This window comes from Podarcis vaucheri (genome assembly GCF_965113315.1).
Source record: "Podarcis vaucheri genome assembly, chromosome: 18".
NCBI classification, from domain to species: domain Eukaryota; kingdom Metazoa; phylum Chordata; class Lepidosauria; order Squamata; family Lacertidae; genus Podarcis; species Podarcis vaucheri.
In genome coordinates, this window is record NC_138756.1 from 6481626 (window position 1) to 6590966 (window position 109341).

The 109341-nt window shown below is 48.9% G+C and overlaps 5 protein-coding genes across 6 annotated transcripts; 1 reads left to right on the top strand and 4 right to left on the bottom strand.

The window, feature by feature from the left end:
• Window positions 1-655: 655 nt before the first annotated feature.
• LOC309523172 (elongation factor 2-like) lies at window positions 656-4145 on the bottom strand. Its single transcript, XM_082206930.1, has 4 exons — window positions 3851-4145; window positions 1822-2004; window positions 1584-1716; window positions 656-915 (listed from the first exon to the last, which is right to left on the bottom strand). Exons 1-4 carry the CDS (start codon window positions 4106-4108, stop codon window positions 722-724), a joined length of 768 nt encoding a protein of 255 aa, XP_082063056.1. The 5' UTR covers window positions 4109-4145; the 3' UTR covers window positions 656-721.
• A 12038-nt stretch (window positions 4146-16183) lies between these two features.
• Window positions 16184-20256, bottom strand: LOC309523150 (elongation factor 2-like; the record flags this gene model as incomplete). Its single annotated transcript, XM_082206909.1, has 5 exons — window positions 16184-16443; window positions 17107-17239; window positions 17345-17527; window positions 19042-19343; window positions 20202-20256. The coding sequence occupies 5 exons, from the start codon at window positions 20254-20256 to the stop codon at window positions 16250-16252; spliced, it is 867 nt and encodes a 288-aa protein (XP_082063035.1). The 3' UTR covers window positions 16184-16249.
• Window positions 20257-33817: 13561 nt separating this feature from the next.
• On the bottom strand, window positions 33818-52924 carry LOC309522767 (elongation factor 2). The gene is made up of 15 exons (XM_082206318.1): window positions 52771-52924; window positions 49637-49851; window positions 48221-48402; window positions 47785-47996; window positions 46054-46232; window positions 45403-45508; window positions 43426-43539; window positions 42206-42344; window positions 40947-41142; window positions 39348-39606; window positions 38068-38175; window positions 36309-36662; window positions 35215-35397; window positions 34977-35109; window positions 33818-34310 (listed from the first exon to the last, which is right to left on the bottom strand). The coding sequence occupies exons 1-15, from the start codon at window positions 52771-52773 to the stop codon at window positions 34117-34119; spliced, it is 2577 nt and encodes an 858-aa protein (XP_082062444.1). The 5' UTR covers window positions 52774-52924; the 3' UTR covers window positions 33818-34116.
• A 4341-nt stretch (window positions 52925-57265) lies between these two features.
• Window positions 57266-90736, bottom strand: PIAS4 (protein inhibitor of activated STAT 4). Of its 2 annotated transcripts, none has more exons than XM_082206475.1 (11): window positions 90665-90736; window positions 79407-79863; window positions 75295-75379; window positions 74779-74820; window positions 73163-73253; window positions 71970-72098; window positions 67072-67177; window positions 65514-65587; window positions 64241-64401; window positions 61668-61810; window positions 57266-60471 (listed from the first exon to the last, which is right to left on the bottom strand). In XM_082206475.1, the coding sequence occupies exons 1-11, from the start codon at window positions 90689-90691 to the stop codon at window positions 60269-60271; spliced, it is 1518 nt and encodes a 505-aa protein (XP_082062601.1). In that variant the 5' UTR covers window positions 90692-90736; the 3' UTR covers window positions 57266-60268. The 2 variants fall into 2 exon arrangements, with proteins under 2 accessions (XP_082062601.1, XP_082062602.1); XM_082206476.1 differs by having other exon boundaries at window positions 90661-90736.
• Window positions 90737-91021: 285 nt separating this feature from the next.
• LOC309522951 (uncharacterized protein) lies at window positions 91022-102929 on the top strand. Its single transcript, XM_082206710.1, has 4 exons — window positions 91022-91168; window positions 94746-95417; window positions 100032-100204; window positions 101953-102929. Exons 2-4 carry the CDS (start codon window positions 95106-95108, stop codon window positions 102248-102250), a joined length of 783 nt encoding a protein of 260 aa, XP_082062836.1. The 5' UTR covers window positions 91022-91168; window positions 94746-95105; the 3' UTR covers window positions 102251-102929.
• Window positions 102930-109341: the final 6412 nt, after the last annotated feature.

The window sequence follows — 109341 nt, forward strand, 5'->3', positions numbered from 1 at the left end:
TTCTAAATAAAACTGCTTTCGTACAGCACAGATGGAGCTCCCCCCTTGCTTCCAAGTGTGTGGGGCTCAGGTCTCAACAGCTGTTAAAGACATCCAACACAACAGCCAGCCTCGTCTTATTAAATTTATTATTCCAGTGGTACTAATACATTGATTTGCACAAGGACACCCATTTAGCAGAGAGGCTGCTTTTGCCCAACTAGAAAAGCCTCCCCCCCCCCTTTTCTCTCCCAATCCTAAAAGAAAATTCCTCCAGACTGCCCCCCTCCTCCCCATCGAATCCAGTATTTGAGTATGGAATGAAATTTCACGCACCCTTTTCTTTTCAGAAGTTTGCCTGTCCTCCCCAATCTGCAAACCAAGGGAGGAAAACCCCCCCTTCACTTGGCTCTGAGCGTCAAATAAATATGGAGACGGGCAACGTTTCAGTTGCATCAAATGGAAATGTATTTTTGGAAGTTATAATGGCACTGGGTGAGCGGCCCCGCTGGTTCGTGTGCAGACGGCCTGGAACCTCTAAGGCTGAATGCAGACACGGCTCTTTTTAAAATCTGCCCCGAGACGGAAGATCAAGCAAGGAAGTGGCCCAATGCCTTTTGCAAGACACCTGCAGCACTGATGCTATTATGCAAGTTAAATTTGGAGTCCCACAACATACATTTTTAAATTTATTCTTTTACATCTGGTGTTGCATTTTTAATTCAGCTTGGTTGATTGGTTTTTACAATTTGTCCAGGAAGTTATCTAGTGCGGGAATGCCCTCCTTCAGCCCTTTGCGCTTGCGGGTCTCAGCGACCACCTGGCAGGGGCGGCTGGTGTTGTCGAACGGGTCTCCGGGCAGGATCTGCCAGTGGTCGAACACACACTGGGGGAAAGCCTGGCCACCCGTGTTGGATCTCAAGTCAGCAGTGAAGCCTGTGAAGAGAGAGGGAGAGAGAAGAGTTTATACCATAAGCAAACAAAACTGTAAGAGAGAAATACAGGTGTTCGAGTTTACCCACACACCCCACAACCAGCTAAAAGCAGCATCTTAGCTGAAAGCAGCATCCTGGAGGCATCTACCTTAATAAATAATATTAGTAATGATTTATTAATTTATACCCCACCGATCTGGCTCAGTTTCCCCAGCCACTGTAGGCGGCTCTCAACAAAATATTAAAAGCACAAGAAAACATCAAACATTGAAAACTTCCCTAAACAGGGTTGCCTTCAGATGTCTTCTAAAAGTTTATTTCCTTGACATCTGATAGGAAGACGTTCCACGGGGAGGGCGCCACTACCGAGAAGGCCCTCAGAGCTGGGCCTCAGTGTCCAAGCTGAACGATGGGGGTAGAGATGTTCCTTCAGGTATAATGGGCCATTTAGGGCTTTAAAGGTCATTCCCAAACTTTGAATTGTGCTCAGAAATGTACTTAAGAGGAACAGAAGTCTGCTACCAGGGCAAGACCTGCTCAACTTTGTAGCAGCCATCTCTGATTAGCCTGGGAGACAACCTCTGATCGATCCTTCACACCTCCAGCAGCTGACAAAGGTTACCTGGAAGATGCAAGTGCCAAGGGAGGCTGATAAAAGCTGACACTTACCAAAGGACTCGTTGACAGGGAGATAGGCCTTGACCACAAACATGGGGGTGCCGGCCACCTGGGACTCCTCGAAGACGTGCCCCCGCTTCCTGTTCAGCACGCCATAGATGCCACCCACAACCTGTTCTGGGCACTGGAAGGGGAAGAAAGTGGGCATACGTTACAGCACTGCACAGAGTCAAGCCAGTGGGCTGCCGCCGTCGCCTCTTAAGAACACAGCCTGCCTCCCGTTACCCACCTGGATCTCCACCAGGTAGATGGGCTCCATGAGGCGGGGCTGAGCCGTCAACACGCAGGCATAGAGGCACCTTCTGGCCGTGGGAATGATTTGGCCGCCTCCGCGGTGGATGGCGTCCGCGTGCAGGATCACGTCGTGCACGTCAAAGCGGACGGCGCGCATGTTTTCCTCGCAAAGGGCACCCTGGAGAAAAGAGAGAGGTTGAGGGTGGGAGGGGAAATCATTTTCCAGTTTGCATTCAACCCAACTTTGCTGTCCTTCCTCTCTGAAGCAGGAAACATAGTGTTTTTTTTTAAAAAAGCAATTAAGCACTCTGCCATAGCAGCCAAGAAGAGGAGTCGACGCCCAGGGGGACCAGAGGATGGGAAGAGCGTGATCTACTAAGGGGCGGAGAATCGGAGTCTAGATATGATGGAGAGCAGCAACAACTGAGAAAGGATAGGCATAATATTTTACAAGGATGGGAAGGAACATCATGGACAGAATAACTGTCACACACAAGAGGTTTAAGGTAACATGTCAATACGAATAGATGTCGTTAGTACTGCAGTTGTTGTAAGAGGGATTGTTATTTTAACTGGAGTGTAATTGAGATGGGTAAGATTTTTGGAACGCAGAAATAAAGCAAATAATCAAACCATCGATTCTAGCACATGGGAGGCCACCTATTTAATTTGGCATCTGAATAATTGGAATTAGCAATGGTATATAATTTGGCATTGCTATAACGAGGCTATTACTGGGTTATTGAAATTGAAAACTAATGATGATTATTATATATAAAAAGAGAGAATTGGAGACTAGAAACAGGGGAGATGCAAATATCCGTTGATTCCCTTTCCATCCCTGCCCCGCAGTACAGTCGTCCCATGGAATCGGAAGGGATCCCAGAGGTCATCTTCTCCTCTTGCAATGCAGGAATCTTTCCCCCTATGTGAGACCAGAACTCATGACCCTGAGGTTGAAAGCCTCATCCTCTACCATCTCCCCACTGCCCATGGCAGCTCCTCCTGAGGAAGAGGTAGTGTGTGTGTGCTGGGCAGTACTGGTCAAAGGCCTGGAAACGATGCCTTATGAGGAACGGCTAAGGGAGCTGGGCATGTTTAGCCTGGAGAAGAGGAGGTTAAGGGGTGATATGATAGCCATGTTCCAATATATAAAAGGATGTCCCATAGAGGAGGGAGAAAGGTTGTTTTCTGCTGCTCCAGAGAAGCGGACACGGAGCAATGGATCCAAACTACAAGAAAGAAGATTCCACCTAAACATTAGGAAGAACTTCCTGACAGTAAGAGCTGTTTGACAGTGGAATTTGCTGCCAAGGAGTGTGGTGGAGTCTCCTGCTTTGGAGGTCTTTAAGCAGAGGCTTGACAACCATATGTCAGGAGTGCTCTGATGGTGTTTCCTGCTTGGCAGGGGGTTGGACTCAATGGCCCTTGTGGTCTCTTCCAACTCTATGATTCCATGGTTTTATTCTATGATTCTAACCCATGCCCTCAGAGGGGGAATGGACAGAGCACCTAGCAGGAGGAAGGGGGAATTCGGAGACGACACCCCCACCCCCCTCGATCAAGGAGGAGAAATGCAGGCCAAGCCACACCCAGCAAGGAAAAGTGAGCACCTGAAAAGGACGCCCCATCGCAACTCAGGGGGAGGGGCAAGAGGAAATCACATACGAGGCTGATTCAACTTCCTAAAGCTGGAACACAGCCTTGAGGGGCTGATGTGACAAAGCACTCAAAAGTTACAGGGAACCAGGCAGAGGGCTTGTGGAACGCCCTCCCACCAGATGTCAAAGAGGAAAACAACTGCCAGACTTTTAGAAGACATTTGAAGGCAGCCCTGTTTAGGGAAGATTTTAATGTTTGACGGACTATTGTATTTTACTATTTTGTTGGAAACCCAGCCAGATGAGCAGGGTGCAAGTAATAAATTATTATTCGGAAACTGCAGCAAGTCTCTGCTCCGTTCCAAGAAGGCAGGACGCAGACAGCCCACCGCCCTGCAATGAGGGGCGCCCACTCTTGCTTACCTCCTTCGTGGCCCACTGGAAGCCTGCCACAACGCTGTCCTTGATCTCGTTGAGGTACTGCACCCCCTTGGTGATGTCCGTCAGGATGTTGGGGCCAGTGCCGTCCGGGCCAAAGCACCAGATCTTGCGGGCCTCGGCCACGTCCCACTCATAGTTCTCGGCCAGGTAATGGGCCCGTGTTTTCAGCTCCTGGCAGGCGGAGAAGTCGCCTTTGTCGATGTCCTCGGCCAGGCCGCCGGGGAAGGGGCGGGCTTTCATGTACAGGCGGTTGCATACACGACGTGGCCTGTGGGAGAAGAAGACTCACTTTAGCTCAGGTCTGTGTTACGACATGGATGCAATGCGGGAGCGAGCTGCAGCTGGCTGGAAAGCAAAACATGATGGGAATGTTGGGATTGTACCGTGGGAACAAAGGGACAGTCTATTCACTGTGCTGAGCACCGGATTTAGCTCAGAGTGTAATTTGACCTGTACAGGAAGTACAGGAGGTGGAGTTTGTCTCTCTGCTGTTGGTGTTTGAAGAGAGCAGACGTGTTTCTCTGTAACGCTGCAAAGACAGAAATAAAGGCATGTAAATACATTTCTGTCTATCTCTTTCCCCTGCCTGGGGGCAGGGAAGAGTGGTGTGTTCTTCTCACGCTTGAGGAGGATCGCCGATCGTGACCTGGCCTGGATCCTGCCAGAGAATGCAGACAGGGAGGTCAACCGGGATTCAAGCCGGGTGCCTGGAGAGTGGCCAGTTTCTCATGATAAGGCTTGATTTCCTAACAGTCTGTCCTCCTTGCCCAAGCCTTGAGCACTGCATTCCTTATCAGCTATAGTTCCGCCTTATCCATTTCTGTGATTTTGATACCAGCTCTCATAGGAACGCCTTGGTTTTAAGTATGAGAGTTCGTCTGGAAGTCTGGAGCAGGGTGTTCTCTGTGCAAATCCTCCCTTCGTCCTCTTACCTGTATTACTTGCGGGGAGGGGGTTTCGGCAGCAGCCTCAGCGGTGCAGGAGCCATACCCTGCAAGAAAGAAGGAATCCCTGAATGTGTGAATGGTCTGTCACTGACCAAACGACCAAGGTCGGGGCTTCAAGAAGCCGTTGCAGGAAGTCAAGTCCCAGGTGAGCAGAGGGCTCTTGGGTTCGAATCCTGTTTCTGGCGAGGGGCGTACTGATGGGGGTAGGGGGGCGGGCTGCCCCAGGTGCTATCCTGAAGGGGGGTGACATTCTGACGCGCCCCCCAAACCCGCAAATCGCGAGCGGCAAAGCATAGAGCGGCACAGCAATGAAATCCCCCTGTCCCCTTACCTGTGAGGCGAGAGGCCGTTGTCTCGGCTCCAGGCCCTCCCGGGACGCGGCGGCTCCCAAGCTGAGCCTTCTCCTCGCTGCAATACAAAGGGAGACATCAGCCGGCGCCTGGCTCCCAGCCATGCAAGCCCCAGTCTGGGACAGGAGGGTGGGGACCTGGGAAGGGGGCATATTCTCCTACCTGATCTTATTAACTGCCCCACCCTGAACTCCTCCGTGCGGGCATCTGGGCTCCATCCCGACCGGTCTGCCACAGAGGCAGCAGCCATAGTCTCCCCCACCTCCGGAATCACTCGGGTGGCGTTCTTAATGGGGGGAAACCTTGGCTGCTGCTTCTGCGCCAGGAACGGCCGGGAAGGAGCCATTCCCGCACGGGGAACGGAGGGAGGGTGAGGCAGGCGAGAATCGGGAACAGCTGGGAACCGCCAATATGCTCTGTCGATCTTCACCCCGGGAGCAGGCACTGAAGCCTCGTTCTTGCCAGCCTCTCGCCTAAGAAAGAAACAAGCTCTGTTATTCTGATTCCTTGGAGGAGTTCCAGATAAATATATATATAATATTTCTTATTGTTGTTGTTGTTTAGTCGTTTAGTCGTGTCCGACTCTTCGTGACCCCATGGACCAGAGCACGCCAGGCACTCCTGTCTTCCACTGCCTCCCACAGTTTGGTCAGACTCATGTTTGTAGCTTCGAGAACACTGTCCCACCATCTCGTCCTCTGCCGTCCCCTTCTCCTTGTGCCCTCCATCTTTCCCAACATCAGGGTCTTTTCCAGGGAGTCTTCTCTTCTCATGAGGTGGCCAAAGTCTTGGAGCCTCAGCTTCAGGATCTGTCCTTCCAGTGAGCACTCAGGGCTGATTTTCTTCAGAATGGAGAGGTTTGATCTTCTTGCAGTCCATGGGACTCTCAAGAGTCTCCTCCAGCACCAGAATTCAAAAGCATCGATTCTTTGGAGATCAGCCTTCTCTATGGTCCAGCTCTCACTTCCATACATCACTACTGGGAAAACCATGGCTTTTACTATACGGACCTTTGTTGGCAAGGTGATGTCTCTGCTTTTTAAGATGCTGTCTAGGTTTGCCATCGCCTTTCTCCCAAGAAGCAGGCATCTTTTAATTTCGTGACTGCTGTCACCATCTGCAGTGATCATGGAGCCCAAGAAAGTAAAATCTCTCACTGCCTCCATTTCTTCCCCTTCTATTTGCCAGGCGGTGATGGGACCGGTGGCCATGATCTTCGTTTTTTTGATGTTCAGCTTCAGACCATATTTTGAACTCTCCTCTTTCACCCTCATTAAAAGGTTCTTTAATTCCTCCTCACTTTCTGCCATCAAGGTTGTGTCATCTGCATATCTGAGGTTGTTGATGTTTCTTATTATCATCTATATATTTATATATCTATATATTTATAATATTTCTTATGATCATCTATATATTTAGACATATTTATGAGCCAATTTTGTGCCCCACCCCTCACCTGCGCCCCTGGCGGGGGCCCATCTCACCACCCTCTAGCTAGGGCCCTGCCTGGACCACAGAGAAACCCTCTCCATAAAACTATAGGGATCTCTAAATCAGGTCTTCCTCCTCCACCCCCATGATCCCTGGGAAACACTTCCCCTGCCACACAAAGTCACAACATACCTCCGGATTCGGCTGGGTTTTCCTGCACCGCTGGGCTGCTGCTCCTTCCCCAAACCACGGCCCTGCAAAAGAAGAAGGACACTGTACTCTCTAGGGGGGCAGAACTAGCACCCCTGGCAGGCTGCCCATGCCCACGTCCCACAGGATGCCAGCCTGCTCTTGCCTGGGCGCCTGACCCCTGGCTTGGAAGGAGGGGGGCGAGGGGCTGGGGCGAGACGGGACTGCAACCCCCCAACCCAGCCCTGACCTCCCTGCACATGTGGGGAATGGATTCCCCACGGAATTAACCTACCACAATTAATGAGTGTTAGAATGGCGCCGGTTCTATAAATTAAGGGGTTTACAGCTGTAAAGATTAAGATTGAAAAGAAGAAAGGAGGTTCTAAATTTGAGAAGATTGAGAGTAAGAATTTGTTGGGGGAAAAGTTTGAAATTAGAATGCAGTAAGGGGAGGTATGGGGGAGTCTGGGAAATAAGTTATATGAAAATAAGGATTTGAAATTATACATGTTTTTGGTCTGTTTTGTGTTTGTTTGTTTGTGTTGTTTTGTTTGTTAATTTTTTTGTGTGAAATTTGAATAAAATTTTAAAAAAAAGGAATTGCTGAAACAATTAACAGAAGTGGAATACAAAAAGGGAGGTGTGAGGAGGTCGTTGAAATAAGTGGATGAAAGATAAGATATTGAAATTGTTTGATGTGTTTTAAACGGTTTTTGTTTTGTTTTGTTAGTTTAGTGTTAGTGTTATATAGTGTCTTTGTATTGTATTGTGTTGTCTTTCTTTCTTTCTTTCTTTTTGTGTTTAAATTGTTGGAAAAGTAATAAATATTATTATTATTTTTTAAAAAAAGGAATTAACCTACCACAATCTCGAGAGGTGGTGCCCCTCCAGCCTCCCTTAGGTTCGGGCGCCTCAGGAGCCTTTTATTTCCTAGGAGACAGAAAGGTAAATAAAAAACAGAGGAAGAAGTTACAGGTGGGAAGACTCACAACACCTTATAGAAATGACACCAAAGAAGGATGTTCTTCTCATTATAGGGGATTGGAATGCTAAAGGAGGGAGTCAAGAGATAAAAGGAACAAGTGGCAAGTTTGGCCTTGGAGTTCAAAACCAAGCAGGGCAAAGGCTAACAGAGTTCTGCAAAGAGAACAAGCTGGTCATCGCAAACACTCTTTTCCAAGAACACAAGAGACGACTCTACACATGGACATCACCAGATGGGCAGCATCGAAATCAGATTGATTATATTCTCTGCAGCCAAAGATGGAGAAGCTCTATACAGTCAGCAAAAACAAGACCTGGAACTGACTGTGGCTCAGAACATCGGCTTCTTATAGCAAAATTCAAGCTTAAACTGAAGAAAGTCGGAAAAATCACTGGGCCGGTTAGATACAATCAAAATCATATCCCTTATGAATACATAGTGGAAGGGAGGAACAGGTTTAAGGATTTAGATTTGATAGACAGAGTGCCTGAAGAACTATGGATGGAGGCTCGTAACATTATACAGGAGGCAGCAACTAAAACCATCCCAATGAAAAGGAAATGCAAGAAAACAAAGTGGCTGTCCAACGAAGCCTTACAAATAGCGGGGGAGAGAAGGCAAGCAAAATGCGAGGGAGATAGTGAAAGATACAGGAAACTGAATGCAGATTTCCAAAGAATAGTAAGGAGAGACAAGAAGGCCTTCTTAAACGAGCAATGCAAAGAAATAGAGGAAAACTATAGAATGGGGAAAACCAGAGATCTGTTCAAGAAAATTGGAGATATGAAAGGAACATTTCGTTCAAAGATTACCATAATAAAAGACAAAAGTGGAAAGGACCTAACAGAAGCAGAAGACATCAAGAAGAGGTGGCAAGAATACACAGAGGAATTATACCAGAAAGATATGGATGTCTCGTACACCCCAGGTAGTGTGGTTGCTGACCTTGAGCCAGACATCCTGGAGAGTGAAGTCAAATGGGCCTTAGAAAGCTCTGCTAATAACAAGGCCAGTGGAAGTGATGATATTCCAGCTGAACTATTTAAAATTTTAAACGATGATGCTGTTAAGGTGCTACGCTCAATATGCCAGCAAGTTTGGAAAACTCAACAGTGGCCAGAGGATTGGAGAAGATCAGTCTACATCTCAATCCCAAAGAAGGGCAGTGCCAGAGAATGCTCCAACTAGCGCACAATTGCACTCATTTCACACACTAGCAAGGTTATGCTTAAAATTCTACAAGGCAGGCTTAAGCAGTATGTGGACTGAGAACGAAAACAAAAACCATCCCAATGAAAAGGAAATGCAAGAAGGGGGAGAAATGGAGGCAGTGAGAGATTTTACTTTCTTGGGCTCCATGATCACTGCAGATGGTGACAGCAGTCACGAAATTAAACGACGCCTGCTTGTTGGGAGAAAAGCAATGACAAACCTGGACAGCATCTTAAAAAGCAGAGACATCACCTTGCCAACAAAGGTCTGTATAGTTACCATACCATAAACAAGGCTGATCGCCAAAGAATGGATGCTTTTGAATTCTGGTGCTGGAGGAGACTCTTGAGAGTCCCATGGACTGCAAGAAGATCCAACCTCTCCATTCTGAAGGAAATTAGCCCTGAGTGCTCACTGGAAGGACTGATCCTGAAGCTGACACTCCAAGACTTTGGCCACCTCATGAGAAGAGAAGACTCCCTGGAAAAGACCTTGATGTTGGGAAAGATGGAGGGCACAAGGAGAAGGGGACGGAAGAGGACGAGATGGTGGGACAGTGTTCTTGAAGCTACCAGCATGAGTCTGACCAAACTACGGGAGGCAGTGGAAGACAGGAGTGCCTGGCATGCTCTGGTCCAGGGGGTCACGAAGAGTTGGACACGACTAAAGAACAACAAGTTGCTTTGGGAGACGATAATCAGGCATAGCCCAGTTCTGTGAAGCTTGGAGGGGGGGGGTGAGGCATCTGGGCTTTAGCAGCACAGTGGTGGCTCGGGTTAAGAACTTAATTCGTTCTGGAGCTCCGTTCTTAACCTGAAACTGTTCTTAACCTGAGGTACTACTTTTGCTAATGGGGCCTCCCACTGCCGCCGCGCCGCCAGAGCACGATTTCTGTCCTCATCCTGAAGCAAAGTTCTTAACCTGAGGTACAATTTCTGTACAAGCCAAGCCCTGGCTCCATGGCTCACCTGAATCAAAAGAATCTCCTTGCTTCCAAGGCTGGAGAGAGCCTTTTCTTGCTGCGTTAAACAGCCACATTCTCAGAGAAATGATGGCTGTGTCCAGCTCAGCTTCAGCCCCCCCCCTTGTGCCGCCTTCTAGAACCCACCGCTCTCAACCGCCTCTCACCTGTCCCCCTTTCAAACTGCTTTTAAAAGCCTCCTTCCATCTTCCATCTCCACCAGAATTCCACTCTCTCTCTCTCTCTCTTCCCCCTCCCTCCCTGCTTTGGAATTGTAATAGCATCACCTCACAATAATAATATTGCCACTCATCTCCTCTAGGCCTCTTACCTGGAGAATCCATCTTTCTCTACCAACTCTCACCGTCATCTGACAGGCATCCCCCTTGCAGGGCATTATCAGGCTTGCTTGCAAAGCAGCACTTTGTGACATAGGCTGGCAAACAGGGGCCAGGCTGCTGGGTTGTCTGGTAGCTGAATGAAGAAAAATAAAACTAGGGGGGTCAAAGTGTGCTGGGATGAGGCCACTGTGGATCAGGCCAGAGGGGGCTGGTGGGGGGGTGTGGTTGTGCCTCCCTTTCTTCTGCATCTTGCTCCCCCACCCATTCCTTCTGGTGCTCGAAAGAATCAGAGCATGGCAGAGTTGGAAGGGGTGCCAAGGGGCATCTAGTCCAACCCCCGGCAGTGCAAGGATCCTGCCCACAGCCAGCCCCTGGCTGGACTCCACACTCCCACCACCTTCTTCCCAGCCGGATGCACAGACCCCTTGCCATTCTGCATGGGGTGGGGAAAGGGGAGATAGAGGTGTTTTGCTCCCTATCCCTCCGGACATTGATATGAGATCCCTGCCAACATCTCAAGGGCGTCCCAGGGAGGAAGCTTGTCTTCTCCTGCTCCAGAGGCCCTCAGGACCTGAAGCCATGGCTTCAAGCGACCAGAAAGGGGATTCTGACTCCAGGAAGAACTTTCTGACAGCAAGAGCTGTTTGACAGTGAGAGGAAATCCCTCAGAAGGTGATAGACTCTCCTTCCTTGGAGGTTTTCAGCAGAGCTTGGGGCGGCCACCTGCCATGGGTTCTTGAGCTGAGATTATTGCAAATTGCAGGGTGTTGGACTAGAGCGTGTTACTTCCAGGTTTCGACGCTCATGCATACACCAACGCTCAAAATGATGTCACGCGCATGCGCAGAAAGGCAAAAAGCGACGTGCGTGTGTGTGCGCGGAGATGTGCCATCGCTAGTTACGTTCACTTCTGGATGCGAATGGTAGCATATATTCAACACAAAAAACAGCAGCAATTTGTTTTTGACAAAGGACAGCTGGACATATAAAGGGCCCTGTCAGGGAACTGACATCGGAGCGAGAGGCGAAGGGGAGGCTCCCAGATGATGCTGGCGAAGGACCCAGCAGCAGGGGGAGAAACAGCGCAGTAGAGGGGGAAGCCGATCAGCGCAACACCAGGGATGAAGGGGGGCAGACGGGGGAATTGGAGAGAGGGCTCCAGGACTCTTCACTGGACATCAGTGAGGAGAGCCCAGGTCCTCCGCTACCCACGCCTTCCCTGCGCAGAAGACTCCCGCGCAGTGAGAGGAGGAGGAGACTGGGGGTCAAACAACTTTTATGTTGGAAGAGGTTCAAGAAACGCCCACTGACGAATTCTGCCAGTGACTGAGGCAGCCACCATGAGAAGGGGCTGTGCAGTCAGAAAGGTTTAACAAGGCAAATTAACCGAGAAAGGCACCAGCTTACGCATGAGTAACTCATACCTATTACAGGCCCCATTACCTTCAGTAGCTTCGGGCCTCAATCTGGCCCTGCGTCGGACGTTTGGCTTCCAAAGAACGTTTGCAAACCAGAACACTCATTCCGGGGTTGCAGTATTTGGGGACCGGAATGCAAGGCGTTTGAGATCCAAGGTATAACTGTATGTTCTTTTAAATATTTTTTTTTCTCCGTGAAAAAGACCCTGATGTTGGGGAAGATGGAGGGCGCAAGGAAAAGGGGACGACAGAGGACGAGATGGTGGGACAGTGTTCTCGTAGCTACGAACATGAGTTTGACCAAACTGCGGGAGGCAGTGGAAGACAGGAATGCCTGGCGTGCTCTGGTCCAGGGGGTCACAAAGAGTCGGACACGACTAAGCGACTCAACAACCACCACCCTGTCTGGTCTTCAACATGAAGTTTCAGATTGAGTGTAGCTATTTCAAAGAGACGTTTTATTAACAAGCGAACACCCATTTATGTACAACATCCATCAATGAACTTAACCTTCTCTAACAGAACAAGCTAACTGACAGCCAGGCAGTGGCGTAGCGTGGGTTGTCAGCACCCGGGGCAAGGCAAGTAATTTGCGCCCCCCAACCCGTGGATTTGCGCCCCCTAACCCTACCCCCCAGATGTTGTGCCCGGTGCGGCCGGCCCCCCCTGCACCCCCCACGCTACGCTACTGCAGTCAGGCTCTTTAAAGTCTGTTCAGCTTAAAGATACAGTACTGTGGCTGTGCAACAGGAGAGGGGGAAAGGAATGGAAATGGGTTGTGATCTGGGTTCAAGGGAGAGTTGAGAAAAGCAAGGAGGGGTCTAGGGAGAAAATGGGGTGCAAAGGTTGTTTTTTGTTGTTGCAAAAATTGAGAGAGTAAGTTGGCATGGGAATGGGGTTCTTACAGGTGCAGACGATGGCTCCATAATTGTCAAGGCTGGGTTCAGATGCAGGTTGAGACACAAGAAGCAGAGCCTGTCAGTGCAACTGATTCTTTGTTCAAGAAAACAGCGTACAGAGTCGGACATGACTAAACAAAGACAAGTCACCATGTTCCCTAAAGCGGTGGGGATCAGCTTGTCCAGACCTTACAACCAGCCTCTGACTTCCCAAGCTGGAAAATGGGACCGACGTCCGCATTTCTGCTTACAGTTTACACTTAATGTAGAGGGGGAGGAAAGCGCGGGGGGATTCTCTGCCATCCCTTGGGTTTCAGACAGTACGTGGGTAAAGGTATTTTAATTTCACCATCTGCAGTGATCATGGAGCCCAAGAAAGTAAAATCTCTCACTTCCTCCATTTCTTCCCCTTCTATTTGCCAGGAGGTGATGGGCCCAGTGGCCAGGATCTTCGTTTTTTTGATGTTGAGCTTCAGACCATAGTTTTTTGACCTGTGCTAGATAGCAAACACAGATCGCAAGGGACGGCTCGATTGTTCCTTTTTGCTTGGAGCAGTGTGTTCCCGGTGCCCATCAGCTGGTAAAATGCAGGGTTGGGACTGGCAATACACAACGCCCTTTGTGCAGCCAGCTGTTGGGAGCCCTCCATAAGGAATTTTGACAGGTGGAGAAAACTCACGTGTACATGATGCCATGCGATTGACCTGTGGGTTGCCCCACACAGCCAGTCCGCCCACTCGGTGGGGTCAGGTAGTAAAGATCCAGACCCCAAAGCCCAAACGATTCCCCACCTGAATATATCTAACATGAGCCTCCCCAAACACAAACTTCAGGCTGAGTCTACCTTAAGAGCCATTAAGCTGGCAGGTACCAGTAAGCCAGATGCGAGTGGTGCTGTGGGTTAAACCACAGAGCCTAGGACATGCCGATCAGGTCGGCGGCTGAAATCCCCGCAATGGGGTGAGCTCCCGTTGCTCGGTCCCCGCTCCTGCCAACCTAGCAGTTCGAAAGCACGCCAGTGCAAGTAGATAAATAGGTACCGCTCCGGCAGGAAGGGAAACGGCGTTTCCGTGCGCTGCTCTGGTTCGCCAGAAGCGGCTTAGTCCTGCTGGCCACATGACCCGGAAGCTGTACGCCGGCTCCCTTGGCCGATAAAGCGAGATGAGCGCCGCAAGCCCAGTGTCAGCCACGACTGGACCTAATGGTCAGGGGCCCCTTTACCTTTGCTTTTTACCAGCAGGCCAGACTGCGTGACCTCAATGCTTGTAGATATCAGGCTGTCTCAAAAGACAATGGAGTGTACCTCCAGGGGTGAAATCAAACCACTGCGTTAGCAACACCCAAGTAACAACCCCAGGGGGGGCGTAAGCCTGGGCAGCGAATATGGGGGTCCTGCGCTGCCCAGATGACAAGACTCACTGATGGGGTCCAAAGGAAAGCAGAGCAAGACACCTGGATACAGGTGTTGCCAGTGTACAAGCACCACCCAACCATTTTAGGGAATCCATTTAGGATTTGGGCATTTACTCCTTAACCCTTTCTTTTCCCCCAAGGTATCTTCGCAAGGCAGGGGAGGTTTAGGATCAGTTTCCCTTATCCTTCCCAGGTTAATAAGCCCCATCTGGCCATACCATGATTAGTGATTAAGACAAATGACAATTTGATAGAAGAAATTTGAAGAATATTTAACTAAATATTGTGATATAAGGGAATTAGAAAATTCTTGGAAGTAACAAATAGGCTTAGGGGCAGAATAAGAATAGGTGGTAGTAAATATTAAGGATTTGAATATTAATAAGAGATGAGGATAGTAAATGAAAGGAGTGGATATTATTAGAAATATGAATTTGGAGAAGTACTATACAGGGGTTATAATGAAATTCAGTTAGAGGGGATTTGAGGAAGTCAGGTATCAATGTAACGAGAATTAGAGATTTGAAGAATTCTGTTTTGTGTTTTTCTTTTCTTGGGTGTGTGTTTTGTAATATTTACTTTTTTCTGTTATATGTGGAAATGAATTAAAAATGGTAATTTGTTTCCCATTTTTCCCAATCACACATTCAGTTGCACATTTGTTTTTTCGGGGTGGGGCGTTTGCTTGTTTGTTAAAAGTTCTAATGAAAATTTCTCCCAATATCCAGATTTTCATATGCAATTTTGCTCATACACACATTATGCAAGCAATTTCCTGTAATATACAGTAATGCAGTTTTCTGCCGTTCATTTCAATGTCCACTTTAGCCTAATTTAGACGTTTCGGCATACACTGGGATGGATTTGCTAAATTCAGAGAAGTGTGACTTTTTGTTTTGGTTTGCCTATTGTTTCAGGAAACATGAAACAAGTCCACTTATTTATTCAGTGAAGTGTATATACATCTTAATTATCGCAAAGGTATCATTCGCTCAATCACTACTGGTCTTTATTCATGTCTGCGAGAGTCCCCAGGCGACTTATTTTGATTGCTTGCAAACAGGTTAGATTATATCTATTCCTCATGGAGCCAGCTGTTTGCAAGGGAAGAGGGGGTGGTTACAAGTTAATGAGCACTCATCCTGATTTGCTTGCTGGGACTTTGCGAAAACCATCCTGTGTGTTTTTGACCAGCTATTCACAAAAATTAAACGCAGAGGCCTTCAGCCGCTAATGCTCAACAGGCTTCAATTCTATTGTCTTTTGAAAAGACCAACCCTGGGTCGTATGACAGCAACCTACGCCAAAATCAGGGAGCTGTGAAGCTTCAAGTCAAGGACCACTCATCTTTTTGAGGCCTGTGGGCATTATCTGCCGAACCAGATAAACTGTTGTGGGCACCACAAACTGCAGCCTGGTCTATGGGCTACAGCTGAATGCTTGCCGCACGCCTCATTACAACAGCCCTGTAGGCGCCAGCGAAGGACTGTGTGCACACATACAACCCCAGTTTTCTAAATAAAACTGCTTTCGTACAGCACAGATGGAGCTCCCCCCTTGCTTCCAAGTGTGTGGGCTCAGGTCTCAACAGCTGTTAAAGACATCCAACACGACAGGCAGCCTCGTCTTATTAAATTTATTATTCCAGTGGTACTAATACATTGATTTGCACAAGGACACCCATTTAGCAGAGAGGCTGCTTTTGCCCAAATAGAAAAGCCTCCCCCCCCCCTTTTCTCTCCCAATCCTAAAAGAAAATTCCTCCAGACTGCCCCCCTCCTCCCCATCGAATCCAGTATTTGAGTATGGAATGAAATTTCACGCACCCTTTTCTTTTCGGAAGTTTGCCTGTCCTCCCCAATCTGCAAACCAAGGGAGGGAAAAAAACCCTTCGCTTGGCTCTGAGCGTCAAATAAATATGGAGACGGGCAACGTTTCAGTTGCATCAAATGGAAATGTATTTTTGGAAGTTATAATGGCACTGGGTGAGCGGCCCCGCTGGTTCGTGTGCAGACGGCCTGGAACCTCTAAGGCTGAATGCAGACACGGCTCTTTTTAAAATCTGCCCCGAGACGGAAGATCAAGCAAGGAAGTGGCCCAATGCCTTTTGCAAGACACCTGCAGCACTGATGTTATTATGCAAGTTAAATTTGGAGTCCCACAACATACATTTTTAAATTTATTCTTTTACATCTGGTGTTGCATTTTTAATTCAGCTTGGTTGATTGGTTTTTACAATTTGTCCAGGAAGTTATCTAGTGCGGGAATGCCCTCCTTCAGCCCTTTGCGCTTGCGGGTCTCAGCGACCACCTGGCAGGGGCGGCTGGTGTTGTCGAACGGGTCTCCGGGCAGGATCTGCCAGTGGTCGAACACACACTGGGGGAAAGCCTGGCCACCTGTGTTGGATCTCAAGTCAGCAGTGAAGCCTGTGAAGAGAGAGGGAGAGAGAGAGAAGAGTTTATACTATAAGCAAACAAAACTGTAAGACAGAAATACAGGTGTTCAAGTTTACTCACACACCCCACAACCAGCTAAAAGCAGCATCTTAGCTAAAAGCAGCATCCTGGAGGCATCTACCTTAATAAATAATATTAGTAATAATTTATTAATTTATACCCCACCGATCTGGCTCAGTTTCCCCAGCCACTGTAGGCGGCTCTCAACAAAATATTAAAAGCACAAGAAAACATCAAACATTGAAAACTTCCCTAAACAGGGTTGCCTTCAGATGTCTTCTAAAAGTCAGATAGATGTTTATTTCCTTGACATCTGATAGGAAGACGTTCCACGGGGAGGGCGCCACTACCGAGAAGGCCCTCAGTGTCCAAGCTGAACGATGGGGGTAGAGATGTTCCTTCAGGTATAATGGGCCATTTAGGGCTTTAAAGGTCATTCCCAAACTTTGAATTGTGCTCAGAAATGTACTTAAGAGGAACAGAAGTCTGCTAACAGGGCAAGACCTGCTCAACTTTGTAGCAGCCATCTCTGATTAGCCTGGGAGACAACCTCTGATCGATCCTTCACACCTCCAGCTGCTGACAAAGGTTACCTGGAAGATGCAAGGGCAAGTGATAAAAGCTGACGCTTACCAAAGGACTCGTTGACAGGGAGATAGGCCTTGACCACAAACATGGGGGTGCCAGCCACCTGGGACTCCTCGAAGACGTGCCCCCGCTTCCTGTTCAGCACGCCATAGATGCCACCCACAACCTGTTCTGGGCACTGGAAGGGGAAGAAAGTGGGTATACGTTACAGCACTGCACAGAGTCAAGGCAGTGGGCTGCCGCCGCCGCCTCTTAAGAACACAGCCTGCCTCCCGTTACCCACCTGGATCTCCACCAGGTAGATGGGCTCCATGAGGCGGGGCTGAGCCGTCAACACGCAGGCATAGAGGCACCTTCTGGCCGTGGGAATGATTTGGCCACCTCCGCGGTGGATGGCGTCCGCGTGCAGGGTCACGTCGTGCACGTCAAAGCGGACGGCGCGCATGTTTTCCTCGCAAAGGGCACCCTGGAGAAAAGAGAGAGGTTGAGGGTGGGAGAGAAAATCATTTTCTAGTTTGCATTCAACCCAACTTTTCTGTCCTTCCTCTCTGAAGCAGGCAACGTAGTTTTTTTTTTAAAAAAAGCAATTAAGCACTCTGCCATAGTAGCCAAGAAGCAAAGGTAGGGCCAATGCTTCCTTCAGCTCATGGTCAGCCTTCTTCCTGCAAACTGTCAGAGCCAGGAGGAGGAGGAGGAGTCGCCCAGGGGGACCAGAGAATGGGAAGAGCGTGATCTACTAAGGGGCAGAGAATCGGAGTCTAGATATGATGGAGAGCAGCAACAACTGAGAAAGGATAGGCATAATATTTTACAAGGATGGGAAGGAACATCATGGACAGAATAACTGTCACACACAGGAGGTTTAAGGTAACATGTCAATACGAATAGATGTCGTTAGTACTGCAGTTGTTTTAAGAGGGATTGTTATTTTAACTGGAGTGCAATTGAGATGGGTAAGATTTTTGGGACGCAGAAATAAAGCAACTAATCAAACCATCAATTCTAGCACATGGGAGGCCACCTAAATTATTTAATTTGGCATCTGAATAATTGGAATTAGCAATTGTATATAATTTGGCATTGCTATAATGAGGCCATTACTGTGTTATTGTAATTGAAAACGAATTATGATTATTATATATAAAAAGAGAGAATTAGAGAATAGAAACAGGGGAGATGCAAATGATGATTATTATATATAAAAAGAGAGAATTGGAGACTAGAAACAGGGGAGATGCAAATATCCGTTGATTCCCTTTCCATCCCTGCCCCGCAGTACAGTCGTCCCATGGAATCGGAAGGGATCCCAGAGGTCATCTTGTCCTCTTGCAATGCAGGAATCTTTCCCCCTATGTAGGACCAGAACTTATGACCCTGAGGTTGAAAGCCTCATCCTCTACCATCTCCCCACTGCCCATGGCAGCTCCTCCTGCGGAAGAGGTAGTGTGTGGGGGGACGGACAGAGCACCTAGCAGGAGGAAGGGGGAATTCGGAGACGACACCCCCACCCCCCTCGATCAAGGAGGAGAATCGCAGGCCAAGCCACACCCAGCAAGGAAAAGTGAGCACCTGAAAAGGACGCCCCATCGCAACTCAGGGGGAGGGGCAAGAGGAAATCACATACGAGGCTGATTCAACTTCCTAAAGCTGGAACACAGCCTTGAGGGGCTGATGTGACAAAGCACTCAAAAGTTACAGGGAACCAGGCAGAGGGCCTGTGGAACGCCCTCCCACCAGATGTCAAAGAGGAAAACAACTACCAGACTTTTAGAAGACATTTGAAGGCAGCCCTGTTTAGGGAAGCTTTTAATGTTTGACAGACTATTGTATTTTACTATTTTGTTGGAAACCCAGCCAGATGAGCAGGGTGCAAGTAATAAATTATTATTCGGAAACTGCAGCAAGTCTCTGCTCCGTTCCAAGAAGGCAGGACGCAGACAGCCCACCGCCCTGCGATGAGGGGCGCCCACTCCTGCTTACCTCCTTCGTGGCCCACTGGAAGCCTGCCACAACGCTGTCCTTGCTCTCGTTGAGGTACTGCACCCCCTTGGTGATGTCCGTCAGGATGTTGGGGCCAGTGCCGTCCGGGCCAAAGCACCAGATCTTGCGGGCCTCGGCGACGTCCCACTCGTACTTCTCAGCCAGGTAATGGGCCCGTGTCTTCAGCTCCTGGCAGGCGGAGATGTCGCCTTTGTCGATGTCCTCGGCCAGGCCACCGGGGAAGGGGCGGGCTTTGATGTACAGGCGGTTGCATACACGACGTGGCCTGTGGGAGAAGAAGACTCACTTTAGCCCAGGTCTGTGTTACGATATGGATGCAATGCGGCAGCGAGCTGCAGCTGGCTGGAAAGCAAAACATGATGGGAATGTTGGGATTGTACCGTGGGAACAAAGGGACAGTCTATTCACAGAGCTGAGCACCGGATTTAGCTCAGAGTGTAATTTGACCTGTACAGGAAGTACAGGAGGTGGAGTTTGTCTCTCTGCTGTTGGTGTTTGAAGAGAGCAGACGTGTTTCTCTGTAACGCTGCAAAGACAGAAATAAAGGCATGTAAATACATTTCTGTCTATCTCTTTCCCCTGCCTGGGGGCAGGGAAGAGTGGTGTGTTCTTCTCACGCTTGAGGAGGATCGCCGATCGTGACCTAGCCTGGATCCTGCCAGAGAATGCAGACAGGGAGGTCAACCGAGATTCAAGCCGGGTGCCTGGAGAGTGGCCAGTTTCTCCTGATAAGGCTTGATTTCCTAAGAGTCTGTCCTCCTTGCCCAAACCTTGAGCACTGCATTCCTTATCAGCTATAGTTCCGCCTTATCCATTTCTGTGATTTTGATACCAGCTCTCATAGGAACGCCTTGGTTTTAAGTATGAGAGTTCGTCTGGAAGTCTGGAGCAGGGTGTTCTCTGTGCAAATCCTCCCTTCGTCCTCTTACCTGTATTACTTGCGGGGAGGGGGTTTCGGCAGCAGCCTCAGCGGTGCAGGAGCCATACCCTGCAAGAAAGAAGGAATCCCTGAATGTGTGAATGGTCTGTCACTGACCAAACGACCAGGGACGGGGCTTCGAGAAGCCGTTGCAGGAAGTCAAGTCCCAGGTGAGCAGAGGGCTCTTGGGTTCGAATCCTGTTTCTGGCGAGGGGCGTACTGATGGGGGCAGGAGGGCGGGCTGCCCCAGGTGCTATCCTGAAGGGGGGTGACATTCTGACGCGCCCCCCAAACCCGCAAATCGCGAGCGGCAAAGCATAGAGCGGCACAGCAATGAAATCCCCCTGTCCCCTTACCTGTGAGGCGAGAGGCCGTTGTCTCGGCTCCAGGCCCTCCCGGGACGCGGCGGCTCCCAAGCTGAGCCTTCTCCTCGCTGCAATACAAAGGGAGACATCAGCCGGCGCCTGGCTCCCAGCCATGCAAGCCCCAGTCTGGGACAGGAGGGTGGGGACCTGGGAAGGGGGCATATTCTCCTACCTGATCTTATTAACTGCCCCACCCTGAACTCCTCCGTGCGGGCATCTGGGCTCCATCCCGACCGGTCTGCCACAGAGGCAGCAGCCATAGTCTCCCCCGCCTCCGGAATCACTCGGGTGGCGTTCTTAATGGGGGGAAACCTTGGCTGCTGCTTCTGCGCCAGGAACGGCCGGGAAGGAGCCATTCCCGCACGGGGAACGGAGGGAGGGTGAGGCAGGCGAGAATCGGGAACAGCTGGGAACCGCCAATATGCTCTGTCGATCTTCACCCCGGGAGCAGGCACTGAAGCCTCGTTCTTGCCAGCCTCTCGCCTAAGAAAGAAACAAGCTCTGTTATTCTGATTCCTTGGAGGAGTTCCAGATAAATATATATATAATATTTCTTATTGTTGTTGTTGTTTAGTCGTTTAGTCGTGTCCGACTCTTCGTGACCCCATGGACCAGAGCACGCCAGGCACTCCTGTCTTCCACTGCCTCCCACAGTTTGGTCAGACTCATGTTTGTAGCTTCGAGAACACTGTCCCACCATCTTGTCCTCTTCCGTCCCCTTCTCCTTGTGCCCTCCATCTTTCCCAACATCAAGGTCTTTTCCAGGGAGTCTTCTCTTCTCATGAGGTGGCCAAAGTCTTGGAGCCTCAGCTTCAGGATCTGTCCTTCCACTGAGCCCTTAGGGCTGATTTTCTTCAGAATGGAGAGGTTTGATCTTCTTGCAGTCCATGGGACTCTCCAGAGTCTCCTCCAGCACCGTAATTCAAAAGCATCGATTCTTTGGCGATCAGCCTTCTCTATGGTCCAGCTCTCACTTCCATACATCACTATTGGGAAAACCATGGCTTTTACTATACGGACCTTTGTCCGCAAGGTGATGTCTCTGCTTTTTAAGATGCTGTCTAGGTTTGCCATCGCCTTTCTCCCAAGGAGCAGGCGTCTTTTAATTTCGTGACTGCTGTCACCATCTGCAGTGATCATGGAGCCCAAGAAAGTAAAATCTCTCACTGCCTCCATTTCTTCCCCTTCTATTTGCCAGGCGGTGATGGGACCGGTGGCCATGATCTTCGTTTTTTTGATGTTCAGCTTCAGACCATCTTTTGCGCTCTCCTCTTTCACCCTCATTAAAAGGTTCTTTAATTCCTCCTCACTTTCTGCCATCGAGGCTGTGTCATCTGCATATCTGAGGTTGTTGATGTTTCTTATTATCATCTATATATTTATATATCTATATATTTGTAATATTTCTTATGATCATCTATACATTTAGACATATTTATGAGCCAATTTTGTGCCCCACCTCTCACCTGCGCCCCTGGTGGGGGCCCATCTCACCACCCCCTAGCTAGGGCCCTGCCTGGACCACAGAGAAACCCTCTCCATAAAACTACAGGGATCTCTAAATCAGGTCTTCCTCCTCCACCCCCATGATCCCTGGGAAACACTTCCCCTGCCACACAAAGTCACAACATACCTCCGGATTCGGCTGGGTTTTCCTGCACCGCTGGGCTGCTGCTCCTTCCCCAAACCACGGCCCTGCAAAAGAAGAAGGACACTGTACTCTCTAGGGGGGCAGAACTAGCACCCCTGGCAGGCTGCCCATGCCCACGTCCCACAGGATGCCAGCCTGCTCTTGCCTGGGCGCCTGACCCCTGGCTTGGAAGGAGGGGGGCGAGGGGCTGGGGCGAGACGGGACTGCAACCCCCCAACCCAGCCCTGTTGCACTCAGGTCAGCGCCACGACCTCCCTGCACATGTGGGGAATGGATTCCCCACGGAATTAACCTACCACAATTAATGAGTGTTAGAATGGCGCCGGTTCTATAAATTAAGGGGTTTACAGCTGTAAAGATTAAGATTGAAAAGAAGAAAGGAGGTTATAAATTTGAGAAGATTGAGAGTAAGAATTTGTTGGGGAAAAAGTTTGAAATTAGAATGCAGTAAGGGGAGGTATGGGGGAGTCTGGGAAATAAGTTATATGGAAATAAGGATTTGAAATTATACATGTTTTTGGTCTGTTTTGTGTTTGTTTGTGTTGTTTTGTTTATTAATTTTTTTGTGTGAAATTTGAATAATTTTTTTTAAAAAAGGAATTGCTGAAACAATTAACAGAAGTGGAATACAAAAAGGGAGGTGTGAGGAGGTCGTTGAAATAAGTGGATGAAAGATAAGATATTGAAATTGTTTGATGTGTTTTAAACGGTTTTTGTTTTGTTTTGTTAGTTTAGTGTTAGTGTTATGTAGTGTCTTTGTATTGTGTTGTGTTGTCTTTCTTTCTTTCTTTTTGTGTTTAAATTGTTGGAAAAGTAATAAATATTATTTTTTTAAAAAAAAAAGGAATTAACCTACCACAATCTCGAGAGGTGGTGCCCCTCCAGCCTCCCTCAGGTTCGGGCGCCTCAGGAGCCTTTTATTTCCTAGGAGACAGAAAGGTAAATAAAAAACAGAGGAAGAAGTTACAGGTGGGAAGACTTATAACACCTTATGGAAATGACACCAAAGAAGGATGTTCTTCTCATTATAGGGGATTGGAATGCTAAAGGAGGGAGTCAAGAGATAAAAGGAACAAGTGGCAAGTTTGGCCTTGGAGTTCAAAACGAAGCAGGGCAAAGGCTAATAGAGTTCTGCAAAGAGAACAAGCTGGTCATCACAAACACGCTTTTCCAAGAAAACAAGAGACGACTCTACACATGAACATCACCAGATGGGCAGCATCGAAATCAGATTGATTATATTCTCTGCAGCCAAAGATGGAGAAGCTCTATACAGTCAGCAAAAACAAGACCTGGAGCTGACTGTGGCTCAGAACATCGGCTTCTTATAGCAAAATTCAAGCTTAAACTGAAGAAAGTAGGAAAAACCACTGGGCCGGTTAGATACAATCAAAATCAAATCCCTTATGAATACACAGGGGAAATGAGGAACAGGTTTAAGGATTTAGATTTGGTGGACAGAGTGCCTGAAGAACTATGGATGGAGGCTCGCAACATTATACAGGAGGCAGCAACTAAAACCATCCCAATGAAAAGGAAATGCAAGAAAACAAAGTGGCCGTCCAACGAAGCCTTACAAATAGCGGGGGAGAGAAGGCAAGCAAAATGCGAGGGAGATAGTGAAAGATACAGGAAACTGAATGCAGATTTCCAAAGAATAGTAAGGAGAGACAAGAAGGCCTTCTTAAACGAGCAATGCAAAGAAATAGAGGAAAACTATAGAATGGGCAAAACCAGAGATCTGTTCAAGAAAATTGGAGATATGAAAGGAACATTTCGCTCAAAGATTACCATAATAAAAGACAAAAGTGGAAAGGACCTAACAGAAGCAGAAGACATCAAGAAGAGGTGGCAAGAATACACAGAGGAATTATACCAGAAAGAAATGGATGTCTCGTACACCCCAGGTAGTGTGGTTGCTGACCTTGAGCCAGACATCCTGGAGAGTGAAGTCAAATGGGCCTTAGAAAGCTCTGCTAATAACAAGGCCAGTGGAAGTGTTGATATTCCAGCTGAACTATTTAAATTTTTAAACGATGATGCTGTTAAGGTGCTACGCTCACTACGACAACAAATTTGGAAAACTCAGCAGTGGCCAGAGGATTGGAGAAGATCAGTCTACATCTCAATCCCAAAGAAGGGCAGTGCCAAAGAATGCTCCAACTACCGCACAATTGCACTCATTTCACACACTAGCAGGGTTATGCTTAAAATTCTACAAGACAGGCTTAAGCAGTATGTGGACCGAGAACGAAAACAAAAACCATCCCAATGAAAAGGAAATGCAAGAAGGGGAAGAAATGGAGGCAGTGAGAGATTTTACTTTCTTGGGCTCCATGATCACTGCAGATGGTGACAGCAGTCACGAAATTAAACGACGCCTGCTTGTTGGGAGAAAAGCAATGACAAAAGAAGAAGAAGAAGAGTTTGGATTTGATATCCCGCTTTATCACTACCCGAAGGAGTCTCAAAGCGGCTCACATTCTCCTTTCCCTTCCTCCCCCACAACAAACACTCTGTGAGGTGAGTGGGGCTGAGAGACTTCAGAGAAGTGTGACTGGCCCAAGGTCACCCAGCAGCTGCATGTGGAGGAGCAGGGACGCGAACCCAGTTCACCAGATTACGGGTCTACCGCCAAACCTGGACAGCATCTTAAAAAGCAGAGACATCACCTTGCCAACAAAGGTCCGTATAGTTAAAGCTATGGTTTCCCCAGTAGTGACGTATGGAAGTAAGAGCTGGACCATAAAGAAGGCTGATCGCCAAAGAATGGATGCTTTTGAATTCTGGTGCTGGAGGAGACTCTTGAGAGTCCCATGGACTGCAAGAAGATCCAACCTCTCCATTCTGAAGGAAATTAGCCCTGAGTGCTCACTGGAAGGACTGATCCTGAAGCTGACACTCCAAGACTTTGGCCACCTCATGAGAAGAGAAGACTCCCTGGAAAAGACCTTGATGTTGGGAAAGATGGAGGGCACAAGGAGAAGGGGACGGAAGAGGACGAGATGGTGGGGCAGTGTTCTTGAAGCTACCAGCATGAGTCTGACCAAACTGCGGGAGGCAGTGGAAGACAGGAGTGCCTGGCATGCTCTGGTCCAGGGGGTCACGAAGAGTTGGACACGACTAAAGAACAACAAGTTGCTTTGGGAGACGATAATCAGGCATAGCCCAGTTCTGTGAAGCTTGGAGGGGGGGGTGAGGCATCTGGGCTTTAGCAGCACAGTGGTGGCTCGGGTTAAGAACTTAATTCGTTCTGGAGCTCCGTTCTTAACCTGAAACTGTTCTTAACCTGAGGTACTACTTTTGCTAATGGGGCCTCCCACTGCCGCCGCGCCACCAGAGCACGACTTCTGTCCTCATCCTGAAGCAAAGTTCTTAACCTGAGGTACAATTTCTGTACAAGCCAAGCCCTGGCTCCATGGCTCACCTGAATCAAAAGAATCTTCTTGCTTCCTAGTCTGGAGAGTGCCTTTTCTTGCTGCGTTAAACAGCCACATTCTCAGAGAAATGATGGCTGTGTCCAGCTCAGCTTCAGCCCCCCCCCCCTCGTGCCGCCTTCTAGAACCCACCGCTCTCAACCGACTCTCACCTGCAGATGTGCCGTCGCTAGTTACGTTCGCTTCTGGATGCGAATGGGGCTCCGGAACGGATCCCGTTCGCATGGTGAGATACCACTGTACTGTAGCATATATTCAACACAAAAAACAGCGGCAATTTGTTTTTGACAAAGGACAGGTGGACATATAAAGGGCCCCATTACCTTCAGTAGCTTCGGGCCTCATCAATCCTAAATCTGGCCCTGCGTCGGACGTTTCGCTTCCAAAGAACGTTTGCAAACCAGAACACTCATTCCGGGGTTGCAGTATTTGGGGACCGGAATGCAAGGCGTTTGAGATCCAAGGTATAACTGTATGTTCTTTTAAATATTTATTTTTCTCCGTGAAAAAGACCCTGATGTTGGGAAAGATGGAGGGCGCAAGGAGAAGGGGATGACAGAGGACGAGATGGTGGGACAGTGTTCTTGAAGTGTTCATAAGTTTGACCAAACTGCGGGAGGCAATGGAAGACAGGAGTGCCTGGCGTGCTCTGGTCCAGGGGGTCACGAAGAGTCGGACACGACTAAGCGACTAAACAACAACAACCATGTATGGTCTTCAATATGAAGTTTCAGATTGAGTGTAGCAATTTCGAAGAGACGTTTTATTAACAAGCGAACACCCATTTATGTACAACATCCATCAATGAACTTAACCTTCTCTAACAGAACAAGCTAACTGACAGTCAGGCTCTTTAGAGTCTATTCAGCTTAAAGATACAGTACTGTGGCTGTGCAACAGGAGAGGGGGGAAGGAATGGAAATGGGTTGTGATCTGGGTTCAAGGGAGAGTTGAGAAAAGCAAGGAGGGGTCAAGGGAGAAAATGGGGTGCAAAGGTTGTATTTTTTGTTGTTGCAAAAATGGAGAGAGCAAGTTGGCATGGGAATGGATTTGAAGAACAGGTGCGGACGATGGCTCCATAATTGTCAAGGCTGGGTTCAGATGCAGGTTGAGACACAAGAAGCAGAGCCTGTCAGTGCAAGTGATTCTTTGTTCAAGAAAACAGCATACAGAGTCGGACGTGACTAAACAAAAACAAGTCACCATGTTCCCTAAAGCCGTGGGGATCAGCTTGTCCAGACCTTACAACCAGCCTCTGACTTCCCAAGCTACAACATGGGACCGACGTCCGCATTTCTGCTTACAGTTTACACTTAATGTAGAGGGGGAGGAAAGCCGGGGGGGGGGATTCACTGGCATCCCTTGGGTTTCAGACAGTACGTGGGTAAAGGTATTTTAATTTCACCATCTGCAGTCATCATGGAGCCCAAGAAAGTAAAATCTCTCACTTCCTCCATTTCTTCCCCTTCTATTTGCCAGGAGGTGATGGGACCAGTGGCCATGATCTTCGTTTTTTGGATGTTGAGCTTCAGACCATATTTTGTACTCTCCCCTTTCACCCTCATTTAGAGGTTCTTTAATGGTGACTTTATGGGACAATAAACTCCATCACCCGTGCCGACAAAGATCTGTATAGTTCAAGCTATGGTTTTCCCAGTAGTGATGTATGGAAGTGAGAGCTGGACCATAAAGAAGGCTGATCGCCAAAGAATGGATGCTTTTGAATTATGGTGCTGGAGGAGACTCTTGAGAGTCCCGTGGACTGCAAGAAGATCCAACCTCCCCATCCTGAAGGAAATCAGCCCTGAGTGCTCACTGGAAGGACAGATCCTGAAGCTGAGGCTCCAAGACTTTGGCCACCTCAGGAGAAGAGAAGACTCCCTGGAAAAGACCCTGATGTTGGAAAAATGGAGGGCACAAGGAGAAGGGGACGGAAGAGGACGAGATGGTGGGACAGTGTTCTCAAAGCTACCAGCATGAGTGTGACCAAACTGCGGGAGGCAGTGGAGGACAGGAGTGCCTGGCGTGCTCTGGTCCAGGGGGTCACGAAGAGTTGGACACGACTAAACAACAACAAGTTGCTTTGGGAGACGATAATCAGGCATAGCCCAGTTCTGTGAAGTTGGAGGGGGTGTGTGTGAGGCATCTGGGCTTTAGCAGCACAGTGGTGGCTCGGGTTAAGAACTTAATTCGTTCTGGAGGTCTGTTCTTAACCTGAAACTGTTCTTAACCTGAGGTACCACTTTTGCTAATGGGGCCTCCCGCTGCCGCCGCGCCACCAGAGCACGATTTCTGTCCTCATCCTGAAGCAAAGTTCTTAACCTGAGGTACAATTTCTGTACAAGCCAAGCCCTGGCTCCATGGCTCACCTGAATGAAAAGAATCTTCTCGCTTCCAAGTCTGGAGAGAGCCTTTTCTTGCTGCGTTAAACAGCCACATTCTTGCAGAAATGACGGCTGTGTGCAGCTCAGCTTCAGCCCCCCCCCTCGTGCCGCCTTCTAGAACCCACCGCTCTCAGCCGACTCTCACTTGCCCCCCGTTCAAACTCCCTTTCCAAGCCTCCTTCCATCTTCCATCTCCACCAGAATTCCTCTCTCTTCCCCCTCCCTCCCTGCTTTGGAATTGTAATAGCACCTCCGCACAATAATAATATTGCCACTCATCTCCTCTAGGCCTCCTACCTGGAGAACCCATCTTTCTCTACCAAATCCCCCTTGCAGGGCATTATCAGGCTTGCTTGCAAAGCAGCACTTTGTGACATAGGCTGGCAAACAGGGGCCAGGCTGCTGGGTTGTCTGGTAGCTGAATGAACAAAAATAAAACTAGGGGTGTCAAAGTGTGCTGGGATGAGGCCACTGTGGATCAGGCCAGAGGGGGCTGGTGGGGGGGTGTGGTTGTGCCTCCCTTTCTTCTGCATCTTGCTCCCCCACCCATTCCTTCTGGTGCTCGAAAGAATCAGAGCATGGCAGAGTTGGAAGGGGTGCCAAGGGGCATCTAATCCAACCCCCGGCAGTGCAAGGATCCTGCCCACAACCAGCCCTGTTACGGAAAAGGAGCAATGCGGCAGCGAGCTGCAGCTGGCTGGAAAGCAAAACATGATGGGAATGTTTGGGACTGTACCATGGGAACAAAGGGACAGTCTATTCACAGTGCTGAGCACCGGAATTAGCTCGGAGTGTAATTTGACCTGTACAGGAAGTACAGGAGGTGGAGTTTGTCTCTCTGCTGTTGGAGTTTGAAGAGAGCAGACACGTTTCTCTGTAATGCTGCAAAGACAGAAATAAAGGCATGTAAATACATTCCTGTCTATCTCTTTCCCCTCCCTGGGGGGAGCAGGGAAGAGTGGTGTGTTCTTCTCACACTTGAGGAGGATCGCCGATCATGACCTGGCCTGTATCCTGCCGGGAAACGCAAACAGGGAGGTCACCCGGGATTCAAGCCGGGTGCCTGGAGAGTGGCCAGTTTCTCCTGATAAGGCTTGAATTTCCTGACAGGCTCCACACTCCCACCACCTTTTTCCCAGCCGGATGCACAGACCCCTTGCCATTCTGCATGGGGTGGGGAAAGGGGAGAGAGAGATGTTTTGCTCCCTATCCCTCCGGACATGGATATGAGATCCCTGCCAACATCTCAAGGGCGTCCCAGGGAGGAAGCTTGTCTTCTCCTGCTCCAGAGGCCCTCAGGACCTGAAGCCCTGGCTTCAAGCGACCAGGAAGGAGAGTCCGACTCCAGGAAGAACTTTCTGACAGCAAGAGCTGTTTGACAGTGAGAGGAAATCCCTCAGAAGGTGATAGACTCTCCTTCCTTGGAGGTTTTCAGCAGAGCTTGGGGCGGCCATCTGCCATGGGTTCTTGAGCTGAGATTCCGGCATTGCAAGGGGTTGGACTAGAGCGTGTTACTTCCAGGTTTCGACGCTCATGCATACGCCGACACTCAAAATGATGTCACGCGCATGCGCAGAAAGGCAAAAAGCGACGCATGTGTGTGCGCGCAGATGTGCAGTCGCTAGTTACATTCGCTTCTGGATGCGAATGGGGCTCCGGAACGGATCCCGTTGGCATGGTGAGATACCACTGTACTGTAGCATATATTCAACACAAAAAACAGCGGCAATTTGTTTTTGACAAAGGACAGCTGGACATATAAAGGGCCCCATTACCTTCAGTAGCTTCGGGCCTCATCAATCCTAAATCTGGCCCTGCGTCGGACGTTTGGCTTCCAAAGAACGTTTGCAAACCAGAACACTCATTCCGGGGTTGCAGTATTTGGGGACCGGAATGCAAGGCGTTTGAGATCCAAGGTATAACTGTATGTTCTTTTAAATATTTTTTTTTCTCCATGAAAAAGACCCTGAAGTTGGGAAAGATGGAGGGCGCAAGGAGAAGGGGATGACAGAGGACGAGATGGTGGGACAGTGTTCTCGAAGCTACTAACATGAGTTTGACCAAACTGAAAACAGTAGTGCCTGGCGTGCTCTGGTCCAGGGGGTCACGAAGAGTCGGACACGACTAAGCGACTCAACAACCACCACCCTGTCTGGTCTTCAACATGAAGTTTCAGATTGAGTGTAGCAATTTCGAAGAGACGTTTTATTAACAAGCGAACACCCATTTATGTACAACATCCATCAATGAACCTTCTCTAACAGAACAAGCTAACTGACAGCCAGGCAGTGGCGTAGTGTGGGTTGTTAGTACCCGGGGCAAGACAAGTAATTTGCACCCTCTAACCCGTGGATTTGCGCCCCCTAACCCTAACCCCCAGATGTTGCGCCCGATGCGGCTGGCCCCCCCTGCACCCCCCCACGCTACGCCACTGCAGCCAGGCTCTTTAAAATCTGTTCAGCTTAAAGATACAGTACTGTGGCTGTGCAACGGGAGAGGGGGAAAGGAATGGAAATGGGTTGTGATCTGGGTTCAAGGGAGAGTTGAGAAAAGCAAGGAGGAGTCAAGGAGAAAATGGGGTGCAAAGGTTGTATTTTTTGTTGTTGCAAAAATGGACAGAGCAAGTTGGCATGGGAATGGGGTTGAAGAACAGGTGCAGACGATGGCTCCATAATTGTCAAGGCTGGGTTCAGATGCAGGTTGAGACACAAGAAGCAGAGCCTGTCAGTGCAACTGATTCTTTGTTCAAGAAAACAGCATACAGAGTCAGACATGACTAAACAAAAGCAAGTCACCATGTTCCCTAAAGCGGTGGGGATCAGCTTGTCCAGACCTTACAACCAGCCTCTGACTTCCCAAGCTGGAAAATGGGACCGACGTCCGCATTTCTGCTTACAGTTTACACTTAATGTAGAGGGGGAGGAAAGTCGGGGGGGGCGGAATTCACTGGCATCCCTTGAGTTTCAGACAGTACGTGGGTAAAGGTATTTTAATTTCACCATCTGCAGTGATCATGGAGCCCAAGAAAGTAAAATCTCTCACTGCCTCCATTTCTTCCCCTTCTATTTGCCAGGAGGTGATGGGACCAGTGGCCATGATCTTCGTTTTTTTGATGTTGAGCTTCAGACCATAGTTTTTTGACCCGTGCTAGATAGCAAACACAGATCGCAAGGGACGGGTCGCTTGTTCCTTTTTGCTTGGAGCAGTGTGTTCCCGGTGCCCATCAGCTGGTAAAATGCAGGGTTGGGACTGGCAATACACAACGCCCTTTGTGCAGCCAGCTGTTGGGAGCCCTCCATAAGGAATTTTGACAGGTGGAGAAAACTCACGTGTACATGATGCCATGCGATTTGACCTGTGGGTTGCCCCACACAGCCAGTCCGCACACTTGGTGGGGTCAGGTAGTAAAGATCCGGACCCCAAAGCCCAAACGATTCCCCACCTGAATATATCTAACATGAGCCTCCCCAAACACAAACTTCAGGCTGAGTCTACCTTAAGAGCCATTAAGCTGGCAGGTACCAGTAAGCCAGATGCGAGTGGTGCTGTGGGTTAAACCACAGAGCCTAGGACATGCCGATCAGGTCGGCGGCTGAAATCCCCGCAATGGGGTGAGCTCCCGTTGCTCGGTCCCCGCTCCTGCCAACCTAGCAGTTCAAAAGCACGCCAGTGCAAGTAGATAAATAGGTACCGCTCCGGCAGGAAGGGAAACGGCGTTTCCGTGCGCTGCTCTGGTTCGCCAGAAGCGGCTTAGTCCTGCTGGCCACATGACCCGGAAGCTGTACGCCGGCTCCCTTGGCCGATAAAGCGAGATGAGCGCCGCAAGCCCAGAGTCGGCCACGATTGGACCTAATGGTCAGGGGCCCCTTTACCTTTGCTTTTTACCAGCAGGCCAGACTGCGTGACCTCAATGCTTGTAGATATCAGGCTGTCTCAAAAGACAATGGAGTGTACCTCCAGGGGTGAAATCAAACCACTGCGTTAGCAACACCCAAGTAACAACCCCAGGGGGGGCGTAAGCCTGGGCAGCGAATATGGGGGTCCTGCGCTGCCCAGATGACAAGACTCACTGTTGGGGTCCAAAGGAAAGCAGAGCAAGACACCTGGATACAGGTGTTGCCAGTGTACAAGCACCACCCAACCATTTTAGGGAATCCATTTAGGATTTGTGCACTTTACTCCTTAACCCTTTCTTTTCCCCAAGGTATCTTCGCAAGGCATGGGAGGTTTAGGATCAGTTTCCCTTATCCTTCCCAGGTTAATAAGCCCCATCTGGCCATACCATGATTAGTGATTAAGACAAATGACAATGTGATAGAAGAAATTTAAAGAATATTTAGCTAAATATTGTGATATAAGGGAATTAGAAAATTCTTGGAAGTAACAGGCTTAGGGGCAGAATAAGAATAGGTGGTAGTAAATATTAAGGATTTGAATATTAATAAAAGAGATGAAGATAGTAAATGAAAGGAGTGAATATTATTAGAAATACGAATTTGGAGAACTACTATACAGGGGTTATAATGAAATTCAGTTACAGGGGATTTGAGGAAGTCAGGTATCAATGTAACGAGAATTAGAGATTTGAAATTTTGTGTTTTTCTTTCATTGGTGTGTGTTTTGTAGTATTTTCTTTTTTTCTGCGATATGTGGAAACGAATAAGGAATGGCAATTTGTTTCCCATGTTTCCCAATCACACATTCAGTTGCACATTTGTTTTTTCGGGGTGGGGCGTTAGCTTGTTTGTTAAAAGTTCTAATGAAAATTTCTCCCAATATCCAGATTTTCATATGCAATTTTGCTCATACACACATTATGCAAGCAATTTCCTGTAATATACAGCAATGCAGTTTTCTGCCATTCGTTTCCATGTCCACTTTAGCCTAATTTAGGCATTTCGGCATACGCTGGGCTGGATTTGCTAAATTCAGAGAAGTGTGACTTTCAAAGGATAGCCATTGTTTTGGTTAGCCTATTGTTTCAGGAAACATGAAACAAGTCCACTTATTTATTCAGTGAAGTGTATATACATCTTAATTATCGCAAAGGTATCATTCACTCAATCACTACTGGTCTTTATTCATGTCTGCGAGAGTCCCCAGGCGACTTATTTTGATTGCTTGCAAACAGGTTAGATTATATCTATTCCTCATGGAGCCAGCTGTTTGCAAGGGAAGAGGGGGTGGTTACAAGTTAATGAGCACTCATCCTGATTTGCTTGCTGGGACTTTGCGAAAACCATCCTGTGTGTTTTTGACCAGCTATTCACAAAAATTAAACCCAGAGGCCTTCAGCCGCTAATGCTCAACAGGCTTCAAATCTATTGTCTTTTGAAAAGACCAACCCTGGGTCGTATGACAGTAACCTACGCCAAAATCAATGAGCTGTGAAGCTTCAAGTCAAGGACCACTGTTCTTTTTGAGGCCTGTGGGCATTATCTGCCGAACCAGATAAACTGTTGTGGGCACCACAAACTGCAGCCTGGTCTATGGGCTACAGCAGAATGCTTGCCGCACGCCTCATTACAACAGCCCTGTAGGCGCCAGCGAAGGACTGTGTGCACACATACAACCCCAGTTTTCTAAATAAAACTGCTTTCGTACAGCACAGATGGAGCTCCCCCCTTGCTTCTAAGTGTGTGGGCTCAGGTCTCAACAGCTGTTAAAGACATCCAACACGACAGGCAGCCTCGTCTTATTAAATTTATTATTCCAGTGGTACTAATACATTGATTTGCACAAGGACACCCATTTAGCAGAGGGGCTGCTTTTGCCCAACTAGAAAAGCCTCCCCCCCCCCCTTTTCTCTCCCAATCCTAAAAGAAAATTCCTCCAGACTGCCCCCCTCCTCCCCATCGAATCCAGTATTTGAGTATGGAATGAAATTTCACGCACCCTTTTCTTTTCGGAAGTTTGCCTGTCCTCCCCAATCTGCAAACCAAGGGAGGGAAAAAAAACCCTTCACTTGGCTCTGAGCATCAAATAAATATGGAGACGGGTTTCAGTTGCATCAAATGGAAATGTATTTTTGGAAGTTATAATGGCACTGGGTGAGCGGCCCCGCTGGTTCGTGTGCAGACGGCCTGGAACCTCTAAGGCTGAATGCAGACACGGCTCTTTTTAAAATCTGCCCCGAGACGGAAGATCAAGCAAGGAAGTGGCCCAATGCCTTTTGCAAGACACCTGCAGCACTGATGTTATTATGCAAGTTAAATTTGGAGTCCCACAACATACATTTTTTAAATTTATTCTTTTACATCTGGTGTTGCATTTTTAATTCAGCTTGGTTGATTGGTTTTTACAATTTGTCCAGGAAGTTATCTAGTGCGGGAATGCCCTCCTTCAGCCCTTTGCGCTTGCGGGTCTCAGCGACCACCTGGCAGGGGCGGCTGGTGTTGTCGAACGGGTCTCCGGGCAGGATCTGCCAGTGGTCGAACACACACTGGGGGAAAGCCTGGCCACCCGTGTTGGATCTCAAGTCAGCAGTGAAGCCTGTGAAGAGAGAGGGAGAGAGAGAAGAGTTTATACTATAAGCAAACAAAACTGTAAGAAAGAAATACAGGTGTTCGAGTTTACCCACACACCCCACAACCAGCTCATTGTCTTAGCTAAAAGCAGCATCCTGGAGGCATCTACCTTAATAAATAATATTAGTAATGATTTATTATTTTATACCCAACCCATCTGGCTGAGTCTCCCCAGCCACTGTAGGCGGCTCTCAACAAAATATTAAAAGCACAAGAAAACATCAAACATTGAAAACTTCCCTAAACAGGGTTGCCTTCAGATGTCTTCTAAATGTTTATTTCCTTGACATCTGATAGGAAGACGTTCCACGGGGAGGGCGCCACTACCGAGAAGGCCCTCAGAGCTGGGCCTCAGTGTCCAAGCTGAACCATGGGGGTAGAGATGTTCCTTCAGGTATAACGGGCCATTTAGGGCTTTTAAAGGTCATTCCCAAACATTGAATTGTGCTCAGAAATGTACTTAAGAGGAACAGAAGTCTGCTACCAGGGCAAGACCTGCTCAACTTTGTAGCAGCCATCTCAGATTAGCCTGGGAGACAACCTCTGATCGATCCTTCACACCTCCAGCTGCTGACAAAGGTTACCTGGAAGATGCAAGTGCCAAGGGAGGCTGATAAAAGCTGACGCTTACCAAAGGACTCGTTGACAGGGAGATAGGCCTTGACCACAAACATGGGGGTGCCGGCCACCTGGGACTCCTCGAAGACGTGCCCCCGTTTCCTGTTCAGCACGCCATAGATGCCACCCACAACCTGTTCTGGGCACTGGAAGGGGAAGAAAGTGGGTATACGTTACAGCACTGCACAGAGTCAAGCCAGTGGGCTGCCGCCGCCGCCTCTTAAGAACACAGCCTGCCTCCCGTTACCCACCTGGATCTCCACAAGGTAGATGGGCTCCATGAGGCGGGGCTGAGCCGTCAACACGCAGGCATAGAGGCACCTTCTGGCCGTGGGAATGATTTGGCCACCTCCGCGGTGGATGGCGTCCGCGTGCAGGGTCACGTCGTGCACGTCAAAGCGGACGGCGCGCATGTTTTCCTCGCAAAGGGCACCCTGGAGAAAAGAGAGAGGTTTAGGGTGGGAGGGGAAATCATTTTCCAGTTTGCATTCAACCCAACTTTTTTGTCCTTCCTCTCTGAAGCAGCCAACATAGTTTTTTTTTTAAAAAAGCAATTAAGCACTCAGCCATAGCAGCCAAGAAGCAAAGGTAGGGCCAATGCTTCCTTCAGCTCATGGTCAGCCTTCTTCCTGCAAACTGTCAGAGCCAGGAGGAGGAGGAGTCGCCCAGGGGGACCAGAGGATGGGAAGAGCGTGATCTACTAAGGGGCAGAGAATCGGAGTCTAGATATGATGGAGAGCAGCAACAACTGAGAAAGGATAGGCATAATATTTTACAAGGATGGGAAGGAACATCATGGACAGAATAACTGTCACACACAGGAGGTTTAAGGTAACATGTCAATACAAATAGATGTCGTTAGTACTGCAGTTGCTGTAAGAGGGATTGTTATTTTAACTGGAGTGCAATTGAGATGGGTAAGATTTTGGGACGCAGAAATAAAGCAAATAATCAAACCATCAATTCTAGCACATGGGAGGCCACCTAAATTATTTAATTTGGCACCTGAATAATTGGAATTAGCAATTGTATATAATTTGGCATTGCTATAATGAGGCCATTAGTGGGTTATTGTAATTGAAAACTAATGATGATTATTATATATAAAAAGAGAGAATTGGAGATTAGAAACAGGGGAGATGCAAATATCCGTTGATTCCCTTTCCATCCCTGCCCCGCAGTAGAGTCGTCCCATGGAATCGGAAGGGATCCCAGAGGTCATCTTGTCCTCTTGCAATGCAGGAATCTTTCCCCCTATGTAGGACCAGAACTTATAACCCTGAGGTTGAAGGCAGGACGCAGACAGCCCACCGCCCTGCAATGAGGGGCGCCCACTCTTGCTTACCTCCTTCGTGGCCCACTGGAAGCCTGCCACAACGCTGTCCTTGATCTCGTTGAGGTACTGCACCCCCTTGGTGATGTCCGTCAGGATGTTGGGGCCAGTGCCGTCCGGGCCAAAGCACCAGATCTTGCGGGCCTCGGCCACGTCCCACTCGTACTTCTCGGCCAGGTAACGGGCCCGTGTCTTCAGCTCCTGGCGGGCGGAGACGTCTCCTTTGTCGATGTCCTCGGCCAGGCCGTCGGGGAAGGGGCGGGCTTTCATGTACAGACGGTTGTGCTTGTTGGGAGACTTGGAAAGGCACAGAACACTCGACTCCTCGCTGACCGTCTCACGGTAAGAGACCACTGGGTCGGATTTCTGCCAGAAAGATTAAAAAAAAAAAATTTAAGTCTCTAGCCGCTTCAAAGCCAATGCAGACTGTTTATTGCATCTTGTACATTGCCTTGAGATAGTCTGTAGCAATGGCTTTGTTTTTATTTATTATAGTTTTTTTATTAATTTTCTGTTTTACAATTTGGAACACTCGTTTTTTACATCCTTAAGAGATCAATGACATCCCTTCTTCTCTTTTCGCGGTTTATAAATCCCTGCATATTTTACAAAAGCTATGCCATTCAGTATTCCGTTATTGCATCCATCAAAACTTTTTGACGCTGTTGAATTTATCTTAATGCTGACGGGGTTTTCAAGTGTACACAATTCTGACCCCATATATTCAAAAACTGTTTTCCAATCTTCTCTAAACATACGCTCTGCTTGGCCTCTTATTCTATATAGAAAACATCTGAAGGCAGCCCTGCTTAGGGAAGCTTTTAATGTTTGACAGACTATTGTATTTTATTATTTTGTTGGAAGCCTCCCGGAGTGGCTGGGGAAACCCAACCAGATGGGCGGGGTATAAATAATATTATTAATATTATTCATTCTAGTAATGCTCCTGAATACCACTTTCTGGGAACCAAGGGAGGGTGAGAGTGCTCTTATGGTCGGGTCCTGCCACCAAGACCGGGCTCGAGACTTGTCACGTGGTGCAATTACCGTATTTTCCGCCCTATAGGACACACTTTTCCCCCTCCAAAAATGAAGGGGAAATGTGTGTTCGTCCTATGGGGCGAATGCAGGCTTTCGCTGAAGACTGGAGGGCGAGAAGGGTCGGTCTGCGCAACCCTTGGGAGACCGGTGCGACTTCCCGCCTGTTTCCCGAGGGTTGCGCAGAGCTGCCTGAAGTCTCGGGCTTCGCGCAGCTCTGCGCAATCCTGGGGAGATCGGCGCGACTTCCCGCTGGGCTCCATAGGCTTGCGGATAGCAGGTTGTTCTGGGGGCTGGCGCCAGCCCTGCACCTGGGGGGAGGGAGAGATAATTTTTTTTTCCTTTATCCCCCCCCCAAAAAAAACTAGGTGCGTCCTATAGGGCAGTGTGTTGATATTGCAGAGTCCTTTGCACAACGGAATGATGAACAGTACGTGCCACATGCTTATATCGCTTTATTTTCAGTTCAAAGTGGAGAAATTACAAACATGCATCTTGCCTCTGCGGGAGCAGAGAAGCAACCGTCCTTCTCCTCGGAATGAAGAACACCGAGAGACTAAGTGAAAAACAGGAAACCAGTGTACGTCACATCCAGCTTCCCATTCCCGTGGGAAAACCCCAACAGTGCTCTGACTGTGGAATGTAAACAGTGTCTTGTGACAAGCACTTCGCTGCACAGTGAAGAGAGCAGAAACCAAGACAGTGTGCCCTATGGGGACGAAAAATACGGTACCTTAATTGGAATGCAAGCATGGTCCTCCTCCAGATCCTTCAGGCAGATCTCCAGATGTAGCTCCCCAGCACCAGCTATGATGTGCTCCCCAGACTCCTCAATGATACACTGGAGGATGGGGAAGAGCGAAAGGAATGAAGCAGAAACGAGGCCCAGCCCAAACCGAGAAGCGTCCCCCGTCCCCAACCCACAATGTGCCCCCCCCGTCATCTCCCACACCTAAAAACCCTTTGAAGGGGTTCGATGGGTTTTTAGAAGAGTGACTAGTGGGGTGCCACAGGGTTCTGTCTTGGGCCCGGTCTTATTCAACATCTTTATCAACGACTTGGATGAGGGACTCCAGGGCATCCTGATCAAATTTGCAGATGACACCAAACTGGGAGGGGTGGCTAACACCCCAGAGGACAGGATCACACTTCAAAACGACCTTGACAGATTAGAGAACTGGGCCAAAACAAACAAGATGAACTTTAACAGGGAGAAATGTAAAGTATTGCACCTGGGCAAAAAAAATGAGAGGCACAAATACAAGATGGGTGACACCTGGCTTGAGAGCAGTACATGTGAAAAGGATCTAGGAGTCTTGGTTGACCACAAACTTGACATGAGCCAACAGTGTGACGCGGCAGCTAAAAAAGCCAATGCAATTCTGGGCTGCATCAATAGGAGTATAGCATCTAGATCAAGGGAAGTAATAGTGCCACTGTATTCTGCTCTGGTCAGACCTCACCTGGAGTACTGTGTCCAGTTCTGGGCACCACAGTTCAAGAAGGACACTGACAAACTGGAACGTGTCCAGAGGAGGGCAACCAAAATGGTCAAAGGCCTGGAAACGATGCCTTATGAGGAACGGCTAAGGGAGCTGGGCATGTTTAGCCTGGAGAAGAGGAGGTTAAGGGGTGATATGATAGCCATGTTCAAATATATAAAAGGAGGTCACATAGAGGAGGGAGAAAGGTTGTTTTCTGCTGCTCCAGAGAAGCGGACACAGAGCAATGGATCCAAACTACAAGAAAGAAGATTCCACCTAAACATTAGGAAGAACTTCCTGACAGTAAGAGCTGTTTGACAGTGGAATTTGCTGCCAAGGAGTGTGGTGGAGTCTCCTTCCTTGGAGGTCTTTAGGCAGAGGCTTGACAACCATATGTCAGGAGTGCTCTGATGGTGTTTCCTGCTTGGCAGGGGGTTGGACTCGATGGCCCTTGCGGTCTCTTCCAACTCTAGGATTCTATGATTCTATTCTATGATTCTATGTACGCAGGCTATTCGCCCCGGCTCACCTGCACCATGGGGTCAGACTTGGCCAGCCTCTTCAGCCCCTCCACCAGCTTGGGCAGGTCGGCTGGGTTCTTGGCTTCCACGGCGACGCGCACCACGGGGCTGACGCTGAACTTCATGACGCGCAGGTTGTGGGCATGCTCAAAGGTGGTGATGGTGCCCGTCTTGACCAGGAACTGGTCGACGCCAACCAGCCCCACGATGTTGCCGCAAGGCACGTCCTCGATGGGCTCCACGTAGCGGCCCATCATGAGAATGGTTCTAGAGAGGGGACAGAATTTTTTTTTTAAAAAAATGTATTTTTAAAAAAAGATTTTCTTAGTTTACAAAAGTATGTGCAATGTCTCTCTCTCCTCTCCAAGTAGCATTTTTTACAAATCAGTTTCATTTCTTGAGACATTCGGAAGGAGGGGAAAGGGTGGGGAATGGGGGGGGGAATTGTGGAGAAGTGGTGGGAAGGTAAAGGTACCCCTGCCCGTACGGGCCAGTCGTGTCCGACTCTAGGGTTGTGCACTCATCTCACTGAAGAGGCCAGGAGCCAGCGCTGTCCGAAGACACTTCCGGGTCATGTGGCCAGCGTGACGAAGCTGCTCTGGCGAGCCAGCACCAGCACACGGAAACGCCGTTTACCTTCCCGCTATAAAGTGGTACCTATTTATCTACTTGCACTTAATTGTGCTTTCGAACTGCTAGGTGGGCAGGAGCTGGGACCGAAGACGGGAGCTCACCCCGCTGCGGGGATTCGAACAGCCGACCATATGATCGGCAGGTCCTAGGCGCTGAGGTTTTACCCACAGCGCCACCCACGTCCCCTGGGAAGGTGAAGGACAGCAAAAGCAGCTTGGGGGGGGAGAGCTGGAAAGTCTGCTCTGGGGGCGGACTGGAGTTCTTTTGGAATGAGCCACTGCCAGGGGAAACTATTGACGGATCCCCCCTCTCCTCAGGGACAGGTTATGGACATCTAATGCAGGGGTAGGCAATCTAAGGCCCGCAGACCGGATGCAGCCCAATCGCCTTCTCAATCCGGCCCACGGACGGTCTGGGAATCAGCGTGTTTTTACACGAGTAAAATGCATCTCTGGTTTATTTGTGGGGCACAGGAATTCATTCATTTCGCCCCCCAAAAATATAGTCTGGCCTCTCAAAAGAATCAGCCCACGGTTGCTGACCCCTGATCTAAAGCACGGGCCGGCAAACTAAGACCTGCAAGCCGGATCAGGCCCAATTGCCTTCTGGATCCAGCCACGAACAGTCCGGGAATTGCCACGTGGATCGCCAGTGTGCATGTTCTCTCCCTCACACGGAGGCGGCGCCACCTCCCTTAAGCGGGAGCTCTCACTCAGTTCTCCTCTTCTCCACTCACTTACGGCGGTGGCCTTGGAATCGCAAGTGTGTTAAGCCCACTCACGCCCAGCCTGGTTATGTTTTCTAGAGCTACATACAGCTGGGCTCTGCAGAACAGAATTGCCGGATAAGGGGGGATTTTGTTCCTGAACTCATATTCATTTCAGCTGCCACTTCCTGCCACCCAAAGCCCACGTGAGCCTGCGGACAGGGACGGGAAGCGCGAAGCAAAGCCCAGCGATTTGTGAAAAACGGACCTCTGGATTGGCTTCAGGTAGAGATCTTCCTTCTTGCCTGGGGTGTAGTTTGGTCCCATGATTCTGCACTTCAGGCCGGTGGACACAATGCCCGAGAAGACGCGCCCAAAGGCATAGAAGCGGCCCTTGTCAGTGGTCGGCACCATTTTGGAGATGTACATCATCAGGGGGCCTTTGGGGTCGCAGTTCTTAATTCCTGGGGGAGGAAAGGGGGGGGGAAAGACTATTTAAAGGCTCTAAAGGTAAAGGGACCCCTGACCATTAGGTCCAGCCGTGACCGACTCGGGGGTTGCTGCACTCATCTCGCTTTACTGGCCAAGGGAGCCGGGGTACAGCTTCTGGGTCATGTGTCCAGCAGGACTAAGCCGCTTCTGGCGAACCAGAGCAGCGCACGGAAATGCCGTCTACCTTCCCGCCGGAGTGGTACCTATTTATCTAATTGCACTTGACGTGCTTTTGAACTGCTAGGTTGGCAGGAGCTGGGACCGAGCAACGGGAGCTCACCCCATCGCGGGGATCCGAACCGCCAACCTTCTGATCAGCAAGCCCTAGGCTCTGTGGTTTAACCCACAGCACCAACAGCGTCCCATTTAAAGGCTCTAGGGCAGTGTTTCCCAGCTGGTGTTCCGCGGCACACTACTGTGCCGTGAGACATTGGCTGGTGTGCCGTGGGAGGGAGGCGAGCAAGTCGGGCGGTGAGAGGCGGCGGCGGCGAGGATCCGCGTCGAGCCGGGGGCGGCTCCGCGGTGGTGGTGCCGAGCGGCAGGGCAGCGCGTGCAAAAGGGAGGAGCGCGAGACAGCGGAGGAGGAGGAGGCCGGCATGTCCGGGCAGCAGCAGCAACAACAGCAGCAGCAACTCCCGGCGACGGCTCCTCAAGCCCCGCCGCCGCCCCCTCCTCCGCCCGCTATCGCCGCCACCACCACAACAGCCGCCTCAGTTGCCGCCGTCCCTCAGTCCCTCGCTCTGCTGCCTCCTCCCACCCCCAAAGCTTGGAGGTTCCCCGGCAAGGGGGAGGGAAAAAACTTTCACTTTCGTGCGTCCCTCCCGGCGTGACGCTGCGCGCTGACGTCACGGTGGTGTGCCGCGAGATTTTTTTCCTTAAACAGGTGTGCCGTTGCCCCAAAAAGTTTGGGAAACACTGCTCTAGGGGACAAGAAAAAACTGCAAGCGTTTCTGGAAGGCCGCTTTCTTCACTAGAGAGTCAGCCTCTTTCTGGGGATGGGGCACCCTGCTCGTCTTCAGGGGGGCTGCGACCTACCCATGGCAGCTTCGTCGTCAGGGGGCCCTTCATACAGCAATTCGCAGCGGTACTTCTGAGCGGTGACAGGAGAGGGCAGGTGGATGGTGATCATCTGCAGCAGCGCATCCCCAGCCGGCAGCCAGCGTCTCATCACAGCCTGGGAAGGAGAGGGAGGAACCACCAGTTCAGAGAGGAGAGCCATCTAACCCAGTCACATAGCGAGGTCACCACGAATCAGGGTGGATAAAAACCAACGAGTTTTTTATTTTTAAAAATTGGGGGGGGGGGAGGGGAATTGCATCTTTTTAATTTAAATTGGATTTTTAAATTAAAACATGTATGCATGTTTTTGGGCAGGGGTCTGCAACCCGCGGCTCCGGAGCCACATGTGGCTCTTTTACACCTTTGCCGCGGCTACGGGATGGATACTAGCGAGGGGAGGAGGCGCATTGTGTGCCCCGACACTCCCCACTGTGGTGGGCGCTGTACTGGCTGTGACGTCGCATGGGGGCGGTGCGTGCGTTAGTCACGCACCGTCCCGACGTCACCTTCCCGCCTGCTGTCAGATCGGACATTAAGGTAAGAAACAATATATGCAGTGTTATATTTGTTTTAAATGTCGCAATGGTTTTGCGGCTCCCAGGTTTTTTTTCTTCGGAAACAGGTCCAAGTGGCTCTTTTTGTCTTAAAGGTTGCAGACCCCTGTTTTGGGGGACGTAATTCCCACCAGGGTGGATAAAAATCAATTTTATAAAAAAAACTTCTTTTAATTTAAACTGGGTTTTTTTAAATATAAATAGAATTTTTTTATATAGATCAATTTTGTTGATTTGAATTGATTTTTTTAAAAAAATTGGATTTTTAAAACAAAATGCTTTTGGAGGAAAACCTTTCCAAAGATAGTTTTCTATTTAAGTTGCATTATAGTCCTAAACAGGTACCCTCAAACTCAACCCTCTCCAGCTGCTTTGGGACTACAATTCCCATCATCCCTGACCACTGGTCCTGTTAGCTAGGGATGATGGGAGTTGTAGTCCCAAAACAGCTGGAGGGCTGAGTTTGGGGGTGCCTGGTCCAAAGGCTATTCATCCAGAAATAAGGATTTGTTTTAAGTTTTCCATGTGTGCTAAAACTCTGAGCTTCATCCTCTGGAGCCTACTGAAGGCTTTCCTACCCCAGCAAGCAATTTACTTCTACTCCCCCACCCTTCCTAGGGCGTGAGCCCCCCGCCCCCTCACCTTCAGCAAGGGTTTCCCCTCCTTGTCTTTATCCTCGCTGTCCAGCTTTATGTCCAGCTTCTCTATCAGTTTGGCGGTTTCCTCCTTCTTGAAGTTCATGATTGCATCGAACACCTTTCAAAGGAGAAATAATTGCACGGACGTTAGGCTAGGCTGGGTGCAGCTGCCACAGAAGCAGCGGGTTATGTCTCCTCTAGCAATATTCCCAAAGCAAGGCAGAACACTCAAAACAGGTCATCAGGGCTTCCTTCCAACTAACTGCAACAGGCAAAGGCAATACAGTGGTGCCCGCAAGATGAACGCCTCGCAAGACGAAAAACTCGCAAGACGAAAGGTTTTTTCGTTTTCGAGTTGCTTCGCAAGACGAATTTCCCTATGGGCTTGCTTCGCAAAATGAAGCTTGCCCCCGCACCCCGGCCCTCTTTTGAAGCAAGGGGCGGCGGGGAGAAGATCGCTTCTCCCCGTTGCCAGCCCCGCAATCTCCGGGGACCGAGGGGAAGGCGCACACGCCTCTCTCCCCGGACCCCTTTTGAACCAAGGGGCGGCAACGGGGAGAAGCGATTCTACCCGCTGCCCCTTCCCTTGCTTTAAAACAGGTCCCCTCTGTCCCCGGACGGTCTCCACAGGAACGCATTGATTTTCAATGCATTCCTATGGGAAAACTCGCAAGAAGAAAAAACTTGCGGAACAAATTAATTTCGTCTTGCGAGGCACCACTGTACAAGCTAATGCACAAGTCCATTTGTATTTCACACTGTGCTGGCTGCCCTGACTTTTGGCTTAAAAAAAGCAGCAACTATAATATCTACACTGCCTGTGCATAGGCTGCAACAGCAGATTCAAGGTTCTTTTGTTCATCTACAAAGACCTGAACAACGAGGTCCTGGGATACCTTAACGAGCACTTCATATCCCAGACTTGATCATTGAGATCATCTGGAGGAAAGCTGTTCATTGTCCCCCTCTCGTTTACAGAGGCTCAAATGACCACAAACAGAAGTCAGGCATCCAGTCCCATGCTGGTGAACACTCTCCCAGCTGATTTGACAAGTACCCTTGTTTTTTTCTCAGGCGTCTCTTTGAGACATTGCAATGCCAGGCCTATACTTAATTTTCATTGGCTTGTCAACTTAATAACCATCTTGATTTTTAAAATTTAACTCATTAAGACTACCTTGATATTTTCTTATATGGTGGGATAACAGAATCAGTACAGTCGTACTTTGGTTTTCGAACAGCTGAGCTCTCGAACGTTTTGGCTCCCGAATGCCGCAACCCCGGAAGTGTTCCAGTTTGCGAACTATTTTTGGAAGCCGAACATCTTATTGGCTGCAGGAGCTTCTTGCAGCCAATCAGAAGTTGCACTTTGGTTTTGGAAGTCAAATGGACTTCCGGAACAGATTCTGTTCAACTTCAGAGGTACGACTGTACTTCTATAAATGAAATTAGCCAGAACCACCATTTTTATGTTCTTATTCCAAGTGCTTTAGCGTTGGAAGCCCCTCTCAAGTCTGGACCTTTACACAGAACCCTTCTACTGGTGCCAAAAGAAACTACAGTGGTACCTCGCAAGACGAATGCCTCGCAAGACGAAAAAGTTTTCAGTTTTTTGAGTCATTCCGCAAGATGAATTTCCCTATGGACTTGCTTCCTTTTTCTTAAAGCCGCTAAGCCGTTAATAGCTGCTAAGAGCAGAGCTTCGCAAGATGAAAAAACCACAAGACGAAGAGACTCGCGGAACGGATTAATTTCATCTTGCGAGGCACCACAAGGCACGACCGGGAGGTTCTCAGACATTTTATCGGGAGGTTCTGTAGTGTGGATTGGCAGACTCTGGGTCAGACCTACAAAAAGTTCTTCAAACTTAACAAGTCAGGTCAAAGTGAAGAATTTTTTTCCATCATCATGCTCAGATCGCGCCAGGCCACAAAGAGCACAGAGCAACTCTATAGGGAAAACTGGGAGCAAAGTACGTCACCTTGAAAATCGGGTCCAGGATCAGCTGGCAGAAAGTCCTTGGCAGCTTCTTCCCATCTGGGCTGGTGGCCGACTTGCTGAATTTGCCAGTGGCTGGGTCAAAGTACCTAGGGACGAAAAGGCATGTGAGCTTCAGCTCTGCAGCAAAGGCAGTGTCTGGCCTGCCTACCACCTTCTCAAGAGTACCCACCTAAGCGGGAGGCCTCCTGGAAGCTGCCCGCATGACCATCTTTTGGAAGAGCCAAATTTCTACGTTCCGAGGCCCCCAACTCTTTTGACAGGCTGCCGTTTCCTCACTTGCCCCCCTCGAAAGCAGTCAGCCTCCTCTGTGCCTTTTGCAGTCCTCCGAGCCTAGTTGGCGTGCTGCAAATTGACACCGCCTTGAAATCTGTGGGGTCTCGAGGGCTATGTATCCCCATTCTCTAAAGAAAGCTACATGCTACACATGTATGGCCCGGATCTGACCCTTGGTGGCCAAGCCAAGTCAACAAATAGGGGACAATTTTCAGGACTAGTTTCAGGATTAAGTGCTTGCTCTGATCCTGCCTGTCTGCAAAGGAGGTCAGCTCTAAGTGTTCTCCCCACTGCATTCCAACCTGCAGAGTGGATTCTAAAGGAGAGCCCCAGCCCCAAAAGCCTAAGCTGCTCTCACCTGTCTCCCCACAGCTTCTTCATCATGTCTTCTACTTTCTTGGCACGGTCAGCTGTGCTCAGCTGCCCTTCGCCCTTTGCTGCGAATTTCGCCACGTACATCTCGGCAAACTGTTTCAGCGTGAAAGCCCAGCCGTGCAAGCCGGAGCCAAAGCCGACGGTGCCCAGAACCGGATCAATCTGGAAGGCAAGGAGAAGAACACATCAAGGTATGGAGTTAAGGAGTCAACTTCCTGATGGGCTGGAAGCTCGTCTTTTAATACATCATTATTATTTTAGCTGTTCTCAAAGAGGAAAAAACAAACCATGAATTTTTTTTAAAAAAACAGCAGAGTGGCCCAATGGTCACAGAAAATCATAAAAATGCAGGAAAAAAAACCACAAGCTTCCAGATTCTTGCAAATCCCTCCCCAACTGTTCCCCCAGCCACCCAGCACACAGAAATTCAAATCCAGAATTTTTAAAAAAAAACAGCAGAGTGGCCCAATGGTCACAGAAAATCATAAAAATGCAGAAAAAAACACACAAGATTCCAGATTCTTGCAAACCCCTTCCCAACACCAAGTCCTTGAATTCCAAACACCCCAACCCAAAATCCAAAACCCCCCAAAAAAGTTTTAAAAGCTTAATTTACCAAATGGCTGCAAAAGAAGTTTTGGAAAAGCTTCAAAAATCACCAAAGTCTTTAAAAACCTCAAAAAAGGCTACCACACCGCGTTCTATGAGTTGCTCCTCGAAGTCAAGTCGCAACTGTATTAACGGTGTTAAGAAAAAGGGAACAAACTTGCAAGACGTTTTCGTCTTGCAAAGCAAGCCCATAGGGAAATTCGTCTTGCGGGGCACCACTGTACTGATTTCTCTGTCGCGCTTTGGAACAGACTAAGGTGCTCAAGTGTCAATGTAACTGTGTTCTAGCGACCATTTGTGACATGCAATAGGGGTTACGTCCAATTCACACTCCCGAGTACAACCACTGAGGCCCTTTTTCAAGGGAGATAAAGAGGTTGACAACCTTTTCAGCGGTGGATCCGTTTCTGGATCACTCTCCTCAGGGAAGCACACCATTTGTTGTCTTGTCTATGGGTGCCAGGCAAAATCACTTATTTTCACGGGCAACTGGCTTTTAGGGGTACCTAAAACATGTCAATGGACTTTGATGCGATGATCCATTAATAGGAGCGGGCAGGATTTGTACCTTTAAAATACATTTTGAGTATTTAATTTGTGTTTAGCACTCATTATATGCCCGGTTTCAACGGACTTCATTTCTATGCTCACTGCACAAGCTGTTCTGAAAAACCAGAGCACAAAAATGTGACTTGATTACTAATACAGTGGTGCCTCGCAAGACGAAAAGAATCCGTTCTGTAATCGGGTTTTTCATCTTGCGAAGCAAGCCCATTTAAGGATTAGCGGATTAGCGCTATTACCGGCTTATCTGCTGATCGGATCAGCTGATAAGCGGCTTAAAAAAAAACAGCAGGAACTTGCAAGACATTGTCGTCTTGCGAAGCAAGCCCATAGGAAATTCGTTTTGCGAAGCACCTCCAAAACGGAAAACTCTTTCGTCTAGTGAGTTTTCCGTCTTGCGAGGCATTCGTCTTGCGGGGCACCACTGTAATAATTTAAGCCAGTCGGAGCAGGCCCAATTTCAACAGGTCGACTCTGAGCAGGATACAGCTGCTCACAGAGGTGAAAGGTCAAGACTGCACATCCACACGGCCTGCCTTACCATAATGTTGCCCATGGGGCCGCCCTCGCCTTCCCCGTAAGTGGAGATGATGACGTTCACGTTCTCCACAATGCGCTGGAAGGTCTGGTACAGTTCCTCTGGCTGAAGCTGCAGCTCCAACAGAGCCCGGTCCATTTTATTCATCATCAGGACTGGCTTGATCCTCTCAGCAATGGCCTGGCGCAGAACGGTCTCTGTTTGGACGCACACCCCTGGGAGGAAGAGGAAACAAAGGCTCAAGTCATCGCTATGGGGCTACGAGCACTTGGGGCTAGGGCTGCGTCCTCCTAAACTTCCTAATGCAGAAGGTGGGGCTTCACTCAGCCTATGGACACCCTTGCTTCCCTCTCCAGCCTATGGGGCGTACGGCCCTTGGGAGAGAGGCCACAGCAAGGGGCCATGGCTCCAGGTCCCAAGGCAAAGGGGGACATCTCACCAGAAACACAATCCACGACGACCAAGGCACCATCGGTGACACGCAGGGCAGCAGTGACCTCCGACGAGAAATCCACATGGCCCGGGGAGTCAATCAAATTGATCAGGAAGCCACAGCCATCTTTGCTCTGCTTGATAAATGCCAAATCATTCTCCGCAAGCTCGTAGAAGAGAGAAATTGCCCTGGAGGAAGAAGATGCATAAATTCCTAACCGTTCAACTACCGTTTCACCACAAGAAACCCCTAAGGCCCTTCTTCACGTGCCTCCTCCATGAGTGGTCCGGAGGGTGAAAATATACAAGAAGTGGCTCCCCATTTGTGGAACAGGCTCTCCTCGGGGAGGTTTGGCTTTAGGCGCCAGGCAAAAACGGTCCTCTTTAACCAGGTCTTTGGCTAACTGACATCCAATGCCCTTTAAAAGTGTGTTGGAGAGGGAAGGGAATTACTGAATTGTCATTATTTTAATTATGTATTTTGTGTTTTTTACTGTTGCGAACTGCCCTGAAATCTATGGTTACAGAACAGAATGCAAATTTAATAAAATTATAATAATCCTGCCTTTTCCTTGAACTGGGACTCAAGGTTGCTTACACGCATTAAAAGAAGACAAATAAAATACAATATACAGTGGTGCCTCGCAAGACGGAAAGAATCGGTTCTGTGAGTCTCTTCGTCTAGCGGTTTTTTCGTCTTGCGAAGCAAGCCCATTGACGGATTAGCGGATTAACAGCTTAGAAAAAGGGGGGGAAAGGAAACCCGCAGGAACTCGCAAGACATTTTCGTCTTGCGAAGCAAGCCCATAGGAGATTCGTTTTGTGAAGCACTTCCAAAACGGAAAACTCTTTCGTCTAGCGAGTTTTCCGTCTTGCGAGGCATTCACCTTGCGGGGCACCACTGTACACGTACCGAGGGCCTACGGCTTGTCTTCAAAAGCACTGAATTAATGCATACATACTTGAATTACAAGAGTGACAAGTTTTACCTTTCCACTACTTGAGACGCTTACAGCATAAATCAGCAAAATTTCAGACCTTTTCGAATCACAGAATTCTAGAATTGGAAGGGATCCCAAGGGTCATCTAGCCCAACCTCCTGCAATGCAGGGATCCTTCACCCAATGTGGGGCTTGAAACCATGACCCAGAGATTAAGAGTCTCAGGATTTGCTGACTGATGTAATTCCCACCCCCACCCCCTACACAGAGCTGTAATGCAGGAATTCTGCTCAACAGCCATCCTTGGGTGGGTGCAAACCACCAACCTCCTATGTGATTTTAATGGGAGAGTTAAACCCCTATTTGAATCTCCCCCAGCCGAAAGAAACCTGCCTGGATGAGCCTTCTGCTGGGGATTCCTTTTCTGGAAGTTTCAGGAATAGAGAAGGGGGGGAGGGGCGACGACTCTGGAAAGGACTTACGTGGACTTGATAGTGATACACCTCTCCTGCTCATCTTTTCTCGTGTCGGTGAAACGGGTTTCTCCCGCACGGGCTGAGGCAATAATCCCAGCTTTGCAAACCAGCGAGTCTGTGAGGGTAGATTTCCCATGATCCACATGGGCGATCACTGACATGTTCCGGATGTTGGCCTTCTTGTCCATAATGGCCCGGATCTGGTCTACGGTGAAGTTCACCTGGGGCAACAGAAGGCAGGTTAATGTGGCTGCTTCAGACAACAGGCCATTCCTGGACTGCTTTATTGAAGTGGGGAGAGAGAGAGGAAGCACTGAGGTGTCATTCTGTACAGTGGACACGGGTTGCAAACGTGATCCATGCAGGATGCACACTCTCAACCCGCAGCGGCGTGTATGCGCATGCTGCAATTTGGTGCTTCTGCACATAGCGCGACCACCGAAACCCGGAAGAAACCCGTCCCAGTACTTCCGGGTTTCGGCGGTCCACAACCCAACCCAAAAAAACGCAAAAAACCAACCCGAAGCGTCTGTAACCTGAGGTATCACTGTATTAGGAAGCTGGCTATAACTGCTCTGCAGAATTTGCCTCCAAACTTGGAAACATGTGGTTTCAGATCCTGCTTAGGGCAGGCCCACACCATACATTTAAAGCGCATCCAACACACATGACTTCCCTCAAATAATCTTGTGAACTGCAACCCACCCCGCTCACAGAGCTACAACTTCCAGCAGAGCTGCAATTCTCAGCACCATTAGCGACCTACAGCTCTTAGGATTCTTTGGGAGAAGTCTAATATGGTGTGGATCTGCCCAAACTCCTGTTACCAATGAACCTTCTGCTTGCTGCAGTTGCAAGCACGACGGTTTCTCTCACAAGGCGAGAGGGAAAGGCATTGTGCACGTGTTTCTCGCTGCCAAGCTGTCGCCAGCTCTGAATGGAGCCTAGCTCTGAACCGTTTTGTTGCTAAGCACCAGGGTGGGCGAAGCACTAATCTGCCTTCCATCCCAGAAAGCCCAGCCTATCACGAACTAGAAAGAACTGCCCTTTTATTATCCTCAGTCAGAGTAGACAATACTGGACTAGATGAATCAGCAGCTTGACCTGGTATAATAAAGTACGTAACTTCACTGAGTCACGCCGGCCCCTCTGTGTGCCAATTCTGCTATTACAGAACAAACACAATTTTTTCCAAGGGCATTGCAAGGCAAACATGAAGGCCTATAGATACATTAAAAAAGACACACACATTCTCCATGGGCTTAAAAAAAAAAAGGGCACACAAAATCTTTCAAGTTGTACGGGGGATCGCCTCCACAACCTCTGAACTATGGAGCCTGGTTGAAACAAAACCACCCGTCGCAGTTCCTAAAACGGCACCCGTAGAACTCTAGTTTGGATGAACAGATCGTTTCGGCACAAATCACCCATGTACAGGTTCACTGGGCTTTAGGGACGGGAGAAAATCTAATTCCGAAGTCTCTAGGCGTCTCCTCCCCACCAAAGACCGCAGGGCTTACATAAGACGGCTGCTTTAACGCAGGGAAGAGAAAGAGAGAGAGAGTGAAAATACAATTTCCACTCTGCACGCTGCAGTACCTCCCTTTGGCCGAGATAACATCCTGGCATTCTCCCAGCTTCCTCATACTCTGCCACATCATTTCACGTCCCCAAGCCATCTGCCCCCCCCCCCGCAACAGATATTTTTACCTGCCAACCAAATATATTCTGATGCATACGGAGCTCTGGGATTCTTTAGTTTTCACTGTGATTGCAAGACCTATTCTCCCCCTATTTGGGGGAGGGAAGCCACCCCTATCTTCAAACGTACACAGAACTCACCATGGCTTGAATATGTCATCCCGCGACCCCCTTCCATCAATTCATTTCTTGTTATTACATTTAAACCCCACCTTTCCTCCTGGGAGCTGAAGGTTGCGTACGTGACCTTCTCCTTTTCCACTTTTTATCCTAAAAGCCCCGTGAGGTTAGGCCTCTCCTTTTCCATTTTTTACCCTAAAAACCCTGTGAGGTTAGGCTGAAGCCCACCAAACCCCCCTTCTTAGGAATACAAGGAGTTAGGACCCTTAACATGGATGTGTACATACTACATACATTAAGCACGTATCACGAAGGAGATGTAAAAATGAAATCCATCTATTTGCCCTAGCATATCCTCCAATCCAAAATTCTTTTTGTATTTGAGAAAGGGGGGGTTAGGCTTATTCTGCCGCAAAAACAAGGGGGAGGAAAAATAAAGGGGAACCCTTTAAAAAAATAAAACACCGAGTATAGAGAGAGAAATAAATGCTACCTTAAGTGGTTGTTTTAAAAAGAGGTTTGTATCCACCTATCTGAAATTGAAGGGCCCCGAGTTACCTATCAGTTTAATGAGCCTACTCTCGAGTAGGACTAATATGGGAAAGCAACACGGGGTAGGAAAAATAAAGGGGAACCCTTTAAAAAAAATAAAACACTGAGTATAGAGAGAAATAAATGCTACCTTAAGGGGTTACTTTAAAAAGAGGTTTGTATCCACCTATCTGAAATTGAAGGGCCCCGAGTTACCTATCAGTTTAATGAGCCTACTCTCGAGTAGTCAAAATTAAAAAAAATTCCTTCCAGTAGCACCTTAAAGACCAACAGTCTTTAAGGTGCTACTGGAAGGAATGTTTTTTATTTTGACTATGGCAGACCAACACGGCTACCTATCTGTAACTACTCTCGAGTAGGACTAACATGGGAAAGCAACGTGGGGTTTTTTTTTTTGGGGGGGAGTCCTCTCCCACCCACGTTATTAAGATCCAACCACACCCCTTCGGCTCAAAGCTCATATTTTTAATTTTAATTATTTTATTATTAGCGCCCCTCTTTTCACCCCAAATTCCCCGGCCACAACCTTAGCAAGCAGAGCTGCTTTGCTTTTGATTCGCCCTTTTAGCTTATCTGCTTCCTTTCCAGGCCTCTTCTAGGCCTGGGCCTCTTCTCGCTCCCGGCCCCGCTCCCTCTCCGTAGGCCTCCAACCCCAACAGCAGGCCCGGAGCCTAAGCCGCGCTCCCCCCCGCGGCCTTACCCGGCCCCGCATTTCGCCCCAGGCCCCCCGCTCCCCCTCAGCCCAACCCCAGCCTCCGATGCCTCACCATGTTGGCGGATGGCGCCGGATTCTCCGCAGGCGCTTCAGAAGGGGCAGGGGGGAAAAAGAAAGGCCGGCAACAATGGCGGCGGCTCGGGTAGCCCTGTCTCGTTGGCAGGGGCCGAGCGGGCGGAAGAGGACGCTGACGTCAACAAGCTGCCTTTTATAGGAGCCGGCAAGGGGGCGGGCGGTGGCTCGTCAGGGAAGGAGGAGGGGCCTAGGGCAGGAATCCGGAACACGGCCGCTCTAGCCCCTTCGACGCAGCTCTTTGATCTTAGAGGCGGGAAAAGAGGACGGAAGGGAGAATAGGAATGGACGGTTTTCGCGCCTGCGCAGTGCGAACTTTTCGATCAATGCGGAAGTGAGCGGGCACGCTGCAGTCACGTGGGTACGGTCCCTGATTGCAAAGGGGAGGTGATGAATAAACTGCTATATTTTTTAATTTATGGCAATAAAGGAATCATATTAGCACTGATCTTTATTTTGATTTCTGTGTGGTTATTGTATCCCATTCGCAAGCATTTTATATTTTACAAATAATAATGCTCATTTGTACCTATTTTCATTTTTTAAAAAACCTCTATTTAACCTAGACAACGTCTTAAAAAGCAGAGACATCACCTTGCCAACAAAGGTCCGTATACTTAAAGCTATGGTTTTCCCAGTAGTGATGTATGGAAGTGAGAGCTGGACCATAAAGAAGGCTGATCGCCAAAGAATGGATGCTTTTGAATTCTGGTGCTGGAGGAGACTCTGGAGAGTCCCATGGACTGCAAGATCAAACCTCTCCATTCTGAAGGAAATCAGCCCTGAGTCCTCACTGGAAGGACAGATCGTGAAGCTGAGGTGCCAAGACTTTGGCCATCTCATGAGAAGAGAAGACTCCCTGGGAAAGACCCTGATGTTGGGAAAGATGGAGGGCACAAGGAGAAGGGGACGACAGAGGACGAGATGGTGGGACAGTGTTATAGAAGCTACCAGAATGAGTCTGACCAAACTGCGGGAGACAGTGGAAGACAGGAGTGCCTGGCGTGCTCTGGTCCAGGGGGTCACGAAGAGTCGGACACGACTAAACGACTAAATAACAACAATTTTTTTTGTGTCATTTGACTTGCCTTTTGCAGCCAAATTGTTGACCATCGCCTAGAGAAGACTAGCTCTAGACCACGTTAAAAGCTTACGCGGCAATAAAATTCGTTAGGTGACCACAAGACATTTTTTCACACGGCTGTTCCTTGGTGAAATCACTGCCAACAACCCCCAACTACTGACCATGCTGCTTGGGGCTGATGTGTGCTGGGTACTGGACTCCCAATTCCTGCCTTATGGCTTGTGGGGGGGGGGCAACTAAGGGGCCACTTCACCTGGGCCCCCCAGCTCTAAAGGGGCCTCAAACGTAAGGCACGCTTTAACATTATTTCTTGGCATTTGATCGGTTTTGCAGATTGCTTTTCAGATTTGGCAAAAGACGCAATTATTTTGTTAACGGATATAGACCTTGCCATATCAAACAGGTTTTAAATGTTCCTAAAAATACATGGGTTACGATGGCACAAGGTTAGAGTTTTATTAGCGTGTCTACAAGAAAGATGTTTCCACCTAAACATTAGGAAGACCTTCCTGACAGTAAGAGCTGTTTGACAGTGGAATTTGCTGCCAAGGAGTGTGGTGGAGTCTCCTACTTTGGAGGTCTTTAAGCAGAGGCTTGACAACCATATGTCAGGAGTGCTCTGATGGTGTTTCCTGCTTGGCAGGGGGTTGGACTCGATGGCCCTTGTGGTCTCTTCCAACTCTATGATTCTATGATTCATCTCAGGCCAGTTGATAATTGGCTGGGTTTCCCCAGCCACCCTGGTTAGCTCCCAACAGATTATTAAAAACACAATAAAACATCAAACATTAAAAACTTCCCTAAACAGGACTGCCTTCAGATGTCTTCTAAAAGTCAAATAGTTGTTTATTTACTTGACATCTGATGGAAGGGTGTTCCACAGGGTGGGCGCCACTACTGAGAAGGCCCTCTGCCTGGTTCCCTGTAACCTCACTTCTCGCAGGGAGGGAACCGCCAAAAGGCCCTCAGAGCTAGACCTCCGTGTCCAGGCTGAACAATGGGGGTGGAGACGCTCCTTCAGGTATACTGGGCCAAGGCCGTTTAGGGCTTTAAAGGTCAATACCAACACTTTGAATTGTGCTTGGAAATGTACTGGGAGCCAATGAAAGTCTTTTACAACCGGTGTTATATGGTCTTGGCGGCCACTCCCAGTCACCAGTTTAGCTGCCGCATTCTGGATTACTTGTCGTTTCCAGGTCAGCTTCAAAGGTAGCCCCACGTAAGCGCATTGCAGTAGTCCAAGCGGGAGATAACCAGAGCATGCACCACTCTGGGGAGACAGTTTGCGGGCAGGTAAGGTCTCAGCTGGCATACCAGATGGAGTTGGTAGACAGCTGCTTTGGACGCAGAATTGACCTGTGCCTCCATGGACAGCTATGATAAACAAACATCTCAAGAGTTTTATTTTTGTGTGTGCCTTTTGTCTGCATGTCGTCATCTATAATTATGACTAAGGGCCTTTACAGCTAAGGTGAGCTCTCTGAGAGGGGCTGCTGGAGCCGGACCAACCACATGCTAGAGAGGAGCCCCAGGGAAGCCTCATTCTCCATAGCTGCTGTGCCATTTATTAATCAAGCATACAGAAACCTTTTCAGCCAAACTCCACACAGGAAAACCCTGCCCACCACACATGAAAGTACGAGCATGACGGGATTGCAAGAGGTTGCAGAAACAGGGAAAAGGCAAATGGAATGGTTTCAAAAGATGAACTCACCCCAAAGCATACAGAGCCTCTCAGATCAAGGGAAATCTAAGGCTCCAGCCATCTGAGATCAGATGTGGGGACCCTTTGGCCCTGCAGATGTTGCTGAACTACAACTCCCATCAGCCACAGCAAGCACGGCCAACTGCCATGAATGGTGGGGCTTGTAGTTTATCAGCATCTGGAGAATCAAAGGTTCCTCAGACCAGCTTGACACATAGGAAGCTGTCTTAAGATCACAGAATTGCAAAGTTGGAGGGGACTCTGAGGGTCATCTAATCCTACTCCCTGCAAACGCAGGGATCTCAGCTAAAGCGTCCATGACAGATGGCCATCCAACCTCTACTTAAAAACCTCCAAAGAAGGAGAATCACCAGCTCTCGATGGAGACAGTTCCACTGTCAAACAGCTCTTACTGTCAGAAAGTTCTTCCTGATGTTGAGTCGTAATCTCCTTTCTTATAACTTGAAGCCAGTGGTTCGGGTCCTAGTGTCTGGGGCAGGAGAAAACCAACTTATACTAAGTCTGCCAGATGTGGCTGTACCACAGCCTCCTTCATTCCTGACCGCTGGGCCATGTTTCGTAGGGTTGACAGAAGTTGTAGTTCAGCATTATCCGAACATGGAGTCAATAAACTAGGGACAGGGGCTGTATCTATCTCAAAGTACCGCCAGATCAAAGAAACAAAGGAGAAGGGGAAGGTTAGGAGACACACATACACCCCATTTATCGTTCTGAGGCAGCTGTTTGGCTTTTTGTTCACAACAGTACTCTAGAACAGGGGTCAGCAAACTTACCGCGCCTCGGGCCGGTGTCTCCAGCGCCAATTGCGCGGTGGGCCGGAGGAGTGTGTGCCCATATGCGTGCGCACACGCTATTTTCAGAGCACTTCCGGGTCGGAGCACCGGAAATAGCTTGTTCGCATGTGCATGGGACTCCTCCGACCCGGATGTGCACTGGAAATAACGCTTGTGCATGCGCAAATAACGCTTGTGCGTGCGCACAAGCTATTTCCGGTGCTCCTCCGACCTGCAAGTGGGCAGCTGCGCAGTGCAGCACCGGTAAGAGCGGGTGGTGGCAGCGGGCACCACGGACCGGATAAACGAGTCCCTTGGGCCTTATCCAGCCCGTGGACCTTAATTTGGGGACCCCTGCTCTAGAACTAGTTTTGTTCCTGCAAGACAATTCTTACCCATGTTCTTAAGAAATAAACCAACAGCTCTAAATCAACTACCGTATTTTTCACTCTATAAGACGCACCAGACCACAAGATGCACCTAGTTTTTGGAGGAGGAAAACAAGAAATATATTCTGAATCTCAGAAGCCAGAACAGCAAGAGGGATCGCTGCGCAGCGAAAGCAGCGATCCCTCTTGCTGTTCTGGCTTCTGGGACAGCTGCGCAGCCTGCATTCGCTCCATAAGACGCACACACATTTCCCCTTACTTTTAAGGAGGGAGAAAGTGAGTCTTATAGAGCAAAAAATACGGTAAATCTAAATCAATGCTAAACAGAACGCACATGTTCAGGAGGAGGATACCAGAAGGTGGGGTTCAAGCAACCAAAGACTCATCCTGCTTGCATGGCCTTCCAAACCATTGGGTTGTCCACTGCTGGAAACAGGACACTGGGCTAAGACGGAGCTTTGAGCCGACCCATCGCAACAACGTCAGGCATAAGTGAAAGCAGGTTAAAGTGAAATCTTTCAATTCATTTTATTTAACAAACACTATACTTTTGAATTCTGAAGAATGTGTATTGAAGGAAAGAAAAAAATAATGATTTCTTTTCTTTACACACACACACACACACAAACAGAAAAAGGAGGGGGGGGGGACCAGGACAGGGATGTTAAGCAAAAACATATGTACAGAATGGAAATCAGGAAGGAAGGAAGGATGCGAAGTCTCAATGGACAGTGTCTGGGATGGGGAGCCAAAGAAGTTTAAGCACACAAATTATAATCCTGAGGGAGAGGAGTGGGACGAACTACTGAGTGCCTGAGGAGGCAAGCAACCATCATCTGTACAAGGAAGGACCTTTGCAAACCCTCAGTGGATCTGGAGGTCTCGTGTGTGCGCGTTTTAAAAACTGCAAACGTATTGCTTCAGTTTGAGATGTTTGACCGGGTGCGGGGGATATATATGGGGGAGGAGAGCGGGGGGGGGGGGTGGAAGAGCCAGGAAGTTTGGATGACTTGCCACACCTCCCTTCCTGCAGCCATCTTTTCTCCACATCGGCTTCCAAGGGACTGGGGCAGGGCTTCGCCCCCGCCGAGTGCTGTTTATCCCAGGGGTTTTTCGAGAGCCCTTCACCAGGCATGGGGGGCCATCAGTGGGGTGGGATGTTCAGGGGGAGAGAAAAGCCGCTGACAAGAACTACTTGCCACGACCCTAAGCGCTTTGCTTCTCTTTGAGTGAGGTCCTATACAGCAACCGTTTAGCTCTGGGGGCTTCTATAAAATACACTTGAACTGGCTTTTCTTTAAAACACCCTGGAGAGGGCTTTCTTTCCCCCGTGCCACGCGCAGCCTGGAAAAGGGGGAGAAGAGACGCACTCTCGGCCTGGAGTCAAGGAGTTGCCATTTCTCTGTTTGGCAACACCTCCCGGGGGCACAGTCCTTGGGAAGAGGTATTGCTCTCTTTTTTTTTTGAAAATGCAACGATCAAGAAAAGCACCACTGGTCTGTTTTTTTTTTAAAAAAAGGACGACGGTGCTGTTCCCTCCAGCTTCGTGGGAGAGAGCAAAGGGTGGAGGTGCCTTGAACACACATCATGGTTTTGATTTGCTTTTCTGGGGGGAGGAAACAGAAAAAGCACCCCGCGTTCCAGGTTTGCTGGGCTGGCGGACGGACAACAGGTGGGAATGGCAGGAAAGGGGGAGGGGGGAAAGGTAGGGCAAAGGAAACAGGACAACCCCCCCCCCCGAGCCACCAAAATAAAATGCGAGGCCAATTCAGTTTTCAGTGTGTGCAACAAAAGCCCACCTTGCACCGCCTTGGCCTAGTGTAAACGCATGAAACCAACAGACACACTTTTCCTTGGTCATCTGCACGGGGTTACTAGTAGTGCACCGGCTCCTGGGCAGAGGGTGTGTGTGTGTGTGTGTGTGTGTGTGTGTGTGTGTGATATGAGGGGGCGAGCATTTCCTCGCTTGCCAGCAATGAAAGTCAAGAGCAGGCGTAGGCAAGCGATCCGAGGCCAGGCAGAGCGGAAGGGGGCGATATTTAAAAAGAGCTCACGGATACACGAGGGCGGTGCGCTTTGGGGGAACAGAGGGGGAGACGTATCAAAGCAGCTGGAAGTCGGTAGGCAATTTTTAAAAAGACAACAGTCACCTGCATGCTGCCCACCACCACTCCATGACTGGGCCACACCTGAATTTTTGTTTGTTTTGTCTTAAAACCGAGGTAGTTGGGTAGAAACAATAATAATAATAATAATAATAATAAGTTCCTCCACCTGGCATTTCTGTTCTGGAAAGGGCCATTGTGCGCCCCCCCCCAAACCCGCCGGCCCGTCCACTCCTAGCCCACCCCCGCCCCCTGGCAAAAAAAAGCTGTTTTGTTCCCCAAAACACCCGACTCAAGCTAAAGCCCTGGTGAGATTAAAGAGGGTGGGACGGGGAGACACACAGCCCTTTGTGCCTTCCAAAACACACCAAGTTATTGCACTTCAAAAGAAAGGGAAGAAAAGACGACAGGTTTGTGGTTCAAGCCCATTCCGCATTCCAACCCCTCCCCACCTCCCACCTCCCCAATGGCTTTGTTCAACTTAAAAAAAAGGGGGAGTAACAGGGAATCGGTATGTAAGAATTCTACATTATTTTCGGGAGAAGCTAAAAAGAGTTCTTTACATGAGGTTCTCTCCCAAGAATGCTCCGAGGAACTCTAAGCCATCTTGGTTTCAAAGTCTAGGTCCACCTTGCACCGGCTCCCCTCCCAAAGCCCTTTCCTGACGAGCCCATGGGACTGGGGGCAGTGGAGGGGGGGACCAGGGAAACCTGCTGGTTCGAGGAGCCTCCGGGCATCGACGCGAAGGGCAACAAACACACAGCACTCCCAGCGAGGGGTCTCGCACGTGTCAGAGAAAGGGAAAGAGAGAGAGATTGAGGAGGAGTCAGGAATGGCTGTCGAACAAGGCAAGACCGAAGAGACACATGCCGCTTTGGGGAGGCCCAGAAGAGTTCAGGTTGCCCGCCGGCGCTCAGACATGCTCCGAGCAGCTGGCACCAGGTCGTCCAAGAAGCAACGGGGGGGCGGAGAGGAGAGCAGGGGGTCGGGGGGGGGGGTGAGGAAGGAGAGGAGAGCCAGTGGCCAATTCCCGACACGACTCCTCCATGCAAGAGAAGGTGTGTGCCGTCCCGGCCCTGCTTCTCGCGGCGGTGCAAGCTGAGCTGGCAAAAAGACCCCAGAAAGAGGGTGGCTCGCCGGGCAGCGTCTTCCAGCCACGCAGGAACTCCGCCAACGTCGCCGCCACACCCTCGCCCCTGGTAGGCCTTCTTAATTTTTTTCTTTTCTTTCTTTCTTTTCTTTAAAAAAATTAACTTGGAACTGGGAAGTCACAGGGGGCAGCTTTGCAAGAGGGCGAGATGGAGGGGGGAAGGGAGAGAAAGCCCCCTCTTCCCACGTCTGAATAAGCACCAAGGTTATTCAAGCTTTTCCCACGCGGAGGACCCGGAGCGCCCCCTGCAGTCAGCAGGCGGATGCCAAGCCGTTCTTGTATAGGCGGGGGAGTTTCCTTTTGGGTCCGCCGTCGTCGTCCTCCTCTTCGTCGTCGTCGTCCTCTTCCTCGGAGGACGAGCTGTCCAGCGTCAAGTCCACCACGTCGGCGGGGACCTTGCCGTTCTCCACGCTGGGGGCGGGAGGCGGCACGCCGTTGGCCTCCGAAGTGCCTCCTGGAAGCAGGGGAAGGAGAACCGGGGGGGGAATTAACATGCATTATTATGTTAATCATTATCATCATCGTTATCATCTTTCTAAAATAGGTATTTCTTTTTTATATATATATATAAAATATTTATTCAAGGTTTTAAACAATACATCACCAAACACATAAAACACCATCACCAAAATAAAAAGAAAAATAAACACAAAACAAATAAAATACAGCGTAATTAAGTTTCACAAAACCAAATTTCCATAACCTTCCTTTCAGACTTCCTGACATCTCCCTTTCCTGCGTTCCCATTTATAAAGTTGTATTCAGCAGTGCTTCACCTTCTCTCAAATCTTATTTTGTAACTTTCAAATATTATGTCTCCAATTTTAAACTTTGTTATCAAATATTTAGATATTTAAGTTTGACATAATATTAATCAAAGTTTCATCCTTGTTCTTATGGTTCGCTGATTTTCATACTTCTTTCCACTAAGTTACTAATGCCAGATTGTTTTCTATCCTGCATCATCTTAACATTCATACAGTTTACAATACTTTTGCAAATAGTCCTTAAACTTTTTCCAGTCCTCTTCCACTGTCTCTTCCCCCAGGTCTCGGACTAAAATAGGTATTTCTATTAGGTACAGTGGTACCTCTGGTTGCGAACGGGATCTGTTCCATAGGCCAGTTCGCAACATGAAAAGAGAGCAAACTGAAGCGTCGTATCTGCGCAGGTGCACGGCGCAATCTGGAGCTTGTGCGCATGTGCAAAGCGCGATTTAGCGCTTGTGGGGGGCCAGACTATATTTTGAAGGGGGGAGGGGAAATGAACGAATTCCTATACCCCACAACTAACCCATAGATGCATTTTAAATAAAAGCACACATCTACTCATGTAAAAACACCAGGCAGGCCCCACAAATAACCCAGAGATGCATTTTAAATAAATGGACACATTTTACTCATGTAAAAACACGCTGATTCGCGGACCATTCGCGGGCCGGATTTAGAAGGCGATTGGGCCGGATCTGGCCCCCAGGCCTTAGTTCGCCTACCCATGGTCAAGTCCTTCAGTGGGTCTACTCTGACCAGGCAGGAGTAACGTTGGGTGCAGCTGAAACTTTCAAAGCTCTGCGGCACCAGGGTTCCTGGCTCTTTGGTCCCCGTTTAGGAAGGAAACACTGCAGTGACCAGCAAATATGTTTAGACTCACCTGTGGACCCACCCACAACTAAAATTGGACACTGAGGGCTGTAGCTCCTCTCCTTCTCTGCTTTGATAGGGCACCAGGATCCGTCCACCAAGTATTCAATCTCGTCGGCATCTTCGCATTCCGTCAAGATCTTCGACAAGAGCCTGTGGGGGAAGAGACAGCACAGCTGCCAATTTAATTCTGAAACGTGTCAAGTATGCACTTTCAGAGTTCCAGAGTTAACGCTAAATACAATACTTCAGGTAAATGAAGTCACCAGAGGGCCATGAAAATTTGTGTCCCGGGCTTTTTAGACTCACCTACCCATGTACTGGGGACATGGGTGGCGCTGTGGGTTAAACCACAGAGCCTAGGACTTGCCGATCAAAAGGTCGGTGGTTCGAATCCCTGCGATGGGGTGAGCTCCCGTTGCTCGGTCCCAGCTCCTGCCAACCTAGCAGTTCAAAAGCACCTCAAAGTGCAAGTAGATAAATAGGTACCGCTCCAGCGGGAAGGTAAACGGCGTTTCCGTGCGCTGCTCTGCTTCGCCAGAAGCGGCTTAGTCCTGCTGGCCACATGACCCGGAAGCTGTATGCTGGCTCCCTCGGCCAATGAAGCGAGATGAGCGCCACAACCCCAGAGTCGGTCACGACTGGACCTAACGGTAAGGGGTCCCTTTACCTTTTACCCATGTACTATGTGAAACCAAAGGAGCACATTGGTTGCCAGATGTGAAATATATGCCAGATGTGAATGATTAGGTTTATCATTATGTTTTTAAATGAAAGTCGCTTGGAGATCTTGTTAGAAAGCGACACATCAATATCCTAATTCCTCACACAAGGCTTTGCCTCTCTTTAAAGCCCAGAGATGGAAAGAAGACAAAGCCCATACCAGAAAATGACAAACTAAGCTGTTGGTCTATGCCGAAATGGCAAAACTGATGACAAAGCTCAGGAACCAAGAAGACCAAAACTTCAATAAAGAATGGGGGGAAATTATAATTTACTTGAGAGACCACTGTAAGCAGATAAAAACATTAGCAGGTTTGCACTTGCAATGTAGAAGATATTATGGATCAACTGGAGAGACATAAAATTTGGATGGTGAAATAATACACAGTTGAAAAGGTTTATAATAGGACCCATGGAGGGGCAGGTGGGAAGCCTAGAGATTCGGAGAAGTCTCCAAATATGGATATATATTTTGTATTGTTATAACTCTGAAGTTATAACCCTGAAGGAGCGTCTCCACCCCATTGTTCTGCCCGGACACTGAGGTCCAGCTCCGAGGGCCTTCTGGCAGTTCCCTTGCAGCGAGAAGCCAAGTTACAGGGAACCAGGCAGAGGGCCTTCTCGGTGGTGGCACCCGCCCTGTGGAACGCCCTCCCACCAGATGTCAAAGAGAAAAACAACTACCAGGCTTTTAGAAGACATCCGAAGGCAGCCCTGTCTAGGGAAGCTTTCAATGTTTAATAGGTTATTGTATTTTAATATTCCGTTGGAAGCTGCCCAGAGTGGCTGGTGAAACCCAGCCAGATGGGCGGGGTATAAATAATAATAATAATAATAATAATAATAATAATAATAATAATAATAATACTTGTAAAATCAAATAAAAATTATTTCAAAATAAATAAAGTGAGGGCACGTTTAGCCAGGAGGAGAGAAGACCGAGAGGTTAAGTGAGATCCATCTTCAAAGATCATGGAAGATGGAGCAATCTTGCTTGCTTGTCTGCTGCTGTTCCAGGGAGCAGGAACCAAACGGATTCAAAGGACAAGAGATGAGATGAGATTCAGACAATACACCAGAAAGAACTTTCAAAGAGGAAGAGCCGTCTGACGGTGATTCCCTCAGAAGGCGTTGGCCTCTCCTTCCTTGGAGGTTTTCGAACAGATGGCCGTCCATCAGGCAATTCTTCCATTGTGTTCCTTGCATTGCAGGGGGTTGGACCAGGTGACCGAACTCTGCGGTTCTGTTATTCTAAGGCAGGCCTCAAGACCATAGCTGTCAACCGTCCCTTATTTGGCGGGAAAGTCCCTTATCCCAGTGCCGTGTCCCGCTGCTGTCCCTTATTGATGACGTCCCTTAAATTTCCCGGGTTTCAGAGGAAGCAGCTCCTCTCCCTCCCTCCCTCCCTGCTGGCCAGGGAGGAGGGAGGCTCCAACTGTGTTGCTTGGCTGCGTTGCTCACCCAATAAGGAGTCTAAGAACGACTGGGGGGTGGAGCTTGCATGCCTTGTGCCGATCAAATTGGCCGCCTTGCCTGGGGACTCGCCTTTGCTCAGCGCTTCCCAGCGGAGAGGTGACGGTGGTTTTCCTTGCTGCATCCCCTTTGCCGGGTTGCTGCGCTGTGGGAACCACCGCGTGAGGCTTCGTTTGGCTGCTGGCTGGGCTTTCTGCCTTTGGCTCGGAGAGGCTCAGAAATCGAACATACCTGTGCTTGGAAAATCCCTTATTTTGGCTGCTGATCCCTTATTTTCGAGGCTGCTGGTCCCTTATTTTCAAATCTGTAAGTTGACAGCTATGCTCAAGACACACACACACAGAGGTAAAAAGAGCTGCTTCTGATGAGGCAATCAGCTCAACTCACCCATCGATCATCAGTTGGTCGTAAGTGGCTGGTTTGTCGCAAACTGGGCACATCCAGGTGGGCTTCTTCTCATTCATCTGCAGGTAGAAAACGGCGTCGAAACACTGGAGATGAGCGCAGGTCTCGGCCCGACACGGCACCGACAGACGCATCTTCACAAGCTTTGGAGAGAAAGGTGAGGAACGTTATGAAAGCCCCAGAACGGACCCAAAGGAGGAAGGCTTGGGGCAGCTCTTTTGGCTCTTTAGGAACCACTGTCAGCCTGAGGGCCACACTTACTTCTAGACAGCCTCCCGGGGGCCACCTGGTGGTGGTGGTAGGCGGGGCTTGAGCAAAGGTGGGCGGAGCAACAGATGCAAATGTTTGCCTTTGTATAGAAGGCGAATTCCTACACACACACACCCCTCCAAACTCCATCCAGGCAAGGAAGAGGCCTTTTCTGAGTTCAATGGCACATTCTAGCCATGTAGAGGCACTCAAGGAGAGTGCAGAGCAGTGGGGTGGGGGCTACCCCCTTTTAAAATTGGGTTAAACCACAGAGCCTAGGATTTGCTGATCAGAAGGTCGGCGGTTCAAATCCCCGCCACGGGGTGAGCTCCCGTTGCTCGGTTCCTGCTCCTGCCCACCTAGCAGTTCAAAAGCACGTCAAAGTGCAAGTAGATAAATAGGTACCGCTCCGGCGGGAAGGTAAACGGTGTTTCCGTGCGCTGCTCTGGTTCGCCAGAAGCGGCTTAGTCATGCTGGCCACATTGACCCGGAAGCTGTACGCCGGCTCCCTTGGCCGATAAAGCGAGATGAGCGCCGCAACTCCAGAGTCGGCCACGACTTGGTCTAATGGTCAGGGGTCCCTTTAAGGCCAGGGATATGCCTTTGCTGAGCAAAACCCAGCTTCCAAAGGGAGGATGGAAGACTCAGTAGCCTCAAGGAGCTTGAAAACAGCAGAGATCTATTTATTAAATTTATATACCACCCTTCCTCCGAAGATCTCGGGGAGAGTCCCAACAGGGTTGTTGCGGAAATTAAATGAGGAGTGGGGGAAACCAGGCATGCCACCTTGATATAAATGGGGTAAACAAATAATAAACGTTCCAAGGCTACTGGACTTAAGGAAATCTTGAAAGTGTCAAAGCATCTCCTGCAATGGCACCTTCCCACCAATCAGCTGTTCCCAAGGCATGTGAGCTGTGCTGTAGCTGCCACCTCTAAACACACACACACACACACACACACACACACAGAGCGAGCGCTTTACAACACAACATGGATCACTTACCGGGCATATGAGAGACACTCTGACACCAGTGGTGGCGATTTCGCTTTCTGGATCCAGGCGAAGCTTCTCTTTAACTACAGTTGTTGAGTCGGGGGGAGAATATGTGGAAGAAGAGAAGAGAGGGAACAAAGCGGTGGTTCTTTGTTAACGACTTTCACCACTCCCCAGGGAACGGAGAAATCGGGCAGTGGAAGAATCTTTCTCGTTCTCTCCCTCGACCTGCTTCTGCCCAAGACAAAGGGCCCCCTAGACAGGTGTTTTACGGCAGGTATACTCCACAACGTGTTTTTTGGCACAATCATTGTGAGCTAGGGGTTGGGCTTGTTATGATTTATCGGTTGTGCTGAGGCTCTTCCCCAATAGCATGCTGTTCAGAGGGGCTACAGTGATATAATAATAATAATAATGGAGTCTGTAACCTGAAGCGTATGTAACCTGAAGCATGTGTAACCTCCTTGACATCTAATGGGATGGCGCTCCACAGGGCGGGTGCCACTACCGAGAAGGCCCTCCGCCGGGTTCCCTGTAACCTCACTTCTCGCAGGGAGGGAACCGCCAGAAGGCCCTCAGAGCTGGACCTCAGTGTCCAGTCTGGACGATGGGAGTGGAGATGCTCCTTCAGGTATACTGGGCCTTTGAGGCCGTTTAGGGCTTTAAAGGTCATCACCAGCACTTTGAATTGTGCTTGGAAATGTCCTGGGAGCCAACGTAGGTCTTTCAGGACCAGTGTTATATGGTCTCGGCGGCCGCTCCCAGCACAACACACATCAGCCAGAACATCTGCGGCATCAAATGTTTGCAGGATCTCGGCAGGAGGATACAGGATACGCACTGACTGGGAGTGATAGAACTGTGAGCACACAGGATTGAGAATGCATGGTTACAGTGGTACCTCAGGTTAAGTACTTAATTCGTTCTGGAGGTCCATACTTAACCTGAAGCTGTTCTTAACCTGAAGCACCACTTTAGCTAAGGGGGCCTCCCGCTGCTGCCGCCAGAGCATGATTTCTGTTCTCATCCTGAAGCAAAGTTCTTAACCCAAGGTACTATTTCTGGGTTAGCGGAATCTGTAACCTGAAGCGTATGTAACCTGAAGCGTATGTAACCCGAGGTACCACTGTACTTAACAACACACCCTGTAGAATTCTATCTGTGCTATTTTATCCACACAATCAGGACAGATTTCAGGAACCAGAGAGTTGCACTGAAGAATACAACTTCCTAGTCGTCTGGCCTTCCCAAATGGCAACTAGGACAATCTGTTTTGGCGACTGCAACACTGGTTTAAGGAGCCATTTTGCACCTCGTTTACATACCCGAGTTTCTAACACTGGCTCAGGGGCGGCGAACCGGCAGCCTTCTGGAGACTGCCGGATTGCAACTCCTGATTGCAGACCTCCCTTCTTCATGTACTGCCCCCCCCCCTCCACAGGAGCACGATACCCTTAATTTCAGGGCGGTGGGTCGAGTCCCATGTTGAGAAAAAGATTCCCGCATTGCATGGCCTTTGGGGGTCGCTTGAGACTCTACGATTCTACGGAGAAGCGTGCCAACTCACCAAGTGCCTTGCACAGCTCTGGGTGCTTAATGCCGATTACTCTCAACCTCTGGAGCAGCTCTGCCGACGTCATCTGTCTCACGAGAAAGAGGCCCACGGAATAACTCTGAAGAGCGGGAGGAGAACAGAGGGTTTGTGAGAAATCGCAGGGCAGGGAAAGCTTCCTTGGTCTTTCAAAGCAGCCCTCCTATCACCTGGCAAAGGATCCTTCCTGTGTTTCGGTTCCTGTGTTACCGTCTGTCAGGGAACTGACATCGGAGCGAGAGGTGAAGGGGAGGCTCCCAGATGATGCTGGCGAAGGACCCAGCAGCAGGGGGAGAAGCAGCTCAGTAGAGGGGGAAGCCATTCAGCACAACACCAGGGATGAAGGGGGGCAGACGGGGGAATTGGAGAGAGGGCTCCAGGACTCTTCACTGGGCATCAGTGAGGAGAGCCCAGGTCCTCCGCTACCCACGCCTTCCCTGCGCAGAAGAGGAGGAGGAGACTGGGTGTCAAACAACTTTTATGTTGGAAGAGGTTCAAGAAACGCCCACTGACGGATTCTGCCAGTGACTGAGGCAGCCACCATGAGAAGGGGCTGTGCAGTCAGAAAGGTTTAACAAGGCAAATTAGCCGAGAAAGGCACCAGTTTACACACGAGTAACTCATACCCATTACACCGTCTTTCCCCGAAAGTAAGACACCCCCCGAAAATAAGACCTATCGTGTTTTTCGCTCCGTAAGACACACTTTTTTCCTCTTAAAATCTAAGGGGAAATGTCTGTGCGTCTTATGGAGCGAATGTGTGGTCCCCGGGGCTGGGGGGGGGGACCTGGGCTTCCCCCACCAGCCCCACAAGCTCTGGGAGCAGCGGGAAGGCTGGGAGCAGTCAGTGACGGGCTGCCCTTCTCCCTCCTCGGGGAAAAGCCTGCAAGCGCCGCACACACGCTCCATGCGGCTCATGAAAGGGAGCGCTGAGCAGAGCCTGGGATGCATATAGGCTCTGCTCAGCGCTCCCTTTGAATAATATTTTTTTTCTTTAACCTCCCCCCCCCCAAAAAAAAGTAGGTGTGCCTTATGGTCAGGTGCGCCTTACGTAGCGAAAAATACGGTACTTCCAGTTTTGCCTCTCGCTGTAATATAAGGCATCCCCCGAAAATAAGACCTCCCCGAACATAAGGCCTCCCTGGAATATAAGGCCCCCGAAGCTACCATAAGGCGTCTGACTCCTCTGGACCGTAGCGGCAGGCGCCGCCACGCAGCTCACTGATTGGCCGCAGTGCAGCCGGAGCTGTTCAGGCAGTGCAAGGTCTATTTAAATCAGAGAGCCCGCGCCACTGCCAGGATAAGCTGCTGCCTGCTGCTCGCTCTGGCTGACTCACAATTAGACAATAAACGTGCACCATATTCTTCTTCATGGAAAAATAAGACATCCCCTGAAAATAAGACCTAGCGCACCTTTGGGAGCAAAAATTAATATAAGAAACTGTATTATTTTCGGGGTATTATTTGAACCGGGGGGGGGGGGGACCTCCAGACCTAGCGGCAAATGCAAGCCCTCTAGGCCATATATCCTCCTGAGCCACACCTCTCATTGGCCTTGCTTTGCCCACCCACTCCTTGCGTACAGTGGTGCCTCGCAAGACGAAAAGAATCCGTTCTGTGATTCTCTTCGTCTAGCGGTTTTTTTCGTCTTGCAAAGCAAGCCCATTGAAGGATTAGCACTATTAGTGCTATTAGCGGCTTTTAGCGGCTTATCTGCTGATCGGATCAGCTGATAAGCGGCTTAGCGCTATTAGCAGCTTTTAGCTGCTTATCTGCTGATCGGATCAGCTGATAAGCGGCTTAGCGCTATTAGCGGCTTTTAGCGGCTTATCTCCTGATCGGATCAGCTGATAAGCGGCTTAGCGGCTTAGAAAAGGGGGGGGGACCAGCAGGAACTGGCAAGGCATTGTCGTCTTGCGAAGCAAGCCCATAGGAGATTCGTTTTGCGAAGCACCTCCAAAACGGAAAACTCTTTCGTCTAGCGAGTTTTCCGTCTTGCGAGGCATTCGTCTTGCGGGGCACCACTGTATTCGTGCCAGGCTAGAATGTGTTTCCTGACCATGCTTCCTGCTTTCCTGGGTGGAGAAACGTGAGAGCGACGGAACTAGCTGACTGTGCCAAGGCAAAATTCGTATCTCCTGCTCTGCCCATTATTGACCCTCTCAGGGTGTGCAATCAAGAGAAGATGCCTGGGTGCCTGACCTCTCCACCATTTGGAGGACAATGCCCGGAGATCACTGGCTCTTCAATGTTTTGACAGTATTATCACATCCTGTAGAATTCTATCAGCTATACATTGGTGCCTTGGTTTACGAACTTAATCCATTCCGGAAGTCTGTTCTTAAACCAAAGCGTTCTTAAACCAAGGCGTGCTTTCCCATAGCAGATTTACAATTTACAAATGGAACATACTCAACATGTTCTGCTTCCAAGGCAAAGTTCTAAACCAAAACTGTTGTGGTTCTGGACAGTTAACACTCCAGGAAGCGTTCTTATTCACTGGGTGCGTTGCTCACATGACCTGGGCATTTTCCTTCGATCTGTGCTCTGTGGGGGCTGAGCTCTCTCTCTGTTTGAGAACGTGAGCAAGATAGTTGCATTTTTGTTAGACAGAAAGCTGCAAGCCTGCAGCTGGATTCTGTAGGTTTTTCTTTTCTGTTTTTGAATGCTTCTAAAGAGCGTTAGAATAGAAGCACTGGTGTCAAGCTGAATTATTGGAGACATCATGTCGACAGAGACCATAGCTGTCAACTTACGGATTTGAAAATAAGGGACCAGCAGCTTCGAAAATAAGGGATCAGCAGCCAAAATAAGGGAACAACAATTACTTTGATAAAATACATATTTTGTTGCTTGCAAATGGCTTTAGATACCTATTAGGTCCATAAATGACCATATAGCATATATTCAACACACAGAAAAGCAACAATTTGTTGTTGACAAAGCACAGCTGGACCTAGAAAGGGCCCCATTACCTTCAGTAGCTTATTTAAGGGACATCATCAATAAGGGACAGCAGTGGGACATGGCGCTGGGATAAGGGACTGTCCCGCCAAATAAGGGACGCTTGACAGCTATGACAGAGACAAGCCATTTTACGCTGCGTGTGAACTCTGCTATCATCCTGCAACTGAGAAGAGTGGCAGCGCACGAGTGGAAGCATGTGGGCACAATTGGAACTTTGTCGGAGTGGCAATAAATCATGTTTATTACAGGGCCGTTGCAGCAGACTCAGTGGGTCAAAGGATTTATGACCCACAAACTTTAACAAAAGCACCTACTTCTGGGTTTGCAGCGTTCTTAATCCAAGTTGTTCCTAAACTAAGTTGTTCTTAAGCCAAGGTACCGCTGTACTTTATCTGCACAATTGGAATGAATTTCAGGAACCAAAATGCTTTTTCTGTGCGGCCTAAGCAGGAACAGGGAACAACGTCACAGTGAATTGCCGTCGCTTGTCTTCGCTTAGCCCAGCCCACTGCCCTGCTCACAGCTGTGAAGAATATTCTTACATTACCAGTGGTCTGGGTCACCATTGAAAAAAGGAGGCCGGAGGAAGCCAATATACAGTGGTACCTCGGGTTAAGAACTTAATTCGTTCTGGAGGTCCGTTCTTAACCTGAAACTGTTCTTAACCTGAAGCACCACTTTAGCTAAGGGGGCCTCCCGCTGCTGCCACGCCACCACCACGCAATTTCTGTTCTCATCCTGAAGCAAAGTTCTTAACCCGAGATACTATTTCTGGGTTAGTGGAGTCTGTAACCTGAAGCATCTGTAACCTGAAGTGTCTATAACCCAGAGTACCAATGTATATGTGGACTGTCCTAATTAAACCTCACAATAATTTCATAATTATCGGTCTATGTATTTCTAATAGTATAACCAAATCAGTAATTTTTGATATACCGTATTTTTCGCTCTATAAGACGCACCAGACCACAAGACGCACCTAGTTTTTGGAGGAGGAAAACAAGAAAAAAATATTCTGAATCTCAGAAGCCAGAACAGCAAGAGGGATCTCTGCACAGTGAAAGAAGCAATCCCTCTTGCTGTTCTGGCTTCTGGGATAGCTGCGCAGCCTGCATTCGCTCCATAAGACGCACACACTTTTCCCCTTAATTTTTAGGAGGGGAAAAGTGAGTCTTATAGAGCAAAAAATACGGTAACTGTAAAAAACTTCTCTGGAAATTTATCATTCCAAAAATGAAACCTTCATCTGGTTGTAAATGTTAAGCTTATACTGGCAAGAATGAGTCTTTCTGGGGGAAAAAAAAGATTTAAATCAAGCCTTACTGACTAGAGATTTAAATCGCGATTTAAATCAATTTGATTTAAATCAGGGTTCAGCAAACTTTTTCAGCAGGGGGCCGGTCCACTCTCCCTCAGACCTTATGGGGGGCCAGACTATATTTTGAAGGGGAAAAAAAGAACTAATTCCTATGCGCCACAAATAACCCAGAGATGCATTTTAAATAAAAGGACACATTCTACTCATGTAAAAACACACTGATTCCCGCACCACCCGCGGGCCAGATTGAGAAGGTGATTGGGCCGGATCCGGCCCCCGGGCCTTAGTTTGCCTACGCATGATTTAAATCAAATCGACTCTGTTCTGAGCCAAGGTTGTGACAGTCACACAAGGGGTGGCCAATCAGCGCTTTGCACAGCCGGCTTCTTAAAGGAACAGGGAGAGTCAGCAGCTCAGCTCAGTTTTGACCCTGGCACACCTACCGAAAGAGGGAGTGGGCGTGCATAACCACACCCGGGCACAGATGAAAACACGTCTGCATACGCAAAGCAGGACAAACATTTAAGGGAGGAGGAGGAGAAGAGGGGCAGCGGCAATTTTGCGACTGCCCGCCCAACTTGCCCCGCACCTTTCCGTAATTGCCCCAGATGACGGTGATGCGGTTGGTTGCGGAAGACAGGTACATGAGGTGAGTGAGGTTGATGGGACGACAAGGCCGCTTGGGCTCCACGCCTGGTTTGTTGGAGGGATAATAGCCCTAGAAAGAAAGAAAGAAAGAAAGAAAGAAAGAAAGAGGTGTTTGTTTCATTGCCAGCAAAAGACACAAATCACGCACACACCCGAAAAGCGGTAAGCAGCCAATGATGTAAACAAAGAAGAAGAAGAATGCATCTCCAAGATGCCCGTCTTTTGCTAAATTTCTGCTCAAGAACCTTTTAAGGCTTATTTGTTTCTCTGCAATCTGCTCACAAACCGTCCATTTCAAAGACCCTGCAGGGCACAAGATTCCCAGCAAGGACATCGAGGAAAAGCCCCCCCAAACTGGATGCAGCTGGATATAATAATGTAATAATAATACTTTATTACTTATTCTCTGCCCATCTGGCCAGGCTTCCCCAGCCACTCTGGGCAGTTCCCAACAGAACATTAAAAACACGATCAAACATTAAAAACTTCCCTAAACAGGACTGCCTTCAGATGTCTTCTAAAAGTCAGAGAGTTGTTTATTTCCTCGACATCTGATGGGAGGGTGTTCCACAGGGTGGGCGCCACTACCAAGAAGGCCCTCTGCCTGGTTCCCTGTAACCTCACTTCTTGCAGGGAGGGAACCGCCAGAAGGCCTCGGAGCTGGACATCGGTGTCCGGGTTGGACGATGGGGGTGGAGACGCTCCTTCAGGGATATTGGGCCGAGGCCATTTAGGCTGCAGGCTTCCTCAACCTCAGCCCTCCAGATGTCTTGAGACAATTCCCATCATCCCTGACCACTGGTCCTGCTAGCTAGGGATCATGGGAGTTGTAGGCCAAAAACATCTGGCGGGCCAAGGCTGAGGAAGCCTGGTTTAGGGCTTTGAAGGTCAGCGCCAACACTCTGAATTGTGCAAAACTCCGCCCCATCCAGGGAGGCTGGCTATGGTTGAGGACAAAGTCTTGGCCTGGAGAAAGCGGTGGCAGCTTTCACGTCTGCAAATGATGAGACAGCCCACCCTCCACGCTGCTGACGGATGGTAACACCAACGGAAGGCAGCCCATCTCACAAAAAATGGGCAGTGGACACCCCTGTCCTCTTCTGTACGAGTTTCAGAGGATTTGGGTTGACTTACCGGGACAGAACAGTAACTATGGTTCACTTTCACAGCGATGTTTGGGGGATATTGGTCTTCCTGAGGGCATCTGGTATCTGTGTAGCAGATTCTGCGGGGGAAAGAAAGCGAAAGCTCTAGACCAGCCGTTCCCATGCTTCTTTGCTCAGTTCCACAAACCCTTCCCCAGTTCCCCCTAAAATACGTTATTCAGAATAGCGGTTTGCAAAGGTAAAGGACCCCTGGACGGTTAAGTCCAGTCAAATGCGACTATGGGTTGTGGCGCTCATCTCGCTTTCAGGCCGAGGGAGCCGGCGTTTGTCCGCAGACAGCTTTCTGGGTCACGTGGCCAGCAGAACTAAACCACTTCTTGCACAATGGAACACTGTGACAGAAACCAGAGCGCATGGAAATGCTATTTACCTTCCTGCCACGGCAGTATCTATTTATCTACTTGCACTGGCGTGCTTTCAAGCTGCTAGGTTGGCAGGAGTTGGGACAGAGCAATGGGAGCTCACTCCGATGCAGGGATTCGAACCGCCAACCTTCTGATCAGCAAGCCCAAGAGGCTCAGTGGTTTAGACATTTCACAGAGCCTAGGGCTTGCCGATGAGAAAGCTGGTGGTTTGAATCTCCATGACGCGGTGAGCGCCCGTTGCTCGGTCTCAGCTCATGCTCACCTAGCAGTTCGAAAGCACGTCAAAGTGCAAGTAGATAAATAGGTACCACTCCGGCGGGAAGGTAAACCACGATTCCGTGCGCTACTCTGGTTCGCCAGAAGCGGCTTAGTCATGCTGGCCACATGACCCCAGAGTCATCCACAACTGGACCTAACGGTCAGGGGTACCTTTACCTTTACTTCAATATGTGTAGGAAAATGAGAGTACAGTGGTACCTCATGTTAAGAACTTAATTCGTTCCGAAGGTCCGTTCTTAACCTGAAACTGTTCTTAACCTGAGGTACCACTTTAGCTAATGGGGCCTCCCGCTGCTGCCACGCGATTTCTCTTCTCATCTTGAAGCAAAGTTCTTAACCCGAGGTTCTATTTCTGGGTTAGCGGAGTCTGTAACCTGAAGCATCTGTAAGCTGAAGCATCTGTAACCCAAGGTACCACTGTACCCCTAAACATTTTTTTGGAAAGACTGAATTAGCCTCTGCAAATGTATCAGAGGCCTGTGCCCCAGGCTGCGTACACTGCAAAAAATAACCCTGTGAACTGTAGTTTGCCCACCACACAGCTACACCTCCCAGAAACCTTGACAAACTGCGGCTTGTAGGATTCTCTGGGGGGGAAGCCATGTGACTTCAATGCACTGTACGGAAGCAGCCCCGGTCTCTTGGAAACCTAGCCGTCACCTTCAAAAGCTCAAGGCTCTTCCTCGTGATCAGGAGTGGCCATGGAAAACAAGCAGATGCGCAGGCAAGCTGCGACCTTGCGAATTAGAAGGAGCTTCGCGTTAGGAGAGGGAGACTGGGGCCCAGGGAACCGCTATGCAGGGAAGCCGCTTGCAAGTTTGTCAGCCGAGGATCTCTTCCGATGACGCCACTGCCTGGCTTTTGTAATATTCCTCCCCCCACCCCACCCGCTGCCCCCATCTCAGGGGCTTTAATTAGCAGCCGCAGCGTTCAGACTTACCTGAGGACTACCTGGACCGATCTCACACCTGGTTGCAGCTCCCTGCCAAATGAAAACAAGACAAACATCCCCTCCGGGTTAAGCGTCTGTGTTCACAGAGAAGGGAAACATTTATCGCAAGAGTAATAAACCCAAGACCGACCCCAGGATTTTTCAGCGGGGACACAAGAATTTTGGTTTTTCAGCTTAGATTCTGTTCTCTGACGTTGTTCATTCCCAATTTGCAGACTAGAGCCCAAAAGCTCTGCTGGAGGGTTTGTCACTTGAATGTGGGACAGTTAACTCAAACGCACTTTGGAACAAATGTCACAAGATGCAGCCATAGCAAAGGGGTCCCACTCTCAGGACAATGCCCGAGGGTCAGCTGCGGGGTGTTGCCTGCCCACCGGCTCCAGATGCCAGCTCGCGAGACCTGGAGAAAGGCTTAACCCAGGTAAAAACCCTAGCAGGGAAACAGGAAGTCTCCGGTCAAAGGGGAAACCAGATAGGGAAAGGCTAGGGACCCCAGCAGAATACCTGGAATTTCTGATGAGCTCCACTTGCCTCGGCGTCAGGGCAAAGACACACGGGCTCTCCTGTAGCTTCTCGTTGTTCTGCGGGACTGCACACAGGGAACAGAGAAGGAGGTCAAGCAAGCAGGCGGCCTCGAGGAGGGAGACAAACGGAGCAGAAAACTGGCCCTCTCTCCGAAGCAGTCTTATGCAACAGAACCAAAATCTGCTCAAGGCTTGCCAAATCCCTGAACTGCAGCCTCATGGGGGGGGCACAGTGGCGGGGGGGGGGGAGAAAGAGAAACCATGAGCTTCTTTGCAAGCTTTTGGGTTGCCTCCTGTCTTTCAGAAGGACTTCAAAAACTGGGGGGGGGGGATTCATACAGCAAGATTTATCTAAATGTTTTAAGGACTTTTCCACTGCAAGCTGCAGGGATTGTAAGCAACAACGCTTTCTATGAAGGTGAACAGCCTTCCTGCAAGTGTTCTATTTAACGAAGGGTGCATGCCACAACTAAAGCATCCGCGACAGATGGCCATCCAACCTCCAAGGAAGGAGAGTCCGCCACCTTCCGATGGAGTTCGCTCTGTTGTCAAACAGCATCGCCTGTCTTGTAACTTGAAGCCATGGGTTCGAGTCCTGCCCTCCAGAGCAGGAAAAAACAAGCTTGCACCTTCCTCTATGTGACAGCCCTTCAGATACAGTGGTGCCCCGCAAGACGAATGCCTCGCAGATAAGCCGCTAAAAGCCGCTAATAGCACTAATCCGCTAATCCGTCAATGGGCTTGCTTCGCAAGACGAAAAAACCGCTAGACGAAGAGAATCACAGAACGGATTCTTTTCGTCTTGCGAGGCACCACTGTATTTGCTAGGGGGATGGAACTTAGCTGAAGACAAGCCAGTAATCTCCATAACTTGGGGTTTTGTGGTTCTATCAACAGCAGCCTAAAATCATATCTGCAGCTGCACCGGGAGGTTGTGCGTATGATTTATGCACTCCGCTCAGCTGAACGCAACAGGGCTCTCATGTGTTCACGTGGAATCCCTCGCACAACCCGTCTCAGAGAGCCCAGCACGTTTTTGGAGTCAGAGCAACAAATAATTTCTCAGAGGACATGCAGGGCTCTCAGCTCCTCCTGCAATCAAAACACTGGCGTTGCCTCAGCCACTTTGCTGCAAACCTTTACGCACGTGAATTTTTCACCACAGGGGGAAACGAATTGGGAGATGCCCCCGCCCCGCAATCATCCCTTGAAACCCCAGTTCCAACACCCAGCGGACCCTCTGCCTTCGACAAGAGATACCGCTCCGTTAATATGATTGAATGGCAACTGCTGAGAGCCATGTTTGGGGGGGGGGGCGGCGGGTTTCTTCTGCCCGAAAAGTGGGATATAAATACAGGGGTACGTTGGTACTTGAACGGCTTGGCCACTGAACAAATCGGCTCCCACGAACCCGGAAGTGACCGTTCAAGTTTCCAAACGTTTTTTGGAAGCCGAACATCTGGCGCAGCTTCCGATTGAGCGCAGGAAGCTCCTGCAGCCCATCAGAAGCCGCGCCTTTGTTTTCAAACCGTTTTGGGAGTCGGACGGACTCCCGGAACGGAGGATTCAGTTCAAGAACCAAGTTACCACTGCATGCAAAACAAATCTGCAGGCAGAAAGATGCAGACAGTCATATTAATTCAGCGTGGGAGAGGAGACAACCAAGAACAGGGAGAGGGACATGATACCTTTAATTGAGATCAAGTAAATATCACAAGACCACAAGTAGCTTCCAGACGGCACCCAATTCAGCGTGACGATACAACAGCAATTCTTAAGAGAAGGGGTGGGAAGGAACAATAAACAGCTAAGAAGCCTTCTGAGACATCCAACCTCTTAGCCTTAAGGGGCGATTCAGAAAGTTATCTGCAGACCAATCAACTGCCTTATGCCGAATCCGACCACTGGCGCATTTCAGTCTCCTCCAACCTGGTGCCTCCAAGTGGTTCTGGACTGCAACTCACATCAAGAGAGTGGTCAGGGCAATGTAAATCCAACAGCAACAGCAGGGCACTAGGCAAGACTACTGTGGTAACACGGAGTCAGGCTTTGACAGTGGTGGCGCCAGTGTTGTGGAATGTCCTCCCTGCTGAACGTCTGACCCTTGGGCTCTTGACCGCTCCCTGTTTAGACAAGCATTTTCCTGACCTTCCGACTCAACTCTCCTGCTTTGATTGTACAGTGGTGCCTCGCAAGACGGAATTAATTCGTTCCGCAAGTTTTTTCTTCTTGCGAGTTTTTCGTCTTGCGAAGCACGGTTTCCCATAGGAATGCATTGAAAATCAATCAATGCGTTCCTATGGAAACCGCCTTCAGACCAGGTCCGGGGACAGTCTGTCCCCCAACCTCTTCTGAAGGCTGGGGGGGGGGGGACAAGGGCTTTTCTTCCCACCGCCAGCAACAATTCTATGGTTCTACGAAAGTCTATCATGTCTTTCTATCTTCCAAGGGTATTGCAATTAGTGCTCAAGAAGAAAGGTGATTAACCACTGGTGTTTAGGGACACAGGACGCTGCCTAACACCGATCCAAACCACTGGGTCCATCTAGGTAAGATTTTTACTATACTGACTGGCTACAGCTCCCCAAGCAGTGTTCGAAATTAGCCATTTTGAACGTGGCTTTCAACCGCTTGCAACAGAGTGAAGATACCTGGGTGCCAGGATGGCGTCCGACATCTCCACTATCTGGGGACCATTGGATTTGGACTGCTTTCACACACTAACACCACACCCTATAGAATTCTATCCGTTCTATTTTATCTGTACAACTGAAACGAATTTCAGGAACCAAAATGCTTTGCCTGTGCAGCCCGAGCAAGGGCACGGAACGACGTTATAATTAATTGTTTTCGCTTACCCCACCCCACTGCCCTGCACACAGTTGTGAAGAACATTCCTACGTTACAAATGGTCCACGTCGCCATTAAGAAAAAGAGGTCGGAATAGGCCAATATATAAGCGGAATGTCCCTGGATCGAGTGACTTTTCTTCTTTCAGTTCTCAAAGCTCTTCAACGAGGCTGCAATCTGAACGAGCCAGGTATTTTAACTGATAATCAATCGCAGTCCAGTCCATCACTTGAAAAATAAAACTTCAGAGCCATCTTGCCCCAAAACGGCAACTAGACATTCCGTTTTGGCAACCGTAACCTTGGTTGAAGGAGCCAGTTGGAGCCTAGGTTATATATCTAAGTTTCTAATGCTGTAAGGTTTCAGACAGTAAGGATTAGGGCATGGGTAGGGAAACAAAGGCCGGGGGGCCGGATCTGGCCCAACCGCCTTCTAAATCCGGCTCACGGACGGTCCAGGAATCAGAGTGTTTATACATGAGTAGAATGTGCCCTTTTATTTAAAATGCATCTCTGGGTTATTCGCGGGGCCTGCCTGATGTTTTTACATGAGTAGAATGTGCCCTTTTACAGTGGTGCCTCGCAAGACGAAAAGAATCCGTTCTGCGATTCTCTTCGTCTAGCGGTTTTTTCGTCTTGCGAAGCAAGCCCATTGACGGATTAGCGGATTAGCACTATTAGCAGTTTTTAGCGGCTTATCTGCTGATCGGATCAGCTGATAAGTGGCTTAGCGGCTTAGAAAAGGGGGGGAGGGGAAAAAACCAGCAGGAACTCGCAAGACATTGTCGTCTTGCGAAGCAAGCCCATAGGAAATTCGTTTTGCGAAGCACCTCTAAAACGGAAAACTCTTTCATCTAGCGAGTTTTCCGTCTTGCGAGGCATTCGTCTTGCGGGGCACCACTGTATTTAAAATGCTTCTCTGGGTTATTGTGGGGCCTGCCTGGTGTTTTTACACGAGTAGAATGTGCGCTTTTATTTAAAATGCATCTCTGGGTTATGGTGGGGCATAGGAATTCGTTCATTTATTTTTTTTCAAAATACAGTCCGCCCCCCACAAGGTCTGAGGGGCAGTGGACCAGCCCCCTGCTGAAAAAGTTTGCTGACCCCTGGGTTAGGGCCTGTGCACGCAAGCAGAAGAAGAAGAAGAAGCCAGCTGCCATGAGCAAACCGGCCACCTGCAAAGGTGGGACGAGGCAACGTCCCAGCCATCCAGGGCCATCCCAATCCCGCCCACCCAACTCACCGAGCTCGGTGGGCTTCAGGAGTTCGTCCAAAATGCTGTAGAAGGGGAGCTTCACCAGCTGAACCTCGGGCTTTGCCGGTTTGACGGGTAACCGCCCCAGTCCGTTTAAGTACTTCCCGTAGAGGGAGGGATAGTCAATGTTGGCGGTGGAGAGAGCAGTCCTGGCCACCGCGTTGCTGCTGCGGTCGTAGGAGGAATGGATGGAGAGGGTTTCCTGGGGAGGTCTGTGCTGGGGCGCCTGCTGCTGCTGTTGCTGCGGAATCTGCCCTGCATCGGAGAGCTTGGCGTAGCGCGTCTCGTAAATCTCCTTGATCTTTTTGAACAGTTCCGGGCTGCAGTCAAACTGGACCAGCTGCAAGGCCCGGGTCACCAGTTCGTGTTTCAAGCCGCTCTTGCTCCGGCCGACGAACCCGAGCAACATCTGAAGGTCCGAGACTCGGAAACTCATCACCATGTTCTGCGGGCGGAGAGGGAGGGCAGACAGACAGACAGACAGACAGACATTTGAAGTCAAAGATAGCGAATAAATCAAAGCACTGTTTATGGGGCAGGATCTGGCTTAGGTAACCCCAACTCAAGGAAGGAATTATTAACCAGCCTTCCTCTTGCCGTGCTGCTTTGCCCATGGCTGTATTTATTCTGAATACCATTACAAATGTATTGTGGTTATAGCATTATTATACATTTGCAAAGACCATTATACATTTATTTACACCCCCCACACACACAATTTTATGCCACAGAACAGAACATATGGGGAAAGCGTTTAGGGTCAAGTATCATGGTTATAACAAAAAGGTTGTACGTTTTCTTTATTCTTCTGTGTTTTCTGCAAACTCAGGAAGGGGCAGGTACAGAGCTGCCCACATTCAAAATACAGTGGTACCTCGGGTTAAGTACTTAATTCATTCCGGAGGTCCGTACTTAACCTGAAACTGTCCTTAACCTGAAGCACCACTTTAGCTAATGGGGCCTCCTGTTGCTGCCACGCCACCGGAGCACGATTTCTGTTCTCATCCTGAAGCAAAGTTCTTAACCTGAAGCACTATTTCTGGGTTAGCGGAGTCTGTAACCTGAAGCGTATGTAACCTGAAGCGTATGTAACCCGAGGTACCACTGTATAGGAACGATTGTCCGTCAGTACTTAAGAGCAGTGCTTTTTTCTGGGGGTACGCATACCCCTAAACATTTTGTGAATCTAAGTTTCGCCTCATTGAGGGGCAGTATTGAATTTGAGCAGGAAATTAAGAGTACCCCTAAACATTTTTTTTAGAAAAAAGCACTGCTTAGGAGTCAAACCATTTGTCCACCTACACCAGCATTGTCAACAGTGATTGGCAGTGGCTTTCTGAATATGTACGCAATGCAACACACGCTCTACACGGTGCTCCAATCCTTCTCTCTGAAATGAACTAAGATTCCAGTCCTCATGGTTCCGAACAAAAGGCTGATTTAAGCAGGAACATCAGAAGCTACCTTACACCCAGTTTCCCTCTGCCTCTCTGCTCTGTGCCATGCACAATGTTACAAAGGACAGAGTGGGTTGGATCAAGGTGAGAATGCATTCGCTCCAGCAAACTCCTTCTCGCAGGGGCCAATCAGGTTTGGGGAAGGCACCCACAACCCCTGGGACCTCCCCACTTCACAGAGGTGCCCCACCATCACAAGGCAATGGAGGCAGGGCTATTGGAAGCCGATCCGCGCAAGGCAGGTAAGAAAACACCCTTCCTCTCACCCCACACCAGTTACATCTTGCTACCTACAAGCAAACACGTGTGTGTCTGGTGGTGGAGAGTCATCCCAGCACTGTATGTTTACTCCTGCCTCTATTTCAACGAAACCAAGTCGCTTGCCCTCGTGGAAACGAGTTCGAAAAGCACACGGTGGAATTCCAGAACTTTCCCCTGCTTTAAAGCGTTAGCCGCAGGTCCCAAAGGTCAGTGGGTGGTGTATCTGCATTCTGGTGGCTTACTGCCCCCTTGACGCTCACGCCCTTGTGGCCAAAAATCCAGCCTCTGTGGTAGAACAACTGGCATAGGGTGATGACCTCACTCCAGACCCAGCCCAAGGGATTTTGGCACCCGAGGCAAACCAGAAAATGGGTGTGGGAGAAGGGGTGAGTGAAGGTCAGGAATGAGGGGGGAATACAGATACACTTCGGGATCTGCTGCCCCCATGGATCCTGCCACCTGAGGCGCTTGCTGCACTTTGCCTCATGGGTGGGCCGGCTCTGCCCAGATCCTGCACCTGCCAAACCAAACTGGGGACGAGCCTTACACATGGTAAGTGGCAAGCTCCTGGGTTGAGGAAACCAAGGAAAAACAGAGGGCGGAATTGCCAGTTGGCCAACCATCGTCAACACCCTCCTGCGTTCACATTGCCTACCCAAGTTAAAGCTTGGGTGTGCTACGGTTTCCCAGGCAACCGCAGCTTGAAAAACAGCCCAGGGAGCCAATGGCAGCCTGGACCCTTTCCCATTCCAGTCGCTCCAAGCCTCTGGTTGGTGAGAACGTGGTGCTGATAACACCAAGGTCGCAGGTTTGATCCCCGTATGGGACTGCCGCATATTCCTGCATTGCATTTTGTGAATCTAAGTTTGGCCTCACTGAGGAGCAGTACAGTGGTACCTCAGGTTACAGATGCTTCAGGTTACAGGCGCTTCAGATTACAGACTCCGCTAACCCAGAAACAGTACCACGGGTTAAGAACTTTGCTTCAGGATGAGAACAGAAATTGTGCAGCGGCAGCAGGAGGCCCCATTAGCTAAAGTGGTGCTTCAGGTTAAGAACAGTTTCAGGTTGAGAACGGAGCCAATTTGATTCCCTCCCTCTCTTTCTTTTTTCTTTTCCTTCTCCTCCTGCGATGAGGCTACATTTTAATATTTTAATGTTGTATTTTAATGTTGTTTTTAAGTTGTAATCATTCAACTTGTTTTTATTATTGCTTGTAAGCCGCTCTGAGCCCGGCCTTGGCTGGGGAGGGCGGGGTATAAATAAAAAATTATTATTATTATTCCTCGGAGTAGGGCTGGTGCAGCAAATCCTCCTTTGTCGCTGCTTCAGACGTCTGCCAGTGTTGTTCTTTCACAAGAGAAACACCAGGGGCATCTGCCAACCGTACCCTCCACCCTCCAGTGCAAACGGACCTGCACAACCGAGTTACCAAAGCAGCGAGGAGGGCAAGTGAAGGAATACAGGCGGTGCTCCAGCACTTACAAACGGGAAGATATTTCGCTGGTTAAAACAACACAGCATGTGGACCAGGAAGCCAAATTGCAGCCCACCTCCAGCAAGCAGAACCTGCCAAGGACTCAATGGTACTTCTTGTTTTGCGGCCTGGGAGCGAAACCAGGTTTATCAAGCGCTGAGGGTGGCAGCGGGGTGTGTGTGTGTGTATGTGTGTGCTTGCCATACATGGATGGCAGGCAGCTGAGTCACAACTTGCACATGCCAACCACAAACACAGTGGCAGGCCAGGCGGGGTTGGGGCACTTGATCACTCGAGAGTCAAGAAAACAACTCTCTCTGCAGATCCTAAAGATGCCACCTTGGCGGGCCAAAGACGTGAAGCCAAAGAAAGCGACTCAGAACTTGGGACGATTCCTGCAGCCCGAATCGCAAACGCTGAATGGGAAATATAATGGTTGGGAGTTACTTGTGCGTAATCCTGCTCCGTTTGAGCATCGGATTGCCTGGTTAAACCCTCCGGACTGCGCAGCCCATATTTGCGTGGCTGCCCTTAGTCACTCGTAGAATCTGTCTGTGGGCGTTTCTTAAAGCATTGCCAACATAAGAGTTGTTTGACGCCCAATCGTCTCCGCCTCTCACTGCGCGGGAGTCTCCTGCGCAGGGTGGGCGTGGGCAGCGGGGTGCTTGGGCTCTCCTCGCTAACTTCCAACGAAGAGTCCTGGAGCCCCTGCACCTCCCTGTCCCGTTGCTCTCCTGGATCCCTGGTGTTAACACTCGTTCTCTTCCCCTTCTTCCCAGCTGAGTCTCCCTCTAGCGCTTGGACCTTCCCCTGCAGAATCAGAGACCCTCTCCTTCTTCCGTACCTCTGATGGCAGTTCCCTGACAGGAAAGGACGCTCTAAACCTACGAAGGGTGATCTCTGAAACCGGCTGGTTTGTTTTAAAGAGTTTATAAAACTCTTAATGTTTCGAAAACCTCTAGTCTAAAACACCCCAAGTATTATATTTTAAAAACAGAGTCTAAAAGCAGTAAAACAGCATTTAAAACATATACAGTGGTACCTCGGGTTAAGTACTTAATTCATTCCTGAGGTCTGTTCTTAACCTGAAACTGTTCTTGACCTGAAGCACCACTTTAGCTAATGGGGCCTCCTGCTGCTGCTGTGCTGCCAGAGCACAATTTCTGTTCTCATCCTGAAGCAAAGTTCTTAACCCGAGGTAATATTTCTGGGTTAGCGGAGTCTGTAACCTGAAGCGTATGTAACCTGAAGCGTATGTAACCCGAGGTACCACTGTAAAAGTAAATTATTCAAGGGAGCCCATGCACCCAAAACAGGGGAAGCCTGAGCAAAAACTTCACAAGATGTGTAAAGCAGCTGCCTCTGCCTCCTGTCTACAACCCTACAGACCTGCTGCCAGTCAGTGTAGACAATACTGAGCTACACTAACCAAGGACTGACAGGTTAAGTCAGCTGCCTATGTTCCTTCACATATGGCAGAGGGAAGGCCATTCAATGATACTAGCAGCAGAAAATGCCCATTTATATAGGGGTTGTTACCTGCACCCTCGTAAGGGACGAGGATGGCGCTGTGGGTTAGACCACAGAGCCTAGGGCTTGCCGATCAGAAGGTCGGCGGTTCGAATCCCCGCGGCGGGATGAGCTCCCGTTGCGCGGTCCCTGCTCCTGCCAACCTAGCAGTTCCAAAGCACGTCAAAGTGCAAGTAGATAAATAGGTACCGCTCAGGCGGGAAAATAAACGGCGTTTCCGTGCGCTGCTCTGGTTCGCCAGAAGCGGCTTAGTCCTGCTGGCCACATGACCCGGAAGCTGTACGGCGGCTCCCTTGGCCAATAAAGCGAGATGAGCGTCGCAACCCCAGAGTCGGCCACGACTGGACCTAATGGTCAGGGGTTCCTTTACCTTTACCTCCACCCTCACTCTTAAAGCATCAAAAATGAAAGCTGAAAGCTGGTGCAGCACAGCAGCTAAGACATGGGTTGGCAAACTAAGGCCCGGGGGCCGGATCCGGCCCAATCGCCTTCTCAATCCGGCCTGCGGATGGTCCGGGAATCAGTGTGTTTTTACATGAGTAGAACGTGTCCTTTTATTTAAAATGCATCTCTGGGTGATTTGTGGGGCATAGGAATTTGTTCATATTTTTCCCCCAAAATATAGTCCGGGCCCCCACAAGGTCTGAGGGACAGTGGACCGGCCCCCTGCTGAAAAAGTTTGCTGACCCCTGATAAGTGCATGAGGTACAAAGTGATAGAATCAGATTGGAAGGCACCTTTTAAAGGGTCATCTGAAAGGAAGGAATCACAGCTAAAGAATCCCTGACAGATGGCCATCCAACCTCCGTTTACAAACCTCCATCAAAGCATAGCCCACCGCCTTCTGAGGGAGTCCATTCTACTGGTCAAGCCAATGGTCCCATGTAGCTCAGGACCCTCTACACAGCAGCCCTCCGTGATTTCAGACAAGAACCTTCTGCGTGCAAAGCAGGTGTTCCGCCAACAAGCTATAGCTCTGCAACATAATACAGTGGCACCTCGGAAGTTGAACGGAATCAGTTCCGGAAGTCCGTTCGGCTTCCAAAATGTTCGGGAACCAAGGCGCGTTTTCTGGCTGGCTGCAGGAAGCTCCTGCGGCCAATCGGAAGCCGCGGAACCCACGTCGGACGTTTGGGTTCCAAAGAACGTTCGCAAACCGGAACACTCACTTTGCAGGGTTCGGGAGCCAAAACGTTCGAGTCGCAAGGCGTTTGACCTCCGAGGTACGACTGTATTTTAGCTCAGCAACCAAGTGAGGAGATAGCCTTGGGCTACCATGCCTCCCCCCACAGCAAATAAGCAAATAAAAATGCTTTCTGTCTCAGACTGCTGACGCACCTAACCCTTCCTAACTAGTACTCCAGGGATGGTTGTGGGCAGGATTCCTACACTGCGGGGGGGTGGACTAGATGACTCTCAGGGTGCCCCCCAAATTTACAATTCTATGATTCCATGATTACTGCAGGACTTTGGGGCGTAAGAGGCATTGTGGGCTGGATTTTTGCTGGCTCTATCAGATGCGTGAAGTAATCCTCAGCAGTCAGGTGCAGCAAACAAATGTTGTGCCCTCCATATGCTAAAAATAATGAGAGCCAGCAACTTGCTTTGCCCTTTTAATACGGGGATTTAAAAATAATAATACTGATAGACTTTTACAGAAGACGAAAGAAACAGATTTGGCTGAACATGAGGGGGACCTTCTTAGAGTAAGGGTTGTTAAATGAGGAACAGGCTGACTTGAGAGGCACTGGAGGTTTCTGCAGATCCTGTGCTGAACAGGAGGCTTGGCTAAACACTATGGTTTGACAATGCTGCGCAGATCTCTTTAAGGCACTGAAATTGTGGAACATCATCTGTGTCTAAAAAGCGGTATATAAATTGGTTAACGGTAACAACAGAAGAAGCAGCAGCAGCAGCAAAGCCTATCTGTTCCAACTAATTTAAAAAGTAGGTCTCCGCTTATTACGATTCACAGCCACTGCCTTAAAATCTCAAAGCTTCAAACCCCACCATTTCACAGCTGCACCACCGAAGCTCCAGCCGCTCAGGACAGCACAAGCAAAGGGAAGCCCATGCAAAAACGACAAGAGCAATAGATTGGCAGGCAGGCAGGCAAGCAAGCAAGGACTTGGCAGTGGAGGCAGCAGGTGGGATTCCTCAGTGCCAAATCCAACCATCCCAGGGCCCTCTAGCTGGGCCTTGGAGCGTTCCACCGGCCACATACCCTCACCAGCCTTTGCTTTGCACCCTTCCTGGAGTGACTTTGCCTGGCTGGAATGTGTCCTCTTGCTTTGTCTGGATGACGGATAGAGCAAAGTGTGCTGGAAGCACCCTGCTGCACAAAGCTGTAATTTGCATTCGTTGCTCCACCCACTTCTGCCCGCGATTGGCATGTGGCTCTTGGAAGGTTTCCCAGAAGGCCCTCGGGTCGGAAAAGGGAGCGAGGAGACAGCGATGCCTGTCGCACCTCATGCACACCAGTTTGAGAAAATCTGCTGCTGTCCGTATCAGACTGGACGAGTCTGCTGCAGATATTCATTTGCTACAATAATAATTAACATTTATAGAGCGCCAAGCCTCCATAGCACTAAAAGATGCTGTACTCCTTACAGCAGCCCTGTGAGATGGGCTAGCCTCATTTCACCCCTATTAGAGCTGGGTCTGACAGAAGCAAGACTTTCCTTGCAGCCTTCACACTAACTGTAGCTGAGATAAAGAGCCCCTTGCACACTCCTTTCCCATTTGTGTTTCATCTATCAGATTCTGAGTCTGAGGCCAGGGGTTGTCTTATTATTGAAATTTATATGCTGCTCTGGGAGCTTCATATGGTTCATAGACTCATAGAATCTTACAAGGTGAAGGGACCCCGCGAGTCATCTAGTCCAACCCGCTGTAACGCAGGAATCTCGGCTAAAGCATCCATGACAGATAGCCATCCAACCTCTGCTTGAAAACCTCCAAGGAAGGAGAGTCCGCCACTTCTCGTGGGAGTCTGTTCCACTGCTGAACAGCTCTTACTGTCAGAAAGTTTTTTTTCGAATGTTTAGTGGGAATCTCCTTCCTTGCAACTTGAAGCCACTGGTTCAAGTCCTACCCTCCAAAGCAGGAGAAAACAAGCATGCTCCCTCCTCCGTGTGACAGCCCTTGAAATATTTGAAGATGTCTATCATATCTCCTCTCGGTTTCCTCTTTGCCACGCTAAACATACCCAGCTCCTTCAAGTGCTCCTCATAAGGCTTAGTTTCCAGACCCCTGACCACCTCGGTTGCCCTCCTCTGCACACATTCCAGCTTGTCAACATCCTTCTTAAATTGTGGTGCCCAGAATTAGACACAGTACTCCAAGTGTAGCCTGACCAAGGCAGAATAGAGTGGTACTATGACTTCCCTTGATCTAGACCAGGGGTCTGCAACCTTTAAGACAAAAAGAGCCACTTGGACCCATTTCCGAAGGAAAAAAAAAAACCTGGGAGCCGCAAAACCATTGTGACATTTAAAGCATGCGCGCCGCTGCCCTCTGATCTGACAGTGGGCGGGAAGGTGACGTTGGGACGGTGCGTGACTAACGCACACACTGCCCCCATGCAACATCACAGCCAGTACAGTGCCCACCACAGTGGGGAGTGTTGGGGCGCACAATGCGCTTCCTCCCCTCGCTAGTATCCGCCCCGGAGCCGCGGCAAAGGTGTAAAAGAGCCGCATGCGGCTCCGAAGCCGCGGGTTGCAGACCCCTGATCTAGACACTATACTTCTGTTGATGCAGCCTAAAACGGCATTAGCCTTTTTTGCTGCTGCATCACACTGCAGTCTCATGTTAAGCTTGTGGTCCACCAAGACCCCTAGATCCTTTTTACATGTACTTCTAGTAAGCCAGATGTCTTCAGGAGAGATAAAAGTGCTCTAAATAAGTAACAAATACGTAAGTGCGTGGAAATTCAAGGTTTCAACTGAAGACTTCCCAGTTTGTGTCCACATCTTACTGGAAAAAAAACTGGAAGCCAGCCATTCCAAATTCGCTCAAAGAAGTTAACTACCCTAAAGTCTTTGTTTCTGAATATTCACGAAACAAGCCAGATCTACTCTTGTAAAGTAAAAGTACAATCATTAAAACAAATGGCAGAACTTATAATTGTGGCTTCCTAAACATGACTTTGGGACGCGGGTGGCGCTGTGGGTTAAACCACAGAGCCTAGGACTTGTTGATCAGAAGGATGGCGGTTTGAATCCCTGCAATGGGGTGAGCTCCCGTTGCTCGGTCCCTGCTCCTGCCAACCTAGCAGTTCAAAAGCACGTCAAAGTGCAAGTAAATAAATAGGTACCACTCCGGCGGGAAGGTAAACAGCGTTTCCGTGCGCTGCTCTGGTCCGCCAGAAGCGGCTTAGTCATGCTGGCCACATGACCCGGAAGCTGTACGCCGGCTGCCTCGGCCAAGAAAGCGAGATGAGCGCCGCAACCCCAGAGTCGGCCACGACTGGACTTAATGGCCAGGGGTCCCTTTACCTTTATACATGACTTTGCTTGCTATCTAAGGTGTCCATTGGTTTCACAACTGGCTCTGCATGGTTCAACTTAACAATACAGAACACACAGAGAAGGAGCCTTAAAGTATCTCACAGAAATTCCATTTTGGCAGGTGGTTTTGTGACTTAAGTGTCTAATTACATAGAAGATAAGGCTATCAGCATCTACTAGCCATGACAGCTATGCCCTACCTCCATGGCCACAAACCGTATGCCTCTGAATGCCAGTTCAGGTAGAGGAGAGTTGCAGTTGCACTCCGGCCCCCCATCGTAGCATCTGGCTGGCCATGTGAGAATAGGATTCTGGACCAGATGGGACATGGATTGATCCAGCAGAGCCCTTATGTGCCACAGAAATGCATTTATAGCTTTTTCTGTTATTATCCACATGTGTGCATATACAAGGTAAACAAGGGAACGGCTAAGAGATGTGTTGATCTGTTAAATGTTTCAGATTCTCCCTCCTCCATTAAAACAGCTAAGGTTTCAAATTAACAAATAAACACACACACATGTATGCACAATAAATATCTGTCAGGAGAGAGCCAACACCTGACAAATCCAGTTCACAAACGTGCTTCAAGCAGAATAAACCTGTTTCACTTTCTAAAAGGTACCGCCACACTCGGTGGGTGCCCATGTTCGCTGCGCAGCAGGCGGAGACTGCAACCCTTACCTAGAAGTCCAGCGATTTCCAATTAGGCATGTACAGTGGTACCTCAGGTTACATACGCTTCAGGTTACAGACTCCGCTAACCCAGAAATAGTGCTTCAGGTTAAGAACTTTGCTTCAGTATGAGAACAGAAACTGTGCTCCAGCAGCACAGCAGCAGCAGGAGGCCACATTAGCTAAAGCGGTGCTTCAGGTTAAGAACAGTTTCAGGTTAAGAACGGACCTCCGGAACGAATTAAGTACTTAACTCGAGGTACCACTGTATACAATTGCCAAGCTGCTATTCCAGGTGACTTAACCAGCGAGTAACACCACCCCCAATGGGACATGGGTGGTGCTGTGGGTTAAACCACAGAGCCTAGGACTTGCCAATCAGAAGGTCGGCGGTTCGAATCCCTGCGATGGGGTGAGCTCCCGTTGCTCAGTCCCACCACCTGCCAACCTAGCAGTTCAAAAGCAAGTCAAAGTGCAAGTAGATAAATAGGTACCGCTCTGGCGGGAAGATAAACGGCGTTTCCATGCGCTGCTCTGGTTCGCCAGAAGCGGCTTAGTCATGCTGGCCACATGACCTGGAAGCTGTACGCCAGCTCCTTCGGCCAATAAAGCGAGATGAGCGCCGCAACCCCAGAGTCGGTCACGACTGGACCTAATGGCCAGGGGTCCCTTTACCTCACCTTTAACACCACCCTCCTGAACCCAAGGGGCGCTTACTTTCTGAGCAAGACCTGCGTAAGATCGCACTTTGCTGTTGTGTTTTTGTTTTGTTTACGCTTTCAACACACGCACCAATCAGGATTAAATCAGCTCCAAACAAACAGTCCCCCCCCCAAAAAAAAATCCACCTTGCAGGGTTGGTGGCAACTCCTCCTGGCTGTCAAAAGGTGCCCCAAAGGGAGGGCGAGATAAAAGGCATGTGAACAAACAGACAGACAAACAAACCCTCTTGGGGGGGGGTTTAGAGGAAATGGGGAGGGTCTTCTCTGGCATGGGGGGAGGGGAGGGCTGTCTTGAAGGTGGGGGTGGGAAAAAAGCAGCAGGTAGGGAGAGGGGGGATGTGAGAGTGGGAGGGGATTGGTGAGGGGGGTCGTCCCTGGAGGGGGGTGGGGAGGCCGCCCCCTCCCTCGGGACGAGGGGGCGGGGCTTCTGGCTGCCCCTCCCCTTTAGCCACGCCCCTCCCTCCTCAGGTGCCCCTCCCTTGGGCAGAGATTCAGAGGGTCCCCCCCCCAAAAAAAACATACCTCAGTGAGGGGGGGGACGGGGCGCCCCTTCGGACCCCCGCTTCTCCTCTCCCTCCCTCCCCTCCCTCCCTCTCCTCTTTCACTCACTCACTTTCGCCTCCACCAGCTCCGCCGCCATCTTGGCTATCCAGCATCCAACGCGCCGGGAACAGGTGGAGGGAGGGGCGGGGGGAGGGAAGAAGAAAGGGAAGAGCCGCCCGCGTCACGTGACGGGGGGACGTCAACGGCCAGGCGCCCCAGCTCGGCCAATCCGGAGCGCGCGTCTTGCGGTTTCTTTCCCCGCCCCCGTCCTCTTTCCTCCAATCAGCGTCGACGGTCCGTACAAAAAAAAACCCTCTCCCGACGTGCGACGCCGGAGACGAGGAGCGCGGCGCACGCGCATGCGCGCCAAGCGACCCGGCGAAGCCTTCTCGGGCCGCCAGAAGAGGGGAGAGGCGGCGCAGGCGCACAGCCAACCCGCCTTGCCCGCTTCCTCTTCCCGAGAAAGGGCGATGACGACGCGTGGCCACGCCCAGCCGGTTCTTAAAGAGACACTCACCCCCCCCAAAAGGGGGAAATAATTTGCGGGCAGGATTTAATCTGTGGTCCTATTTAGGTTCGACTTAACCTTAGGAGAGGGTTTTGTAGTGGCTAGGCTCGGTTTCAGTGGACGAACAGCAATATGGTCATGGAGGCCCTCTGGGCATGTGCAGAGTGCATTTAAGAGGCCCACCAAGTAGCCACAATTTAAAAATAATTTGAGAGGAAAGGCAGGATGTGAATCTAATGGATAAAGCAACGCCACACACCCCACTTTTTTGGGGGGGATAAGCTGAATCAGTAGAACATGAGAGTCTTAATCTCAGGGTCATGGGTTCCAGATTCCTGCATTTCAGGGGGTTGGGCTGGATGACCCCACGGGGTCTCTTCCAACTCTACGATTCTGTCACTCATCTTCGTTCCGCTCTGTCCAAAATCCCATGTGGACTGATCATTATCGTCACCATAATCATTTATTAAATTTACCGGTCGCTTGTGATCCGAAGGGATCCAAGCAACTTACAGCAATATGTATTTTATACATACATGCAAAAGGCTGGGCTGGATGAATCCCTAGCCGGAATTAAGATTGCCGGAAGAAATATCAACAACCTCAGATATGCAGATGACACAACTTGGATGGCAGAAAAGGAGGAGGAATTAAAGAACCTCTTAATGAGGGTGAAAGAGGAGAGCGCAAAACATGGTGTGAAGCTCAGCATCAAAAAAACGAAGATCATGGCCACTGGTCCCATCACCTCCTGGCAAATAGAAGGGGAAGAAATGGAGGCAGTGAGAGATTTTACTTTTTTGGGCTCCATGATCATTGCAGATGGTGACAGCAGCCACGAAATTAAGCTTCTTGGGAGAAAAGCAATGACAAACCTGGACAGCATCTTAAAAAGCAGAGACATCACCTTGCCAACAAAGGTCCGTATAGTTCAAGCTCTGGTTTTCCCAGTAGTGATGTATGGAAGTGAGAGCTGAACCATAAAAAAGGCTGATCGCCGAAGAATGGATGCTTTTGAATTTTGGTGCTGGAGGAGACTCTTGAGAGTCCCATGGACTGCAAGAAGATCAAACCTCTCCATTCTGAAGGAAATCAGCCCTGAGTGCTCACTGGAAGGACAGATCCTGAAGCTGAGGCTCCAAGACTTTGGCCACCTCATGAGAAGAGAAGACTCCCTGGAAAAGACCTTGATGTTGGGAAAGATGGAGGGCACAAGGAGAAGGGGACGACAGAGGACGAGATGGTGGGACAGTGTTCTGGAAGCTACCAGCATGAGTTTGACCAAACTGCGGGAGGCAGTGGAAGACAGGAGTGCCTGGCGTGCTCTGGTCCAGGGGGTCTCGAAGAGTCGGACATGACTAAACGACTAAACAACTACTAACCTTAGGAGAGGGTTTTGTAGTGGCTAGGCTCGGTTTCAGTGGACGAACAGCAATATGGTCAGGTAGGCCCTCTGGGCATGTGCAGAGTGCATTTAAGAGGCCCACCAAGCAGGCACAATTTAAAAATAATTTGAGAGGAAAGGCAGGGTGTGAATCTAATGGATAAAGCAACGCCACACACCCCACTTTTTTTGGGGGGGGATAAGCTGAATCGGTAGAACGTGAGAGTCTTAATCTCAGGGTCGTGGGTTCCAGATTCCTGCATTGCAGGGGGTTGGGCTGGATGACCCCATGGGGTCTCTTCCAATTCTGTCATTCATCTTTGTTCCACTCTGTCCAAAATCCCATGTGGACTGATCATTATCATCACCATAATCATATATTAAATTTGCCAGTCGCTTGTGACCCAAAGGTATCCAAGCAACTTTCATTTCAGCAATATATATTTTATACACACATAATACGCTTTGGGAAGGGGGGGCAAAGCAGGAAAACTGTACAATACATCAATGTTTTGTCAGTTTATTTATTTGCCCTATTACCCCCCTGCCTTGCATCACCAGTAATGCCACAGTTTTCAGAATTCTGGAAAATCGGGAGAAGTGGCAAAAGAGGCAAAAATTATATATCATAGCTGGTGCCTGTCAGAGAAAAGGAAAGAAATAACAGATAACCCCACGTGTTTACTATAAAGACAGCATTTCAGTTTTCTATAGATTTCAGATATTTGCTACAGCCTTTGGCGGTGGGCGTTGTATTTCTGTATTTTTTAAAATATACGCCACACTGCATAGACAGTTTGCCTGCCCCTCATAACAACCTTGCAAAGCTTTTCTGCTGCTGCCACGCTGAATAAATCAGCAGTAATTTATGGATGCAAATATTTCAGGAACTTCCTGCAGATTTTGGCCTGAAGGACGCTGCCTTGATTTCATTGGAAGCCCAGAGCCTGGGAAGCTCATTCGAAAAAAGGAAACGAGTTGGACATAGGGTTGCCATATATCAGAAAGTGAAAATCCAGACCAAAAATGTTGTTGAGCTTTTAGAGCTTTTTTTTTTCATATAAATCGCCAAAATTGCCATTTCCAATATGTCCGGATTTTCCCAGACGCATGGCAACCCTAGCTGCACATTCAAACTTTCCAATAAAGAACAAAGTGTCGGTCATGTTCATCCCTTTACAAATGAACTAGTTCATCCCAACGGTTATCAGCTGCTGTGCTGAATTATAAAATATGCTTACGTAGGTTTAGAAAACACCAAAACACACTCACAGATTGTTTGATTTACTTCCCCCAACAATTGTGATTTAAGCTTAAAAGAGTCTATACCTTGGTTCTCAAATGCCTTGAGACTCAAAACAACTTGGAACCCAAACACTGCAAACCCGCAAGTAAGTGTTTCCTTAATAACAATTTAAACTATTTATTTAACTAAAAACAACAACAACATCATAGCATATGTATCCGTGTTTGTTAACTGAGTTTTAGCCCACATGAAAAACTTAAAACAAATCCTTATTTCCTGATGAATAGCCTTTGGACCAGCCATCCCCAAACTAGGCCCTCCAGCTGTTGTTGGACTACAACTCCCATCATCCCTAGCAAGCAGGACCAGTGGTCAGGGATGATGGGAACTGTAGTTCAAAAACAGCTGGAGACAAGGCGTAGCTGAGTTAGAGGAACGTGATGTAGGACAGCTTTCTGCATTCCTGTTCTGTGCAGCTTCAATTTCTGCGGCAGCCTCTTATTTTACTCAATTTGGAATTTGCTCTGATATATTTTAGGAATTACTCCTTAGCTTGCCAGCCGTCCTGGCAGATAATAATGATAATAATAATAATAATAATAGTAATAATAATAATAATTTATTTGTACCCCGCCCATCTGGCTGGGTTTCCCCAGCCACTCTGGGCGGCTTCCAACAAAGACCAAAAATACACTAACATGTCACACATTAAAAACTTCTCTGAACAGGGCTGCCTTTAGATGTCTTTTAAAAATAGGATAGCTGCTTATTTCCTTGACATCTGATGGGACGGCATTCCACAGGGCCACTACCGAGAAGGCCCTGTAGCTTAGCTCCTCGCAATAAGGGAACCCCCAGAAGGCCCTGGCGCTGGACCTCAGCGTCCAGGCAGAACGATGGGGGTGGAGACACTCCTTCAGGTATACTGGGCCGGATGCAAAAGGGCAGGATTAAAGCAAAAACAAAAATCCTAATGTAATGAAATAAAAACGGTTCCTCTTTTGTTTTCCTAGACCCTCCTGTGACCCCCTCCCTGACCACCACCCCCCCGTCTCCTCCAGCTGCCGCCAACCTGTTGGTAAACCCAGCTCAGAATTCCTGTATCCCGAGCGGATTAATCAATGTATTTATTAGGCTTAGATGCCAAATCCTGCTAAAGCTAAGTCTTTGCCAGATAAACAGGCTGCTTTGCGGAGGCAGCCCGTTTGTGAAAACACAATTAGCAAACCCTGTAATCTGCACTAATTACAAGCCCAGCCCTCGGGAGACACTTCTGTTTCCGCCGCTGCCCCGACACAGCTCCTGGACCTTGCTGGACTTCCAGGACCGGCGAAGATGAGCTGAGATCAAGGGCATCCCAAGTTGCGTCCGCCATGGAAAGGGCAGAGGCAGAGGTCCAGAGGAAGCCTAACATCTCCTTCACCATTGACTACCTCCTTTTCGAGAACAGGAAGCCACCCCGCAGGGATCCAGACCCGAGGGGCGAACAAGCGAGGGCAGAAGGGAGAGGCGTCGCAGAGACAGAGCAACCTGGACCTCACGCACCTCCAGATCTCCTGGACAAACCCAACCAGTCTTACATCGCCCTCATTTCGACCGCCATCCTCTCCTCGCCGGAGAAGAAGCTTTTGCTGTCCGATATCTACCAGTGGATTATGGATAAATACCCGTACTTCAAAAACAAGGTGAGATCCACCAACAGGTACCCTGGAGAACATGGGTCGTCACCTTGGGGCCTTGAACTACCTTCTAGACTCGCTCAACCTAGAGCCCTTGTCCATTGAGCAAGCCAACTTGCTCAACATGGCTGGTTCCTTCCAGGGTACAGTGGCCGAGAGTCGTAGGACCCCAGAGGAAGCTGCCTTTCCCCGACACAGACCATTGGTCCATCTAAGCTCAGTATTGTCCATCTCTCCAGGTTTTCGGGCCAGAGCCCTAGCTGCTGAGGATTGTTGGTGGAACTTTCTGCATGCAAAGTACATGTCCCACCACCAAATTGCGGCCCTTGCCTTATACAGTCCTGCTAGTTGGCAGGTCTCCGAGACCAGTCCTCTGTCTGAAGAGGAAGGGCTGTCCAGTTAAGAGATAAAAAACGTCCAAGGTTCATGAAATGGTCCATTGACAGTTAGCCCCACAGAAGGCTGAGGAAGCAGACATATGATCTAGTCACCCTCCCCTACATTATGATGAAGTTTAATGGGTTGTATCCAACCGGGGCCGGATATCGGTTTGATGAGGCCCTAAGCTACTGAAGGTAATGGGGCCCTTTATATGTCCAGCTGTCCTTTGTCAACAACAAATTGCTGCTGGTTTTTTTTTTGTGTTGAATATATGCTATGTGGTAATTTATGGACCTAATAGGTATCTGAAGCCATTTGCACGTAACAGAATGTGTATTTTATCAAAGTAATTGTTGAACTGAAATACAATTAAGAAGAAGTATATTAATAGTGAAATATAATTAAGAAGAAGTATATTTTTGGGGACCCCCCCAAGAGAGTGGGGCCCTAAACTATAGCTTGTTTAGCTTACACTTAAACCCGGCACTGTATGCAACACTAGTCCTGCTGAAATTAATGGATCTAGATTAGTCACGTTCATTGATTTCAACGGACCTAATAGCACTGGATTCCACCCAATTCACCCTTTTCCATTTCGAGTTCTTATTTCCAAATGTGCGCCATGCATATAGCATGCAAAATATATGCAAATCAGCACCCTTTTCCCCCCTCCCTTTTGGCGATACGTAAGTGGCCGTCCTTTTCACGAGACTGGGACGTCGGACGCCAGTGACACAGTTTTTTGGCCTTTTTAACACCCAGTTCGCTTCTCACTCTGGTCCGGGGATATCTCAGCAGAAATCCCTAGGGCTCGGGACAGAAGCTCAAAACATTATAGGAAATTCCTGCCAAACAGCGGTAACTCTCAAACAGCTCTCCTGCAAAGGGTACAAATTTACTTTCCTATCTACTCCCTTTTTTGAGCTTCTGACTTGCAAACATTAAGTCTAGAGAGCTTCCTTTGCTAGGCTTGCGGGGAGAACGTTGATTCCGTCTGCAATTTAACAAACAACTACAAAACTCCCACCTTTTTTGAGCCGAAACAGAGTTATCCTTCGAAATCCCTGCTTCTCCAGATTCCGTGGTGCAAAAAGACATGCCTTAGAGGAATGGGTGCGTAAAATTCATGAAAATAACACACAAAGATGGACTATAATTAGGGTGAGCTGCTTGCAAATGTTTGTACAGCAGTCTAAACAGCATCCAAGAATGTTGTTCGTTTGGAGAAATTTGCACTGAAATGTTAACGTATTTTCCTGAGGACTTTATTCTTGGAAATTGCAGCAGAATTCAAAAGTAGGAGGGAATTAGAAGCTGAGAGAAACCCAAACTGACAGATATGTCTGCCTCTATTAAGTCTCGCCAGACCGCGGCAAGTTCTCTTGTTGCTGTTTAGTCGTTTAGTCGTGTCCGCCTCTTCGTGACCCCCTGGACCAGAGCACGCCAGGCACTCCTGTCTTCCACTGCCTCCCGCAGTTTGGTCAGACTCATGTTTGTAGCTTCAAGAACACTGTCCAACCAACCATCTCATCCTCTGTTGTCCCCTTCTCCTTGTGCCCTCCATCTTTCCCAACATCAGGGTCTTTTCCAGGGAGTCTTCTCTTCTCATGAGGTGGCCAAAGTCTTGGAGCCTCAGCTTCAGGATCTGTCCTTCCTGTGAGCATTCAGGGCTGATTTCCTTCAGAATGGAGAGGTTTGATCTTCTTGCAGTCCATGGGACTCTCAAGAGTCTCCTCCAGCACCATAATTCAAAAGCATCCATTCTTCGGCGATCAGCCTTCTTTATGGTCCAACTCTCACTTCTATACATCACTACTGGGAAAACCATGGCTTTAACCATGGCAAGTTCTGGGTCCACTCTAATGACCCAAGGACCACAACAAGTTGACCTTGGGAAGCAGTGGGGCACTAGTAATATTTCAAGAGTTGGCAACGAAGCTTCAAGTGGCTGGTAAACCAAAAGCTCGTCACCGATTTATCTCAGTTGCCACCAGACAGTTGCCTGCGGGAAGTTTTGAGGGTTAAATAGGGGATAATACATGCATGCTACTTCCAACAAGTAAAAATCAGATTAAAGTAAATAAACAAGGTTTTTGACATTGGCTGATTGTACAAACAAGGTTTGGAGTTAGGCTATTATTGTTGCTTGCTTGCTTGCTTGCTTGTTTTATTAAATTTGTATACCGCCCTTTATCCGAAGATCCCAGGACAGTTCACAACAGAAAAAATACAAAACGAGAATACAAAATATATAATAAAACAAAAACAAACCAATCCCACAAAGAACATTTAAAAAGCCCGTAGAATGTTAATCAGCTGAAGGCCTGTCTGAAGACAAACATTTGTTTGTTTTATTTATTACGTTGTTATTGAATGGTTTATTTATTAAATCGGTTAAATCATTACATTGAATAGTGGGATCTGCAACAAAATGTTGCAGTCTGGAGTTCTCCTGTTTAGGGTGCCTGCCAGCCAGCCAGCCAGCCGTGCCCTATTCTGGATTCTCCATTCCCACCCACCCTCCCCTCCTGCCTCCACAATGTTTTAGTTGCTTAAGTTACAGATAGGTAGCCGTGTTGGTCTGCCATAGTCAAAATAAAAAAATTCCTTCCAGTAGCACCTTAAAGACCAACTAAGTTAGTTCTTGGTATGAGCTTTTGTGTGCAAGCACACTTCTTACGATACCAGTTACAGATAGGTAGCCGTGTTGGTCTGCCATAGTCAAAATAAAAAAATTCCTTCCAGTAGCACCTTAAAGACCAACTAAGTTAGTTCTTAGTATGAGCTTTTGTGTGCATGCACACTTCTTCAGATACCAGTTACAGATAGGTAGCCGTGTTGGTCTGCCATAGTCAAAATAAAAAAAATTCCTTCCAGTAGCACCTTAAAGACCAACTAAGTTAGTTCTTGGTATGAGCTTTCATGTGCATGCAGAAAGAAGAAGAAGTGTGCATGCACACGAAAGCTCATACCAAGAACTAACTTAGTTGGTCTTTAAGGTGCTACTGGAAGGAATTTTTTTATTTTAGTTGCTTAAGTGTCTGTTTGTTGCACTTCCATCCCACCTTTTTTCCTCAATGGAGCTCAAGGTGGTGAGAATCATGATTCTCTCCCTCCTCTTTTACCGCCCACCACAACTCTGTGAGGTACGCTAGCCTGAAAGTGATTGACAAGGTCACACAGTGACCTTCGTGACCCAAGTCAGAGCAAACCGGCCAACCAGTCCCCCAAATGCAAATGAAACAGAGATGCCATCAATAGGCACCATAAAGACATGATACCCAAGACCAGAAAGCATTTAGATTAGATATGGAAGCGATGGAAGTCAATCAATGAAATTTTATTATATTATTATTTTCGTATTCATATATTTGTAGAATAAATTTGGAAGAAATTCTTCCAACTTTTCTTCTTCTTCTTTTCTCTTTATTTTTTCTTCTTTTCTTCTCTTTTGCTCCTTTTTTCATATATATGTGCTTATTTGAAATATATATGTAAGTACAGTGGTACATGGGTTTACATAGGCTTCAGGTTACATACGCTTCAGGTTACAGACTCCGCTAACCCAGAAATAGTGCTTCAGGTTAAGAACTTTGCTTCAGGATGAGAACAGAAATCGTGCTCTGGCGGCGCAGCAGCAGCAGGAGGCCCCATTAGCTAAAGTGGTGCTTCAGGTTAAGAACAGTTTCAGGTTAAGAACGGACCTCCAGAACGAATTAAGTACTTAACCCGAGGTACCACTGTATGTATGTATTTGCAATATTTTGCTTATATTTTGTAACAATTATGATACATAAATTAAAAATGTTAATAATAAAAAAATAGTAAATAAATAGGTACCGCTCTGGCGGGAAGGTAAACGGCGTTTCCATGCGCTGCTCTGGTTCACCAGAAGCAGCTTAGTCCCGCTGGCCACATGACCCGGAAGCTGTACGCTGGCTCCCTCGGCCAATAAAGCGAGATGAGCGCCACAACCCCAGACTTGGTCACAAGTGGACCTAATGGTCAGGGGTCCCTTTACCTTTACCTATTCCAAGCCTTGTTCATAGCTGGGAGACGTTCAGCCAAACATACAGAGGCGAAACTCCCTCAGAACTCCCTCCTGCCATTCTGCCCGGTTCCTAAGCAAAACCTCCGCCCCGCGGCAACCCCCGTTTATACCGGCGGCGGAGTTAACCCTTCGGTGGCAAACTGAATGATCCCCCAACACCCCTCTTTCCCCCGTTTTTTTACGTGCAGGAGAAGAGTTGGCGCAACAGCGTCAGGCACAACCTGTCGTTGAACGAGTGCTTCATCAAAGCCGGCCGCAGCGACAACGGAAAAGGCCATTACTGGGCCATCCACCCGGCCAACCTGGAAGACTTCTCCAAGGGAGATTATCACCGGCGGAGAGCCCGGCGAAGGATCCGCAGGTGAGCGGCATCCCCGCGGCTTTGGCGCTGCTCTTGCGCCAAACCAATCCCCCATTTATCCCTCCCCCCCCTTGGTTCTCCATGCGCCATATGCAAAGTGAGCCCTACTCCTCCTGTCCTTTAATGGGCTCTATTAACCCTCCAATACACATGGGAAGGAAAACACCTTTAGCCCTCCGGCTGACCTCAGCTTGACCTCCCCAGAACCAAAGGGAAGACCTGCTCTCCGGCTCTGCTTTCTCCCTTCGGGGTTGGGTAAGGAAAAGGCAAGGGCCATTCAGTCCCGGCGCCAAGGTCTATTATCACGCGGGCTTGTGACCCAGCGGAGGCCAAGTAGGGTACTTTGAATTGTGCTTGGAAATGTACTGGGAGCCAATGTAGGTCCTTTAGGACTGGTGTTATATGGTCTCGGTGGCCGCTCCCAGTCACCAGTCTAGCTGCCGCCTTCTGGATCAGTTGTCGTTTCTGAGTCACCTTCAAAGGTAGCCCCATGTAGAGCGCATGGCAGTAGTCCAAGTGGGAGATAACCATTAATCCACAGTAATGCTTAAAGCACATGCTTTCTCCCAAAGAATCCTGGGAACCACTATTATAAATAGCAGTGTGGCGTGGTGGTTAGAGCATGGGTAGGCAAACTAAGGCCCGGGGGCCGGATGTGGCCCAATCGCCTTCTAAATCCGGCCCTGGGAATCAGCATGTTTTTACACGAGTAGAATGTGTCCTTGTATTTAAAATGCATCTCTGGGTTAGTTGTGGGGCAAAGGAATTTGTTCTTTTTTTCTTCTTCTTTTTTCAAAATATAGTCCTGCCCCCCACAAGGTCTGAGGGACAGTGGACCGGTCCCCAGCTGAAAAAAATTGCTGACCCCTGGGTTAAAGAGTTGGAACAGGAATAGGGTTCAAATCGCCTCTTGGCCCTGAAACTCCCTGGGTGAACTTAGAGGCCAGTCACTGCCCCTCAGCCCGGTCTACCTTAGTGGAATTCATTGAGGAGAAAGCAGAACGATGTAAGCTACCTTGAACTCCATGGGAGAAAAAGGTGGGATGGAAACGCAACTAATGTTTCTATGAAAACTTGGGAAACAATCAGTCTCTTTTGTTATCAATCCGCGGAGAAAAGGCAGAGAATGAAACTCTTAATCTCAGGGTGTTTGGGTTCAAGCATTGCTGTTTCTATGAAACAGTGTATAAATAAAGACAGTGCTACCTTGCTTCTCAAACTTAATCCGTTCTGGAAGTCCGTTTCAAAACCAAGGCATGCTTTCCCATCGAAAGTCATGCAAATGCAAAATGGATCAATCCACTCCAGACTTCTAAAAACAATCCCTAAAACAGCAACTTGACATTAAGTTTCCTATCTGACGGGACCATTGATCCATCAAATGAAAGCAATAAACAATGTACTGCAGTCGCACAGTCAAATCAATCAGTAGCTGAACTGGGTTCCAAGCAGTCACAAAAAAATAATAGCCGCAAAAACTCAAAATAAATAGCAAAAGCAGACAGACCTCAGCGTCGCACTCAAATCGGAAGCGTAACACTCAAAACAGAGCTCGTTTGGCTTCTGAAAAATGTTCGCAAACCGGAACTCCCAATTCCGGGTTTGCAGTGTTTGGGTTCCAAGTTGTTTGTGTACCAAGGTATTTGAGAACCAAGGGACCACTGTAGATATAAACACAAAGCTGTCCCACCAATGGCCTGTTTCCTGCAAATGTGAATTTTGGTCCTTGCTCCTCTTCCTTCTCCCAGGATGGCGGTGAACTTCGGCTACTACCACCCATATGCTTTCTATGGACTCAGCTGCTGCTCCCCGGGGCGCTACTGCCTCTGCTGCCCTCCATATGCCCACGCCGGCCTCCCTGGCATGACTCCACCTTGTCCGCCCGGGCTCCCTCCTCTCCTGCTGCCCTCGGCTGTCTCCTGGCCTCATCCTTTCTTCTCCGGAGGAGGGAAGGAGAAATCCCAGGCTGAGAAGAGGCTGAACTGGGCGGCCTGGAGCAGACCGCAACTGCAGATCGGGCCCGTCCTGGCCCACGCTAATCCGTGACGCCTTCTCCAGCTTGGGTCCACCAGCAGCCTCTGCGTCAGAGATGGTTCATGGAAAAGACAATCTTTTTAGGTGCTGCTTCTCTCGAAGAGGCCTGGGCTGAAAGCTTCTCCTGTCTATTCAGCCCTCAGGATTCTCCCCAGGCCATTCTGTTGGAGAGAGAGGTTTGGAGGAGATATTCCTACTCTCCAGAGTTAAGCATAATGGCGATTGCTCCCAGCACATTAAAACTTGGTTAGATTTACATCTGCCCTTGCCCATCTTTAAACAAATATTCTTCACAAAAAAGGCTTAGGCTAGAATAAATCACAGACACTTAACTTTGCAACAACAACAACAAAAATTGAATGTTGTACTCACAGAGTCCCCAGATGTTGCATCAAACATATCTCTATCTGCTGGCAGTGAAATTAATAATAAAAAAGGGTTTCAAATGAATTAAATGGGAAAAGCATATTGTTTACTTACAAAAAAGGATCGCGCAAACTTTTGGTTAGCAAAGATGCAGGCTGTAAAATCTCATTTGTTGAGAGTTTCAGTTCACTTGGCTTGTAAAAGACTGAGAAAGAGGAGCCAGAGGCTGCTGAGAGCCTAAGCCACTCCCACTTGGGTAACTTGAGCGCAGGGCTCCAGTTAACCCTTTCATGCATGCAAGTCAGGAACTGTAAATTGCAACATGCACATCAGGCCACACACACCCTGACTTGGCCACACCTCACACTGGCCGTGCTCTGCAGCCCCCTCAGATCCCTTTTCCTGGCTGGAATGTCAATGAACTAGGATTATGCTTCTTCCTTGCCTAGAGAAAGGATGGAAAGGGGTTTGTGAGGTGTGCGTGCATAAACTAGTGTTGTGCCCTGACTGCAGGGTTGTCGCTTCCAAAAACAGGCTGCTTCCGTGCGAGACTCATTCAGACTCTATCCCGGTCTGCTTTGTTCTCCCACAAATCACTATTGGGCAATGTTTGGGTGGGGCAGGCTATACCTCCCCCCACATTTTGACAGAAGCAATTCCCAAGCCTCCAGAATGGATAGAGCAAATTACAGGTAAACAAGGCTCAGGGGCTTTTGTGCTGAGAGCCTTAAAAGAAAAACACCTAAATGTTTGATCAGAAGTGGATGAAATTTGCAGGCGAAGTTAACCCTTCCGAAGGTAATGTTTTCTCAGCAATTGGTTTGGGAATTGCAAACGAGAGAGCGGTAAGGAACTGAAGAGAAATAAATAAGTTTGGGGGCTTTTGTGCTTCTAGATACCATGAAAGTTGGGGTGGGGTGGGAGAATTAAAAGTTATTTGCTTGCCAGAGGAATTCATTCCCTCTAATTATGAGTCTGACGAGCAGCCACAACATAGCTCCCCGTCCACTACCTCCCCCAAACTGGTCCAGTCAAAACAATGGGTGTGACTGGCATCCACTGATTTTTCAATTCATGCTCGTCAATCAAACCCATTGATTTCATTTGCTCTGCTCTGAATATGGCTTAAGTCAGGTACAACCCCAAGTATTGCATTAAAAATAAATACCGTATTTTTCGCTCTATAGGGCGCACCGGCCCATAGGGTGCACCTAGTATTTTTTGGGGGGGGGAAATAAAGGGGGAAAATTATTTTTCCCCCAGGAGCGGGGCTGGGGCGGGGGAAGCCTGAGCTTCCCCCGACCCCAGCCCCCAGAACAGGCTGCTCAGCGCGCCCCAGCCTTCGGGATCCAGGCTGCTATCCGCAAGCCTAGGGAGCCTGGCGAGAACTTGCGGGTAGCTTCCTGAAGCCTGGAGAGCGAGAGGGGTCGGTGCGCACCGACCCCTCTCACTCTCCAGGCTTCAGCGAAAGCCTGCATTCGCCCCATAGGACGCACACACATTTCCCCTTCATTTTTGGAGGGGAAAAAGTGTGTCCTATAGGGCGAAAAATACGGTAAATGGGAAAGGGGTTCTGAATTGTGTTGTCATCCTTACCCTTGGAGTCTTCTCACCTCCAGACAGAGTACATCAAGTCCCTTCAACCTTTCCTCAAAACAGCATGAGATTCTTAATCTTGGTTTGAGCCCCATGTCGGGCAAACAGATTCCTACATTGCAGGGGGAGGGGGTTAGACTGGATGACCTTTTGGGGTCCCTTACAGCTCTAATTCTGTGATTCTGTTACAATAAACCGTGTCCAAAGTAACAGTTGTTGGGTTGTTGTTGTCTACAGTCATAGCTCTTGTTACGTTCGGTTCAGGTTACGTCTCCTGCGGCAACCCGGAAGTACCAGAAAGGGTTATTTCCGGGTTTCGCCGCTCATGCTTGCGCAGACGTGCAAAGTGACATCACACGCATGCGCAGAAGCGGTGAATCACGACCCGTGCGTGCGCAGACGCGGGTTGCGTTCCGCTCAGGCTGCGAATGGGGCTCTGGAACGGATCCCCTTCGTAACCAGAGGTACCACTGTATATCCTTTAACTGTGTTTCCGAACCTTGTGTTTCATTTTGCACGCATTGGACCCACAAGGTGCAAATACATATGGGGCTTAGTTTCAGTCTCCCAATTTACGCTGGGGGGAAGCGGGGGGACGACGTTGTTGGGAGACCTAATGCAGAAATCGATTTGCTTGATTGCCTAAGCCTTCGTTTTTATTTAAAAACACACACACTCGCAAGGCCTGGCCCTAATTGCTTGCCTGCTAATTGTTCCTGATGCTGTTTAATGAAAATCTCGGATCTAGGCCACTAAGTGGCATTAAGGGAGATAACATTGGCTTTTAATCCCACCAGATAAGCCCCCCTAAATCTTGTAGCGGCCTCGAAAAATAGGAAGCTTATGACACAAACTAATCTTTTAACGTTGTCATTTGCCCTTTGCACCGAAAAAGGTGTAAAGCTAATATAACAACACAGCCGAAGGTGCTGGGGGGGTCAGGGTTGAAGCATAAACATGTCAAGTAGAAGGCAGGAAAGGAAGTCGCTGAACGGGATTCTCCCACAAGAGGCGTTCAGACAGACCTAAGAATTCACTTCTATCTCTTATGTGGGACATAATACAGTGGTACCTCCGGTTACAGACGCTTCCGGTTACATATGCTTCAGGTTACAGACTCCGCTAACCCAGAAATAGTACCTCGGGTTAAGAACTTTGCTTCGGGATAAGAAAAGAAATCATGCTCTGGTGGCAGCAGGAGGCCCCATTAGCTAAAGTGGTGCTTCAGGTTAAGAACAGTTTCAGGTTTAGAACGGACCTCCGGAACGAATCACTGTATTTTTCGCTCTATAAGACGCACCAGACCACAAGACGCACCTAGTTTTTGGAGAAGGAAAACAAGGAAAAAAATATTCTGAATCTCAGAAGCCAGAACCGCAAGAGGGATCGCTGCGCAGTGAAAGCAGCAATCCCTCTTGCTGTTCTGGCTTCTGGGATAGCTGCGCAACCTGCATTCGCTCCATAAGGCGCACACACATTTCCCCTTACTTTTTAGGAGGGAAAAAGGGAGTCTTATAGAGCAAAAAATACGGTAAGTACTTAACCTGAGGTACCACTGTATAATGTTTGAAGATTGGGAAAGGTTGTGGAGGAAAGGGGTCAAGTTTACTGCATGTACAATGTTAAAGGAAAATAGAATGAAAGTGATGGATAGATGGTACTTGACCCCTGTAAAGTTAGCAAAGATTTACCACAACACTGAAAATCTATGCGGGAAATGTAAAGAAAAGGAGGGTACCTTTTATCATATGTGGTGGACTTGTCCCAAGGTGAAAGACTTCTGGGAAAAGATTTAAAATGAACTGAAAAAAATGTTGAAATATACATTTACAAAGAAACCAGAGGCCTTTCTTCTTGGAATAATAGATTTGGAAATGCCCGAGAAAGATGTTCATTTATTTTTGTATGCTGCAACTGCAGCAAGAATTTTATTAGCTAAGAATTGGAAAACACAAGAAATACCAACAGTGGAAGATAGGCAGATGAAGATGATGGATTTTTCAGAGCTGGCAGACCTGACTGGAAGAGTCCGCGACCAGGAGGAGTATCAGGAAGAATGGAATAAATTTAAAGACTACTTAGTGAAATATGTTAAGATAACTTATTTGGAAGAGCTTGCAAATAGATAGATAGGTTTAGGAGTTAAATATGTAAGGATAAGATTTAAGATGTTTAATGTCAAACTAGAAAGAATGAAAGAGGTTAAGTGACCAAGTTATTTTTTTGAGAAAATCGATTTTGGAAAACTGTTAAAAATGAGATACAATGAAATTCCGCCAAAGGGATTTGAGGAAGTCACTTAATAATGTTACCAAGATCTAAATAGGATGTATGTATGTATGTATGTATGTATGTATGTTTGTGTGTTTTGAAATTGTGAAAACTAATAAAATTTCTTACTTCAAGAATTCACTTCCATCTCTTCACTGCGATCTGAACCAGGGACTGAGAAGAAATTTTATTTGGGTCACATTTAAGGGCGAACGTACAGGAAACGCACCTTCCAGAACAAGACACCAACCGAAAAACAAACACCCTTCAAAATTCACACTTCTCTGAGTTTTGCAACCCAGCCAAGTGACAGGCAGGGGGGGAAAGCATGTGCTAAAAGGGCGTGCAAAAAACTGTGCAAGTTTCACTGCAAACAACATTTTAAAAAACGCATTGTAATTCTGGGAAATTGCTGTGCGAAAAAATGTGCCTGTTAGGCACATCTGCATACAAACAAAAGGTGATTCAGACTAGAATGCTGGTGAATGTTCATGAAGACTTGAAAAATAATAATTCACAAACTGATATTGAAAATGTCAGAGAGAAAGAAATAAAAAAAAATGACAGATTCGCCCACCAACAAAATATAGTTTGAGGAAGGAACAGGTCAACTTTATTCTGCCTTGGCTGGACCACACATGGAGTCCTGTGTCCAGTTCTGGACACCACAATTCAAGAAGGATGTTGACAAGCTGGAAGGTGTGCAGAAGAGGGTGATCAAGATGATCAAGGGTCTGGAAACCAAGCCTGATGAGGAATGGTTGAAGGAGTTGGGTATGTTTAGCCTGGAAAAGAGGAGACTCAGAGGTGGTGCGATAGCCATCTTCCAGTATCTCAAAGGCTGTCACATGGAAGATAGAGCAAGCTTTAACTAATTCCTTTAGACCAGTGCTTCCCAAACTTGGGTCTCCAGCTACTGCTGGACTACAACTTCCATCATCCCTAGCTAGCAAGACCAGTGGTCAGGGATGATGGGAACTGTAGTTCAAAAACAGCTGGAGACAAAAACAGCTCTCCACCAGGGGTGGAGAGCCATTGTTCCTTCCATAGGCTGCTGAACTACAATGCTCAGCAGCTCCAGGAAGCACAACCAATGGCCAGGAATCGTGGGAGTTGTAGTTCAACCTGCAGAGGGCTAAAGGTCCCCACACACCTGCGCTAGATGGAGTCAGAGCAAAGTGGTCTGCTGGAGCTCTCCAGGGTACTGAAGCTCCAGCCTGACCAAGCCACTCTCGAGTATCCGTTCCATGCGTGAAAGTGTTATGGCTACTTGTAATGTCAGGGAGCTGCAAGGGACAAACTGGGGACTTCAGCTGGATGCACAGGTGCGCTGTTTGTGGACCCACAGAACCCGGAGGTTGGAGAGTTTGCCTTAGCAGTTAAGCGCACTCAGGTCCTAGAAAGAGCCTGCCCTAATCATCATCATCATCATCATCATCTATTATTTATACCCCGCCCATCTGGCTGAGTTTCCCCAGCCACTCTGGGCGGCTTCCAATCGAGTGTTAAAAACAATACAGCATTAAATATTAAAAACTTCCCAAAACAGGGCTGCCTTCAGATGTCTTTTAAAGAGAAGATAGCTGCTTATTTCCTTCACATCTGGTGGGAGGGCGTTCCACAGGGCGGGTGCCACTACTGAGAAGGCCCTCTGTCTGGTTCCCTGTAACCTCACTTCTCACAGGGAGGGAACCGCCAGAAGGCCCTTGGAGCTGGACCTCAGTGTCCGGGCTGGACAATGGGTGTGGAGACGCTCCTTCAGGTATACAGAGCTGAGGCTGTTTAGGGCTTTAAAGGTCAGCACCAACACTTTGAATTGTGCTCAGAAACGTCCTGGGAGCCAATGTAGGTCTTTCAAGACCGGTGTTACATGGTCTCGGCAGCCGCTCCCAGTCACCAGTCTAGCTGCCGCATTCTGGATTAGTTGCAGTTTCCGGGTCACCTTCAAAGGTAGCCCCATGTAGAGCGCATTGCAGTAGTCTAAACGGGACTAGTAGTCCTTCAGGGATACTGGACCGAGGCCGTTTAGGGCTTTAAAGGTCAGCACCAACACTTTGAATTGTGCTCAGAAACGTACAACCTGGCAGGGGAGGAAGGGCAGCACAGTGGGCAAAGAGGCCAGGTTATGAGACTAGCTGGAAGGTGTGCAGAAGAGGGTGACCGAAATTATCCAGGGTCTGGAAACCAAAGCCTGATGAGGAACGGTCGAAGGAGCTGGGTATGTTTAGCCTGGAACAGAGAAGACTGAAACGATAGCTGTCTTCCAACATCTAAAGGGATGCCACATGGAGCAAGCTTGCTTCTGTTCCAGAGGGTAGGATCCAAACCAATCGGTTCAAATTACAAGAAAAGATATTCTGGCTGAACATTAGGAAGAACTTTATGAGGGTTAAGAGCTGTTTGACAGCGGGACAGACTCCCTCTGAAGGCGGTGGACTCTCCTTCGCTGGAGGTTTTTAAACTGAGGTTTGGTGGCTGCCTGTCAGGGATTCTTTGACTGTGGTTCTTGCATTGCAGGGGGTGAGACTAGATGCCCCTACGATTCTCTTTTAAAAGGGTGCTCAGCCCTGCTGTTATTATAAGCGCGAAATCATCAGCTGCAGGCCTCCCAGCATTGGGCGCAATCTAAATTTTGCACAGTCTGGCCTTGTGCAGCCTTGCTAGGAATAAAGGTAAAGGGACCCCTGATCATTAGGTCCAGTCGTGGCCGACTCTGGGTTGCGGCGCTCATCTCGCTTTACTGGCCGAGGGAGCCGGCGTACAGCTTCCGGGTCATGTGGCCAGCATGACTAAGCCGCTTCTGGCGAACCAGAGCAGCACACGAAAACGCCGTTGACCTTCCGCCGGAGCGGTACCTATTTATCTACTTG

Bases quoted from the DNA above. Each gene is read 5' to 3' on its own strand.
- LOC309523172 (XM_082206930.1), bottom strand. From the start codon at position 4,108: ATGAAAGCCCGCCCCTTCCCCGGCGGCCTGGCCGAGGACATCGACAAA. The intron at 2,005-3,850 runs GTAAGCAAGAGT...TCTTTTCTCCAG, and splicing joins TCCAGTGGGCCACGAAGGAG to GGTGCCCTTTGCGAGGAAAA. The intron at 916-1,583 runs GTAAGTGTCAGC...CTCTCTTCACAG, and splicing joins CCCTGTCAACGAGTCCTTTG to GCTTCACTGCTGACTTGAGA.
- LOC309522767 (XM_082206318.1), bottom strand. The intron at 47,997-48,220 runs GTGAGATGTCCC...TCTTCCTCCCAG, and splicing joins CGTCGTGGATTGTGTTTCTG to GGGTGTGCGTCCAAACAGAG. The intron at 34,311-34,976 runs GTAAGCGTCAGC...CTCTCTTCACAG, and splicing joins CCCTGTCAACGAGTCCTTTG to GCTTCACTGCTGACTTGAGA.
- PIAS4 (XM_082206475.1), bottom strand. From the start codon at position 90,691: ATGGCGGCGGAGCTGGTGGAGGCGAAA. The intron at 72,099-73,162 runs GTAAGTCAACCC...CTTTCTTTCTAG, and splicing joins ATAGTTACTGTTCTGTCCCG to GGCTATTATCCCTCCAACAA. The intron at 65,588-67,071 runs GTGAGTTGGCAC...CAACAACTGTAG, and splicing joins AGAGCTGTGCAAGGCACTTG to TTAAAGAGAAGCTTCGCCTG.
- LOC309522951 (XM_082206710.1), top strand. From the start codon at position 95,106: ATGGAAAGGGCAGAGGCAGAGGTCCAGAGGAAGCCTAACATCTCCTTC. The intron at 95,418-100,031 runs GTGAGATCCACC...TTTTACGTGCAG, and splicing joins ACCCGTACTTCAAAAACAAG to GAGAAGAGTTGGCGCAACAG. The intron at 100,205-101,952 runs GTGAGCGGCATC...TCCTTCTCCCAG, and splicing joins GCCCGGCGAAGGATCCGCAG to GATGGCGGTGAACTTCGGCT.